Below are 143,484 nucleotides of genomic sequence, written 5' to 3'. Positions count from 1 at the left end.
CAATCTTCCTCGTCAAAAAAACAAAAACAAAAAAAAGTAGTAATTATTTTAGCAAAGCTTCATGAAATCTCTAGTGTTTCAGGTCAGACAGGAAAAACTCTTTCTATGAATCTTTCCCTCTAATACTTTTTTAAGGTGGGCTCCACCAATGAACTGTAGATATTTTCACTGTTTATATTCCACAAGAACTATTGCCAAAGCCAAACATATTTGTGAAAAACGTTACCATCACAGCAGAAAACTGGAAACAGATTTTTTTTTTTTTTTTGAGGAACATTAGCCCTGAGCTAACTACTGCCAATCCTCCTCTTTTTACTGAGGAAGCCTGGCCCTGAGCTAACATCCATGACCATCTTCCTCTACTTTATATATCGGACGCCTACCACAGCATGGCTTTTTGCCAAGCCTTGCCATGTCCGCACCCAGGAGCCGAACCGGCGAACCCTGGGCCACCGAGAAGTGGAACGTGTGCACTTAACCACTGCGCCACCAGCAGGCCCCTGGAAACAGATTTTTATTAACGACTTATCTTAATTTTGGTTATACAAACCATTTGCATTTTTCACTTCTACAATTTCAGAAATGTCAATTTCACAATGGATATCAGATTGCAACATTACAGAGAATTCTGTTTAACTTCCCACTAAAAACCACCACCACCACCTTCTAAGTGTTTAAAGAATGTTCACATGGGATTCCTAAAGAATTTTTGCAGCTCCTTTAAAACTAGGTTGGGGGGCTGGCGGGTGGCACAGCAGTTAAGTTCGCACGTTCCACTTCTCAGCAGCCCAGAGTTCGCCAGTTCGGATCCCGGGTGTGGAGATGGCACCGATTGGCAAGCCATGCTGTGGTAGGCGTCCCACATATAAAGTACAGGAAGATGGGCACGGATGTTAGCTCAGGGCCAGTCTTCCTCAGCAAAAAGAGGAGGATTGGCAGTAGTTAGCTCAGGGTTAATCTTCCTCAAAAAAAAACTAGGTTGGATTTTGGTTGGCTATGAAGGTGAAAGAAAAGACAGAATCTCAAGTCCCTTCATTTTATCTTTAAAAATTCCTGTAAAGCGGTTAAATAAAGCTTTTAATAAAGTCAGTATCAAACCAATCTTTTAGTGATTCTTACATATTTATGAAGTTGTAAGGACAAACATTTTTAAAGTCTGTATTTAAAATACTATAGCTTTTGGATCCCACTCACCAAAATTACTTATAAATGCATGTGTATAGTACCTGATTATGCTTCCACGCGTAATCCACCAGGTGGATCGATCTAAACCACCAAATGGTTAACTACAGAAAATAAAAAATTGCAGCTCGAGGGAGTGGAGAGAAAGAAGGAAACAAGAAAGCATTTGTTGAAGGCTTCCTGTGGATCAGGAGTGGTTCTAAATTCTTTACAGACACCTCATTTACTGGCTATCGGCAAATCTGGGAGGTGAATAATATTATCCCAATTTTACAGATGAGGAAATCAAGGATCAGAAAAAGTAAGTAATCTGCCCAAGGACAAGCAGCAGAGCTGGGATTCAAACCTCACATCAGTCTGCCTTCAAAGTTATCATGTCAAAGTTCTTCTCACAAAGACAACTTCCCAAATTATATTAACTCTTTGATTAATCAAAATATAAAGTCTTTAGAGGTTATTTATTATTCAGATCATTTCAATATGCGGCATAAATCAATCTGCACTTAACACATTTTGAGAAAAAGTCATAGTTAACAGAAAAAATACAAGAGCCTGAGCACTAACATAAATTGGAGTGGGGTAGCGGTCAGACCCCCAAATTCAAGTCTGAAAGCTTAATCCCAGATCACTATTCACCGGGGGATGACATGGGGGCAAGAAATGCCCTCTCTGAACCTCAGTTTCCCCATTGGTAAAAATGGGCATAACGCCTATCCCATCCTCCTACCTCGGATTATGAGAATGAAATAGTTCATGTTGGTGAAACCAATATGCAAACTATAACACATGTACGGAATCACTATCTATTCAGTAAGATGAGTATATCGAACAGCTATTTTCATGGAAAATAACTAGAGCAAACAGAAGGAGGGATACAGTTTGCCAGCAACAGGAAGCTGCTCTCAGGAAGGCGGCCGCATCTCAGGAGAGCCGCTTGACAGCAGCAGGCGCTGCTCGAGGAGCAGTTTTCTGTCTGCCTTCTAACAATCCCGTCCCTCACTGGCGGAGGGAACCGCGAATGAAGTGCTAGAAAGGCAGCACTACCAGGGGCAGAAGGCTAGGTCCTGCTACTTCCAGGTGTGAGGCCTTGGTTAAACTCTTCGCCCCTCAGGCCTCAGTTTACGCATTTGTAAGATGGAGAGACCGTTCCCGCCCTGCTTCCTGGGCAGAGCTCAAACGAGTCACGGCACAGGGAAAGCGTGATTAACCTCGCCGAGAACGAGAGACCAATGGCGATCAGCTGTCAAATGAAGGGCTGGGAGGGGGGCTCCTCCGAAAGGCCCGTGCAGTGTGGACATTCCAGAAGCCTCGACACGCGCCGCGGGGCCGCCTCCTTGAGGGGGTGAGGCAGCCCGCGGCCCACCCCTCGACCCTTGGGGTGCGCGGGGTCCTACGTCCCTCACACCTCAGCTGAGCCCGCAGGGCAGGCCCAGAGCCTGCGCACCCCCGTCCCCAGGCCTCCTCGGAGGACCCCCGGGCCCTCCCGAGCGGCTGCAACTACCCTCCCCCAGCAGCCATCCCAGTCCCTCTCCTCCCTACTTGCAGGTGAGGGGAAGGAGCGAAAGGGCGTACCCCGCCGCCATTTTGTCCCCATGGCTCCCCGCAACGCATTCAGCCAGCCAGCGCCCTAGCCCGGGTCTGCGCGACGCGCGCCCCTCGCGGACACTCACCCCCGGCGGCCCTGCGAAGTTCGGAGCGGCTCCGAGCGTCCCGCCGGAAAAGGGGCGGGGCGGGCCGGCTGCCCGGCGCCCCACGTGACTCTCAGCCGCGGCCGCGCTGCTCTTGGCCACACACGCCGGCCGCCCGCGCGCATGCGCACCTCACTTCGCGTTGATGGGCCGCCGAGACGGGAGGCAGGGCGTGGGTTCGTTTTGGTTGTCGGGACGGGGTTGGTTTTCGCGAGTTCTCTTCGCTAGGCCTCGCTGGCACTGCCGCTCTCCAGCACTCAGTTTGTTCTCTCTGAGTCTCTTCCCTCCTCCTAGTTTATCACCACAGTTAGTCCCACAGAGGTTAAGGACCTAGAAGTCCGCCTGAAAAAAATCTGTGCCTGTGCAAAAGCTTCAGAAAAGCACGCAGGAGTACGCCAAGCACGGCTTATCCTTCCTGGTAAGGCTTTATTCGGCCCCTCGTATGTGCCAGGCGGGGAAGGCTCGAAGTACAAAAATCTAACAAATGTGTTTCCTTTACTTCCAAGACAAAACACACGAATTAAATAACGATGTTTAAATCATAGTTCTGAACAAAACAGAAAAGACAACGCAGTTCATAATTATCAAATGAATATCTCCCGTCCCACTTTTCATCCAGCTGGGAAACTCGGGCTATTTACCCTTTCCTCTCCCTTGTTACCACAATAAGCAGGAAGTCATGGACTCCAATAGATCTACCTCATAATTAGTGCTGTGAAGGCAGGAACCATATTGTTAGCTATGTTCTGGCTCCTCTCCCCTCTTGACTTTTCATAAAACTTGCTCTTCCATTCACTTATTTAACAAATGTTTATTAAGCACCCACCATATGTCAGCTGCTATTTGTTCTAGATGCTTGGAGTTAATAAATAAATTCAAAATTGACCATAGAGGAGCCATTTTTAAATGGAGTCAGACCTGCCTTTCCAGAGAAACTGCTTTGCTGTCTTGAACCTTGGACCCGGCCAAAACAGCGATTGTTTTAAAAGCAATTGTTTTACAAGCAATTGTTTGAGAAGTCAGCGGAGAACCAACATCCTGATCACAAAGACTGAGGATGGTGAACTTTCTGAAGATAGAATCAATAATCAAGCAATGTTTGGCTAAGGCGACCTCTCTACCTCCAACTCCAATTAAAAGCAGTTAAAATTCTTTGTATACAACCTCCCTTCTTTGCCTTTAAAAGCCCCCGACTTTTACTCTCTAGAGGGACACTATTTAGGTTTCTACCTGAATCTGTGCTCCCGGAATTGCAATTCTTGAGACCCCAAAAACACTTCTTGCTTCTCTTGCAATTTATGCCTCTTACTTGTTGACAAAACAAAATAGATAAAAAATCCCTGCCTTCTTGGAGCAAGGTGGAGACAGACAATAAATAACATAATAAATAAGTTACATGGTAACAGGGAAGTGACAAGCATTACAGTAAACAAATGAGTAGGATAAGGAGGATGGAGGGGGGAACATACTGCAGTTTCATAAAACACGGTCAGGGCCTTATTCCTCTTATCAATTATCCCCTTTCTCCTCTCCTTTTCATTCCCATAAGCGTTTAAAAAATCTCTCCCATTTTGAAATCTCCTACCCAATACACCAAACCCCACTTCAACCTCTGCTTTCTTTCTCCTCTTTACAGATCTGCACTTTGCAGCTACATTTCTCCAATTATCTAAACAAGGATGTCTCCAATTCCTCAACTACTCCTCCTGTGTATTAACTCATGTTATTGCACTCTGGGTTCTGCCTCACCAGCCAAAGGAAATATTCTTCCCAAAGTCACTAGGTACTGCAGATCTTATGGACATTATCATCATGACCTAACAATTTTTCTGCATCAGTTGACACTCCTTCCTTCCAGGAACACTTTCCTTGCCTTCCATTCCTACTCTCTTGATCTTACTTCTCCATCTCTAACCACTCCCTCTCCATCTCTTTTGAAGTCTCCTCTTATTTCTCTCATCCTTTAAATGTCAGCTTCCTTCAGGGATAGGTGCAAGTCCTCTCTTTTCCCACTGGACATGCTCACTCTGGGTGATTGCTTCTTTTTACATAACTTCAGTTAGTATCTTTGTGCTCTGGATTTCCAAATATGTCTCTCCAGTCTTGATTTCTGCTCCTGAGCTCCAGATCTACATGGTTAACTACCTCGTCACCTCCACTTGAACCTCTTATAATCAACAGGACAAAATAAAAACCGCTTATTATCTTTCTCATATACATATAAAACAGCTTTATTGAGATATAATTTACATACCACACAATTTACCCATGTAAAGTGTTCAATTCAGTGGTCCTTAGTACATTCACAGTTGTGCAACTATCACTACCAACAATTTTAGAACATTTTCATCATCCTGGAGAGAAACCCCATACTCATTAACAGTCACTTGCCCATTTCCCCTTAATCCCCTAAGGCATAAGCAACCACTAATCTACTTTCTCTATATATAGATTTGCCTATTCTGGACATTTTATATAAAGGGAATAATGCAAAATGTGATATTTTATGACTGGCTTCTTTTACTTAGCATAATGTTTTTAAGGTACAATGACATTGTAGCATGTATCAATACTTAATCACTTTTATGGCTGAATAATATCCCATTGTGTGAATATACCATGTTTTATTTATCCATTCATCAGTTGATGTACATTTGGATTGTTTCACTTTTTGGCTGTTATGAATAATGCTGCTATGAACATATGTGTACAAATTGTGTGGACATATGTTCTACTTCTCTTGGGTATATGCCTAGGAGTGGAATTGCTGGGTCATATGGTATCTCGGTTTAACTTTTTGAGGAACTGCCAGACTGTTTACCAAACCAGCTGCACCATTTTACATTCCCACTAGCAGGATGTGAGGGCTCCAATTTCTTCACATCCTCTCTAACACTTGTATTGTCTGTTTTCAGATTATAGCAATTATAGTAGGTGTGAAGTGGTATCTCATTGTGATTGTGATTTGTATTTTTCTAATGACTAATGATGTTCAACATCTTTTTATGTGCTTATTGGCCATTTGTGTTTGTCTTTGGAGAAATACCTATTTAAATCCTTTGTCCATTTTTTAATTGTTACCAGTCATTATATTTTGCCAGAAAATCTGTTCCTATTATTGTTCTGCCAAATATTCTGGTGCCCCGCCATGAAATGCCCCTTCCTCAGCCCCACTGATGGAAGGCTTGACCATGTGACTTGCTTTGGCCAATAAAATGTGAGCAGAGGATCAATTCCAAACAGAAGCTTTAAGAGCCAACTGGTGGGTTCACCATGTCTATTTTCTGTCTGCCACAAGACCAGCAGTTTGTTTCAGAGAGAAGTTGTTCCATCAGCCCACGTTCCAGAGTGAAGATGGCATGGAACAGAACCCTAGCTGATCCCCAATGAACATGTAGCATTTGTTTTTATAAGCCACTCAGCTACTTGGTGACATTTGTTACTGCAGCATATCCTAGCCTGTCCTAAAGGATACATGTGTCCTATGTGCTGTGTGACTGGCTCTACTATCACTCCAGGCTCATTGACATGACCTACAAGACCCTGAAGATCAGGCCTGTTGACCTCTCCAGCCTCATTGCCAGGCCATTCCCTCAACCACCCTATTCTCCACACATAATAAAATATATTGAGACCCTGGAATTCATTTTTTCCTCTCTCTTTCTCACCCTACCCTGGGCCTTTGTCCAAGTTGTTCCTTATTAGTGGAATAATAATAATAGTTATCTTTGCCTAAGCATTTTCTATGTGCAAGACAATATATATATATGGCCTCATTTCATCTGACAACAACCCTGAGAATTAGGTAATTTATCCCATTTTACAAATCAACAAAGGCCGTAGATTTACTTTTCCTAGAGCAAACAGCCAGAAAGGGGTAGAGTCAGGATTTGAATCCAGGTCGGTTTGAATCCAAAGCCCCTCTTTGAGTCATTATGCTATAATAATAGCTGGAGGTAGTTAGTTTTTATTGAGAATTTACTATGTGGCAGGCTTTATGCTGAAGCACTTTGCATGGATTATATGTAATCCATGTGAATAATTACATGCAATAGAAGTATAGAATAGTGGTATCCCACAGCAGTTAAGACTCTGACTTTGGAGTCAGATTATGTAATTGTATGACCTTAGGAAAATTACTGACTCTTTCTGAACTCCATTTTCCTCATCTGTAAAATGGAACAATAAGATATACCTCAACGGGTTTCTGTGATTAAGTGAATCAATTTTTAGAAAGCACTTAGAATAGCTTAGCATATAGCTAGAGCTCAAATTATACCAGCTATAATGTTTACTTTATCATCTAACCTCACAACAAATATATGAAGTAGGCACTATTATGTAACTGCCCCCTTTCCGTCAGCTGCTTTGTCCTTTTCCACCTCTTGACTTCCAACAACTAGTCCCTCCAGAATGCTCCTGCTCCTCTTTGCCACCTGGCAGACTCCCACTCACCTATAGGACCTACCTCAGATATTCCTGCCTGCCCTGCTGCAGCATGCTTGGTTGCTCCCACTGATGGGCTTCCAAAACACTTTGTACAAACTCTGATAGTTAGATCCCTTTGAAAACAAGGAACGAGAATTCACGCAAGTGAAAATTAGGGTTTACTATAAGACTGGAACTGAAATGCAGAGGGCTTCAGAACCAGCCATTCTCACCTCTCTCAGGTGGATCCCCTGGCTTCTCTGCTTTTTTCTGCTTCTGGCAGTAGGAAAGAAGTCAAAAGATTTCCCCTCTCTTGCTTCCTCTCAGGCATCATCTCCAGTGGCTAGTGCATCTCTTCCATAGCTCTAGTTCCCCTGGGAATCTCCTTCCATGATTCTAGATTCTGCCTGACAGCCTTGGCTTTGAGGTTCTGATAACAACACCTCTTTCCATTGTTCACCAGGGGGTTAATTTGCTCACCTGTTTAACTTGAATGCCGGTATCACCTCCTAGCAAGTGTAAAATAGAACTCTAGTAATCCATGGCAGGCAATGGCACTGTAATTGCTTAAATTAGTATCTGTGGTTGCTTGAAATAAAATGTCAGATGAAGGTAAGGAAATTGGACATTTTGGAGCTGCTATACTCTACCATGTGTTAGTAATGATAATTGCAAGGACTGTGGAGTAGGCTGACAACTTCACAAGCATTAGGCAGCTTAGAAAATGAAAATGCTAAACTCAGGGACTTAAACTCTCAGCTCAAGGCATGATTAGAGACCAGAAAGTTTTTACAGTGGCCTAAGGAATCTCTTCTTTCTTTCTTTTTTTTTTTTTTAAAGATTGGCACCCGAGCTAACATCTGTTGCCAATCTTCTTTCTCCTTCCCTTCCCTTCCCCTTCCCCTTCTCCTTCTCCTCCCCAAAGCCCCCCAGTACATAGTTGCATGTTCTAGTTGTAGGTCCCTCTGGTTGTGCTACGTGGGATGCTGCCTCAGCATGCTTGATGAGTGGTGCCATGTCTGCTCCCAGGATCCAAACCGGCGAAACCCCGAGCCACTGAAGCTGAGCGCACGAACTTAACCACTTGGCCATGGGTCCACCCCAAATCTCTTATTTCTAATGGCCGAAGGACAGAGCATGACTGAGGATCAGAACCAAATTTACTTTTGCAAGTTGCTAGAGTAAAATGAAATTGAACTCACAGCCTTTATAAGTCACTGCATTAAAGTTAGGATATTGATTGGAAAGTAGTAGGACCCTGAGATTTAGGATGGTGACATTTGAGGTGACTTCAGACTAGACCCCTAAATACCCCTGAGCCCCCTCTCCTCTCTGAGGAATCTGACCTTCCCTTGTTTACAGATTCTGTATGCAGCAGTTGCCTTGCAAAGAGATATATATTCTCCCCAAATCCTCCCCTTATTACCTCCAAACCTACTTTTTAAAGTCAAATCCAGGGACCCAGGAGAGAATTGTAAGGTCTATTCCAGAAAAAAAAAAAAAAAAAATATATATATATATATATCCAAACAACAGTAATATCTTGTGTATTCACATCAGCAGTAACCTGCAAAACTATATGGGAATAGATTCTATGGGTGTTGTGTCAGAAAAGATAGAATATAATGATGGACCAGGTTAAATTTAAATACAGGTGTCCTCACCTGTGATTCTTATTTTAATGTGCTAAGTTGAGCAGCTGGAAGCAAAGCATCTCTAATGGTTTACTTGGTTGGTTGACTGAAACTAGGATTCAGTAGTGGCCTACATTCAATGAAGCTGAGATGCCAGAACTTCACTCACTTTATGTGGAGATAGGAATGTAAAGAGTCTCAGACAAAAGCGTCAAGCCACGGGGTCATATAGGAAAGTGTCAAGGTGATGGGAATGCTGGAGTGGATTTACTGTGTGTAACCTGCACACCCTCCTCCTGACTATATTTCCTAGAAGGGCCCAGAGGACACTAAGGCACTGAGAAAACATTAGTGAGTGAAACACAGGCATCCTTGAAAGCTCTGCAATGGCTGTCCTCTCTGGACCAAGGATGAGTGAAATGGGTTTGTGGAATACAGTGGGAAGGTTGGCAGAGCGGCAGAAGCCATGTATCAATACTTAACCCTCAGAGACGGGGGCACGATTACATAATGGACAGCAGGGACAGAATGGTAATCAGAATGTTTTGACCCTCAGGGATGTGTGGGGGTGCTAACTTGATGACACGGTCCCTAGGAATGAAACAGATGGGCAGCCTACTAAAGTATTACTTGATATATATGACTTGGAAAACTACACATCTAGTGTGCAGAAACCTGACTTGAGTTGCCACAAAAGGAAGTCATAGCCTCTCATTTAATTCATAGACCTAAGTTGTGCCACATACCCAGGGCTCAATGATTGGAGGAGAAATGGGGTCCTCTTAAAGAAGAACACTGGCGGCCGGCCCCGTGGCCGCGTGGTTAAGTTCGCGCGCTCTGCTTCAGCAGCCCAGGGTTTCACCAGTTCGGATCCTGGGTGTGGACATGGCACTGCTTGTTAGGCTATGTTGAGGCAGCATCCCACATGCCACAACTAGAAGGACTCGCAACTAAGAATATACAACTATGTACTGAGGGGATTTGGGGAGAAAAAGCAGAAAAAAAAAAAGAAGATTGGCAACAGTTTTCAGCTCAGGTGCCAATCTTTAAAAAAAGAAAAGGACACTGAAACCTTGTTACAACCATATACTGTAAATATTTCTCCAAGCCTTTCCCAAAAGGATCTCTGCTATTAACAGGATGAGTGTGCACTGAGGAAAGGGACATACCCAGACTTTTGAAGGATTATTAGACGTTGCTCTGAATATATGCCAATCCTTGAGGACCCCTGGATAGATTGAGGGCTTTGGGTGATCATATGATAAATTAAATTTATAACCAAGTCCATCACACAGAGGGCTCAATGGGTTCTGTAGACCCACATCGAGGTAATTTTACCAGGTCCTAAATGCATATTTGGACTGGACATACTTGGCAACTAGAAGATTCCCTGCCCTGGCTCCCTGGCCCATGAAGAGAGGACAATTACGGTAGGGAGAGCCAAGCAGAAGCCCCTGGAACTATCATTCCCTAACAAAATAGTAAGCCAAAAAGCAGTACCGCATCCCTACGGAAATTGCAGGGATTAGTGCTACCACCAAAGATTTGATAGAGGCAGGAGTGATGATTCTCATCACACCCCTGTTTAATTCCTGAGTTTGGTAGTGTCAAAACTAGACGGCAACTCCACTTGCAGCTTCTGATCCAGATATGGCATCTTTGCTGGAACAGATCAACATAGTCTTGCCATCTGGTATATAGCTATTGATCTGGAAAATCATTTTCCCCTCATATCAATTAGCAAGGAAAATCAGCAGCAGCAAATTTTCACCTGTCAGGACAGCAATACACCTTTACAATCTTACTTCAGAGCCAAGTCAATTCTCAAACTCTGTCACGGTATAGTTTACAGGGACCTTGATCATCTGGACATCCCATGGAACATCGCTCTGATCCACTACATTGATAGCATCATGCTGATTGGCTTGGTGAACAGGAATTAACAAATATTCTTAGTAAGACACATGGATGCCAGAGACTCAAAAATTCAGTGAAAGGAATGTTGGGATATTCCTGTATAGCAGTGGTTCTCAACCAGAGGGGATTTTGTCCCCTAGGAGACATTTAACAGACAATGTCTGGAGACGTTTTTGGTTGCCACAACTTGGGGTAAGGGAGTGAATAGCTACTGACATCTAGTGGGGAGAGGCCAAGGATGCTGCTAAACATTCTGAAATGCACCGGACAGCCCCGAGACCAAGAATTATCAAGACCGAAATATCAAGATCAAGGTCGAGAATCCTTGCCTTAAAGTGAAAAACAAGTTTCTGAACTTTGCACATCCTAACACAAAGGAAGAGGCACAATCTTGATGGACCCCTTTGGATTTGGGAGGCAACATATACCACATTTGGGTATATTTCTCTGACCCATTTACTGAGAAACCTGTATTCCCAGAAATGCAAAGGCTCTACAGCAGGTCCACGCTGCTGTACAAGCTACCTTGCTATACAAGCCTAATAATCTGGAAGAGCCAAAGTGTCTGTGGCAAGTAAGGATACTGGATAGACTCTGTGGTGGACCCCAATAAGAGAGCCAAAGCACAGAAGCCCAAGGTTTTGATATAATGAAACCCTGTTTTTGAAGAAACACAAGTTTCTTCCTCTGCTGGAAGTGCACTGGATTCTGATAGAGACTGGATCTTGACGACATCAAGATTGATGAGATCTGAGCTGCCAATCTTAAACTGCCATAAGATTGGGCAAAAATATCAAAAAACTATCCTCAATTAAAAATGGTATAGGGCCAGCCCCTGTGGCCTAGTGGTTGAGTTTGGCACACTCTGTTTCAGCGGCCCAGCTTCAGTTCCTGGGCACAGATGTATGTTCCTCTGTTAGCGGCCATGCTGTGCTGGCAGCCCACATGCTAAAAAAAAATAAAGGAAGATTGGCAGGGATGTTAGCTCAGGGCAAATCTTCCTCAGGAAAAAAAAAAAAAGAAAAATGTATAGAAAAGGTTATGCTTGAGCAAGCCAGGAGGACACAAGTAAGTTGCATGGGCAGGTGGCTCGGACTCTAGGGCCTCACGAGGAGTTCTCCATAACCAGCTGTCAAAGGAAAAAAAACCTGGGCCTAGCCTAAAGATGAGTCTGCACAATATGTTGGGATCAGCTGGAAGTAGACTGCTGCAATATGACCATTCCATTCAGGAGTGGCTCTGAAGGAAAATGGTGAAAGGCAGCTCTCCCAGTGAGGAGAACTTTGGACAGTACATCTGATGTCCACTTTGCCTGGAAGGAGACATGGCCTGAGGTGCAGACCTACTTTGGATTGTGGGTAGTTGTTAATTGTCTTGCCTATTGCTCAAAGACTTGGAAAGAGTAATATTGGAGTATTGGTAACAATCAAATCTAGAGAAGAGGCATATAGATGGATCTCTCAAAATTGGCCTATTGGACTATTGTATGAGGATTTTTACTTCTCATATGAGTGCTCATCAAAAGGCATCCGCTAAAGAGAAAGCTCTCAGCAATCAGGTGGATGACCCATTCTGTGGATGTTGGTCAACTTCTTTATTCAGCCACTCCACTTCTTGTTCAGTGGGTCTGTACAAGCAGCCATGGCAGCAGGGATAACGGTATCCCTGGGCTCAACAGCATGGACTTTCCTCTCCAAAGCAGAAAGTTCAGGCTGCCAACAGCAGAGGCCAATACTGAGCCCCTTTTAAGGCACTATTCCTTGGGGCATTGGGGACATGTTGAATATGTTGGACCTCTTCCATCAGCAAGGGGCAAAGATTTGTCCTCACTGAAATAGACACTCTTTTCCTTTCCCTATTCAAAATGGTTCTGCCAGCAACACTATCTGTGGACTTATGGAATGTTCTGATTCCATGATTCATTATCATGATATCCTATACAAGGTTGCTTCTCACTAAGGATCTCACTAGAAAGAAAGAGAAACAAGCTCATGCACTTGGATTTCACTAATCTTATCATATACCCCATCATCTGAGAACAACCAATTTGGTAAATTAGTGGAATGGGGGACAACACCCTGTGAAATTCAGTGCTATCCTACAGGATGGAATATAAGCTTTGAGTCAGTGACCAACAGATGGTGCTGTTTCTCTTACAGCCAAAATACCCAGGTTCTGGAAACTATTACACCTAATGGCCCACTGACAAAATTTAGTTTCCCTTCTCCACAACCTTAGACTCTTTTGGTTTAGAGGTCTTTGTTCCTGTCTTAGTTTGGGTTCTTGTCCTAAGACAGGGCCTTGAGTGCAGTAGCTTATCTGGGAGGTGATCCCGGTAAGCACAAGTGTGGAAGAGAGGAAAGTGAGTCAGAGAAGGGAGAAAAGTCATTAAGGTGTGTGATGAAGAACAGGTGACCACTGTAGGCAACTGAAGCTCAATCTCACCAAGAACTCTCTGGAAAACAGTGTGGAATGAGCTTCAGAATTGCCCTTTTGGAGGATGAGCAGGCAAAGCATATACCCACCAACTCCAATTCAGGAGACATAATCTCTCTCACATTTCTGGGCTGTCCTTTCCTTTGGTAGAGTGCCAGAGAAAGCCCACAAGAAGGGATGAGAGAAGGGGGAAAGCTGCCATTATGTACGGAATTCTCTATGGCAGCCACAGGTGAACTCAGGTGGGTCAAGGGGCTATGGAGAGAGGCATCTACCTCATCTGCTACAGTCCCAAGGGAGGTACACTTTCATGAGGATACACAATAATGGCCCAATTGAATGAGAAATTGAAACTGGCGCTTGACTATTCTAGGGCCCTAATGCCAGTGAACCAATAGCCAGAGGAGAGTTTACAATACTGGATGAAGCAGGCTGTCCCAATTAAAAAGGGAAATCTGAGTTGCTACTATACAATGAGGACAGAGAGGACCCTATCTGGTTCCCAAAGGAAATCAGTGGGGCACCTCTTTGTTTTGCCATCTCCAACAGAAAAGTTTAAAAGAAGAATCCAATAAAGGCAAGACCCAATAAAGGTAAGACCACTAAGGACTCAGATCCTTAAGGAATGAAGGTTTGGGTCACTGCCCGGTAAAGGACTACAACTAGCCAAAGTGTTGACTAAGGACAATGGAAGCATGGAATGAGTAGTGAAAGAAGGAAGTGATAAATATCAACCCTACCCATTTGACTAGTTATAGAAATGACTAACAGCTATGCATATGTTTCTTATGTATATTAATATTAACCAATTATTTCTTTTTTCCTCTTTTTCCTATACTATTTTGTACAAAGATGGTCGATGGTATTTAACTTTGCCAATTAGTTCGTATGTCACCAGACCATGAAAAGCATGGTTTATTGGGGAAGACTGTAAATTCCCCAGAGATCTTGGACTTTAAAATGCCAGTGATGACTTATCTCACCCATGTTGAGGAGATGACAAGGGCATCTTCATTTGTGTGAAGCATAATTGCATCCTGTTAGAAAGAAGCATGAAGTTGAAATATAGGATGTAAATATTTTGAATAGCAAAAGGTATGCACTGTGACCATTATTTGCCTGTTTGCTCTTGGTTCATTCCCTGATCTTCCACTGCTCTGCACTGACTCTCAGGGAACTACATTTCTCAGCATCCCTTGACAAATGGCTTCCTGGTAGATTTGGCCAATGGGCGGGCCTGGCAGAATACGGGAGGGTAGAAGGAAGAGAAAATCAGGATATTTTGCTCTCTCATTCCTTCTTCAGGCAACTTCTCCAATAATGGCTATGTTTCCTCCATATTTCTAGCTCTCACCAAACAGTCCCTTCCTTCATGATCCAACCTCCTTGCCATGGTTCTAGCTCTTGAGTGATGCCAATTTCCAACAATACTACCTTCTCATGTTGTCCCTCCATCACTAGAAGTGGTAGCAGCAGCTGTGTACTGTTGCTAATCCGTGGTTTGTCTCATTTTCTATTGCTTGACTTCTCAGCTCTTTCAACAACTGACATAATTCACTAAATTAAAATCTGTCTGCTTTTAAGACCTACGGTGGATTATGTTTTCTTGACTGGAGCCTGATACATAACCTAATGTTAATCCTGTGCCCAGTCTGGTTCTATGGGGTGTTTATAACTCACTGGTGGCAGCCCTGGCACACTGACAAGGATTTGAGCCAGATGTAATCATCTCAGCAGTGGATATAGGCAGAATGAAGTGAAGGCTACAGCTGCTAAAAAATGGGTTTTATGTGAGGAGTACATGGTCCAACCTACCCTTAACCCTTTTAATTTCACAACCGTCTAGAGCTGCATTATCCAATACAGTGGCCACTAGGCACATGTGGCCATAGAGCAATTGAAATGTGGTTAGTCTGAATTGAGATTTGCAGTAACTGTAAATTACATACTGGATTTCAAAGACTAAGTATAAGGAAAAAAGAATATTAAAAAATTACACTAATAATTTTTATACTGAGTACATGTTGAAGTGATAGTATTTTAGTACATTGGGTTAATAAAACATATCATTAAAATTAATTTCACCTGTTTCTTTTTACTTTGTTTAATGTGGCTATTAGAAAATTTAAAATTACATATATGGCTCACATTATATTTCTGTTGGACAACACTGCTCAAAACACCAAATGGCTTAAAAAAGATAGTAAAGATTGGTGATGAAAGGAACTGTGGTCAGCTGAATAACAGCTCCCAAAGATATCTAGGTCCCTGGAATCTGTGGTTGTTAGCTTATATGATAAGAGGGAATTTGCAGATATGATTAAGGATTTTGAGATTGTGAGATTATCCTGGATTATGCAAGTAGGCCTTAACTGTAAATCACAAGTGGGAGGCAGAGGGAGATCTGACACAGCAATGTGAGGACTAAAGCAAGATGCTATACTACCAGCTTCAAATATGGAAGAAGGGGCCAACAGCCAAAGAATGCAACTCTTGAAGGCAGAAAGGCTAAGAAACTGATTCTCCCTCTCTAGAGGGAGTGCAGGCCTGCCAACACATTGATTTAGGCCCAATGAAACTGATTTTGAACTTCTATCCACCGGAACTGTATGAGAGTAAATATATATTGTTTTAAGCCACTACGTTTATCATAATTTATTATAGCAGTCATAGAAAACTAATAAAGGAACAAACATTTTTTGTATGTACTTTACTGTACCTGTACTTTACATGCGTTATCTAATTTAATCCTCATAACAATCCTATGAGATAGGTATTTTAAAGATGAGGAAACCAAGATAGAGACTAAGGAACTTGCTCCAGGTGTTACATTTAGTAAGAGGTAGGACCTGGATTCAAATCCAAGGCCATCTGACTATAAAGTGCATGCTCTTTCTGTTATGTTGCACAAGTCTCCCCATCTCTCTGGGCTTTGGTTTCCCCAATTTTCCTTCCACCACACTGACCCCAGAAGTCATGGGGTACCTGGAAAATGAGTTAGTATGTTACCGCTACCTCCAGAGGGAGGAAGTCCAAGTTGGTCATGTGACTGCCATTTTCTGGGGCAGAAACTGCTCAGAGGATCAGTGATTCTGAACCAAACAAAGGGCACTTCATTCCATTCCCTGGAATTAATCCTCTAAACTTAATATCATGGAGAAGAGGTGCTACCACCTCCATCCAAGGGGAGCATGTTGGCATCAGATAGGAGTTGAAGACTGCACACTGGTGTCTAGCTTCAGCAACTTCATGAATGAGGATGCCATTGTGGTGCATACTGGGGATCAACTCAATCTCCCCAGGGTATCTTCTTGCATTGCAAAGCCTAGATAACTGAAAACTACATTTTCCAGACTACTTTGCAACTAGGTTTCTGAATGTGAATTAGTTTCTGATAATAGGATGAACTCATGAAATATGACAGGCAGAAGTAAGAAGTCTAAAGCCATCTTTTTACTCCTTATACTGTCAAGAAAACTTGTGAAAATGTGAATTTTTTTCTGCAGTGGGATTCCAGTGGTCATTTTCCAGCTTTCTGAGTGCTGAGAGGCAGTGCAGTCATCCATGGTGGCAGGGGCCCCAGTTTCTTGATTACAGTTTCCTGACCCCTGGATCAAAGCTATGGGGATGTGTCTTGAATAACACAAATGATGACCTTGGAATGTTGCTGATGGTATAGTTCTATATTTTTCTAGAATAATTTCTAGTGGTTCGGCCTAGATCTTGCTCTCCTATACCATATATGCATCAATTTCCTGCAACAAATCTCTTCCTGTAAAAAATACCTGGAGTGTTACGCCTGTTAAAATGACTATAATCACTAAGACTAAAAATAACAAATGTTGGAGAGAGTGTGGAGAGAAGGGAATCCTCATACACTGCTGGTGGGAATGCAAACTGGTACAGCCACTATGGAAAACATTATGGAGATTCCCCAAAAAACTAAAATTAGAACTACCGTATGACCCAGCTCTCCCACTACTGGGTATCTACCCAAACAATTTGAAATCAACAATCCAAAGTAGCATATGTACCCCTATGTTCATTGCAGCACTATTCACAGTAGCCAAGACGTGGAAACAATCCAAGTGCCTATCGACTGATGATTGGATAAAGAAGATGTGGTATATATATATACAATGGAATACAACTCAGCCATAAAAAGACAAATTCATCCCATTTGCAATAACATGGAAGGACCTGGAGGGAATTATGCTAAGTGAAATAAGCCAGACTGAGAAAGACAAACACCAGATGATTTCACTCATATGTGGAATATAAACAAGTACATGGACAAAGAAAACAATTCAGTGATTACCAGGGAAAGGGGGGTGGGGCATGGACACAGGGGGTGAAGGGGAGCACTTACGTGGTGACAGTCAAGAAATATTGTACAACTGAAATCTCACATTGATGTAAACTACTATGAACTTAATAATAATAAAAAAAATACCTGGAATGGTTTCTACTTTCTGCGCTGAATCTTGACAGATACAGCTTTCAACTGAAAGAGAGAATATGACAAATTCAACTTAGAACAGATTTCATTTAAGTTGCAACTGAAGTGTTCAGATCCAGTTCAACAAATATTTATTAGTATCTACTATGTATCAGGAACTATGCTGGTCAGTGTAGACAGACCAGCGAAAAAGAGACAAATCTGTCCTTTTCAATGGCTTAGTTCAGGTTGGAGAGGCAGACAGACAATCAGGAAAACAGTGTTATAAACACACTGGTAGGTAGAGTACCCTGTAGTATAAGTGTACGTAAGAGAGTCACCTGACTCAAAGTTGGGGTCCAGGAACACATCCTGGGGGAGATGATATCTATCTGAGACCTTGAAATTAATCAGAGTTCACAGAAGCTAACACTGATCCATTTGAACAGTAAAGAAATTCATTTAAATGACATAGGAATTTGAATATGGAGTAAAGATTAAATAATAGTGTTATATCAATGTTACATTTTCTGATTTATATAATTGTATGGTGGTTATGTAAGAGACTATCAAAGTTCTTAGGAAATACACACTGATGTATTTAGGGGTACAGAACTATGTTTGCAACTTATTCTCAAATGAATCAGAAAAAATATGCATGTGTATGTGTTGCAAGAATAGTTAAGAAACTCCCATATTCCCTTTATTTAGATCTACCAATTGTATACACTTTGTCTCGTTCGCCTTAGCATTGTCCCCCATGCTTGCTCTCACCAACTTTCTCTGTCTCTCTCTCAAGCATATATGGTTCCTTAACTGTTCTCACAATTTTGTTAAGTATGAAATTACATAAAAATTAAACTTTGAAAACCAAAAAATGATATAGGAGTTGTTCCCAGGAGGGCTAGGGAACATGTCTCAGGCTCAGGGCCACCTAGCCAGAAACAATACCCAAAATTCACACCTAGAATTTGTCAGTGAAAGCACCACTGCTGCCCAAGGAAACATCTTTCTTGCAACGTTGCTGCTGTCTAAGAGTTCCTCACAGTCCTCCTGTGGCCTACTCCTAACATAGAGTATTGGGAGATTGTATCTGGTTAGTGGTGGGTCCTAGATAATGTACCCATACCCTAACTACAACAAAGGTGAGAAAGTGAGTACATGCCATTTTCAGCTTCTAGAGTGACAGGCAGACTTTGAGGTGGGGAATTCTCCAATCATCAAAAGGAAAACAGATGCTAGATGAAAAGAAGTGACAATATTCACTAGAGTTCACTTCTTTACAGCCCATGCCCAATATTAACATAAACTCTTCTTCCCATACTTAATCTTCCAGAAGAAAAAATACTGCCAATTAACATAATGCAGCTGTTCCTTATAAAATCAAAATGTGCTCCCTCCCTCCCTAAAAGGATGATAAACTCAAATCTCATTGGTGGCTGAATCCAGCTTATATAGAATCTGTCTATGATGTTCAGTCCTCTTATGGTCCCACCATGATGCTGTCTCAGAATTCTGTAATCCATGAACAAAATTGTAAAGCTAACCACCACTAGCATGCCCTGGAAGAAAGGGATGGAAAAGAAAAGAAAAATTAATTTAAATATATGCATGGCAGAACAAGTGAGAAAATTAGGCAGATGCTATAATCTTTATTTCTGCAAGTAGTCATAAGACTGGAACTGACATTTCTAACTTCCGTCCTCCAGTGCCCATTTCATGTTGTCTTGCCCAGAGCCAACAACTGCAGCTGGTCAAGCTTCATTACTTGGTTGAATGACCCAAACCTCCATTCCCAAGAGATCGGAGCCCTTAATGGTCTTGCCCATGCAAGACTGTTGGAGTCCTCCATTAACTTTACTACTAGAGATGGCAGTACTAAGAGTCACCCCAAGGAAATCCGTGAATCCCAAGCATAGCGCTTTAAGCCTCTGTTGTTTGTCAGTAACACTGTCTCCTCTTAATAACAAAGATCAATCGTCCCAGCCAGCACCATTTTTGACCTGTTTTCCTGGTGACATGAAGAACCTTATGCATCCAGGTAGCAGTCTTAATTTCCAAGTCAGTGGAACCATAGTGTGTCCCCTGACAGAAGCATTTCTCTCATGCATACCAAGATCTCTAAACCAGCACACCCCAGAATCATGGGGACAGAAAACAGCATTTTCCAGTTTGCGTTTTGTGAGAGGTACACTTTCCACTCCCATCTTGGAACCTATACTTTTGCAATGGGAAAACAGGACCAAATCTTGATTGTTAACTTAGAGCATATAGCACATCTCGTAGAATAGCACCTCAACCTTGGAAAAAATCTCCCTGCTAGCATTATAACTGAGTTTTCAATAGACCATCCTACCTCTCTATAAGATCACTTGTTTCTGGGTGATGGAATAAATAATAAGACCAGCGAGTTCCATAGACATCAATTCATTGCCTTAACTCTTTCACCATAAAGTGAGTTTTCTTTATCAGAAGCAATGTTATATGGGATACCATGATGGTGTATAAGATATTTAAGGGCTATAGATGGTGGTATGGTGTGAGGCATGATGGGCTGGGATATTGAATGGTGCTATCTGACAGCAATAATCTAAACACTCCCAAAAATCCCACTTCAATTCTAGGCATCCTACTGTCCAATCAGTGCCCTAATTTTCACATAAGAGAAAGGCTCTGAATTCAATAATGCCTAAATTCAGCAACTGAAATTTAAACTTGGCTATCAGCCATCCATAGGTATAGGAAGCCCATGGTTTTCAGTCCACACTTTCAGTCATAGCCGCAGCCCAACACACTTCATTGAGGAATCCCACAGGCTAGTGTGTTGGTTATGATTTTGAACAACAGTTGTTACTATAAAGATGAGATTTAGTTAAAGAAAAATGTGTACAAAACCAATGATGGATTTAGTATAGGGTACAAGAAAGAAAAACAAACAAAAAACAAATAGAAAAAGTAAATTATTAGAAATAGTAATTTCTTAGTTGAATCTTCCTCCAACCAAAAGAAGTTTCAAAAAACCATATTTAAGTTCCTGAATATAAATCATAACTATACCTCACCTGCATCACTAGCTGCATCACTAGCTACCAGTTCAATGTTTATGATGCCTGAAGAGCCCTTTGTTTTGTTTTCACCAAGGGATCATCCAGCTTGTGTTTGGAAGTCTAAGATGACAAGAAATTTAACCCAATCTGAGGACACTCTAATAGCTAAAAGTTCTCCCTTGTGTTAAATAGAATTTCTTCTGACTGTAATTTACACTCTTGAAACTAATTTCACATGTTGAAGTCTTTCATATTTCATTGTTAATGAAGTTTCTACAAACACACACGATCTTCCATAGAGAAAGTGAGTCAAAGTCTATTAAAATGCCTTAAAAGTGTAAATATAGTTATATATACTGAGGTATGCTGTAATTCAATTTTAATGATTTTTATAACAATTTAAGTTCAGGAGTTGTTTCCTACAATAACTTAGGGTCATGTGGTCTTCTCAGCTACTAAAAATCAGTTGGATGAATGACTTCTTTCTTACTTGGGAGAAGGAACTAGGTGCAGGAAGTTTATTTGGGAGAAGTCTTAAGTAAGTTTCCCTAGAAACAACCTGAGATGGATATTTGTTTGCATGTGATTTATTGAAAGTACACTTAGAAGCGATAAGTAAGGGAACAAGGAAAGCAGGATAGGAAAGGAACTATGTAAGAATGGTGTTTCTGGTGAAATCTAGCTTCAGTCTCATCCTACAGAAAGCTGTGGAATACAAAGTGCACTGCAGAGCCCATCTTGCCTTGAAGCAAGGAAGTGGAATTTTTGTACCCCTGCCCCAATCAGTTATTGGTCATGGGCCATGCAATGGAAGGTTGGTATAACTCCCAGGAATCTCCAGCACCAGAGGCTTCAAACACACAAGGGAAATCCCCCAGAGAAAGTGGCAGGTATGACCTGTTAGTCAAGTACCTGTGGCAGATGGGCTTTGGACACAAGAACCAAAATGGCAAAAGGGATCCCAGAAGAAGAAGAAGAGAAGATTGGCAACAGATGTTAGCTCAGGGCCAATCTTAAAAAAAAAAGGATAGGGGCCTGCCCTGTGGCCGAGTGGTTAAGTTCGCGTGCTCCATTACGGTGGCCCAGGGTTTTGCTGGTTCGGATCCTGGGCGCAGACATGGCACCACTCATCAGGCCACAGTAAGGTGGCACCCCACATGTCACAGCTAGGAGGACCCACAACTAAAATATACAACTATCCACTGGGGGGGGGGGGGGTTGGGGAGAAAAAGCAGAAAGAAAAGAAAAAGAAGAAGATTGGCAACAGTTGTTAGCTCAGGTGTCAATCTTAAAAAAAAAGAAAAGGATAGAGACCCATCTTCACAAAATGTCATCATGGTCAGATGTTCATTCCTTACCAAGGTACAATAACAAAAAGGAGATGCTTTCCAAATCATTAAAATAGAGTTTAACTCTATTTGAAAGTAAATAAAATAAGATAAATAAAATTCTCTGCTACAGGTGTCATGGCTTTACTCTAGAACTTGAGTGGTCTGCACTGTGACTCTCCTACTGGAACTTACTAGGGTAAGTAGGTAGGTAATTCTAAATAAATATTGATTTATGAAATAATAGTATCTTGTAGAGTTTAATATATAGAAAGAATTATGACACACGACAACAATAGCAGTGAGGCATGTGGTCGGTAGTAAATGTAACTAAGGTTCTAAGATCCTAGCATTGTTCAGGAGGTAGAAAAAGTCCTAACTTGGAGAAATTTTCATAAATCAAGGGCACATGTTACGATGTCTTTGATAATACTAAAAGAATAGTAAAAGAAAGTATAATTAGCAAGCTAATAGAAGAAAAAACAGAATAAAAAGAAAAGTAATTAAGTTTAAAAAGGCAAGAAAAGAGCGAAAAAGGAACATAGAACATATTGGACAGGTAGAAAAGAAATAGTAAGATGTTGGGTTTTTTTTAATTGAAGTCATATTGGTTTATAACATTGTATAATTTCAGGCGTACATTATTATATATCAGTTTCCATATATACTGTATCGTGCTTACCACTAATAGTCTAGTTTTTATCTGCCACCATACATATGTGCCCCTTTAATCCTTTCACCCACCCCCAACCTCTTTCCCCTCTGGTAACCACTAATCTGTTCTCTTTATCTATATGTCTGTTTATCTTCCACATATGAGTGAAATCACACAGTATTTGTCTTTCTCTGTCTAGCTTATTTCACTCAACATAATACCCTCAAGGTCCATTCACGTTATTCAAATGGGATGATTTTGTATTTTTGATAACTGAGTAGTATTCCATGGTGTGTGTATATATATATATACACACACCACATTTTCTTTATCCATTTATCAGTTGATGGGCACTTGGGTTGGTTCTATATCTTGGCTATTGTGAATAATGCTGCAACGAACATAGGGGTGCATAAATCTCTTTGTGTTGTTGATTTCATGTTCTTTGGATAAATACCCAGTAGTGAGATAGCTGGATCGTATGGTATTTCTATAATTTTTTGAGAAATTTCCATACTGTTTTCCATAGTGGCTGCACCAGTTTGCACTCCCACCAGCAGAGTGTGAGGGTTCCCCTTTTTCCACATCCTCTCCAACACATATTATTTCTCGTCTTGTTAATTATAGCCATTCTAATGGGTGTGAGATGATATCTCACTGTAGTTTTGATTTGCATTTCCCTACTAATTAGTGACATCAAACAAGATGATGGGTTTAAACCTAAATATCTCAGTCATTATATCAAATAAAAATGGAATGAATACTCCAATTAGGAGGCAAGGATTTTAAGACTAAATTTAAAACTTCAACTATATGCTGATTTCAAGAAATATATCTTAAGTATAAAAATATAGTGAGGCTGTAAGTAAATGAATAGAAAAATGTATACCTGCAAACAGCAATCAAAAGAACTCTGAAGTAGTTATAGTAAGATCAGACAAGGTACGATGAAGGGCTTTACCAAAGGTATAGATAATATTTCATAATGTTAAAATGTCAGTCCATCAGGAAGATACAAAAATCACAAGTTTGTATGTCCTTAATAACATAGCCTCGGGGCCGGCCCCGTGGCCAAGTGGTTAAGTTCACGCGCTCTGCTTTGACAGCTCAGGGTTTCGCCGGTTCGAATCCTGGGCGTGGACATGGCACTACTCATCAGGCAATGCTGTGGTGGTGTCCCACATGCCACAACTAGAAGGACTCACAACTAAAAATATACAACTATGTACCAGGGTGCTTTGGGGAGAAAAAGGAAAAATAAAATCTTTAAAACAAACAAACAAAATAAACAAAAAATAAACAACAACAAAAAATAACATAGCCTCAAAATACATATGATAAAAATTAACAAAACTTAAAACAGTAGAGAAATATACAACCATAGTGGGAGATTATGAGACATCTCTCTCAGTAACTGATAAAATAAGCTGACGAAATATCAGTACAGATACAAAAGATCCATACCACACAATAAACGAATGTTACCTAACTGACATAGAAAATTGCAATCAACAACTTCAGAATACAAATTTTTTTCCCAGTACACACGATTCCATGGGCAACAGGAGTCTGAGAGCTGGCCTCGCTAATAGAATAAACAACAGATACTATCATGTCTGTCTTTCCCACCTGTACATTTGTGTTCCAATTCCACTCTCTGATTAAGTGCGTGCCAGGTGGGAGTTTATTTAGCAGAGCACTTGAGATACTTCTCACTTTGGGTATTATGAGTAAAATGTGAGAGTAGAGATCAGGAGTCATATTTTGGAGGAGATTCAAAGGTCTAGCTTGTTATACTTGATTCCAAAATAGACTACATGTTCCTAGAGGTGAGATGGATCCAGGTAAAGCAGCGTTTGTGGTAGGAGGTGGAGACATGCAACCAGGGAGGCAGAAGACAAGGAAAAGCATATCAGACAAAAGTGAATTGATAGAGAAACTCCTGAGGTGGAAAGTGGATATTTGTTGAGGAATTTTAGGGGGTCCCCAAACCTTGTAATTCATTCTGGATTATGATCTTCTGCTGTTTTGAGCTATTTCATTGATAGTAGTAGCTTTCTTTGTATACTATTTTTGCATAAGGCATTTTGCCTTTTTAAAGTATATATAATGTATACAGAAAAACTCTGAAAGGTTAAAGACCGATGTTAATAGGAGTTACTTATAAGAATAGGATTTGTGATCATTTTTTTTCTTTTTGTTCATTTGTATATACTAATTTTCCTAACATAAACAAGTAAGCATGCATTACTTGTGTAACTCCTTTGTTTCTACACTATACTTTAGTACAAACCCTTTTTTTTTTTTAACAGAAACCAACCTCAAAAGCCCACAGACCTGAGTTTGATCCCAAATCCAACGAACCGAAGCCCAATCACCCCTAAGTCCCTGAACATCACCTTGTGATGGAGTTGCAATCATAGCAACTGTGTTTTCTGTTTGTCAGTTGGATCTGAGAAAATATAAAGCTTGAATGTATGGTGTGACTATACAGCAATCCTGAGTTTTCTTCCTACAAACATTCCAAAACTTATACATTCAGGAAGTGTTGTCTTTCAAAGAAGTCACTCTGCCCATATCAGTTTTGGATTTCCTCTCACAAAAATTTCTTCAGAGCGGGTTTAGTAATGCCAAAAGAAAATCAATTTCATTATAATTCACAAGAAACTCTTGCTTAGTCCATGGTCTTACTCCTCTTTTTGCTCCTTCTCTCATTGCCTTCTCTAGCTAAGTTTTATACTTTCCTTCTCTGTATTCTTTATTTTTACTGCTAAGGTGTTTAACTAAGACTTCAAGGACCTATTGTTGAGAACCTGGGGAAAAGAGTGTGGGAAAGGGTTCTGAGGCTTAATAAAGCCTGGGACTGGGAGAGGAGTACTGAGACGGGCCTGGACAGTTTGAGTATGAGGCCCAAAGGTAAGGTGACATCATAATTTGTCACCTCATTCTGGGATACTTTTGAATGTGAAAGGGGACATGATTAATAATTATGCCAGGTCAACCAGGATATATGGTCACCATATGGTTACAGGGAGCAAGTCAGGGAAAGCCCTCTGACCAATATCAGTCCGCTTGGGCTGCCTTTAGCACCAGAGATGGGTGTAACTGGCCTAGGGTCATAAATGTGAATTGCCGGATGTAGAAGATGGCTTCTATTTGAGGATGATGCTATCATTACAGTTGATCATTTGATTATTGGGACAGATCCATGTTTAATTTAGGGAACTCTCACTTGGTAAGAAACAGTTAATTGAATATCTTGGAATTACTTCTAACAGGTTATTAAGATTTTATGACCACTTGTACATTTTTTGGATACTCCTTAGAAACGAAAATATTTTCTAGGTATTATAACACACCCACCCATATATTTCCTGTCATCTTCTAAGACTCCACTATTACCCTGGAATTTTCACATCTCCTTCTCTCCTCAAGAATAATAAAAGTTTAAACAACCTACAAAATCCCTCTTATTGTGTGATCATTTAGTCTAAGCTCTTCCTTCATTCACTGCCTTATAGTCTGTTCCTTTGTCTTGTGTTTTCCAACTTTGGAAAAGCTAAAAATTCATCGAGTTTGTTGGCTTTTCCACTTAAGTTGTTTATCGTGCCTATAACACATGTCCACATCACATATGTTAAGTAATTATTGCAAGTAAGTATTGCTTTATTTTTTAAGCCACTGTTCACTGTAACACACACACACTTTACCAAACTCAAAAAGTAAGAAATCTATAAATTCCCTCTTTTAATAGTTTCAAAGCTAACTCTACTATCTATAGTACATACTTCTAAAAGAATGCCACTATAGCAGAATTCATTAATTTCACAAAAATTTATTGAGTTCCTCTTATTAGTAGGGGCACTAGTGAAATACAGGTGAAATCACCTAGTTCCTGACCTCAAGGCTCCCAAATTCTGTAGTAATGTCAATAGTCACAGTAGATTGTGCTAAATGTTGTAGCAGAGGAACATACAAAGCACAGTGACAGAACAAAGTGAACTAAGAGATCAACTATTTTGGTTGGCAGGGAGTTGGAAAAGGTCTCCTTTAGGAAACACTTGTACTGAGTCTGGAAGGTTGAGTAGAAATTTTCTAGGAGTAAAGAAAGAAAAATAAAAGAATTTGAGCCCCTTCTATGGGTCAGACACCTTAGATAGAGTATTTAATAGACTCCTCACATAATACTTATCAGACAGCTTTTTATTATTCCATTTTTTACAGAATTAAAAATAGATTAAGTCATTTGTTCAAGGTTACATAGCGAGCAGGTGAGCTACGGAGACTAAAAATTTAAACTCTGTGTGTCTGATTCCAAAATTGTCTGTGTTCTTTCCATGGCATTATACTGCTTCCTAGCAGGGCAGAAGGAGATATGACTAGTAGGGTTTTGTTTTGTTTTGTTTTGTTTTGTTTTTTGGTGAGGAAGATTGACCCTGAGCTAACATCTGTTCCCAATTTTCCTCTTTTTGCTTGAGGAAGATTGTCCCTAAACTAACATCTGTGCCAACCTTCCTCTATTTTGTACGTGGGATGCCTCTACAGCACGGCTTGATGAGTGGTGTGTAATTCTGCACCCAGGATCCAAACCCACGAACCCCAGGCCGCCGAAGTGGAGCAGGCAAACTTAACCACTACACCACTGGTCTGGCACCCTGATTAGTAGTTTTAAATGCTGTGTGATGCAATCTATGTAAAGTTCAAGAGCAGGCAAAACTTATTTATGGTGAGAGAGGTCAGAATAGTAACTACGTTTGGTAGAGATGATGTTGGAGAGCAGGAGGGAGACTTTTGTGATGCTGGGTACATTTCACAAGTGTATATATTTAAAAATGCATTGAGCTATCATGTAAGATTTGTGCACTTTACTGTATGTAAATTATACCTCAAAAATGTAAATAAAAACAAATTTGCTATGTGCTATGGCTTTCATAGGTCAAGAAAGTGATCTCCAGCTTCTCACAGTACCTTTTTTTTATTGACAGGTTGCTCATTTTAGATATTTATTTTTCCCTGAATAAAATGGATTAATTACAAGTAATGACAATGGATCAATCTTGCCTCTCATGAGGTCTTTATCATAATCTGCTTCCTAACAATCCTCACTGCCAAGATCATAAAATCATGGATTTTAAGAGATGAAGAGTTGCTTAGAGACTTCCACAAGGGCTGTCATGTGGATCTTTTTGAGACGCTGATGAAAGGAAAATTATGCACCTCCCCCTAGAAATGTACATATGCACATAATTTTGCACAGGACTTTGGGATTATCACACCACTTAGACCAGTTAGCAGTCCAAAATTCTCAAATTAAGATCCTTTGATCTAACCCAATCCTTTTCCCACAGATGAAAAAAAATAGGCCCAAGGAGGGGAAGCAGCCTATTTAGGGGCTGAGAGAAGACAGAACCCAGGCCTTCTGATGCTCAGACATTTATGCTGTTCACCCCGTTGCCTCTTTGGATATCATTACATTCTCTTTGCCCCCAAACACCCATCTGTGGAGTCCTTGAGTTCAGAAGAATTTCCATGACGCCTTGTATCCTACCCTTTGTAATTGGAAGCACATCAGAAGCTGGTCAAAATTTACCTTGTACTTAGCGGAGAACAGCAGGTGCAAAGCTGAGTTGGGGACATTTATCTCTCTTTTTTCACAGACTGCCTCACCCAGAACTCACGTTAAAATTAAAATGACCTGGTGATGAAAGCTTTTTTCTTTTCTTTTCTTTTTTGTTTGTTTGTTTTAGAGAAATTAACTCTGAAGTGTTGCCTATATTTATACTCTGAAACTTGAAATTTTATTCTGCATTGATCTTTATAACATTGGAAAGATCCCACTGAACTCACTCTGCTCTGTAAACCTTTCAATAGTCTCTGATCAAAAACAATAAAATTCCAGACTGACCCAGGAACTTTGTCTGATTTGTGCCCACTCCAGTTTTTCAGTTTGGGACAGAATCTTGCTCCCAATCCAAACAGAGACTGTGAGAAGTGAAAGAGGACCCAGAAAGCCTTTTCTTCTGTGTGAAAAGTCCTTGTCCTAAATGGAGAAATCAATGAAAGAAAAGAGCTCAAGCTGCAGCCTACAAATTTCTTGGGGTTTAGTGTGCGGGGAATGAGGTGCAGAAATTACATAGATTTGCAGGTAAACATGGAAAAGAAGCCACGTTTACATGCATTCTATTCGTAAAGGTTCTCCTAGGTACTGGCTAAGCTATTCCTTCCGTGCAATCATCTTTTGCTTTTCTACCTGCATGAATGTAAGCTTACACTTATTAAACTTTAACATTCCTGCCAGCTACTGTTTCAAACACACTGTACTATTCAACTTAATCTTCACAACACCTCTTTAAGATAGTGTTATTACTATGACCATTTTATAAATGAGCCAACAAGTTTTCAAGGGCCAAGTAACTTGGCCAAGGTCACAGAGCTTGCAAGTCACAAAATTGAGTACCAGATACAAATATCTAGTTTCAGTACCTGAGTTTGTCCATCCTGCTCTGGTGAAATAAATAGGTAGAGATACACTGAAGACTGGGAAATGGATACTGTTGGTTGGCTCTTCAAGACAAAGATTTTTCTAGGTACTGTATTGTTTTCACCCAAATCGCCTACCTTTCTCATTAATGGATGGAAGCCAGGACCAACACATGCAGTGGACAGTGAGTTTTCGGTAAGAACTAGGCTGAGGAAAAGACAGGGCGGGGGTAGGTGGGGGCGTGTTCTTCCGAGGTGGTCGTGGTGCGAGACGAGGCGCCAGCTGGGGTCTCCCCTCCCGGCCCCCACCGCCAGCCTCCGGAGCTGCTGGGCGAGCGGCCGACCCCGACTGTGCCGCGGCCCGCCCCCAGAGTCGTGTGGCCCAATCAGCGGCGCTGCCTGGCACCCCGCCCCTCCGCCGGGACTTATAGGCCTCGGCCGGGCGCCCAGCGTCGCCGCAGTTGTTGCTCGAGCCGTGGCCTGCGGGGAACGGTGGCCGCCGCCTGCTGCGCGTTCGGCTTCCCCCTCCCCACGGACGCCGCCCCGCCTCCCGGCGGCCGCCCGCCCGCGGAGCGCCGCCGCCGGCCTGAGCCCCCGCCCGCCTCCCTCCTCGTCTCTCCCTGTGTCCGCGGCGGGCCGGCGCGATGCAGCTGGGCCCGAGGCCCGTGGCGCTGGGGCTGCTGCTGCTGTGCGCCGCGGCAGCCGGCGCCGGGGACGCCGAGGAGCTGCACTACCCGCAGGGCGAGCACCGCGCTGACTACGACCGTGAGGCGCTGCTGGGCGGCCAGGTGAGGCGGCCAGGCCGGGGGCTGGGAGAGCGGGCCTCGCCCCGCGGCTGCCGCGGGCTTTGTCCGGGGACAAAGAGGGCCGGCCGGGCGAGGCCTGGCCGGGGCGGCCTGACAATGGGGGCCTGGCGGGGCGCCGCTCACTCTCTGGGGTCCCCGGAGCCTCTGAGCCTGAGGAAATAGCGAGGCCCAGGAGCCGGGTCCCTTCTACCCTCGCGACGCGGGGCGGGATCACTGGGGGCGTATAGGGGGCAGGGGCCTTGGAGAGCAGGTGTGGGTCACCCAGAAACCGCTCGACAAGGGAGGCTTCTGGCGGCCCTTTTTTTCTCCACCATTTTGACCCACTGATAGTAATGCTTGACCCTCCTGTGTATCGCTTACCCCCCAAAGGAAGAAGTCGATGAGTATGTTAAACTTACCCCCGAAGAGCAGCACAGAAGACTGAAGTCAATCATAAAGAAAATTGACTTGGACTCAGATGGCTTTCTCACCGAAAGTAAGGACGTCCTACACTACTAACAGTGGAGAAATCCCTTTGTAGGAGACAGAAACACAAACATTTAAGCAGGAGTGTCTGTTGGGTGTAGATTGCTGGTGTTCCAACAATTGAGAGGTACTGTGAGAGGGGAAAAAAGGACGTGGTGAGTAGGTTTTATACCTGGAAGTCTTTAGACAGGATATCAAGTAAAACCCAGTGCTTTCTCCAGTAATACATAAATGTCATTGACCCTACAAGGTGTCTGCAAATCACACGTTGAGCAAACACCCTGTTCCTCACATGACTTTTACCAACGTCAACAATATGATTCATTTTAGAGAAATATGCCAAAAACCGTCTTAAGGCATTAAATGATTTATTGCTCTTTTGATATATGCTTCAGTGGAATTTTAAGAATTTGCCTTTTTTAAATAAGCAAGTAGAAAAAGACCTGTTGTATGTGAATTATGTTTATCACAAAATATTGCAGCCAGTAGGGACCTTAGAATCATCTTATCTGCCTCTCTGTAGAGATGAAGAAACTGAAACCCGGAGAAGTAAGGGCCTTTCCCAAACAAGTGGCAAAGCGAGGACTAGAATCCAAATCTGCTCTTAATTCAGTGTTTAAATATCCTTCACTTAAAAGAAAATCTGAGTGCTATTAGGTAGGTTCTATAGTCAGAAATGAAATGCACAGATTATTGAAAGAATATTCTAAATGAATTGCATTGCAACTGCCTCTCCTCATTGCTTAATTCAAGTGATGAACCCTGTCAACTTTCCGAGCTGATGCTCAACAAAAATTCAGGAGCTATTTTGCTATAATTCTTATTTAAATGCTGCTCCACATCTCAGGAATGAAGTTGCTGGAGAGAGAATTGCAAACTAATTGGTAAACTTAACATGTGTTGTCAGGTATTCACACTGGTGCCCTCAGAAATATTAAGGTTTTGATTCCTTCTACTTAAAACAACAACAAAAACCTTTACACTCTTAATTATCCAATAAGAATAGCTCCATTTTTGGTTACACTAGAAAGCACACAGAACAAGTTGGTTTGGAAGACTGTTGTACCTGTCTCTAAGGGCCTACATATGTTCAAATATTTAATAGTAAACTTTTCGAAGATTTAAAGTTAAAAGGAACTTAGTCCAGATCTTCATTTTACAGGTGAGAAAACATAAACTTGGGAGGGTAAACTTCTTTATGGCAGAGATACCCTGCAAACCCATGCTTCTGGTCCCTGTTCCATTCTGTATTCTATTGTGCCATGATGATCTCTAAACTAGAAGAAACCCTCGTTGTTCTTGAAGACTCTTCAGGGGATTTTGCTAATCTGCACTTGAAGGGCCACACTGGACTCAGGTTCTTGAGAGACAGCAAAGTACAGTAGAAGGAATTTGAGCTTTGAAGCCAAACCTATGTTTGAATCTGGACTCTGCTTCTTAGCTATGAGGCCTCAATTCCAAGCCTCAATTTCCTGAACTGTAAAATAGTGATTATAATTGCCTTGTTTTGAAGATTAGAGACAACAAAATAGAGGACCCGATATATAGTAATTGTTCAATACATGGTTGTCATAATAATTATTATTCTGCCCTGATTTCAAGTTTCAGGAGAAACAAAGTGCCTTCACTTCGCTATTCACCTGACCTCTCCCAAACCAGTAGAGAAGTACCACTCATTAAACCAAATGGAGTGTATTATCTTTAAACCAAATGGTATTACTCCTGCTGTCCTTGCAAATATTCATGTTTTTTTCCCTCCCCACTTTTTTCTGTAGTGCAGTAAATATCTCTATGAGTAGATTTTTAAAAGTTGATCTGAAAGTGGAAATTTGAGAGTTAGAAAGTTTTTCCCCATGTCTTCTTCAGGTACCAAGTTAAGACAGATGGCTGTTGCTTGCAAGAAGGGCATAAATCATAATCACTACCCATAACTTTGTTAAAATTTCCTCCAGATGTTTTATGACATGGTTAAAGGGAATATACTGTAACAATGTTTCTCAGACTTCAGTGAGAATACCTTTTCACAATTTAGGCCATATCTGCTTACCATCTAGTGTTTCCTTAACATAGTTTTGGTTCAACTCAATGTAAAATTTATTTTAAAGGAAAATTTTATAATACTTTCATAAATGAAAGACATTATTTTTTCTAATACATGTTAAAGTAAATAGGTAGTTATTTATATATTTGTGCTTCCTGGAGATCTGTGATAGCTGCAATTTTTTGGTAATCTGCAATTTTTTGGGTAAGGTTAAAAAAAGTCAAGTGCTTTTTTGGCCAATTGTGAATGCATTTAATAAATGCTTATTGAGCCCGGCTCTTTCTAGGCATTTGGAGTACCTCAATGCACAAAACATACCCAAACTCTCTGCACTTAAGGAAGCTTACGTTCTATTTAGATCACATATTATAATATTCTTAAAGTCCAAACAGCTCTTCCCACCTCCTACTCCTATTTCTGTGAATACAGCTAGGCCACTTCTCACACAATATTTGCAAACACTCAAGTTTTTTTTTTCTTTTAGAGAAGGTTTAGAAATCCTCATTCCTCTCAGTATCAGAATTACTATCACATTCATTGTGTTCTGGGAAATTCTCATAGGTGAACTCAGTTCATGGATTCAAATGTCTTTTAAACATTATGCTATGCAAGAAGCAAAACAACAGTTTGTTGAGTATGATAAAAACAGTGATGGTAGTGTTTCATGGGATGAATACAACATTCAGATGTATGATCGTGTGATCGACTTTGATGAGAACACTGCTCTGGATGATGCAGAAGAGGAGTCTTTTAGGCAGGTGAGTACCTGTGCACAAGCTGTTCCTTTTGATCATATCAGTTCACTTTACCTTCCTGCATGAATGAGCACAAGAGGGCCTGAGGTCATAGACTAGATTGCCTTGTTTTCTAGGCAATCACCTGTTCCACTTCAGTGGTCATTTTGATGGTTTCCTTTCTAGCCAGATTTAGGACTCATATTCTGGACTACCTAAATTATCCTTGCATCTCTTTTTCTCGGCTGCATCATTTGTTTTCATTTCCGGAGTTGCTTTTTTACTGTATTTTGAATATGTATCGCAATGTTTTATTTTTTGTTATTATTGAACAGTTTTATATCATATTTACTAAGAAAACTATAGAGGCCCATTACCATTTTTAAACAGTTTTATATAAAATAACTTTAAAAAAAATTTTTACCTGTGGTAAAATACACATAACAAAAAATTTACCATTTTAACCATTTTTAAATGTGCAGTTTGGTAGTGTTAAGTAATTCACATTGTTATGCAACCAGTCTCCAGAACCATTTTCATCTTGCAAACCTGAAACTCTAAACCTATTAAACAACTCCCCAATTTCCCTTCCCCTGAGCCCTTGGCAACCCCCATTATACTCTCTATCTTTGAATTTGATTACTCTAGGTACCTCATATAAGTGGAATCATAAAGTATTTGTCTTTTTGTGATTGGCTTATTTCACATAATGTCCTCAGGATTCATCTATGTTGTAGCTTGTGACAGAATTTCCTTTTTAAGGCTGAATAATATTCTACTTGTATGTGTATACTACATTTTGTTTATCCATGGACATTTCATTTATTGATGGACACTTGGGTTGCTTCAATTTTTTGGTTGGTATAAATAATGCTGGTATGAACGTGGATGTACAAATCTCTCTCCAAAACCCTGAATTCAGTTCTTTAGGGTATATGCCCCAAAATGAAATTTCTGGATCATAGTAATTCTATTTTTAATTTTTGGGGAATTGCAATATTGTCTTCCTTAGTGGCTGTATCATTTATAATAACTCATTTTGAAGATTCAGTATCACTCTGGGCTCTGTTGTGTCTCATTAATTTGTGGTTTAATTTGTCAAAAAATACACTTCTTAAGCAGAGCTGAGGAAGGCAATTTTTATTTAGGAAATAATAGGAATATTTAAAAACTTTTAGTAATTAGTAGGAACTTTTCAAGACAAATGACTAATAAGCTTGAGAAATTGCTATTTCACATACTTTTGTATTTCAAAGGTAATTTTAAACACTTTTTTTCTTAAAGATACTTTCTTTTTGAAAGATGCTTTTTTGTATCTGGGAAAAAATAAAACTAAACACCTTGTTGCAAACTGTTATGTCCCAAAATATTAGTCAAGGATGCTTGGAAATCATTTGAGCCTCTTGCATTCCTTAACTTATCCCATTATTAGTATCTACCTTTTGGTTTTTATTGTGGCCATATTTTATCATTGTACATGCTGTTTATTTTAGAATCGTATTGGCCACTTGAACTCTGTAGGTCATCACTAAATCAAAGTTGGTTGTTTCTCTGCTAATGATTATGCATATGCTATGCATATGCCACCAGATTAGAGGTTAAAGACTCCAGCCGTGGAGCCAGTCTGCCTAGCTTTGCATCTAGCCGTACCGTTAACAATTATGCAGCTTTGGGTAAGTTATTAAACCTCCTTATGAGTCCATTTCCTCATATCTAAAAATGAGATAATAATAGTATGGAGAAAAAATAATAAATAGTAGCAGTTGGATTGGTAAGCAGTTCTGTGTTGATTTAAAGGAATATTGTTGAAGAAAGCATGTGTGATTCAAATAAATTAGTATTTATATATAATCAGCTTTTTGAAATTATTGATGCATTTGTTAACTATATCAGCTTAGATGAGTTAGGATTTAATTTACAGGGGAAAAGTGTATCTTGTTTTCCTTTTTTCCTCTGTATTTGGGTCTTCGTCTGACAGCAGACTCAGGAGAGTATACATCAGTCTTTTTACTTCTCAGTGCCAAATGAAAACAAATGATGATAATGAGAATTGGGATTTATCTATCTACTAGGTATCCTCCTTTACTATAGAAATTAACTTATCTTAAAAGGATCATTTGAATTCTGAGATTTTTCTAAAACCAAACAATGGTATGATATGACTTCCCTGCCAGGGAACAACAGAGAAGTTAAATACTGTGTTTTAAAATCTTACTAGAATTAGATTCTAATTGTTTCCTTTTTTTTTCTTTTGGCACCCAAAAGATTTAATGACTATCCCATCAAAAATTAAGAAATGTGTGTGTGGTTTTTTAATCTGTATTCTTGGGAGGAGGTGATGTAATGATGATGTTGAGAAGATGATCTTCACTTTGAAGAGACACATGACTTATTAATACAAACTGCTTATGAACAGTTTTTCTTCTGAACTATATCTAATTTTAATGCTGTGTTCCCCCACTCACTATGTGTTGATGACAAGTCTACTTGTTAAGAATGAATTAGATGGATCTTAGTAACCTAAAGGAATTGATGGATCCGTAAAATGAACACTTCTCAATGGGAGTCCTTTTGATTATTCTTTGATGACTGAGGAATATGTCTCTATATGAAGTTTTAATCATAATACTTTTAGAATTTGATAGGAATAACCCCCTAAAACTTTATGTGGGGTGTAAAGTTGAACCAAGAAACAGTTGCATTATTCTTTAAAATAAAAAATCAATGATGAAAAATGAATCAGTCTTAAACAGAGTTACAGACTAAACATTGTACTGTAAATAAAATAATCATAAAAAGTACTTGGACATCTAAATAAAAGCATATTAGAAAACAAAAATCAAGTTGATACTTGAATTTTATCTTATTTTTAATGTTTCCATATAAAGAATAGCGATAACCTGGAATAATGTCCCTCTCAGGCTGCGAAATGCTTGAAAAAGCATTTCTTTATGATAGGATGAACAAGTATAGTCAGCATTTTTAAGCAGGATAATTAAAGTTTGAGGATCTCTCTGGCAAAAGTTCAATTGCTCTAACTTGTAAAGCCAGCTGCTGAACGTTCATGTATAAGCAGTATTTATGTAAGATATAATCTGATATGTGGCTAATCAGAAATTTTAAGACCTTGACTTTTGTTCTGGTATCACAGGTTATATATTTCCTCATGTAAAATCATTAGTCTACCAAAAGATGGCAGTTTTGTTCTTCCTAAGTTTCTGTCACAATATAAAAATACATGATTACAGTAGTTTCTATCTTTTTACTACTGTATGTAGCACTTTCTACCCTCCACTAGAATACAAGGTTTTTATACAGAAGAAAAAGAATATTGGAGTTTGATGAAACTAACAGTCTTTTTTTTTGGTATCGTTTAGAAATTTGCCACTTTGAAAGAACAGTCTTTCTGTATATTGGCTTCTATAATGAGTTGCTCTTAAATTGTGTTCTTCAAATGACCATGAATAAAACTGCTTTTAAAAATCACATTATTTCATTTTATTGAAAAAAAAATCTGAGAAATGTGAACCAGAAAACTACCTTCCTTTTTTTTTTTTTTTTTTAAAGAAATCTCAGCTTGTTGAAAGAGCTCCTTTCTTTCCATAGGCAAATTTGGCCAAATTCAGCTCCCTCTGCTGAAACATGGACGTTTTTGCTCCAAAATGAAGGGTTCTTTCATAAGAGAATCTCAGCACTTAGTATTTTGAGTAGTGGTTTATTCAAAAAGAACTTGATGGACTCAACAAAGTACCTCAAGTTCTTTTTTATTTGCTTTTCCCCACGTTCAATCTGAACATAAAATGTAAGTTATTTGGTCTAGTTATTTAAAATTTTGAAACATTAAGTTAAAAGCAGCTATTTGGAAACGTGCTTTTTTTCTTTTCTGCCCTGATTGGGTGAGCACAGCTATTTAGTGGAATCTGGGTGTTTCAGAGATGAATTCTTCTGGAGAAGATGTGAGCCTCTCCACTGTAAATCAGGCATTGTCAAAGAACCTGGGTTTCAGTAAATAACTGCTACCTGACCTCTGTGATTCTAGAAAACTGAAAAGAGCATTTCTTTTCAACAGTGAAACACATAAATTAAAAGCTTCCAAATTATTTGAAATTGTGCTTTTTTAAAAATGTGCAGTTTAATACACATCAGTTTATAGAAGAGAAAGTTATTCACAGAAATTCTCAAAATAAAATTTATGCAGGATTGGTAATATAGCACTGTTGGCTTCCAAGGCTCTTGATTACAGAATTACCTTTGAGAAATTAAGCCTTGTCCCTAGTAGCTGCTACTTGATTTGCTACTCAAGAATACTTTAAAAAAAAAAAAGGGAGGGAAGGTGGGCTTGAGAAAGTAGAAAAGGGTATGTTTATTTAACCTCAAAATAGGCCCATTTTGGCTTTTGATGTCTTTATATCTGAACATACAGAATTAGCACTAAGAGCCTGCTAACAATAGACTTTCAAATATGCTGTGCAGATACCAAAAGTATTCTCATAAGAGGACTATTTTTCTGAAACCTGTTAATACATATATATTTTTTTCACCTGTTTCTCTTTCTTTTTTTTTGAGTTCATAGTAGTTTACATCATTGTGAAATTTCAGTTGTACATTATTTCTTGACTGTCACCACATAGGTGCTCCCCTTCACCCGCTGTGCCCACCCCCCACCTCCTTCCCCTGGTAACCACTGAACTGTTTTCTTTGTCCATGTGCTTGTTCATATTCTACACATGGGTGAAATCATCTGGTGTTTGCCTTTCTCAGTCTAGCCTATTTCACTAAGCATAATTCCCTCCAGTTCTCTCCATGTTGTTGCAAATGGGATGATTTTGTCTTTTTTTCTGGCTGAGTAGTATTCCATTGTATATATATACCACATCTTCCTTATCCAATCATCGGTTGATGGGCACTTGGGTTGCTTCCATGTCTTGGCTATTGTGAATAGTGCTGTGATGAACATAAGGGTACATATGTTACTTTGGATTTTTGATTTCAGGTTGTTTGGGTAGATATCCAGGAGTGGGATATCTGGGTCATATAGTAGTTCTATTTTTAGCTTTTTGAGGAATCTCCATACTGTTTTCCATAGTGGCTGCACCAGTTTGCATTCCCACCAGCAGTGTATGAGGGTTCCCTTCTCCACACCCTCTCTAACATTTATTATTTTTAGTCTTAGTGATTATAGCCATTTTAACAGGCGTAAGGTGGTATGTTAGTGTAGTTTTGATTTGTATTTCCCTGATGATTAGTGATGTTGAACATCTTTTCATGTGAAACCTGTTAATATATTTTTGAGAAGTCATTTGGAAGACTAGAAACAATTTGAAAATGGATACCAACAATTAATACATAGGCTAAATTTAGTGCTTTTTGAGCATTCAAAAAGGAATTGAGATTAATTGTTAAAAGTGTGTTGTACTGCAGAAGGAAAGAGAGGATTCGAGTTCAACATATTTTAACTGTTTCTGACATCCCTTTCAATAAATCATGTAATCTCAGTTTTTCTATCAATAACAGTAATACCTAAACATTTATTTAATACTTAAGGTTTACTAATTGCTTGATAGAGATTCTCATCCCAATTGCTTAATAGAGTTTTTTTCCTTATAAATTATTTATTAAAGCCAAAAAAACCCCAGTTCACGCATTTCTCTTACTCCCCCAGCTCCCACCTCTGGCAACCATCAATCTGGTCTCCATATCTGTGAGCTTGGTTTTGTTTTGTTTTGTTTAGATTCCACATATAAGAGAGATCATAAGATATTTGTCTTTCTCTGACTTATTTTGACTTAGCATAGTGCCCTCGAGGTCCATCCATGTTGTCACAAATGGCAAGATTCCATTCTTCTTTGTGACTGAATAATATCCCAGTGTGTCTTTGTGTCTGTCTGTGCGCGCATACATGTGTATATACCACAATTTTTTTTATCCAGTCATCCATTGATGGATACTTAGGTTGTTTTCGCATCTTGGCTATTATAAATAATACTGCAATGAACATGGGGGTGCATGTACCTTTTTGAGCGAGTGTTTTCTTTTCTTTGGATAAATACCCAGAGGTAGAGCTGCTGGATCATATGGTAGCTCTATTTTTAATTTTTTGAGGAACCTCCGTACTGTTTTCCATAGAGGCTACGTCAATTTACATTCTTACCAACAGTGCACAGATTCCCTTTTCTCCACATTCTCACCAACACTTGGTATTTCTTGTCTTTTTGATAATAGCCATTCTAACAGGTGTGAGGTGATATCTCATTTTGGTTTTGATTTGCATTTCCCTGATGATTAATGATGTTGAGCATCTTTTCATGTACCTGTTGGCCATCTGTATGTCTTCTTTGGAAAAATGTCTATTCAGATCTTCTGCCCATTTTTTAATTGGATTGTTTGGTTTTTTGCTATTGAGTTATATGAATTCTTTATATATTTTGGACACTAGCTCCTTTTCAGGTGTGTGATTTGCAAATATTTTCTACCATTCAGTAGGCTGCCTTTTCATTTTGTTGATGGTTTCCTTTGCTGTACGGAAGCTTTTTAGTTTGATGTAGTCCCTCTTGGTTATTTTTACTTTTGTTACTTTTGCCTTTAGTGTCAGATTATCCCAATTTCATAGTTGAGGAAACCAGATAGGCTAAGCAATTTGCCCTAAAGAAACACCACTAGGAAGTGGCGTTGCTGGAATTCATATCTGAATCTTTCTGACTTTAGAGCCTGTGTCTCTATACTGCTCCTAATGAAGTTATTTACCCAGCCTACCTTCAAAAGGATGTGAAGGGGGCCAGCCCAGTGGCTTAGTGATTAAGTTTGTGCCCTCCATTTCGGCAGCCCAGGGTTCACAGATTCTGATCCCCAGCGTGGACCTACACACTACTCATCAAGCCATGCTGTGGTGGTGTCCCATATACAAAGTGGAGGAAGACTGGCACAGATCTTAGCTCAGGGACCATCTTCCTCAAGCAAAAAGAGGAAGATTGGCAACAGATGTTAGCTCAGGGCCGATCTTCCTCCCACACACACAAAAAAACCGATGTGAAGATGTAATAAGATAACGTATGAAAATGTACTTTAGATTTCACATAGTTTGTATTTTTCAAAGTATTTTTAATGATGTTATGGTATGCATGAGACCTTTAAACATGTTTAATATTTAATTTTCAAAGCTTCATTTAAAGGACAAGAAGCGATTTGAAAAAGCTAACCAGGATTCAAGTCCTGGTTTGAATCTTGAAGAATTTATTGCTTTTGAGCATCCTGAAGAAGTTGATTATATGACGGTAAGGAAAAAATTTTAAGAGAATTATTGAGTGACCAAAACTTTAAAACCCATTTTTAGTAAGTCATTAAAATGAATTCTATAGCAACCAGAATTCTAAGAGATAGGAAAATTCAAAGTTTGCCCCACTTAAGATTAGGAATGAGGAGGAGGATTTCTGGGAGTGGTGTCGGTGGGTGCTTATTGGGAAGAAGAAGGTAAAGGACTGAGTTTTTTTAAATCTCTGTAATATATATGAGCCTCAGTCTTCCCCTGGCGATTTTCTCTTTCATAACCAGCTTACCTTCAGTGCCTTTCTTGTCCTTTTGTAGCTTTCAGACTTTTCTCTGGTTTTTCAATATTGGTAACATTAGAACTGCCTATTTAGTTTATCACATCACTTGTGAAAACTTTTGGTCTAGGAAAATGTATCACGTTTGGATCCCTTTTAATAGAGTGTGTTTAGTGGTGTGCAGCTGCTAATGACTCATAATGTTTTTGCAACTTTAGGCATAATGAGTTCTCTCATCCCTTTGTTCTTAAATGAAGAACCAGCTCTTCAAAATTTTGTTGAACTCTAGGTTTAACTCAACAAACATTGATTGAGTCCTTACTATGACTTGGCAAGCTTCTTGAGAGCAGAACCTCTTATATTGGAGGGTAAAGATTAATATAGCAAATAGTTTCTAAAAAATAGACTAAACATTTATATTGAGATCTGTTTGCCTGGCATCAGCCTGCAGCTGTGTGGCTTGGTTCCGTGGATATTTCAGGGAGAGAAGATGTAGAACTTTTGTTTAATGGGTTATGATCAGATGCAGCTGCCTTGATAACAAGGCTGCAGATAAATTTTTCTCCGTAGCTCAGTGGCAAGACACCACCATTAGTACCATTTCACTTGCCATTGTGAGGCCTCTGATTTCTCACTTGATACAAAATATATGACCTAGTTTAAGAAGAGTGCTGGGCATAATTTGTTTAATTGCCAAAATTAAGTTGAGATGAGCTAATTGAGCCCTAGCATGGCAGGCAGAGGATGCTGGATCTTGATTCTCTGGAGAATAAGGAACAAGTGAACACAGAAGAGCAGAATGATCAATGAAAGCAAGGAAATAATTTAGGCATTAGTGTTATGGCCTGGAATACGATGTGACAATGGAATGAAATAGACTTGAGCAACATTTTGAAGAAAGCAAAAACAGGAGTGTTGACTGACGAAATAAGTATGGGAAGGGAAGGGAAGAGTCAGAGATGACTGAGGTTTTGAGTGTAACAATGATAAAAAGGTAGTACCATTGACAGAATGGGGTATGTCACGTTGGGGAAGGATGTTCTTCAATTGTGCCGAGTTGGAGTTGATGGCAGCACATAAGATGTGTGCCCATAAAGTGGTGACTCATTCAGAGCAACTTTGTTAATTCCTATTTACCTTAATTGTTTTTGTGTATTCCTTTTTCCCTTTAAGGGTATATTTGATATAGGAAAAGGCAAGAGTGCAAGATGAACTAAGTGATTCTACTTTGGATTAAAAGTCATAATTTAAAGATATTTTCATTTACATAGTTCCAAAAATTATTTTAACCATGGCAACATTATTGAAATAAGCATATTGTTTCCCAAGAGGATTACTTGGATGGAGGAATAATAATTTTGATCAGTGATTCTTAATTTGTGTTGGATCACAGACTCCTTTAAAAATACGATGCAAACAGTGGACTCTTTCCCAGAAAAATCACATATGCTCATACATACAAAATATTTGATTATAATTTCAGCAGATTCTCAGATCTTCCCTCTAAAACTAATCTTTGGATCTCCAAGCTAAAATCCCCTGATTCCTATATATAAAATCTGTAATATTTGATTTAAAAACCCAACAACTTATATTTAAGTAGTACTTCATACATATGTAGGTGAAGCCCCTGGATTTGGCTAGAACTGGAGACGTTTGAGCATATATTTTCATTACGGTTGTAATGCTAGAATCCAGATTGAAAGATATTTGGGTAGCAGCAGGTAGTGAGAAAATGAGAACAGTTGATGTAACCTGTGGGAGTCTAGGCAAGGAAGAAAAGAAACCAGAGTAGTAGTTAAAGAGTGCAGAATGCATTAAAGTGCTTTGAATGCATTTAAAGGCATAGAAGGAGCTGATGGAGGAGAGATTGGAGCCTTGGGAGAGGCTGGAGTTACGAGTGACAGAAAGCACTGAGGAAAGTATGGGATCTAGGAAGGCAGTTGAGGGCTTTGCCCTAGAGAAAAGGGAAAGTTTTAACTCCTGAGATCGAAGAAGGATGAGAGGAATCAGCATAAAAAGAGGTAATTAAAGGTGAGGATGCAATGCTGGTAAACAAGGAAGCATTTCAGAAGACCTGCACCACTTTGGAAAAATAGGAGGATCTTTGCCAAGAGAGTGTTGGAGAGAATTGCGGTAAGACTCAAAGAAAGTGGAAGTTTCAAAAAACAGTTGTAGAATGTGTGTTAGGGAAACTGAGGCAGAGACGACAGACTTCCAAGCAGCAATGAGACCCCACTGAAACGGCAAAAAGATAAGGACTAGGTTTATACTGTTGTATCCTTCTCTTTTAGACTTTACGATTCTGGAATAAAGGAGAAAGTAATGGGGGTCTGATGTACAGGGTGGGGATTGGCATCATAGGAAAAGGATACAAGAGGATATAGGAAGGTAATAAGGGAAGTACTGGCCATTAAACAGGTCGTCTTGGGTCCAGTATAACTAGAAAGGGTATAATTTCTGGATTAGAGAGAAGGATTGGTTGTTAAGAAGCCTTGATAAGAGTGAGGAACAGATTTGGGAGCAGTTTAGGGTAGATGGCGATAGATTTGGTGGAAGAGGAAGCAAGGAGATTGAGCTTTTATGGGGGACTGACAACACATTTCAGATCTGGAGGTAGAACAACAGTTCTATGCAAAGAGATGTAAGATCGTTGTTGTTAATGGATTGGAGGGAAAGTAGAATTAAAGACAAGGGTAATAAGAGATGTCCTTCTTGAGAAGGGGGGATGTGCAGAAAATAGAGGTGTGAGTTTAGTGCGAGGGTGTTTAGGGGGTAAAGTGGAGTTCTTCTCAATAGCAGAAGCTTAAGGATGTTGAATTTAAAGCTACTTAACGTTTGGGGTTTTATTCCCACCTCTAAATTCCAATGTTTAGAGAGATTGTCTTGTAAATATAGACACCAAAATGATTATTCCTGAAAAATTTTTGTAGTGGAATTGATTCAGATGGTGGTGGGATTGAAAATTTTATGACTAATTTTTTTTTTATGAACATGCAATAGGAATTTGTCATTCAAGAGGCTTTAGAAGAACATGACAAAAATGGTGATGGATTTGTTAGTTTGGAAGAATTTCTTGGTGACTACAGGCGGGATCCAAGTAAGTAACCTGGGGGTTTATGGAGGACGAAAAAAGAAATTAAAGAACAAAGAAATTGAAATTGCTTCTTGAAAGCTCTGTTTGACGGAGGGAAATGGAACAAGAAGAACTGCCTGATTTCTACTTGTTCTGCCGAGTTAAATGTAGTACAAGTGAAACAATGGAACTTACACCTTATCTGAGAATGTTGTCTTGCTCACTTTTAGTTCCATGTCTAGATTCAAACATTTTTTTTTCTTTTTCAAGCAAATATAATGTAATTACCAATTCAAAGGAGTGAGGAAATAAAGGTGATATTTTTAAACAAAATCCTGTACCTTTGCATGTAGATCTTAAAAGAGAAAGAAATATCAATTACTATAAATACTGGTGTGGACTGGAACGTGACTTACTGAGTGTTTGAAATTTGAGGAGTTTGTATATGTAGCCTTTTTTTGTAAGCAGCTGTCTTTTTTCAGAGTTGTTGCTTAAAAGCATCACTTGTTATGAATGTCACTTTAAAATTACACATGGCATTATTTTGTAACAACACTTGGGAAGTGTTCTTATATATAGTCACATGATGTACATAAAAACATTACCTAGCTCAGATTTGAGAATATTAGCTATCAGAACAAGTAGCAGCACTTAACAAAATTACTAGATAATATGCAAGGATTTTAGAAGTCAGAGTCGTTTAGACTTCTGTGTCCTTTTGAAAATTATTCATAGTTTGAAGAAAATTACTTATTTCAGGACTTTTCAGATAAGTAATTCTGTTTCTTTGGGCTTCCTTTGTGTAGAAAGCTTTAAACTCATTTCCTTTATTCTAGGGATATACCAAACTTTGTTTTGGATACATGTGATATTCTTGTATATGAATGTATATTTGTGGTTTTGATTTTTTTTACATGAAGCAGCAAATGAAGATCCAGAGTGGATACTTGTTGAGAAAGATAGATTCCTGAATGATTATGACAAAGATTCTGATGGCAGGCTTGATCCCCAAGAGCTGTTGTCATGGGTAGTACCCAATAATCAGGGCATTGCCCAAGAAGAGGTGAGTATTACAGAATGACTGTCTCCCCACTAAATTTGGTGCTATTGATAAGAAAGGAAGTTCCAAATCTTAAAGAAAGAAATAATGGTGTTATTTATTTAGGATCAATGCATTGCTATTTCTTGATTAAAATCTGCAAACTGTTTTAGATTGCCAAGGAAGCAAAGAAATAAAGATTGTATCATGTATTAATTTGATAGTACAATGAATAGAATAATAAAAGTTTGTATTCACCTATAGGGGCTCAAAGTGGGTTATATTAATTTTGTTTAACTTTGAGATATTCTGAGTTGAATTTGTGTGGGGAGGAGGCAGAACCCGGCAGAAATTAAGAAAGAGGATAATGAGAGAAGATATAAATAGACCAGTTACAATGTGTAATATTTTTAGATACTTAGACAATAATGAGTACTTGGTATACCTGAATGGTTTTGACAAATCAAATCACATTAAAATGTGAACATCTTGCTGAAAATACTTATTACACTTGACACTTTTTGTTTTGTTTGAAAGGCTCTTCATCTAATTGATGAAATGGATTTGAACAGTGACAGAAAGCTCTCAGAAGCAGAGATTCTGGAGAACCAGGACTTGTTTCTTACCAGTGAAGCGACAGATTATGGCAGACAGCTTCACGATGAATATTTCTATCATGATGAGCTTTAATCCCTGGGTATATCTGAGTAGAGTACTGGCTCCTTTTGTAATTTGTTATCAGCTTTACTTTTGTGATAAAATATTGCTATTATATTTTACACACTTAAGTCTTATCACAGTCAAAATTATCTTAATGTACATTATAATTTTGGCCTTTTAGAAGAAAAACAAGACAAAAACCTGGTATTTATTTCAAAATATATTGAAGAAATAAAACAATGTTGTGCCATATGACAACAAAGTCTTTCCTAAATATTCTATTTAGTACTGTATTGTGGAATATTTGAGTTCTATTTCCGTACTTGAAAAAATAGAGGATTTTAGAGATGCCTGAACAATATTATTTAAGTTGTATGTGACTGAGCTGTCAATTTTGTTTTGTTTTAAGTAGATTTAATTTGATAACTAACAGAAAGGACATTATTTTTAGTTTTAGCATTTTGTTTTAAAACCTTTAAAGGAATCTTTAAAAGGACTTATACCTCACATATTAATGTTGAGAAGTTCTGCTTAATTTTAAAATGGTTTCTATAAAGGGTTTTATTGTATGAAATAGAACTTTATATTTTTGCATATGTATAGATAGTAATTATATTTAATGTGTAACCTATAGCATTATGGTGTGTGGAATTTGACATTGTTGAGAACTCTTTTCTTTTTTGACTGATTAAAAATCAAATGTCCTATCTTTTTATATGTTTGTTTGTTTTTCTTTAATCTTCCAGGTAAACGTTGAATTTAGCATAGGTTTTGTCATATTATACATTATCCCACCTCGTCTGTTCCTGTATTTGGGTAGTGAGTGCTCTCAAAACTCTGTTAAATTGTTATTGCTGCATATTCTTACTTTGCTTTTTTTGGGGGGGGGTGGTAAAAGAATCATAATTAAATGTGCACCTGACACATTTCAGCTATTGTAGCAAATGTAGTCTTGCTGTTTGGGGCTAGAAATAATTGTAAGAATTACGTAGGTTGACATCACCAGTAGAGCTCAGCATCAGTTACACTGGAATTAAAATCATACTTGGTCAGCATTTGTCCACACCTAAATGGTTAGTTTTAACCTTATTCAAGAGGTCACCTCATTACCTTTGGGAGGCCTAAGAAAAGTGAGAAGGTGAGGAATTCATTTTTTCCCAGCTCTGACCCATAGATAGTTTTTCTTTCTTTTTTCTTAAATTACTTTTATTTGTGGATAAAGAGGTCAGCTACACATTCTGTTGATCTTTTTCCAGAATACAGTTGTCTCTTATATAGCACAGCATTCAGGGGGCTCAACAAGTACTTATGAGTATTTGAGAAAACTGGAAGCTCTTTTCTGATAGAATTGACTGCATCTACTTACTTCTCTACTGCTCCTGTCTTTGCTAATGTGAGATGTGAATGCAAATTGTAAACTTTCACACCATAATGATAGCTTGCTTAACCTGGGATCTAGAGTTTCATTTTAACCTACAACACCTATCTGGCCGTAGCAATTTAAGCATTATAAAGATATACCATTATCATTTATCTGTCACTTGTCAGCCTTACTGAAGTTCGGATATTTGGAATAACCAATTTGATTAGCATGCCAACCATTTGTTTTTCTTACTAGACTCTCCAAAATCTATACCATAATTGTTAAATCATCAGATATGGATCTTATTTTAATCTTAATGAGTTAAGAGCATTCTACATTCAGCCTTGATTTCATACAGATAGAAGAATTTTGGTGACATTATTAGTGTTCACCAATATCTGTACTCCTTTGTTCCTGGCATAAAGAAAATTACACTTCCCAGCCCCCTTATGGGTAGGCAATAGCTAGTTCTGACCAGTTGAACATGAGTGGCAGAGTGTGTGTCACTCCTAGACTGGGCCAGAGACAAACCCATTTCCTCTGCCATGACTTTGTAGAAGAGGCCTCAGCTGAAGTGGAGCCACACGATCAAAGTGGCCTTGATTCCTGAGTGACCACATGGAGGTCAGCTAGACCCTCCATGGACTTTGCATAATCAAAAAATAAACTCATGGGGGCCAGCCCAGTGGCATAGTGGTTAAGTTCACTTGCTCCGCTTTGGTGGCCGGGGGTTCACTGGGTTCAGATCCTGGGCACGGACCTACACACTGCTCATCAAGCCATGCTGGGCAGCGTCCCACATAGAAGAACTAGAAGGACCTACAACTGGGATATACAGCTATGTTCTGGGGCTTTGGGGAGAAAAGAAAAAAAGAAGGAGATTGGCAACAGATGTTAGCTCAGGGCCAATCTTAAAAAAGACAACAAAACTTATGTTAAGCCACTGAGATTTATTATTATTTTTTTAACCACAGCAAAGCCTAGCCTATCCTGACTGAGTGAAGATTAGTATTAAACAATTGGCTTTTATAAGCATATAGAGAAAAAGAATCATCTGATTGAACAGGGTTTCTATATCTTCTGCTAAGTCAAAATAGAAAACTTTATTTTTAAGTCTTTTATTTGGATTTTAATTTTAAATAAGCCTCTTGCAAAGCTTTTATTTTGATTTTAATAGAATTAGGATAATTTGAACTTATCCCTATAGCATGAGAGTGAAAACGCAATGAAGCTTTCTGAATTATTGGCTGATTCTGGCTGAAGGACTTAATCATTTCCATTGTTTACCTTTAGGTTCTACTTCAAAATGGAAAAGTTGATGGTATTTGTACAAATCAGTTCATGTGTGGTTCTGATTGGGCAAATTTACAGTACAGAAAATGACTGTCTAGTTTGTGATATGAACTTAAAGGAAGCCAGACATTCAAAGTAAATGCCATGTCATGTTTGCCTTAGTTCTTTCCTTTGAAGTCTTTTTTTTTTTTAGTAGACTTTATTTTTTAGAGCAGTTTTAGGTTCACAGCAAAACCCAGCAAAAGGTACAGTGATTTCCCAGATACTCCACTTCCCACATATGCACAGCCTCCCCACTATCAACATTCTTCACCAGAGTGGTATATTTGTTATGATGGATGAACCTACATTGACACGTCATTGTCACCTAAAGACCATAGTTTACATGAGAGTTCACTCTTGGTGGCATACATTTTATGGGTTTCAACAAATGTATGATGACATGTATCCACCATTATACAGACTAATTTTACTGCCCCCAAAATCCTCTGTGCTCTGCTTATTCAGTGCTTCCCCACCCCCAACCCCTGGCAATCAATGAACTTAACTGTCTCCCTAGTTTTGCCTTTTCCAGAATGTCATAGAGTTGGAATTATACAGTATGTAGTTTTTTCAGATTCCTTTGCAATTTTAAATGTAAGAATAAATTTATGCCATTGTTTTTCTAAGGTTTTTGTGTTAAATATTTCCTTGCAAGTGAAAAATTTCTACTTAAGCTTTTATGAGATCTTTTCCACTTTGGAAAATTGTTTAGGAAAGCCAGTTAGGGTCAAATTTTTGAAACAAGTGTAAAGACTAATTTGCTTCATTTCAACATTGAGTTTTTGTCAAATCGATATTTGGCCAGATTTCCTGGCTAAAGTTTTTTTTGTAACTGATATCAGTGAGTAGCTCAACTACCTAAGGGCCTCCGGAGCACTAAAATGTCTCACTTTTATTCGGAAAAAGAGACTCAGTTCAGAGGCCGTCCCAGTGGCTCAACAGTTAAGTGCGCACGTTCTGCTTTGGCGGCCCGGATTTCACTGGTTCAGATCCCGGGTGTGGAGATGGCACTGCTTGTCCAGCCATGCTGTGGTAGGCGTCCCACATATAAAGTAGAGGAAGATGGGCATGGATGCTAGCTCAGGGCCAGTCTTCCTCAGCAAAAAGAGGAGGATTGGCAGCAGATGTTAGCTGAGGGCTAATCTTCCTCAAGATAAAAAGAAGACTCAATTCAAGTACAAAGAAATACAAATACTGTGAAATACCTAGAGTTTGCCATATCTTTATTTCAATTTAACCAAAGGTAGTTCATGAGCTGTAGAAAGGAAACCATTTGAGTTTATAAAACTAAAAGTGGTTAAATGGATTTTAAGAAATCACATGACCTTTAATCTTGGTCTTGCATACCTTAAAAAAACAACTTTAGTTCTAGTCTCTGTTCTAAAAAGATATTTTTCTTCTCCTCTAAGACCAGGTTCCAGTGAACAAAAGGCATTACTATTTTGCTCTCTTGTACTATTAGCAGTGGTTGGTAACACAGGTAAAGAGACCATCCCATTATGCTAAAAGCATAAATGAAGATCTTTTTTTGTGCCAGCTACTGGCCTGTTTGAACTGTCACTTTGTTGTTCCATGTATAATAAACGACATCATGCAAGTGATTGATTTTGTAAGAGTACTCTGTAATGAAAAACCTGATTACATTTAGTTATGGATTGCCTTCATGGTGGTAAGGAAGTGGAAGCAAGGCTGAGCTGAGGCTGAACTATGACTAACCTGTTTACAGTTATTGTACCTTCCCACCATACAGCAATTACTCTTCAGTCTGTGCTCCTTCAGCCCTCCCACTTTATATACCCCAACACCTCAGCAAAACTTCAAACTCCCAAACAACCAAAGCAAAACAATTACCATGAGCTTAGAGAAGGACAGAGAATGATTTGTATTAATGCCACTCTCCTGCTAAATCTAAAGATATGATAAGCATCTAATTTATTTCTAAAATTTCATGTGTGGCAAAAAGAAAAAGGATAACAGTTTATCTAGAAATCAACATATCATCCGACATTAAAGTTAAAAAAATGGAATGTAAGCTTCTTAAAGGCCACAGGTGTATCTTCTTTACCATTGTGTCTCCAGTGCCCAATGTGATCAGCACATAGTAGACGTTTACTGGATGAATTTACTAATGGTACAAGGTGAGAGAAAGCTGATATACTATTATTTTCAGTGATTTTTTTTCTTTGTATTTTTTTCTTTGTTTCAGCCTGTTCTTGCCTTGTTGGCTCTATATTCTTTATCTCTTTGCACATTTAAATATATTTGTGTTAAAGTATCTTTGAGATTATTCTGTTCTAGTTGTAGTCTCATTTGTTAGTCCACTGACTCTCTCTCATTGTGGTTTGCAAATTTTGACTGAATTCGCACTTAGTAAGAGTTATTTTCATGGGAGTCTGGTGTGTCCAAGGTTGTGGAAGTGTCTTTTGTTAAACTCTGTGAGTTTTATCAGTTCTAGACAGGTTTCTGTATTAAATTTCTTAGCCTGAAGTTTCCATACTTCACAGTAGTGTGAATTTGGACCTCCCATATATCTGCATAGTCACAGTTTTGGATTCCAGTTTCTCATTGGTGACCTTATCTACCCATGATTGGCAGATACTGCACTTCCTTGCTCCACTGAGCGTTTTCCTAGTCTCTGTCTCAAAGAGATCTTTCCTCATGGTCCTGGCCAGCTCCCCACCCATACAGGCATCATCTCCTTTTCCTTTCTTTGGCATCAAAACCTCAGCCCCAGTGGTTAAGGTCCATATCCAGGGGCCATATCTGATTCCCCCCTGAGCCATTACGCCCCTGTTCATTCCTTCTTTGTTTCTAACACCTGAAGATTTCTCTTTCCTGCTTGCACTCTGATCTATATTCTTAAATGTTTTGGATTGTATTTTGTCTAGCATTTCCATGTTTTTGGAACAGGATTTCACTCAGCCATGATGACTAGAAGCCTTAGTGTTAATTTACATTGAAAAAGAGCTGGAGATTTTATGTGACCACAAACTAGTAGCATCTGATAATGCAAAAACAATGCAAAGTATATAATACAATCTTGCATGCTTTTAAAATAAAAATGCAATGTGTAGATTGTGGGAAAAGTCCCACTGCTAGTTAGATCTTAGTTGCATTTTGTTCCTTAGACTTAGCATTGAGATCAGAGCAAACCAGAGGCCAGGTGAGTCAACTAAATGACTAAACTGGGGTCCTTAAAATTCCTTGAAAGAAGAATGACAGGGACATGTCAAAAGGACACTGGAGTGAGCTTGTAGGTCTTCCCATTGGCCAAATATTAAGCATCAAAATAAATCATGGTAATATAACCTTTTGAATAAAATAAGAATCTATGAGTCTATGGTGACATAAAGTAATGAATTAAAAAAATAAATAGGGGGAGGAGGGAACACTCTTCCATAGAGTAGAATGCCAACTAATAAATGTAGACGGAATGATGAAGTTAGAAAATCATTAGTGGATGCTACAACTCAGTGGGTGAAAGTTTAATGAGGAGCATTATATTTCCAGTTTCACAGTATCTCCACACAAATTATTTTTTCATTACAAAGAGAAAAATAGTGACTTCATAGCTGAGAAACCTGGTGGACATCACCTTAACCAAGTGATCAAAGTTAACAAAACCAATACTGGAACAAACCAACATGTGTGTCTCCTTATGTGGTCATTGAGAAGGACACATCATCACTTCTGTGGTATTTCTGACAAAAATACATAGTCTGAATCTAACTGCAAGGAAACCTTGGACAGACACCAAGTGAGGAGGGACATTCTACAAAATACTTGACCAATGTTCTTAAAAAATGACAATGTCAAGAAAGACAAAAAAGGCCAACGAACTCTTCTAGTTTAAAAGAGACTAAAGAAGTATGACAGCTAGATATGACATGTGATCCTGGATTGGATCCTGAAGAAAGGAAAAATAGATATAAAGGACATTAATGAAACAATACTGACTGTAATTAATTAACACTATTGTATCAATGATAAATGTCCTTCTTTTTGGCAATTGAACAGGTTATTTATGAGAATGTCTGTTCTCAGGAAATAACTGCTGAAGTATTTAGAAAAGAAAGGAGTATGATGTCTGCAACTTATTTTTAAATAGTTCAGAAAAAAAAGATCTATGTGTGTGCATGAGAAAGAGAGGGAAGGGAGGGAAAGAGAAAGAATAATGATGCAAATGGGGCAAAATATAAAAAGCTGGTGAATCTGAGTCAAAGTTATACTCCCGAAACTTTTCTTAAGATTGAAATTACATCAAAATTTAAGAATTATTCCCTAAAATACCTCCTAATGATGAGATTGCTCTTAGACCTTGGATCAAAGTTGATTCTGCAGATGGATATAATCAGGAGGTAAAGGCAGGAAACCAGGTGGGTTATTTCAGAGTTTACTAGAAAACACCACCAAGTGTATGAGATTATCAGGTTGACATTGAGAAGATCATTTTGGTTCTAGGAATAAAAAAATCTGGAATAGGGATGTGTAGCAAAAGTGCAGAGCCGCCAGAGATGGTCTCCACCTTCCTGAGCCTTAGTTCCAACCCCATCCTCCTACCAGTATTCTGATGCCCTCAACTCCTTCCTTCTCACCACTGACCTTCGTTATAAATTCCCACAGTCATGAATGTTACCCCACCTTTTGGCTTCTGTCCCTGTACTTTTGAGATCTTTTAAAAATATATATAGTTTCTCTTTCATTTGTATTTATATCATAACTGAAAAGGTTGGAAAAAGAGAAAGGGGCTGGAAATACTTCAGTGTATGGTGACCTTATTCAAAACCCATGAGAAAATAGAGCTCACCAATGATACAGATAGGATAGTATCCAAGGAAAACAGGATCATAGAAGAGGAAACATCTAGTTTTGATGACAGAAGCCTTGAATCCAAGCCATTGCTGGCTCCCACCAGAGAAGCTGGATCCCCTTGCCTGTTTGCCCACCTGGGCTGGCATTCCCAAGGGAATACAATCCAAAAAGAAGCTCAGGGGCCTCACCAGGGTGGCTCTTGCAGTGGTTTGCTGTGCTCCTGGCCCCAGAAGCAGCGGCGAGAATGAGAGCCGCCTCCCTGGTTGTAGCACACAGTGTCACTCCACAAGGCTGTGTTTCAAGTCACCCTTAGCTTCCGAGGCAAATGATAGTCCACGGATTTATCTCCATTTGAGGGCTGGAAAGGGCATTCAACATGACTTTTGTTTGATTTAAAGTATTTTAAAGAAGATGTTGCTGACTCCTAATGAACTTAAAAAAGTATTAAAAACCATAAAGCATACCAGATGCAAAAAATAAAACAAAAAACCTGTGGAGTTTACATGATGGCTCTTGAGCACACGGCTCCTGACTGTAGCCTCCTGAAAAGTACTTTTTCCTTTGCTTTTCATGATGCCATGCTCTTCTGATTTTTCTCCTTCCTATTTGATGACTGTTTCTCAGACTCTTTTATGGGCTTCTCCTCTACCACCTTGGGTTTTATCTAAGGCATTCTCTCTTTACACATTTTTCTCAGACTATTTCCACTACCCCCATAGCTTGAAGAACTTCTCTAAGATGAAGACTCCCCAATCCACATCTCAGTGTTGAAGGAGCCTACAAGTCCATCTTTTGGCATATGTAGATTCTTGAACTTTTCATGGGTTGAGAAGTCCCTGAAAGGGGGAATGTTATCTTACCTCTGAGGGCCACCTGCCTTGTGGGCCACAACAGTAAGAGGTCATGGGGTAAACCCGTGTGGTGGCTGCAAAAGGGAGAATGAGAGAAGTTGAACAGGAGCTGGATCCCCCATATTAGGGGAAGTATGAAATTAGGGAGGCTTGGGGGCTGGCCCCATGGCCAAGTGGTTAAGTTTGCGTGCTCGCCTTGGCGACCCAGGGTTCTGCTGGTTTGGATCCTGGGCATGGACATGGCACTGCTCATCAAGCCATGTTGAGGTGGTGTCCCACATAGCACAACCAGAAGTACCTACAACTAGAATATACAACTATGTATTGGGGGTTTGGGGGAGAAGAAAAAGAAAAATAATAAAAAAGAAGATTGGCAACAGATGTTAGCTCAGGTGCCAATCTTTAAGAAAAAAAAAATTAGGGAGGCTTGGAAGGCCCATTAAGAACCCATATGGCTCAGTGCAGTATAGTAGTTTGGTACTGGCAAAACCATAGGCATATAGATCAGTGGAATAAAACTGAGAGTACAGAAATAAAACCACAACAAGGTTTTGACAAGGGTGCCAAGACATTCAATGGGGAAAGAATAGTTTCTTCAACAAATGGTGCTAGGAAAACAAGACAGCCATATGCAAAAGAATGAAATTGGACCTCTTCCTCAAACCATATACAAAAATTAACTCAAAATGGATCATAGCCCTAAACTTAGGAGCTAAAAGTATAAAACTCTTAAAAGAAGTTGTATGAGTAAATCTTTGTGACCTTGACTCCACTCATATGAGGAATTTAAAACTATGGACCAAGAACAGTTTAGTGGATACCAGGGGAAAGGTGGGGTGGGGGGTGGGCACAAAGGGTGAAGTGGTGCACCTACAACATGACTGACAAACATTAATGTACAATTGAAATTTCACAAGATTGTAACCTATCAATAACTCAATAAAAAAAAAAACTGAAAAAAAAAAAATCTTTGTGACCTTGGGCTGGGCAAAGCCTTCTCATATATGACACCAAAAGCACAAGTAACAAAAGAAAAAATAGATAAATTGAACTTCATCAAAATTAAAAATTTTGTGCTTCAAAGATACCATCAAGAAAGTGAAAAAGACAACCCACAGAATAAGGGAAAGTATTTGATAAGCAGCTTATATCTAGGATATATAAAGGACTCTTACAACTCAATAATTTAAAAAAGGAAAAATAATAAATAACCCAATTAAAATATGCAAATTATCTGAATAGACATTTCTCCAAAGAAGATATACAAATGACCAATTAGCACATGTCACTAATCATTAGGGAAATGCAAATCAAAACCACAAGGAAATACCACTTCACACTCACTAGGTGTGTGTATATCAAAAAGACAGATAATAACAAGTGTTGGGGCAGAGGTGGAGAAATGGGAACCCTCATGCACTGCTGGTGGGAATGTAAAATGGTGCAGCTGCTTTGGAAAACAGTCTGGCAGTTCCTAAAAATGTTAAACATAGAATTACCGTAGGACCCAGCAATTCCATTTCTAGGTTTATACTCAGGAAATGAAAACATATATCCTCACAAAAACTGTTACAAGTAAGAACGTTCATGTCAGCATTATTTCACAATAGCCAAAACCGCAGAATCAATTCAAATGTCCATCAACTGATGAATGGATAAAGCAAAGGTAGTATATTCAAATAATGGAATATTATTTGGCCATAAAAAGGAATGAAGTACTGATAGATGTTAAAACATGGATAAACATTGTAAACATTATGCTAAGTGAAAGAAGCCAGTTGCAAAAGACCATATATTGCATGATTCTATGTATATGAAATCTACAGAGACAGAAAGTAGAGTAGCGGTTGCCGAGGGCTGGGGGTAGGGGTGTGAATAATGACTGCTGGTGAGAACCTGGTTTCTTTGGGGGAGATGAAAATGTTCTAAAATTAGATTGCGGTGATAGTTGCACAACCATGAATATACTAAAAACTATTGAATGGTACACTTTAAATGGGTTAATTTTATGATAGGTTAATTATGTCTTGATAAACCCATTTTAAAAAGAAAAAATAGAACTCACATGAGTTCCCAACCAGAAAGCTGTTCCACAGAAGGCTTCACTAACAGGTCAGTGTGAGCCATAGAATAATGGCAACCATTGAGAGAGGAAAGCATCCTCACTAAAGACAGTCATCTCTCCCTACCCCCTGCCATCCCATCTCTCCTCCCAGAGCCAACACCAGAAAGGAGCAGAGGGCAGAGGGGAAGCTGCGACCAGTGAATGACAGAACGACCCCACCCCCAACTGTAATCCTCTGAAATTCAGTGCTCAGTGCAAACACCCTTGAGGGCAATTTGAGATCATTTAAGGGGCAGAGCCAGGGATCCTGGGCATCATGCAATTTGTGGGACAGTCCTGCACAAGATTTACCCTTTGTCCCACATGGTTTTAGAATGTCGCATGGTGGGCATTTAGAATGTCCGTAGTGAACATTCACGTAGGTGAAAGACCTGCTTATGATCATCTGAGCCTAGGATCAAATCCCATTTTAAATGAAGTATTTTTTACACGGTTTTAATGAACACTGAATTTTCAGAAATTTGTCTACTATGTAAATCAAAGGAAGGTTGTGCTTTTTTTATTCAAAACTTTTCCAAGAGTTGTTCACCATTTCAGAAAACCAGGTCACAAATGACATCACCACTAGTGGTACTTGAGTCCCTGATAGAAACACCTGTATCCATCTGCATTTGTACCTAGCCCATTCATGTGCAAACATCTGACAACAGTACCTCAATATGTCTCCTGATACAGTCATGCCCAAGTATTTACATACTGAGATAATACTCTTTTAATATAGATTGTTTTCCTTTTGTTTCTCCCTCCTATTACAGTTAGGACATTACACTGTGTATCAGTCAGAACACCTCAGGAAACAGGTGGCACACGAAGGTTTAAGAGAATCAACAGGGCTTGGTGATGCACCCTGGGGTGGGCAACAGCAGAAAGGCTCTACCACCCCTTGGGCCAAAGGACCCTGAGAAAGGTATGATTTAACTGAAGCCCAGCTGCCTCCCCCCATTGTGGGCTGAATTGTGTTCCCCTCCCCAAATTCATACATTGAAGTCCTAACCTCCAGTACCTCAGAATGTGACTGTATCTGGAGATAGGACCTTTAAAGAGATAATTAAGGTTAAATGAGGTCATAAGGGTGAGACCCTAATCCTATAGGACTGGTGTCCATATAAGAAGAGAAAGAGACACCAGGAAAAAGGAAAACATGTGCAGAGAGGAAAGGCCACATAAGGACACAACGAAAAGGCCAAGGAGAGAGACCTCACCAGAAACCAACCTTGCAGGCACCTTGATCTTGGACTTCTGGTCTCCAGAACTGTACGAAAATAAATTTCTGGTGTTGAAGTCACTCAGTTTGTGTTATATCTCTTATGGCAGCCTTAGCAGGCTAATACATCCCACCCCCTGCCCCCCACACACACCCAACCCCCCCATCCCGGCCCCTACCCCCAAGATATTGACTGTGTGACTATAGAGATATCTTAACACTGTTGGTACCTCAGTGGTACCAACACCACTCATCAGAGGGGAATAAATATCCTCACCTCTTTCCTCTTGCTGTGGCCTTTCCTATCAATGCCTGCCATTGGTCTAATGCAACAGGAAGCCAGAGTGCCAGGGAGCCCAGGTGATGCAGTCTGTGGAGATCAGCTTCTCTGGGCCTGGAGCAGGCCTTCAGAGGATGGAGAATAAATAGGGAGGTGCAATCAGTATGTATTGATTTTTTAAAAGTTTATATGTAGATAAGTTATGCTACCAATAAATTTCATTTTAAGATAGTAAAGCAGATGTTATACCTTAATTGTTATAACAAAAAAGGATTGGATCTGTTTAGAGTTGAAAACCACTGCCTAGAGCCACCAGTACCTCCAGGGAGGAGGGGAAATGGGCTTTGAATAGACACTAGTTTAAAAATGAAGAAGATTTTTATCTTATTTGTGTCTGACACTGTGAAGTGAGGGAGCTGTAACCAAAATGACAGGCAACTTAAGGAATCTGACCAAGATATCCTTAAGGAACCCACTTCCCAGTAGGAAAGATGCTTTAATTAACCATTCACTGTCAAGGGACAATTATTTCCTCAATGTATCAGTTATACCAAATTGCTTGTATAATTTTTAAAAAACCAACAAAACAGTCTCTCTGGACTTAGTAATACCCATATATTATATTTAATAATAGTAAATCATGTATAATTATAGTTTGGGGGAAAAGATAATGCTAACCCAATTCTAGCAGACCAGAAAAATAAGGCTTTTTCTGATCATAGACGTAAAGGTATAAAAAAATGCAAAATGAATGAAATAGTCTCCACCAATAAACTCAGCTTTGGTGACAACCCAGGAACCCTCTGATTTCACACCACTCTCATTTGTTGCCGCCTCTTTCCTAAAGTCCTTCCTCTGCTTGCTCTTCATTTATCACCTAAGAAACTCACAACAAATGATAGTTTTCCCAGTCTGTTTCTCATCCACACCGCAAGCTCCCTGAGGCAGGGACTGCGTGGTTAACTGCTTTGTATTCCCTTCAGTTTCTGACAGACACATAGTAAGAGCTAAGAATCTTCTTTATTGGTTGGGTGATTCGTTTTCCAATTTGTAGGGGTTGAACCAGTGATTTTCAAACTTTGGTTTCATTCAGATCACCTGCAGAGCTTTTCAAAAACACTGACATCCCAGCCTCCATCCCTAGAGATTCTGATTCACAGGGTCTGCGGCGGCCTGGACGATTCTATATACAGCTAGGGTCAACAAGCTGGGTCCAGTTCAGGGTTTTTGCGCCTTGACACTGTTGATGTTTGGGGCTGAATAATTCTTTGTTGGGGGCAGAGAAGGGCTGTCCTGTGCATAATAGGATGTTTAGCAGCATCTCTGGCCTCTACTTGAGAGATGCCAGTCATAACAGATAAAAATGTCTCTAGATGTCGCCAAATATCCCCCAGGAAGCAGAGCACTGGTCTAGTTGCTCTGCGTATTGCTTTAAGAACCTAGCTTTGAAAGCCCATAATTTTGTTTTCTGCGTCGGTTCTGATAGGAAGCTGTAGAACCGTGTCTGTGACAAGCACTAGGCTGTCATCAGAAGGTGGACTTTGACTTCGGCCACTTACCATTGGTGCAGTCCTGGCAGCTCTCTCCTTCCCCGGGTCCAGCTCCTCATCGGAGGGCTATGGAAGAGATCAGACCAGCGGATCTTACATTCCCTTCCAGCTCTGACACAGTCTTTGCCTGCTTCATCTAGCAACCAGTTGGAATCGGAGTGTGTTTTATATTTGATACATTTATTGAAAAGAAGTTACTTCCCATTTAATTAAGAAAAAGTTAATTAAATCGCTTTATGGTTATAACTTTATTGATTCCCCACCTCCACCTCAAAAAGCTTCCTGTACCAACCTGCCAGGGGACAGACGAAAAATAAGGCATGACATTGTTTTCATTCCTAAGTTACATAAGCAATTTCAGTGTGGAATATGATTTAAACAGACAGGAAGAAACACTGTGTTTTTATGAGAGGAATTTAAAAGTGGAGATGATGGATTTAACAATTTAACTTTCAGAGACAAAAGAATCTCTGTAGGAATTTTAAAATGTAGATGTTATTTTTTTTAAGTGTAATGCTAGTATTAAATTAATTTAAATGAAGTATTTCCAGTTTAAGGTGTGTGATTTCAAATAACTCGGTGATCATTCAAAGAGACTTCTGTCTAACTACCTGTGCAAGGGGCAGAGGAGAGTGGGAGGAAGGTGGGGTGAGGGACAATGACTGGGGACTCTAAGTCGGCCTCCATGAAGCCTTCCCCACTTTCCCTAGCCCAAGACTTTAGCCTCCTTGACTCCCCTTTCTCTCACTCCATTTCCAATCCAGCCACTTCTCACTCCTCCCCTACTACTACCTGGGTCGTCTCTTGCCTGGATTAGTGTAGCTGCCTCTTCTTCCTCGCTTCCATCTTTGACACCCTTCTCCTTCCACCCCCTTCCCCATAATATCTTCTTTACAGGGCACCAGAGAATACAATTGCCCCCCTGCCACCATCACCACTTTGCCATTTCACTTAGAGTAAAAAACAAATAACTGCAAGGTCCTATAGGATCTGGCTCCCCCAACCCCCACATCCCCCATATCTTTCTGACCTCAACTTCTGCTATTTTCCCTTATTTACCTCTTTCCCTCCACACTGGACACCATTATAATGCCTCAAACACACTAGGCATTTGTCATGTTCCTGCCTCAGGACTTTTGCACTAGCTCTTCCCTCCCCCAAGGATGCTCTTTCCTCAGAGAGCCATAGGTAACGCCTTTACTTCCTTCAGGTCTTGGTAAAAGGTCACCTGCTTTATGCAGCCACCTGACCACCCTATTTAATACTTCAACCTGACACCTACATCCTGACTCCCCACTCCTTAAGCCCTGCTCTTCTTTTGTTCCCAAAGTACTTATCACCTTCAAACATACGACATAGTTTACTTATAATGTTTGTTCTCTTGTTAGTTTTCTTCCACTACAACATAAGCTCCATGAGGGCAGAGTTCTTTATTTTCTTCTCTCATGTTTTCCAAGCACCTAGAACAATGCCTAGAACATAATAGATAATCCAAAACCATTTGAATGAATGAATGAATGTGTGGAGCCTCCCCTGGTCTCTCACTGCTCTTTTGTCTCTCCAGTAAACTGTGAAGCCTGACTGTGGGCAAGCTGCTTAGCCTCTCTGAGTCTCCATGTCAATACTGTTAAACAGGGTTGATAAGTCACTGCATTTACCATTGTGTGGATCAAATGAGTTCTTACTTGAAGGTACTTAGCACGGTTGGTGCCTGGCATATCGAAAGTCCTCAGTGAATATTAGCTATTCTTATTGTTATTATTGAAATTTTTGCCCAGGACAACAACAGGGACATAATGTGTGCCGAGTAAATGAATGAGATCCTGCCGGCACGACTAGCCAGCAATGGCTCCAAGGCAGGAGCTGAATTGTGGGACTGGGCAAGGTGAAGCTGGAAAGGCAGGTCCGGCTGGAGGCGTGGCACTATGATGCTCCCCTGAGGAGCAGTGTGGTCTGGATCTGTGGGCCATGGGAGAGGATCTGTGTTTTGGGAAGCATGTGGAGAATGGATTGTTAGCAAGATCAGAAGGGAAGGAGAGTGGTAGTGAGGAGATCTGTTAGGAGAGTGTTGACTCATCTAGGAATAATGAGCCCTTGGGTAAGGCAATTGCAGTCAGAACAGATGGTAGAGACATTTTGGAGACGGAATCAAAGCAAGCTCAGAAAGGCAATCTGCGTTTTATACTCTATCAGGTAGCAAAAATACGATTCACGTGAATTATATTTGTTCTTACCTACCATTAATTTTTAAATGGACTTTAATTTTTATTAACAGGCTTTTTGGCCTGTTATTCAATAGAGAAGCAGACTGTCTTTCTCATGGGGAATGTTTAGACTAGGGAAAAAAAAGGAAATTCTTTCCTTACTGGATAATAATAGACAGATGAAGCAAGCCTGGCTAAAATACAACATGAAGGAAAGCTGTGGAATCTGCTCTCGTCAGACCTCAGTGGGCACTGTAGCAGTTTCTCTTAAAGGTTAAATCAGGAAATACACACATTCTGATTAAAGCTCATCTAAGTGCTGATAGCTGTTGCTGATGGTTTGAAAACTTTGGCATTTCAAGATCCCAATAAAGTGATTTTCTAGGCAACCAAAGGGCAAACCTTTGATAAGGCTGCAAGGTGCGATGAATTCCACAGCTGGAGTTAAGATGCCAGAGAGGAAGGCTCCTTTTCTACATATATTGACCGCCAATTGACAGCTTCTGCCTCTGAAACTTAACTGCCCTCTCTCTTGGACCAGGAAGTTTCACAGTCTGTTGTCAGTCTTTGATGCTCAGGTGGTGTGAAATATTTTTAAAAACCAACAAAAGACCCCAAATTCTCACACCTCTTTTCCCTGATGACAGCCCGGCCTCCTACTTTGATTTCCCTGCTCAGCTTCTCTTCTTACTGGCAACCTTTAGGATTGCAAAGTCAGGTCGTTGTTATTGTTATTTTAAAGTATTTCTCATCTCTTAGGAGTCACAGCTCCTGGGAACCGTATTTCTCAGAATTTTGAGATTGTCTTGTTGAGTTCCCTAGGACATGTCTGCAGGACCCTTTGACATACGTGGGTCTTGTTTAAACGCTTGTCGAGGGCATGACTGTGTTCTGTAGGCCGTTCTCTGATTATTGCCACCTCTGGGATGGAATGGCTGATTTCTTGCCAATTCTTTGTTAATGGCCAAAACCGGGTCCAGAGGGGCAGTCTCCTTTGGCCTCTGAGACGAAATGGTCGCAAGGCAAGGATAATGTATCAGACACTCTGCCTCTAGCCCTGTGAGATTCCATGTGGGGGGCCTTGCTGCAGGAGGAGAGGAGGCGCCTCAGGCAGAAGCACAGGTGAGCTCAGGTACCTGTGGAGTGTGTGCATCAACCAAATACTTTCCTACTGGTCGCTCAGAAACACTTCCATTCTTTGAAACCTTGCTTTCTTTAGGGGTGTTTCTCCATGGTCCTTTAATCCAGTGGTTCTCAAAGTGTAGTTCTGAGACTAGTAGCATCAGCGTCACCTGGGAATGGGTTAGAAATGCAAATTCTCAAGCCCTATCCCAGACCTCCTGAATCAGACACTCCCGGGGGGCCCTGGAATCTGTGTGCATGGTCAAGTGTGAGAACCATCGATCTAAATGTCTGTTTCTGTTGGTGTGGGTCATCAAATTGCTTTCCTGGTAGTTTAGACAGTCTTTGCTTCATAATTCTCTAATTCTGCACATCCGAAGTCGCCTCATTGTAAGGCTGCTGTTATGCTGCCAGCAACAACCTCAGCGACAGGAGGGGAAGAAGGAGGAGACTCAGACCTGCTGGGGTCTGCTTTGAATTTTCACACCTTTAAAAGGGAGAGAACTCACAACTAGGAAGGAAAAAAAAACATTAAAGAGAAAAACAAGTGCTATTTTGAATCAGTAGCACAGCAAATTGAATTGATGGCCATAAAACATTTTTACTTCTGACGAGAGAATCCCTTTAGGGCAGGTAATGGTCTGTTAAATATCAAAGGAGCAGACCAAGGACCAGAGGAGAAGAGATGAGGTGGGGAGAGGGGAAGGATGTGAGCTCCGCCTTCATCTGGCCACATCTCACTCATGGGGAAGAGGACAAGAACCAGAACTAATGCAGAGAACCATGGAGAGTCGTTTGGGGGCTCCCTTTGATCATTAGAGCTGCCCAACAATGGAGCATCATCTTAGGGGCAACAGGGAGCCTCCTGGCTCTGGGAGCATGTAAGTCTGGATGGCCATGTGACAGAGATGCCATAATAAAGGGAATTCTTATTATCAGGCAAAAAACTGCACTAAGCTCAATGTTTTGCAGACTTTTTTTTTTAAATCAGGACTCTCTCTTCAAGCAAGATAGTACACCATGGTACCTAAATTCATAAAATAGATCAAAGAGGGCCCTCTTTGGTGATCCCCAGGATGCCTCTTTGGAATATCCTAGGTGAGTACTGTGGGGTATTGGAATTGGCCACCCCAAAATGTGTCTCTTTGGCATGAGGATTATTTTGGGCTCATTACTTTAAAACCTACAGACATGAGAGAAACTCTGAAGAGGAGAATTCACTTACCCTTTGTAAATTACATTTATATTTGTAAGAGAAATCTCCATCTGTAAAGGTGTCTCCCTCTCTGTACCAGGAAGAGGGGGGATGATCCTATTTCTAAAAACTCTTATCAATGGGGAAAGCAAGGACTTAAATCTGCATAACAACCTTACTTTTGTTTATTGTGCTTTTCTGGTAATCCCCCATAACTGACTCCCCCTACTCCCAACATCCTCCATTGCCTTTAGCTGAGGATGGTATTTAAGGTGAGGTCTTCTGCCATTTTGGTGAGTTACTCAGTTTTTCCTGGGTCTCTCCCGTGTATACAAATTATAAAGTTTTGCTTGATTTTCTCCTGTTATTCTGTCTCATGTCAATTTAATTCATAGCCCAGCCAGAAGGACCTAGAGTGGGTAGAGGAAATGTCTTCCTCCCCTACAGTACCAAGGTCCCTTCCAACATGAGCTTCTCTGTTTCCGTAGTCCTTTACCAACTTTTCAAACCAGAAGCCTCCTCCCCAGTCTTCTCCAGAGCTGCCCACAAGCTTCCTTGGATGTGATGTCACCAAGTTAGGAATGTTTAAAGGGGATGGAAAAAACCTAAGAGTGCATGCAGCAATCCGCCTCACATGCCTCTCCCCAGGGATGGTGCACAGTGAGGGCTTTTCATGCTGAGGCAGAAGATCATAGCAGCAGGAGGGGGCAGAGGCTGCAATTTGAGCTCACCCTAGCAGGACATGCCTGTCTTCAGCCACCTTCAGTGCAGGCAGGAAAAAAGGCAGGCAGACCCCAAAGCCTGAGCCAACAGGTAGGGCCTGAGTGGAATTGGTTCTGCCATCATCCTGTGGGAAACCCATCCTGAAGGTAGCCCAGAATGCTATCTGGGCCTGCCCTGGTGGGGGACTCAGAAGTGAAAAGCAGGGACTTGCCCAATTCTGAAGGGGCCAAATGTGAGATGGCCCAGGGACCTGCTGCAGAGGGCTGGCAGCCAGGGCCCTCCTTTTTCTGTCCAACACTTGCTGGCTCTGAGTTTGTTTTTTTCCAACAGAACCAGAGTTTTTGTCATAAAATTCTTGGACTACTTGAGTTTCTGGATTATAACGTCTTTTTTTTTTTTCACATTGATGATAGCTCTAGTCTCTCTCATAAACATCTAACAGGCAGAAAATACTTTTCCTTCAGAGGGTAACAAAAAGAAAAACACCAAGGAGATGTCATTATAGTGCAGCCACTTCTGTGGTTGGCAAGAAGCGGAGCTGTGACCTGGAACTGATTTTGTTTATTTAAAAGGAAAGACAGTTGTTCATTCATTCAACAAATATTTACTGAGCACATAGGGCTTCAGGGTTTCTGCTGGGCACTGGGGCTAAGTCAGCCCCAGCTCTGAAAGAGCCATGAGTTGAGGAGATGGCCATGGGAAAATCATGGACCAGGCATCCATGCATTGACAGCGCTGGTTTGCACAGGCTGCTGCATAGTTAGCCAGGTGAAGAAAAGAAGGACAAAAAATCTTCTAAGCAGAGAGTAGATAATGTGTAAGCAGCACAGAGTAGGGGAAGTATGGACCTGTCCTGGGTGGAGGGAGCATGAGAGGTGCTGGTGAGACAGGGGCAGCAGGGGGCCTGGTGAGCTGGGCAGGATAAGATCTGGTAGGGCACTGTCTACAGAGGTAAGGAGCTTGGATTTTGTCCTACGAGTGAGGAGGAGCCATTAGCGGGTTTTAAACAGGAAGTGTCATGACCACATCTGTACTTTAGAAAAATTCATCTATGAAATGATATGCTGTCTAGGATTTGCATCCAAATAAACTCAGACCAAAATACAAAAAACAATTAACTGAAAGACTCTTTGTAATGGGAAACAGCCCACATATCTATCAATAGGCTGGTTGAATAAACCATGGTACGTCCATGCAGAGAAGTACTAGGCAACTATAAAAAGAAATAGGGAATATCTCCACCTATATTATTGAATAAAAGAATGTTGCATAATATTTATCTGAGACAGACAGGGATACAAATATATAAACATATAAACATATCTGCTTACATTCAAAACAGACAAGCAATAAAGGATAAGGAAGGGTAAACCAATGAAAAGGAGTTACCTATAGGGGGAGGGAGGGTGTAGAGTGGAGGGGATGGGGAAAGAAGCTGGACTTATTTGACTATACCTTGTCTTGTACATTTGACTTTGGGACCAAGTAAATATTTTATGTAAGTAAAAAAGCAAAATTAAATAAAAAAGGAATCCCTAAAAGTAAAACATAATATGAAACAAATGAGCATGGTTGGTGGGATAAGTACACGCGGGAACTCTTCCAAACTCAGTAATTTGACTGTTTAGCTACAAAGAGATATAACCTAAGGCCAACCGCCCCCCCCCGCCCCCCACCACAAACTGCAGACAAACAATCTTAAACTGTCTTCAGCAACCATTTGGCTGGTGAGAGAATTGGTATTGGTATTCTGAGAGTGTTGTGTGTGCAATGTAGGGGATGAAGCAAATGAGAAATTGTGTGAAATTCTAATTACATAATTCCTGGTGTCTTTCAGAAATGAGATTCTTAGCATGGAAGAAAGGAGATGCAGGTGAAAGAAATAAGAAGTTACGCAAAAACCCTGTAGCCCTGAATTTGAATTGAAAGTATTAATATGAACTTAGGATGTGTTTTACCTTTAAAACTAACAAAAACGTATTTTCTACCTCTGATCTCTGAAAAGACCCAGGAATAGTAACCAATCCAGTAGCAATGAGCACCCCCAGTGCCCAGACTGTGGTCTTGAAATTCCATTTCCCAATAAAAGAGCCAAGGGTTCTGTGAAAAAATGGTTGATTCCAGGTCTGGGACAGGAAATGGACAAGAGCAGCCTGGAACATCTGTCATTGCAGATGGCAAGGAAGACCTCAAAGACTCTTAGGATAGCGTCAAGGGGACACAGGAGTCAACTTGAAGAGGCTCCCTCTGGCCAAAGATGGACAATTTTAGCATTAATAAAGGTAAAACTGCACATCATTGGATCGAAGCACGTCAAATATGTCTAACTTCATGAGTTCATAATGATACTAAAATGAATCTAATTGGTCACCTTTGGAGTATGCTCATGACCAAATTCATTGTTTTGAAAATTGATAAAGACAAATAGTTGAGCATTTATCTGTCTTTCCTATACAAACTGTGCTACTGGGTAACCAAATAGTAGATGAGGGGAAGCTTCTGGTCACAGAAGTAATTCAGTTCATAAATGAAGAAGGAATGATAGAGTTGGAGTATCACCATTTGGCAACCCCAGATTAAATAATGGATAGTGGCACTGATTGGCAACATCTGCTAATATCACAAATAGAGACAACCAGATATCATAGGCCTCCTGTGAAGTATTCTCGCCAAAACATTCAACCGAAACCTAGATTCAAATAGCAATTTACAGGAAATTCAGGGGAGAAAAGAAAATATTAAAGAACACCATGAGGATGTAACCACTGCAATCTACATTGTGGGAACCTCCATGGAATAAATGATCTATTTTCTTTTTTTTTTAATTGCTTTTTCTCCCCAAATCTCCCCAGTACATAGTTGTATATTTTAGTTGTGGGTCCTTCTAGTTGTGGCATGTGGGATGCCTCCTCAACATGGCCTGATGAGCGGTGCCATGTCAGCACCCAGGATCCGAACCGGCGAAACCCTGGGCCACTGAAGCAGAGCGCACAAACTTAACCACTCAGCCATGGGGCAGCCCCCTGATCTAGTTTCTTAAACAAATAAATTGCAAGGGAGAAAAAGAGATGGAAAGGAAATTAACATTTAAAAGAAACTGAAGAGACGTATCACCAATCACAATGTGCAGAACATATTTAGATCAAACAAACTAAAAAAATAAAAATTTTGTGACATTTAAAAGATTATTGGAAATTTGAACACTGGCTGGATATTTGATATTAAAATTATCGTTAATTGTTCTTAGGTGTGATGTTGTTGTGGTTATGGCTTTTTTCAAGAGGCCTTATCTTTTAGAAATATATACAGAAATATTTACATGCGAAATGATATAATACCTGAGATTTGCTTCAAAATGATAGAGGAGGGATAGGATACAGGTGGTGATAGAGATGAAACAAATTTGGCTATAAATTGGTAATTGCTGAAGGTGAGTGAAAGGGACATGGGAGTTCATTCTTCTAGTCTACTTTCTATTCTACTTTTGGATTTGTTTGAGGTTTTCTACAATAAAATATTTAAAAATATAAATATAAAGCAAGTAAGAAGAAAGAAAAACATCCCTGTAGCAGCTGTGCAGAAGATAGACTAGAGGGGATATTTAGGGCATTTATTTTCCTCTGCTCTCTTCTCAAGTTCCCTTTGAATCTTCTTCCCTATCCCCTACCTCATAGAACAAGATAATGAATGTTCTTGAATCAACCTCATAAGAGAAGGTAGGGCCAGGCCTGCCCCCGATATTTACAGGGCCCAGGATCGGACTACAAATGGAGGCCACACGCCATAGGACAACAAATAATAAAAGTTATAAATCAAGCTAACAAATTGCTAAGTAAAATATGTTTTATCTTCTGACCTTGACAAATATTCTTTCATACAGACCTGGAAGACCAGGTTCAAATTTAAAATTCTTGGACTCTTCCGGAACATGGAATCTTGGAAAGGGCTCCCTTTTTCTCCCATCCCCCAGCCTTGTCCCACATTGCAAGGAACCTTGTGCACATGCATGAGGACATCTCAGCTCATGTCCAAACTCTATCCACACCCTCTGCCAAAGCCGCCCCTTGGCCATCCTCTGGGCCTAGGGCTGCATGTGCCAACAGTTCAGGTTATCCTCAGGAGGACACTGTTGTGAGGAAGAGGCCCTTGCAGGCTTGGATGACATTTGAGCATGTTATTCCACAGTCTCAGAGACCTGAAATTTGTTCTAGAAAGGGGGAATAGCCCTGCATGGGTCTCTCTCCTTGGGCCTGTTGACTCCTTGTGTTGTACATAGGGTGTGGTTGGAGGAAGGCCATAATGGGGCCCAGGGTCCATGGGTCCCCAGGGTAATACCAGTGACGACTGGTGGGAGGATGAGAATTTTATTTTAGCTGAAGCAAAATTGGGAGGCCCTTGGAGTTTTCAAAATCCAAAATTAAATACATGACTTTCAACTAAAGGATGATGGAAAGAAAATAATTTTCTTGGCTCCCAATCCTAACCCCACGGCAAGATGACAAGCTACAGAGCAATCAAAGTATGCAGCTGGAGAGAGTGTCCTAGAAGACATCTTAATGAGACTGGTTCATACTTTGAGGGTTTAAAATCTGACGGTTTGGAGTAACGTTATAAATAATACAATTGTTTTGGTTTGACTTGAGGAAAGAAATATAAGATCAATTACACACGTCTTACCTTCTAAAATGTCACAGCACTTATTAAAATGGAATTAATGCTGTGCTTCCAAAATGAAACTGGCATACTTTTCAACACCAAACAGCAGGGGCTATTGCTACCCAGGAGTCATTGGTATGGTTGGCCATGTGGTGGTCTCTTGGCCTAAACTGAACAATCTTTGCTTTTCAGCTGCCTAAAGTCCCAACACCAGTACTTCATCCCTTGGCGTTAGCCGTGATACACACCAGGCTCTTATAGCAACACATAACTTGTCCTAGGAAGGGAAACCTTTCAGATTCTCACAGCTTAGTGAGAACAAGTTGATCAGCTTTTCCCACAGGAAGGGCCAGGGCAGCTGGAGAGCCCCTGGCCCCTGAATGGAAGGGCTGAAAAATGAGCTTAGGACTTTAGATAGGGTACAGACTTCCACCAAATTTGCCTTTTTTCGTAATTTTGCTGAGGGCTCCTATGCCAGGAGGTATCAGAGACATAAAAGGTCAGTAGTTTTTCAGGGCTCTGTAAGCAAGGTAGCACTCTGTACTATCTGAGGCTGTGTCTCTTTGGAATCCTGGCTGGTTTTGTTTCTTTTAGGAGCTGGATGTGGAGGACTAGAGGCCCAGCAGGCTTTGGGTTGACCAGTTCTCTGCTAGGGGCCTGCCCAGCCAGCTCCTGCCTCATAACCATGGCAGCCTGAACACCAGAGCTGTTGAGCTGGCAAGGGCTCCGTGGTTGGCCAGGACAGATTATCCAGCCTTCATTCTCTTGAAGTTTTGGTTCAACTGGAATAGACTAGAAATAGACTCTCACGACCTCTGGCCACCTTTCCTGCCTCTAGGTGCCGCTGCTCTCAGTCTAAGGGTTATTTTAGGGCAAAACTTCTTGAGCCTTGACCATCAGATTCTAGGAATTTTCTGGAATGCACGGTCTCTGGGTGGGTGACAAATCAGAGGCCTCTCTGCTTTTGACTAAAACTTTTGGAAGACCTTGGGCCCCAGAGCTGGAGTGGATGTACTTGGCCTTGGCCTGGAGACTGGAGCTTTGCAGGATTAGTCATTGTTTGTTTTGCCCTCAGGTAAAGGCGGGGAAGTGGAAATACTCAGCCCTCATGGCCTATTCTCATCTTTGAGTAAGACCCCTTCCTGGATTTTGAATTAATGATTTCCTTTTATGCCATAGTTTCCTCTCATTCCTCTCCTGGGTACAGATAAGCATTCTGATAAGCTTAGCGCCTATGTTTTTATTTGCATGTGGTCTTGCATGTGTTTTGAGTTAAGTGCATTTTTTTAACTTGGAAAATTATGTATTTTTCTTAAATGTAAGGGGGAAAGTGTAAGCATTAAAACATTATCAGGACTTTATTCAAACATAGAATAAGTATGTTATTTCAAACTCAGGGCCCAGGCAATGTGAAGATGAAAAATAATTTGGGAGGCAAAAACATATTGTGAATAATGCATATGTCTACATTTCCACTTATATATCATTCCCAAGTCAGTTTGTACAATTTTCAAGTACATTTAAATAATGTCGAATTATTGAGAGTAACCACTGAAATACATTTCAACTATGAGAAATATGCAAAAGTTTCAAATTAAAAAAAATAACATAGAAGAGATGTTATACAGTCATTCTGGTCTAAGAAGTTAGTGTCGAAATTTTGGATGAAAATATGTGCCCCTAGTATCCTAAAAATAAGCAAAGTCTTTGACATCTTTTAAACACTAGTACCAGATAGTCATGCTCATTTTATTAACCCCAGAGGCCTGTATTTTTAAGGTACGGAAATGGTATTGTGCTATAAAATCTTATCCGGTTTCCTACCCTTTTTTTTTTTTGAGGAAGATCAACCCTGAGCTAACATCTGCCAATCCTCCTCATTTTGCTGAGGAACACTAGCCCTGAGCTAACATCCGTGCCCATCTTCCTCCGCTTTATATGTGGGATGCCTGCCACAGCACGGCTTGCCAAGTGGTGCCGTGTGCACACCCGGGAACTGAACCCAGCAAACCCCAGGCCGCCAAATCAGAACATGTGCACTTAACCGCTGCGCCACCAGGCCGGCCTCACCTAGCATTTTTTACTAAGCACTTTGATTTTAAGTGTGTTGCTGAGTGTGCCTGCCCTGCATTGGCCACTCCCAGGACGGACTCTCAGGTTGCCCGTCCCCCTCCTGTCATGGGCACAGAAACAGAATTTCTGGGTCATAGGAATGAGATGGAGGCTTTAGTCCAGAAACCTGTGCAGCAGATGCCAGAATCCCTTCCCTGTGCCTGAAAGAGATGTTCTGGAAGTGTGGAGAGCCACAACGTCTCCCATCCTCTCTGTAACACCAGACCTAACTCCTGAAAGTACAGGATATGGGGTAGGAAAGTCGGAGTTGAGGAGCAGCCAGTCTCCTCTCTGCTTTTCTGGGAGAAGTCATCCCTGGGGCCCGTTGAGAGGCCCAACATCTTTGAAGAATTTGCTTGCAAGTCCTGAACACTGAACTTGCCCCTTCTGCACAGCTCAGGTTAGGGGGACAGCCACCTTTCACCTCAAGGCTAGGACGTGACTGGAGGCAGGGTGGAGCAGGCAGAAGACTTGAGCAGGGACACTCCGGGATCAGGTGGTGCCTATGCACCTGCCCCTGCAACCCAGGTGAGCCTGAGGGGAGCAGCTTCACCAACTGTTGGACTGAAGCCACCAAAGGAAGCTCAGGCTTCTTGCGCTAACTAAAATTTGGAAACACCCAGGTTGACTGTGGCAGGTAGCTAGCTCTTCAAACCCTAGGAAGGGGCCTAGAAGCTCTTTCTGATTTCCACTGTTCCACCCTGCTGGCCTTCAGGGGGCGCTGTTCCTCCAACATTCAAGGGTCTGAACCAGAACCAGGGGCAGTTCTCAGGTGACAGACAGCTCTGTGGAGCCTGCAGGGAAGACCACTCAGATAAAGGCTTGGGGAGGATGGAGGGAAACTGGCCCAGGCAGATTCCAAACCTGGGACAACTCCTTGACGGTATAACTTAGCTCTCTCTCACCTGGCTCCAATAGCCCCATCTCTCCCCTTGCTCAGGAGCCCCTCCTATTCATCCAGACCCTTCCAAATGCAGACTAGGAGATGATGAGCCTCTCCCCACCCCCACTGCCTAGTCCTGCAGTTCCATTTCCTGCCTCCTCTCTTCCTTAGCAAGAGAGCAGGGACTTTGCCTGGTAGGCCCCCAGGATGGCCTTATCTCAGGAAGACACAACCACAACTTCTGTATATAAAAACACCACACGGTAAATAGTGGAAGGGTGGTTTGAAGGAGGACTTTTCTTTGCCCTCTGGGCCCTTGTCCCAAGGGCATGATTCTGTCAGTTAAGGACAGCCTGGAGCAAGGCCAGTGAGATTGGGGGGTGGGAGAATGGGGAAGCCATGGGGTGTGGGTGCCTGGGGGGGGGCCCGGTGGTGTGGTAGAGCCTGTAAGTATGGTCCCTGCCTGGAGAAAGGGCGCTCACTATGAGGGTGACATTTACTCATTCAGGCCACAACTATTCTTTAAGCATCTCTTATGTGTCAGGCACTGCTAGTTGCAGGATACAATTCTGAACAAGAGACGTGCAGTTCCTGCTGTCATGGAGCTGACACGGGTGAGCAGAGAAGACAAACAGTAAGTAAAATACATTAGAAACTGCAATAAGAGCAGAGGGAAACTGGGAGGGTGCTGACACAGAGAATAACGGGGAGGAGGGAGCTACTTTAGATATGGGGGTCAGGAAAGGAGCACTGAGAAGGCATTGCTCCTGAGGCTGCAACAGTGAGTTATGGGAAGTTTTCCCCTGCCCAGCATCCCTTTCCCTCTTCTTATACAGCATTCTCAGTTCCCTCCTCTACTCTTAATCCACATGGGCTCCCGGAGTGGACATGTGACCCAGATCTGGCCAATCAGGGCACCCCCCACCTCACCCTGGCCACAGTGATTGGTTCAGAGATGGGCATATGACCCAAATCATGCAAAGGAGAGTCAGGCTGGAAACATGCGAGACCGTTGAACAAGAAGCATATGCCCTTTTGTGTGAGGATGCTAAAGAAGGATGGAAGCCTTGAACAGCCAGGGGCAGCCACATCAAAAGAGCCTGCCTGAGAATATAGCCCACCTCAAGGAAAGCAGAGCTGAGAAATGGAGAGGGAGAGAAAGAAAATGAGAGAGGGAGAGAGAGATCTGATAATCAAGCCCTAATGCCATTTTTGATTCCCTGAATTGGCAGGAGGGGAGAGGAAGAGAAACATCAGCAAAACTGTCTTCAGAATCATCCTCCTTCACCAGTCTCCTCTCGTCCCCGACTCTGTAGGAAGCTGGAGGTGGGGATGGGCTACAGTGCAGGGCCTATCTGGAGCCCCCTCTGGCCAGGTCCTGCAAGCACAGGTAGTCTCCTAACGTCTTATCTTCACCTTTGGGCATCAGCCAAAACAATGAGATAACAAAAAAGCCCCATTTAGGACCGGCCTGGTGGTGTAGGGGTTAAGTTCATGTGCCCACTTTGGCAGGCCGGGATGTGCGGTTCCAATCCCGGGCACGGACCTATGTACTACTCAACAAGCCAGGCTGTGGCAGTATCCCACATACAAAATAGAGGAAGATTGGCACAGATGTTAGCTCAGGGCCAATCTTCCTCACTAAAAAAAAAGCCCCGTTTAACATCCTGCTACATGAATATTGTTGGCCGTTTCTACAAATGAGGAAAATGAGGCTCAGAAAGATTAACTAACTTGCCAAGAACACACAACTGGTCAGGACACACAGCTGGTCAGGGAGAGTTGAATTCACATCCAGGTTTATCTGGCTTCAAATTCCCTCCTCCTTTCTACTACTTTCTACTGGAGTCCCAGCCTAGGGGGCGGTGTGGTCCAGCAGGCAAGGCCAACAAGGTGGGAGCAGACACAGGCCCATATGGAGCCAGGTGGCTCCTAACATGGGGGCCACAAGCAGCTTGGCCTAGGGTTCAAGGCTCTAACTCCGGTTCTGGTAGGCTGGGGGCAGGGCAGTCCCACATCCAGAGGAAATGGCATTTATGGGGTCCAGAAGGTGCAGCTCAGGGGCTAAAGTTACTATCAAAAGTTGAGTGCTCACTGTGTACTAGGCACCAAACCACGAACTTCACTGTGTTGCTGTTTCATCCAGATAAGAAACCGACTACCAGCCAGAGCTGCTGAGCCCTGCTGTGGGAGGCCTTCTTGCCCTCCTTTCTCAGGTCAGAGAGGCCAGCCAGCAGAGAGCCTTGGCTGTTGGGAGCAGAGGAAGGCAGTGTCAGGAGCCAGGCCACACACCCTCCTCTCACATCTTCCAGGCCCTGGCCCAGCCTCCTCGTGCCTCTCTAGAAGCCTTGCCCCACGCACCTGTCCACAGAGTTGCCATTGTTTTCCTGATTGTTCACTATTTTGCTGCCAAATTAATGGTCCAAAAACGAGTTTTATAATAGCAACCTTTATCTATAAAGACTCTTTGAAACTCCTTGGCCTGGCATTTAAAGTGGCTCAAAAATGTGGCCTTACTGAACGTTTTCAGCTTTATTTCTCCTTTCTTTCAGATGTGTCTGGCATGTGTGTCAAACTGTGTGTACTCATTCCTGCTGCCACTCCTTGTCTCTGGCCGTTCTCTGCCACTCCTGCCCTCCCCTCTCCATCTGGTTAATAAAACAACTCACTCACTCAGTCAGTCAACCTTTCACTCAACAGGTGTTTTGGGCATCTCACTCTGTGCTGACCATTCCCGGGTGGCCTCGTGACTCGCAGCTGACACCTCATCCCTTGTACTGGGATCTCTGTAACCCTCACTATTAACCTTCTGCATGAGACATCCTTCCTCCCCTGCTCCACTCCACTGGAACCCTTTCAAGGGCAGAGGCTCTGCCTTGCCCATTTCACAGCTCCACGGGGGCCTGCTCATGGCAGGGGTTAATAAACAATGTGTGTGTCACATGAATGGGACAAACACAGGCTCTGGCAGGAAAGCCCTAAACACTGGCTTGAGAGACTAGAGCTCAGTCCCAGCTCTGTCACTTACTAGCTGTGTGGCTTGTGAAGAGCTACTGTCTGTCTCTGGGCCTCAGGGTCCCCACCTGCAAAATGAGACTACCATCTTTGTCCTGACTACCTTACTGGGCTAAGGTGGTGGAGGAGACTCTGTATACGTGTGGGCTGTTACCATGATGTTTTCCCTGCAGGCAGGATGTGTATTTGAAGGCAGGGGAAAATGATTGTGTTTCTTGGAGTCCCTTGGCCGTAAGAGCTGAGCTGAGCAAAGCCACCTCCCATGACCCTCAGATGCCAGCCCAGGAGGTTTAAGGCAGGGGGAAATGGCCAGCACCCATGACTATCTGAGGTATGGCTGAGGTGCCCCTATACTCCTCCTGGGCTTTCTGCCGGTGTCTGAGGTAGGGAAGGAGCTCTTCTCCAGCCCAAGGCTGCCTTCAGAGACTGGGGGTGGGGCAGGATTTGAGTCAGGGCTTTTTATCATCATAGACTGTCTGAGTAGGAAGGGACAGCTGAACCCTCTGAGTCAGCAGCCTCGCCATTGGGAGGGGAAGCCGAGGCTCACACAGAAGGGACTTGCTCAAGGTCACTGTTATAGTCCTGATGTAGGTTTTGGAAACAGACAAGGCCAAATCTCAGCTCTGCTGCTTGTTCACTAGAAGAATTGGAACAAATTGTGACCCTGACTCAGTTTCTGTAAATGTTAACAGGGGTTTACACTTCTAACATCTTAGAACTGTGAGTATCAGAGGGAGTGATATGTCTAAGGTGTCTGTTGCTGAGTAGCAGCTCAGGCATCTGGCTCCATTCCCCCAGCCCAGGGTGATGAGGATGCTCAGTTCTATCCTGTTTCTCAGGTGACCAAGCTGTCTAAGGCTTTAGGAGAGAATTGGGTTGGCTTGGGGCTCGGGGCAGGAGGTGGCAAATCTAACATCCTGCCAGTCAGGAGACTGATTCCAAGGAGGTGAGTGGCTTGGGGCTTGAGCCACCCTTCTTGCCTCTTCCTTTCCTTCATCTGCTCATTCATTCCACAGGTGTGGATTGAGCTCCTATTCAGGAACAGATTCTGTCCTGGCTGCTGCTCAGTCAGACAGGACTCAGACCCAGTTTCTCCCCAGCCAAAATGCTCACAGTCCGGTGGGAAGAGAGACAAAGCGAGGAGACATCCTTAGAGTGGAAGTTGCTATTGGAGTCATGTGCACAAAGCAGAGGAACCGTGAGGAAGTGGAGCTGTGGAAGACTTGCACTTCCTTTTTTTCTTGTTTTAATTGCAGAGCACATTTTCATGGTTGGGATTGACCTACGTGTATAATTTTTATTTGCTATTTTTTTTTGCTATTTTTATTGGCATTATGTCATAAACATTTCCCCCATGTTATTATTAAACTTTTTGTAAATATTTTCAATGGCTGCAGCATATTTTCAGCAAAACAATGCCATAATTTAACTAGGTTTGGACATTTACATTGTTTTCAGGGTTTTTTCTTCCTACGGTAAATAAAACTATTATGAACATCTTTGTACATAAATTGTTTCCCACATTTCTTGTTATTTCCTTGGGGTAGATTTCTACGTTGTTTTCAGGGTTTTTTTTTCCTACGGTAAATAATACTGTTATGGACATCTTTGTACATAAATTGTTTTCCACGTTTCTTGTTATTTCCTTGGGGTAGATTTCTAGTCATGGAATTCCTGTACACAGTATATTAACATTTTAAAATCCCTCAATAGTCCTTTGGTACTTACTGCCAAGTGACTTCTGAAATGGTTTTCCTGGTGTACCCTATGGTAGTTGTGGCATTGTCAGTCCTTAAGTCTGTACAGAGGTACAAGGTTATAGTAGAAAGATAGTGGTGAGGGGGTTGAATCACACAGGCCTGGGGCTCCAGCTCCAGCCCCTTCAGTTACTAATCACGTAGCCCTGGCCACGTCAGTTCTCCCTCCTGAGCCTCCTCCATCCTCATCTGTGGGACAGGATGATAATACTATCCTTGAGCGGTTTTGTGACGACCAGAGACAGTGAATGTAAAGCGCACAGCTCAGTGCCTGGCACACAGTAGGAGCACAATAATTGTTTACTGCTACAGTATCACAACTTCCTGGTAGGGACTACTGTGAATTCATTCCCCTTGGAAGCTGATGCTGCAGGCTGAGGCCTCTGCTCCAGCCTCCGCCAACCCAGGCATTTGTGCCCCTGCATTGGCCAAGCCAGGCCCCCAGGAGCCCTGCAGTCATTCGGGCAGAAGGCAAAGGCCAAGGCCAGAGGCCAGAGAAAGGGAATAAAGGGCTCTGGGGGCAGAACAGAGGGGGGAAGTGATAGTCAGGCTGCCTGGGAAGGAGAGTGAAGAGGGAGGGGCAGCTGGAGAGGGCCGAGGGGGCCCGCAGGAAAGGTCAAGACTAAGGGGATGAGATCCAAAGGGAAGGGCTGGTTCAATGCCAGGACATAAGGTGAATCCAGGTACCAGGTTGCCAGAGGCTGCTGGAGGGCAGGAGGGGGTGCCCCGGGGGCTCTGAAAGGTGGTCCAGTACCTGCTTCTATGACTAGCTCACTGCTGACCCTGGACAGGAACCTCGCCCTTGCTGGGCACTCACCCATCTGCAATAGTCTCTGGGTGTCCTTCCTTCTCAGACATCCTCTGGCCTGGCAGTGCTATGAAGAGATCACTGACCCTCTGCCTGGCCCTCTGAGTAAGTTTAAATACCTACCAAACAGTTTCCCTGCTGCAGACAGGAGATGAGAGCTGCCCTGGGTCTCTTGTAACAATCAGAAGATTTTCTGGAGGATTACTGGAAAGGGAAGGGCAGAAGTCAGAGGGAAGGGGCTTGCTTAGTGACTACGGCCAGAGCAGAGTGGACAGGGGAGGGTGGGAGGGCGTGATGGGGGGAGTAAAGAGGTAGGAAGTGCCAGGTGGGGGGCCCCAAGGCAGGCACGAGGAGAATTACAAAGCAGTGCCTGCTTTGGTGGATGAAGCCCATGTTCATATCCTTTGGCTGGAGGAAAAAGGGCGCTCACTCATCCCCTTCTCTGGATACCCTTGTGTCACAGGTTTGATTCTGCAAGAGCAGACACTGAGACGGAGTTTGGGGCACGTTTTGTTTCTTGGGGATCCACACCCCTGAAAGGAAGGGGTATAAAGCAGGACTGAGCAGAGAGAAGTCAACCTGTGTTTCAGGCTCAGTCAAGTCTCAGCTAACGCAGCACCAGAGTGGGGAGTACCTATCAGAGTGGTCCAGCAGCAGATCTAAATGAAGGGAAATTTATATTCCTGTGTCCATCAGTCAGCAGATGCAGGCTGCCCCAGGAAGGGTGTGACCTCAGGTGAGGTGGCCCTCTGCAGCTGAGGCAGGCTCTGAAGTAACTGACAGCTTGAGACAGTCTGCTGACCACTCTCCCTGCAGCTGGACAGCAGGTCCTTCCTTGAAGGCGATCTGAACAGAACATCTTTGTGTCTATCAAACACTGAGCAGCGAACTACTTGCTGAACTATACATGGCAGCCCAGTGGGAGAGAAACTTTAGATGATACAAATCTGTGTCTTGTCCAGACGTTTTGAAAAATGCAGATCGGGAAAAGAAAATCAAATAGCAGATAATTGTGTTTGTACCAAGAGAGTCCCTGTGAGGAGAATCTGATCCTCTGAGCACACTGGTTCCTGATTTTCTGGCCTGGCAGTTTTGAAATGTCCAGCTTGCCACATCTCACCACTTCCCTCCCCTCCCCTTGAACTAGCTCCAGGCCCTGGTAAGATGCTTTCTGCTGGGAGAGGGTGTCAGATCATTCTTCAGGTGTGTTTAAGGCAAAGAACATCATTTCTTTCCTTTTCCCATTTCTGTGTGATTTGGTCACGAAGCCTTGAAGTCAGGGAGCAAGGAGGCAGCCCGAGAAAAAGAGACGACCTAAGTCTTCAAGGGAAGCGGGCGATGGAACCCTCTGGCTCCAAGACCTTCAGTGGTTCCTTAGTACTCTTAGCTTGGAGTCCAAACCCTCAGCCTGACATGTAATGCCTGCGTGAGCTGGCCTTGCATCTTCTCAGCCTGGCAGAGTAGGGACACAGTGAGTGTCACTGAATGAATGGAAATGTTTATTATTATTATTAATATAATAATAATAAAAGAACTCATGTTTCTCTAGGCTTCACCAAACCAGGGGCAATCCTAGGGGCTCAGTATCAGCAGTGACTTAAAACTTCTTGGCTCACCTGCTAATGCAAAACCTTGACTCTCTCCTCAAAGTCTATTCCAACCAATCCTGGGAAACAAGAGGTGAAGAGCAATGAGTTAAGAGCAAGAGCTTTGGACTCACCACTGGGAGAAACCAGGGATACTTGGAGAAAGCTTGATTCTGGAGCTGGGGGAAGGTAAAGTACAAGATGAGCCTGAAACATCTTGTGCCAGAAAGTAAGGAAGTGCCCCCCAAAATGGGGCCATGTCAAAGGGAAACCGAAGTCACCCCATATGGGCTCACACTGGCCAAATCTGGGACAGTGTGAGTATCAAAATAAATAATAGTAGTAACAGATTATAACCCATATAGATATTCCCGAGTCCTTGTTAATATAAGAAACGAATAAATAGGGGCCAGCCCTGTGGCACAGCGGTTAAGTGCAGCACGTTCTGCTTCAGCGGCCCAGGGTTTTGCCAGTTCGGATCTCGGGTGGGGACATGGCACCACTTGGCCAGCCATGCTGTGGCAGGCATCCCACATATAAAGTGGAGGAAGATGGGCACGGATGTTAGCTCAGGGCCAGTCTTCCTCAGCAAAAAGAAGAAGATTGGCAGCAGATGTTAGCTCAGGGCTAATCTTCCTCAAAAAAAAAAAAAAGGAAATGAATAAATAAATGGGGAGAAGGGAACATTCTTCCTTTTAGTAGGATGCCAACTAATAAACTAGATGGAATGACAGAGTTGGAAGATCATCAATGGATGCCAGAACTAGTGGGTGAAGGTGTGATGAGAGCAGGATACACTTATTTACAGTCTCAAAGAATTTTCGTATAAGATACTTATTAATCACTAAGGGGAAAATAGTAACTTTTTGAAGAAAACTAGTAGACATCACCTTAATCAAGGGATCAAAGTTCACAGCATCACTAATGGTACAAATTAACATCATGTGCCTCTTGATATGATGCACTGAGGAGGACACACCAACACTTATGTGGTGTTCCTGCCAAAAATGCATGATCTGAATCTAATTATGAGGAAAGGACTAGATACAAACCCAATTGGAGAGACATTCTACAAAATGACTGCCCTATAATTTCCCAAAGTGTTAATGAAAGACAGAGGAACTGTCATAGATTGAAGCAGACTAGGTGAAAAAAATAGACTTAAAAGACATTATAATTGATGGAATTAAATTTGAATCTGGAGTGCAGATAAGACAATAGCACTGTACCAATGTTAAATTTCTTAATTTTGAAAATTGTGCTGTGATTATACAAGAGAATGTCCTTGTTCTTAGAATTCGGGTACCATGTCTCCAACTTACTCAGATAATATAAGAAATTAATATGCATATATAAAAATAGATAGAGAAACAATAATAAAGCAATTGAGTAAAATTTAAACAATCTGGTGAATCTGGGTAAAGAGGACAAGAGTCCTTTATACTCTTTTCTCTAAATTTAAAATTATATCAAAATAAAAATGTGCAAATTAAAAAAAAAAAAAGCACATGAGAAAATACGCCTCTTACAAATGACCCGAGGAGCGGGCTGCTGAGGGCTGGGCTTGGGAGGGAACTAGGGAGCTGGGTGCCTGCACCTCGAGAATGTGGGGTCTCCTGGTCTGGTGAAAATCTGTTGTCAGGCTCCCTGTGCTGCTCAGGCTGCCAGTCACTTCCCAGCTTGGTTCTGCTATTTGAAGTCCTGGGAGTGAGGCTTTTCCAGCTGAGCCTGAGAGCACAGGGCTGTCAGCAGAACAATGCCAGGTGTAAGAGAGCACCGTCACCGTGGGTTGAGAGCCTGCCATGTGCAGGATCTGGGTTAGATGCCTTTTCATATTCTCAAACACCAGACTAGGCACGTCAGCTTTAGAGCCACCCTGTTAAATACATAGGCTCATCATCTCTGTTTTCCAGATGGGGAAACTGAGTCTGAGTGAGGTAAGCCTGGAGCCAGGATTCAAACCCTGCTGTTCTGACTCCAAGCCTAGTACTCACCCCCACCCCCGAACCCTGGACATACCAGGGACTTTCCTGCTTCCACGCCCTGACACACACCAGTCCCTTTGCCGGTATCTCAGGCATCCTCCTCGTATTTCAAATGAGTGATTTTCTGGTCCAGCTGAGACTAAACTCTAGGTCTCCCGTCTCTGATTCCCAGGTTCTCAGTGATAATTAAACACCAACTGGACCAAAATCAAACTTTGCCTCACTGTGAACAAGTCATTTTCTGACTAAGTTAAAACCAACCCAACTGGGGAGAGGATGCTGAAAAACTGTTCTGAAGCTCTTTCATGAGACAGCTGCCATAACAGAAAGCACAAAACAAAACAGGGTAGAAAGGATAGGGGTAGGGGTGGGGGACACAGGTAGGAGAGTGGTTACACTCTGCCTTCCCTGTTAGAGTCAGGTCAGTCATTCTGTCCTGCTGGCCTCAGTGTCCCCATCTGTAAAATGAAGCCGTAAGGCAATAGCAGGAGTTCTGGTCTGAGGGTGTATGTCTGACTCACTTATGAAACCTAAAAACTATGCAGCTTCTCTGGCCTCCACCCAGTCAGTAGGTCTAAGTTGGGGCCGGGCCTTATGCTTTTTTAAAGTCCCACAGGGCTCTGATGACACCCTCCCTGCCCTTTGAGAACCTCTGGATGGTCTCTGCAGGCCTTTCCATCACTGCAGGCCTCTGCCCTCTGACTAGCGAGCCGCTCCTGGTGATTTTTGGCCCTCATTGAAGGAGCCCCTCCCCCAGCCCTGCTGGGCCTCAGTTCCAGTTAGGTTGCTCTGCTGGCTGCTCACTGGCCACTTTACACCTCTTTGATGTCTTTCAAAGATCCTGCCCAGCACCCCAGCTTCTGAATACTGACAGTGCTTGGAAACTCAGAGTCACACTCTTGTGTAAATCTGAAAGCTCCTTGTCAACTCAGAAGAGTTGTATGAGTGGGAAGAAGCTTTATCTTTTGCAACTGCTTTCCCAGAGCAAACGAAAAACAGAATCTACGTCATATCCTGAAGGCCGAGGGTCACACCCTCAGTCCCCACCAAGCATCTGGGGCTGGGATGTCTCCTGGTGTTAGATTTATCACCTTAGGAGCCCCACCCCACCCTGCGTGGCCCCTGGTCTCTGCACTTCCGCCTCAGCTGGGGACTTCCCTTCTTTCCCCTCCCTACTCATCAGCTTCTGCCTCAGACCCTGGCCTCATCCCTCACCTCCAGCCCCACACTCTAGGAAGGAAAGACCAGACTTAGGATGGGACTCTGACAATTAGCTGACCTCTCTGAGCCTCCTCTCTGTTTCCTTATCTGCTGGATTAAGTGAGACCTAAGGCATGCGAAATGCTTAGCACAGGACTGGGGGCATTGAGAACCCAGCAGGCTATTACAGTTATTCTGGAACTCTCTTTTTGCCTGGTCTTACGGGTGAGTTCTGGTGCATTCCTTCTCTTTAATCAGGCCCCACTCTCCTCCTGTGAGAGGCCTTTCCAGGCAGGCTTCTCAGCAGGGCTTCTCTCTGCTTGCACACTGCTGTTTGCCAATCAGCACATTTCCTCTCCTGGGCTGCCTCCCCCACCAGACTGGCAGGAGCCATGCCTTGTTCATTTCCATATCCCCAGACAGGAAGACTCAGTAAATGCCGGTTGGTGCACTACAGTGGGGCTAACATGCCGGGCAGGGTAGGTGGGGTTGAGAGTGGGAGCCCTAACCCAGTGGACATTTGCCTCCAGCCACATGGAGGGACCCGGCAGACATTTCCTCCAGGAACAATGGATCACAGTGTTCAGGTCCAGGAACATTCCAATTCAGCCATGGACTAGGCAGGCACCCGACAGCCACGGCCAGCATCATTGCGGTGCACTCTGCTCTTCCAGGAAGGAAGGAAACATGTGTTGCTTGGACTGCCCAGTGAACAGTAGATATTATCAAGACAGCATGTCAGCACTGAAAGGAACAAAACAAATGCCCCTTGGATAGTGGCATTGCTGTTTCCAAATGAAATTCATGGTAAGGGCCTTCTGGCTTCCTGATGTCACCAAGGAGCTTTGAGATGCTCCTTCTCTACAACTCCTTCCCCTTGCTAGAAGACTCCAAGCTATTGCTTGAGATTCCTCCTGTATGAGATGAGGTTGAAGGGTAGGCTGGGGACAGATCATGCAGGGTCTACAGGCTATGTAAGGACAATGACCATTGGCTTGAGAACAATGGGAAATCATAGCAAGGTGACAACAGGAAGGTACATGATCAAATTTGGGTCTGAAAATGTCCCTCTGCTATGTGGAGAACAGACAGTAGTGAACAGTGTTGGCTTCAGGGATGTGCAACCAGTGCAATTGCACAGGGCCCTGTTGCTCAGAAATGGCCTGCACTTGGGGCTTAATGCTCTGTGGTTGCCATCTTGAAATTCTCCATGAAGTTATCTTTGAATTTGTGTTTTGTAAGTGAAGTGTGACGGGACAGAGAAGCATGCATCAAGGGCTTGGAGCCTTGACTCACATGTGGTCCTGCCTCCTACCACCTTCCCACTCCTACCTAGAATCAGTGCCATCCCCTGCCCCCAGCAGAGACCTAGCTGCAGGTGTGGGGAGGCTCAGGGTTGCCTGGTGGCATCTCAGGATGGAGCATGGTGGTGGCTGTCCCTACCCTGAGCTGACAGTGCCATGCTACATTCAGCAGGTGACTCAAGGGGGTGAGTCTCTTGCCCACTCCTCACCTAGGTACCTAGTGCATCCTGGCATGAGTTTGCGATACTCCTGGGGACTGCCACCCACCATGGGAAAGGGAGATGCCTGGCTCAACTTTGCTGTCACCAGCTGGAGAATGCAGTCTGGTGGCTGGCAGGAGGACAAACCCAGAAGCTGGTGGGTTTTGTGCAGAAGCAAGTCAAGAGGTGGAGAGAGCTTGTTCCACAAGTATTCCCTGGCCAAAGGAGTGGTAACATTAAACAGCAGATAAAACACCACGACAGGTTGAGAGAACACGGCAAAGGGGAAAGCTTTCTATTTTAATATCTTTAATGGCAATTGTTTCCTTGCTTTTTTAGAAAGAGGATCCACATTTTCTTTTTTTTTATTGCAGTAACATTGGTTTATAATATTACATAAATTTCAAGTGTACGTCATTATATTTCGATTGACCCCGTAAATTATACAGCTGGTCCTGGTAGAGAGCAAGTGATGAGATCAAGCATGTAAAGTACGTGAGGCCCTGCAGGTATTAATACTCTCTTAGGGGTGGCTAGCATTATTGTTTTCTTTTGTTTATTTGGCTCAAAAGGATGGATGACGTGACTTCAGGAGCTGAGCCCTGACAGGTGGCTGGCTATGGTGATTGATGTTGTAACAACTGATTTCACATTTTATTCTCAGTCCTTGGACTTACTACTTTTTGAATTCTTCAAACAGGTATGTTCAAATCCCACGCAAAACACTTTGGGGCTTTGCCTGCACAGGGTGACTCCTTCTTACAAAAGGAGTCACAGCCTGGCCTGAGGCACAGCTGCCCAGACCTCAAGGCAAATCGTGTTTTGAAGCAGCTGGAACAGTCATTAAAAAGCTATGATTTTCAGGACTGGATTCCCTTCCCTGGGGACTGGTGATGGAGAGACACCCAAGAGCAGTTCCCTTTTCTGAGGGACACTCAGATGTTTCCGTCCTGCTCTGCCATCTCCCTGATGTCCCACCAACACCCCCACCCCACCTCACCCATTTGCCCCATCCAGGCCTCATCCCTCTCTGAGTTATTACAACAGTCTTCTTCTGGTTTCATCCCCTCTGAGCCACTTTCCATCTGAAGAGCTCTTTCTAGAACCTGTCTGTGGACCTCTCAGGGCAGACTACGTCTGCATCCTCTCTGAGCCCCAGTCCCAGCAGGAGATTGTGCCTAGCAATGTTTGTGGACCTGGTTGAGAGAAGGCTGTGGTGGTCACAGGGGTTGGCTCCCGGCATCCATAACACCCCAATCAAGGGATCTCCTTCCTGAGGCCAATAATGGTTAAGTGTGAGCATGTGACTCGCTTCTGGCCAATGAGACACTAGGGGAGGTCCCCTGGGAGGCTGGGGCGGGGAGGATTTTGGAGAAAATGATACACCAGGAGAGGTATCCCTTTTTTGCCTCTTGATGTAGCTGTGTCTGGAGTTGTAGCCCAGAGCTGCTGCAGCCCAAGGAAGAAGATAGTAAATGACGGAGAATCACAGAGAAACTGAGCTGGGGAGCCAGTGTACCCCACTGGAGGCCACACTGCATCCAGACCCCTTGTGTGGGTGATAACACGCTTCCTCCATGTCAGACCCTCCAGTTTTATGTTCCTTGCAGCCAAGGCATCCTCAATGGGTGGAAATAACACATTGAACTTGGAAGACCATGTGTCAGGGCTGGACTGTCACCCAAAAGCACCACTAGCCCCAACAGCCTCCCTGGACTAGGTTTTTCCAGCTATGGATCAGGGTGAGAGGTTCTGGAAGCAGAACCAGAGGAAGGAAGGATGAAACCCACTGTTAAGAGAGGGCTATTGGTAAAAGATAGCTATGGAGGTTAAGAGCATGCATGGACTTTGGCATCAGACAGACCTGGGTCCAAAGCCCAGCCCTCATTTACTGGCCATGAGGCCTTAGGTGAGTTGCATAAACTCTTTAATCACTGGTTTGCTTCTCTGTGAAGCAGGGATGATGGTAGCGTGTACCCCACAGGATGGAGTGAGGACTAAATGAGGTGATCCATGTAAAAAGCTTAATGGTACCCCCAATACTCGGCAAGTGCTCCCAAGCTGATTGACGGTTCTGGCAGCCCAGCCTTGGGAGCTGCAAAAGGTGGGGTGGTGCGGAGAGGGGGAGGCATATCTCTCTGTGGTGGAGAACTTGAGATTCTCCTTAGATACCTCCTATTACCCCTTCCACAATTGCTTCAACCCGCAACCAGCATGCCATCTGTCCGGAGCTGCCCTGGCTGGACCAGAGCAGTTGGGAAAGGAAGGCCTCATGTGTGGGGGCCTTGAGGGATGGGAGGATTTACCCAGGTTGGGAAGATCAAGGAAGGCATGCCAGGAGGGAAGCTGGGGGACAAAGGGACAAATGAGTGGAGGTAGGGGTTGGAAGGGTACTTTGGGGGAGAGGGAAAAGTCCTGTTTGAAGCAGAAATATGTAGGGGGTGATGAGAGGAACCCCTGGAGAGTCAGGGGAGGGAACCTGGCCATGACGTTTTCCGCCAATAAGAGAGTTTATTGTTGTTAGTGCCATCGAGTCAATTTCAACTCCTATCAACTCTGTGTACAGCAGAGTGGAACCCTCTCCTTTCTTTTTGCGCCATCGTCTCACCTTCTGGCAATGTTCTGCTGCTATTCATAGTGAAAACCAATTTTTTCAGAAGTGAGCGGCCAGTTTCTTCTTCCTAGTCTGTCTGTGTCTGGAAGCTCCACTGAAACCTGTCCACCATGGATGACCCTGCTGGTATTAGAAATACCAGTGGCATAGCTTTCAGCATCGCAGCAACATGCAGCCACTACAGTGTGACAACCATCCAATGGGTGGTATTGTTCCCTGATCGGGAAATGACCTGAGCCACGGCAGTGAGAGCAACGAATCTTGACCACTAGACCACAAGGGCTGATTTAAAAGAGAGTAAGAGCCTTCTATTAACAGAGGGTTTCTCATCTGCCTCCAGAACTAGAGGCATCATCTCATTTGATAGACTACAAAACTGAGGCAAGGGAGGCTGGGTCACTGCTATCAGAGGTGGTGATGCCCTTGGGGTGAGGTACAGCCTCAGTACCTAGCCTTCGGGGTTCAAGATGTATTTACACCATTAGCTGTCTTCAGCTGCAAGTAACAGAAACCTGACTGGGTTGGCTTCAATGCTGAAGATGTTTATTAACTCTAACCTGGGGATTCTGGAAGTAGGGGGCTACCAGGGGCAGCCCCACTAGTCTGCAGTTCTCCCTGATTGTTCTTTCTTGGGAAGCTATTTCAGAAGCTTGGGTGTGCCCCATCTCTAATCCTGAGCACACATAACTGGCACTTGGGAGCTTAGCTCTCTTCTGCAGCAGCTCTCATCTGTCTTACCACTCTCCGTCAATGGTAGGGGCAGCATTGGTGAGGGTGGTGATTTGGACAAGCCTGACTCATCCCTTCTTGCCAACCCGCCTGGGGCTAAGTCCCCCTCTGCCGGCACCTTCTGCTGAGTGGGCAGGCCCTGGCTCTTCAGGGCTGCGTCTGGGGCTCCAGCCCAGGACTTTTCCCAAGGTGGTACCAGACAGTGCCCCCAGCACGTGCCCAACCAAACAGAAATTCCAGTAATGTTCTCAACACTCTCTCCTTTACAAAGACTGGGGGGGTGGCAGATGGGGAAACTGAGGCTCAGAGAGTTGGAGGGGCGATTAAAGTCCCTCAACCACTGAAGGGTAGGCCCAGACAAAACAAAAACTGGGGACCTCAGCGGGGTTTTCAATGCCTTTATAATCCTGTCTCTCTTGGTCCAACCGCATTCTTCCATCCTGAAGACTTCAACTTCAGTGTGGCTTCCTGCCCCAGAGAATGTCTTATCTGGAGACTTGGGAGCAGTGCCCAGAAGGCCTAATAAGTTACCCGCTCATCCCATCTCTGTGCTCCCACAGCCCCCAGCACACAGCTGCACCTGCCCCCAGACCATGAGCTCCTTGAGTGGAGGGCACGGATTAGGGCACGGAGCAGCTAGGGTTTGATGAATGATAGCCATGTCCTCGGGCCTGGGTGAGCCCCTCCTGAATGGTTTGTGGGTGAGGGGTGGAGAGTCTAGCATCTCTGGGCCTGGTCTGGAGTGGCGCTGGGTGGTGGGCAACACCACCTGTGTTCCTGCCCCCCGCCTTGCTCACACCTTCAGTGGGTCTCAGGCTCCCTAAGTTTATGGTCTCTGAGAATGGCCCAGCTAGGGCATCGGAAGGGGGCGAGTGGAGGCAAGTAGCGGGGTGGCAGGTGGCAGGCGGGGCTGTGCAGGAAAGCACAGCAGCCTTACTTCCTGTGGGTGAGGGCCCTGGTGCCTTCCCCGGAGGAGGTTGCACAAATCTTCCTGTGCAGGCCTCAGGCTGCCTGCCTGCCTGCCTGCCTGGCCTGTGGACCAGCCTGCCTCTCCTGCTGGCCACTGCCTTTCGTCTGGGGCTGGCATCTCTGCTCTCAGTTCTGCAGCCTGGGCTGTGTCTTCCATCACTTTGGGGCTGGACAGGGGCCGGGCCAGACACTGGGACCCGCCCTCCCATCACTGGGCACCCCTCCTTCCTCATTTTGCTGCTGATTCTAGCCCCAAACAAAACAGGCTGAATTCTTTTCCTCCCTTGGCAGCTCGTCTCTGGCTTGTGGCTGCCTTCTGAGGCACTGGAGACAGTGCCAGCCAGGGAGGGGGTGCCTGGGCTAGCTCTGCGGTGACTGAGACAGAGTGCCTGGCTCCTGGCCCTGTGCAGCCCTGCCTGTGGCAGGAGAGTGAGCTTTGCCGTGGCAGATGCCTGAGGATGATGCCCCAGCTTCAGTTCAAAGATGCCTTTTGGGTGAGTGAAGATGGCTGGGGTGTTGAACAAGTGAAATGGGTCCCGGGGGAGGGGAGCAGCTTGGCTGAAATTTCCCGTGGCAGTTCATAGGGATGCGGCTCCAAAAGGGGGGTTTTCTCATAAGAATAGTGGTTGATTTCTTGTCTTAGAAGATTTTGTCTTGAAGGTGACTTGGGCTACTGTCCCTTCTCAGCTGGAAGACAAAGGGGCTCCTTACCCTGGGGTACTGATTTCTCTGCAAACTTCACTACAGTGGGCGAGCGATCTCCTCTGTGCTACCCAGGGCTGGGTGACCCTCTCTCCACAACAGGATCTTTTTAGGGGAATCTAATATATGGGTGGGAGCTTGAGGAGGCCAAGTGAGGCAAGGGATGGTGGGGGTCGTGGGTTTAGGGACCAGACAAACTTGAACTTGGATCTTGGCTCTGTTATTTAGAGTCTGGACAAATCATTTTACCTCTCTGAGCCTCATTTTCCCTGTCTATATAGTGGAGATAAATATTAATAAACATATCAACTGAATGGAAGGATTAAACAAGGTAATCTAATGTCATAAGGTCCCTAGAGCCTTGCTGGCATGCCAAATGGTAATTCTCTTCCCTTCACCCAAACCCTCTTCCTTGCAGACCTGAGGGGTCCTTGGAGGAGGCAGCAGGGTTGGGTGATTCCTTGCTTGCTTTCTTAAATTCAGATCAGGCATAAATCCAGTCCTTTCCCCATGAAATTATGGCCCCCAGCCTGATTGCAGAGGTGAGATGGCTTGGCCCAGGCCACGCAGCCTGCAAGCCCCAGATCCCCTCGTGTTTTTCCAGCTGTCCTTCAATCTTCCACTCTGCTCCTTAAGCACTGGCTGTCCCCAGTGGCTCGGGAGAAACGTGGAGACTCTCTGGTTAGAGCTGAGGAATGTGGCTGTCCCAGAGTTCCCCCCTCTAGCCCTGCAGAGGACTCCCTGGCCCTCTGCTCAGCCAGCTCTGCCTCAGCTAATAGCCTGCCCTCCTCCGGCCCTTTCCTGGGGCCTGGGGCCAGGAAGTTGAGAGCTAACCAGCCAGGTCTTCCTTCCCTTCTGGGCCATGCTCTGCTTGGGGCCAGTGGCCAGTGTGTGAATGGCCTGCTTCCCACCTGCACTGACCACCCAGTGGGCAGAGGGCCACCTGGGGAGGGCACCCTGTGCCTCTCTGGGCCCCCATTTCCCCATCTCTACAGAGAGGGAGTGGAACCAGCCCAGAAAGCCAGTCGAGGCAGACCTGACTTGGCCCATCCCAAGCACCAGGCTGGGGGCAGGGGGGTGCAGTGAGGGGAGGCGGGGGGGTGGTGACTCACCACGTCACATCTCTGACTTGGAGTGCAAAGTTGAGGTGGGGCCTGGAAATCCAGGGTGCTCTGTAGCCCAGGGCAGGCCAGGAGACCCTGACAGTCTTACCTCCTGGACATCTCTCCCAGCCCAGAGCCCCTGGGCCCACCCACCATAGGGCAGAGATATGGCAAGGAGCAGCCCCAGGACAGGATCTGGGCAGTGGGTGATGGTATATGAGGGAGCAGGGTGTGGTGGCAGCGGCAGCAAGAAAGCAGCCCACCTGTGGTAGCTTCCTGAGTGGCATCCCACCCGGGCTTACCCCACCTCTGAGCCACTGTGGGCTTCATGGCCTCCAGATGCCTCCTCTCCTCCCCTGCTGGCTCCTTAGCTCTGGACTGAGGGCACAGCTTCCCTGGGGAAGGCCAGAGCAGGGAGGGGGAGAGAAGTGGCCAGTGGGAGCCTCTCACACTGAGCCTGGGCAGATGCCCCAGAAGGTCACTGTCAGCATCATTGCTCCCAGGGCTCTGAATTCTAACGCCTCTCCCTGATGCTCAGCTCAGCCCAGCCCATGAGGAAAACTAACATTACTGAGCACTAAAGATGTGCCAGGTGCTATTCTCAGGACTGTGTATCTAGTCACTCATTTCAACTAATGAAGTAGATGCTATTGTTATCCCTGTTACTCAGAGGAGGAAGTTGAGGCACAGAGAGCTTAAGTAACTTGCCCAAGGTCACACAGCTGAGCTTAAACCCAAGAGGTTGACTCCAGTGCCCAGGCTCTCACCCAGGGCGCTTCATCATCCCTCAGTCGACATGGCAGATTACTGGATCTTTGAGCCACATCAGTGAAGCAGAGGGAAAAATTCTGTTCTTCCTACCTCCCAGGGAAGTAAGATCAGACAAGGTTGATAGAAGTATTTTGAAGCTCAATTTACAGACATACTGATCTAACTGCTGTGGGGGTGTTAGAGACAGAGCCCAACTTGCTCCTCCCACTGTCTGCCCCCTACCCCAGCCCAAGACAATGCCATTGAACTCTGCAGCTTGGCAGCACACTGTTTGAAAATGACTAGTCTTTAATAGTGGAAGGAAGGCCCTGAACTAGAAGGATCATGTCTAATACCACGGCACTGCAGTTATCTGGCAACCTCAAATCCAGAACACAGTTGAAAGCCAGCCTCGTTTCTGGCACTAGCTTACAGTAAGTAGGGAACAAAGTGGTTTCTGAGAAGCTAAGAGCTTGCCTTAAAGCTCATATACTTTATTCATATGAGATGGCCCATAGATTTTAGTTAGAGCCTATGAACTCTGACTTTACCCACAATTTTAACGAGCTTGGTCAGGTGGTCTTTTAACCTATAGATGCAGCAGTTAGTGGTGGGGTGGGGGGGGGGGGTCCACATGGAACCCCATATACAGCTAGTGATTGATAAATATTGGTGGACCTGAACAGTCAGAGACTGTTTCACAGGTAGCTGGTAGCCTGATAGCAAGGGAGGAGACAGAAAAATTATAAAAAGCAGACCTATTGGCTCAGAAGTGGTAGGAACACTCAGTGTGGGAGTAGACCACTCCTGTCCCTCAGTAGGCCTGTATTTGCAATTTTGTCAGTGTGGCCATACAGTATTTATTTATAGCCTGCTTTTATCTGCGGCAGAATATTCAGATGCAGGCTGCTGTAGGAGTGAGGCGGGGGTGGGCTAGCCACGGGGAGAAGGAAGGGACAATTTGATTTCTGTTAGACACACACAGTGATAAAGAGCATCACAAGTTTGCAGGAAGTTTGTGGCTGAGCCTCAGAGCAGGGCCTGTCAGTGAAACAAGGCTGAGGCTGAGAATACCACGTACCCGAGCTGAGAGGGCCTAGATCTCAGATAACCTGTCTCAGCACGCAGGCAGAGGGGCACAGAAGCCCAGAGAAGGCAGGGTCCTCCCCCACCCCCCATACATACAGCTCTCTTTGCCAGCGGCTCTGCTCCCAGCAGGCAGCCAAACTGTATTGCAAGAAACATCTGTCTGCATCCCCAGCACAAGGCTGGCAAGTGGAGTGTGTGTTCAGTCAATGTCTGTAGAAGAAATGGATGAACAGTGAAGGCCTCCCTGGTCCCACTCTCTTCCTGAACACATTTTCTCCTTCATTTCACTTTGGCTACATTCTACAAATATTTACGGAGCAGCCTTCTCTACTAGGTGGTCTAAGCTGGACCCCTGAGCCTCACTCCCACATCCAATCAAATGAATGAGACTGTCTTGCCCTCAAAGACATCACTGTCCAGTGCTGGAGACTGAGGTTCCCTAATAACTGGGCCAGGCATGGGGTGCACTGAGAGGAGCCATGCTCTGAGCTGCCCCTGCCCTCCCACGCTCTCACCCCTTCCCAGACCTACATATCCAATGACCTTTGCAAAGAAGTCACTGGATATTGTTTTAAGAGGGAAAATCTAGTTCTGGACCAGGTTTTTTTGAGGTTCACATCCTATCCCTTTTGGGGTCATTAACAGGAAAAGGAAGATCCCGAGGAGGCTGGGCCATATATCCTACAGTGAGGCAGGAACCACCAAGGGTGACAAAGACAACAGGCCTGAACTTTCCCTCTGACTTACGGTCATATCTCTCCCTTTTGAGGCTGGGCTCCAGCTTCATCTGGAAACCTCTTTGCCAAGCTGGGAGGAGCTAAGCTCCCCAACAGACAGAGGACAGAGGAAGGTACCACTCCCCCCAGGGGGAGTGTGAGGGGGATGACTCACCAGGGAGGCCCATGGGGCTGAGGCTGGGGTTGCGCTCCCCCGTGTATCCGCTCGGCTGCTGCTGCCTCTTCCCCTTCCCGGTTCTGAGACTCTGAGGTTCCCCATTTAGGAGGCTGCGGAGGAGGGGACCAAAGGGCTCCTCTTTGGCTGTCCTAAAGCTGCCTGTCCTCCACCCCAAGAGCTGCCAACCACGGCCCTGGGGCCTCATGGAAAATCAGGAAAGGTTGACGTTCACTGGGCACCTGTTCTGTTCTGGGCACTTAAAGCTATGTATATAGCTTCTAAAGAAACAAAATCAATGAATGTAAGATCCTAAAAGTGGGAAAATAGAGAAAAATAGGAAAAAAGCACTCTTAGTCTTATCACACAGAGACAACTAGTAATATTTTGCTATGTTCCCCTAAGATTACTTTACATAGGTGCAAGCAGATTGTGTACATGATTTTGTATTCTCCTCCACCTTTTTTTCTTTGCATTTTTAATTGTGGTAAAATATCCCTAACATGAAATTTATAACCCTAACCACTTTAAGTGTACAGTTCAGCACTGTTAAGTCTATTCACATTGTTGTATGACTCCCCCGCTTTTCAACATAACTTCATTTTGAACATGTGTGGGTATGGGTGTGATTTCCTGATCTTCAAAACACCTTTGTTAATGACTGCATGGTCCTCTAGCCTGTGGATTTGGCAGACATGCTATGATGCATTTATCCAAACCCCTATTGTTGGACATTTAGGTTACTGTTAATTATTTGCCATCTGGACAGTGATGGAATGGTAGAGTCTTGTGTATCAAGGTTTTTCATTTGAGAATTATTTCCTTGGGTAGATTCCCAGAAAAGGAGGCATTCCTGAGTGACAGAGTGAGGCCAGTTCTCTAGCATTTGGCACTAGTGGCCACTTTGGGACCCCTCACCGTCCTGTGGCTGGACAGGAGCCTTTTTACACAGCAAGGAGGGACCGGAGTGGCCTGGAAGGGGCTGGGAGGGCGGGACTGGAGGGACTCTGCTGGTGGCTACTCAGAATTTATGGGAGGGTGTGCAGCAGGGCAGGCCCTCTGGCCTTGAAGGCTCAGGAGGCCTATGGCTGAAGAGCAGGTCCTCCTGAGGAACAGGGGCTTGCAGACAGCACAGGAGGTAGGAGAGGGAGGCCCTGGCTGTCCCGTGTTTGCCAACACCAGCTGCCTTTCCAGTACCTCCCTGGCCGTGGCTGTCAGAAGGAAAGAGGACACCCTCCCTGATCTGGTTGGGAAAGCTCTTCAAGACATGGCATTATGCATAAAAAGCACAGAGCCACATGGTGTGTCTGGTACGTGACGTGTTGTAAAAGGTAGGGGTATAAGCATTTGCATGGGCATAGGCTGTGTGAACCCAACAATCTCTGGAATGACACACAGAGAACAAATTAGAGTGATGACCTTGGGGGAGTGAGAGAAGAGAGATGGATAGGGGACAGGACTGGGTGGCAGTGAGTTCCTTCACTCTGTACTTTTTTATCCTGCTTCATTTTGAACTGTGTAAATGTATTACTTATTGAAAAAATTAAATTACACAATTAAAAATGAAAAAGAAGACATTTAAGCTCCATGAGATTTTTTTCTCTGAGTACTAGCTACTGAAATCATCCGCAGAGAAGCAGCTACAGTGCCTGTTTGTGGAGTGTCCGTTATGTACCAGGCATGATGACAGTCACTCCACACGTGTCCCCAAACCCACCCTGCAAGGAACGACTTGTCACTGTCCTCCCATCTCCGGCACAGAGGCACAGGCAAGTCAAGGGCCTGGTCCATGGTCACATGTCCAGGGCAGAGCAGGGACTGCCATCCAGGTCTGTGGGATGCCATCATGCTCTGCCCCTGAATTCAAGGGCGTTGGCTGGTTTGTTCTTGGTTCAATTATAATTTCTGTAGGATGAAAGAGTGGCCCTCTAGACGTTAACAATAGTTTCTATGTTTTGGAAGTAAGGTGATTTTTCTCTCCATTTCCCTCCTAATTTTCTGCAAGTGAACACAGATTGTGTACGTCATTAATAGGAAAATATTTAAAAGCAAAACTAAGCAATTCCTGTTTTCAAGGCCGAGATGGTGTTTTCAGGTGAGATTTGTGGTTCAATAGCATTGCCCCTTCCGCATGCTCTGTGCACACTTTGTGGTATGTGGGCCCCCCGGGACCCGAGTGCTTGGTTCCTCCGTGCCCCTTCCATAGGATGTAGCCCGCTGTCTGACGGTGTTAGCAGATTGCAGAGGTTTGTGGTTATGCTGCCTCTGCTTTTGTGGTGCCTGCATATGGTCACCTGTAGGATTTTCTGGTTGCAGTGTCCTGGATCAAGAACATAACCCACACCTTCGATTTTATTCCTGGTGGAAAACAAGATCAGCTTCTCAATGACACTCTTGGCACTCCAATTCCCAGGAACGCGAGTACTTTTCCTGGCTGCTCCTGGCACCTACACAGCTGGGGTAGCCCCTACACTGGAGAGGGAGGGCCTTGCTTGGGCTTTGAAGGGTGGGTGAGGATTTGGGAGATGGCAGGAGGGCAAATGGCACTCCAGGTGGAAGAAATGGCATGTTCAAATGTGTGGAAGGAGGAGTGGGCACAGCAGGTTTGGGAGACAGCTTGCTGGCCCAGAGGACTGTGCAGGGTGACTGGCAGGAAGGGAAGGCCCAAGCTGGATTGTGAAAGGTCCTGACCAGCCTCAGGTGGTGGCAGAGATACTTTCTTCTGCCTCTTTGCATCCTCTCCAGTGGTGGATGTTTCCTCCCACGCAAAGGGGCCTGGAGGCTGCAGGCTGTGGGCAGGATGCTGGTCCTCCTCACCCAGAGCCTGGCTGACGCTGCAAACCACACAATGGAGGGAACTTGGTGAGGAAACTGAAACCACCTCAGCTGCCAGCAAGAGAGAGTGGTGCCCTGGGCCCTGGGGCTGCCCACGCCGGGGTTCCCCACTGGAGGAGGTCTAGAAGGTCCCTCCCTCGCAGACGCAGTCACTCCCTGTCCTCCAGGCTCAGAAGGGAACAGGCTTCTTTGAAGCCTCCCCTGGCCCCCACCCTCACTTGCTGGGGGTGCCTCGGAGAATCATTTCCCCTCTCTGAACCTCAGTTTCCTCATCTGTAGGATGTCAGAGTGATGCTCACTTAAGATAAAGGCTTTGAAGATTGGGAGACTCAAGGCAGTTCTAAGGGGACCATCTTCTGCTACTAACCATAGGGAATTAGCAGACCAGAAACAGGTCCTGAGGGACTCAGACTTATCATTGGAAATGCACCTACAGGGCGAGCCTCATTGTGAACCCTCCCATTCCCAGAATGCCTCCCCAGCTCTGTTCGCCATTGCATATTAAATTCCACCATTAGAGAGTCATTCCCATGGCCTCAAGTGACCAGCTGCATTTAATTCCAACAATAGCCCTGTGCGGTTGGTATTCTTATTAACATTTTACAGAGAGAAAACTGAGGCTTATAGAGGAGATGTGGGCCTGGGGATGCCGCCTAGATGGACTTCGGGGCTGCTGAGTTAGGCCTGGCTGCTACCTTCCCAGGCCTGGATCAAAGAGCCCTGTGGGGTTAGTGGGAAGTTGGGGTGGTTTGCTGAGACCTGGCACTCTGAGCAATGGGTGACAGAGCAGACAGGCAAGTGACAGCCCCTTCCGCTGGTGTTGACAGGCCAGCCACTATTGGGCAATAGGAAGTGCCAGCTGGAGCTCTAGGGACTGGCAGCCAGGGTGGGGATGGGGTGGCCAGATGGAACTCAGGGCTTCCCAGCTGCACAAACGGGAAAACGGAAGCTGAACCATGCTGGGGAGGAAAAGAAGGGGTGATGGACTGAGGCAGGAGAGTGCTTGACATGTTCAAGGGGCAACAAGGAGGCCTGCGTGGCTCGGGCAGAGTGATGGAGGTGGAGAGTCGTTGAAGATAAGGTGAGAAGTGTAACAGGGAGCCAGATCTTGTGGGACTGCAGTTCTCAAAAATCCCAATGCTCAGGCCACACCCCAGGCCAATTACATCCGAATTTGGGGGTGGGGGGCTGGGCATCAGTACTTTTCAAAGTTCTCCAGTGTTTCCAAAGTGCAGGCAGGGTGGGGAACCACTGGTGAGGATAACCGTGGGGAGTCTGGATGCATTGCTGTCGTGAGTACTGAGCACACATCTGACCTTTACCATTTCCATGACCTCATTTGACTCACTTGTGAATGAGTAGAGGATAGAGGTTTATTTTTCTGTTTTTAACCTTATAACCTTATATGATTACTTTTTTATTGTGGTAAATATACGTAACAAAATTTACCATTTTAACCATTTTAAATGTGCAATTCAGCAGTATTATGTACATTCACATTGTTCTACGACCATCACCACTACCTATTTCCAGAACTTTTTATCATCCCAAACAGAAATTCTGTCCCCATTTAACACTAGCTCTACAGCCCCCTCTCCTCAGCTCCTACTTCTGTTCTACTTTCTGTCTCTATGAATTTGCTTGTGTTAGGAACCTCATATAAGTAGACTCATACAGTATTTGTCCCTTTGTATCTGGCTTGTTTCATTTAGCATAATGTCTTTAAGGTTCATCCATGTCTTAGCATGTATCAGAATTTCATTACTTTTTACGGCTGAACAATATTGCATTCCACGTATATACCCCATTTTGTTTATCCGTTCATCTGTTGATGGGTACTTGGGTTGTTTCCTTCTTTTGAATATTGTGAATAGTGCTGCTGTGAACATGGGTGGACAAATATCTGTTTGCATTCCTGCTTTCAGTTCTTTGGGGTGTATACCTATGAGGGGAATTGCCTGGTCCTATGGGACTCCTGTGTTTATCTAGGTAAATAACTGCCAACTTGTTTTGCCCAGCATCAGCTCTATTTTCCATTCCCGTCAATAATGCACCAGCCTTCCGATTTCTTCACATCTTTGCCAACACTTGTTATTTTCTGTGGATATGTTTTTTTTTTAAATCATAGCCAAACTGGTAAGCATGAAGTGGTATCTCATTGTGGGTTTTTTTTTTTTTTGAGGAAGATTAGCCCTGAGCTAACTGCTGCCAATCCTCCTCTTTTTGCCGAGGAAGGCTGGCCCTGAGCTAACATCCGTGCCCATCTTCCTCTACTTTATATGTGGTACGCCTACCACAGCATGGCGTGCTAAGCGGCGCCATGTCCGCACCCGGGATCCGAACCGGTGAACCCCCGGCCGCCAAAGCGGAATGTGTGCACATAACCGCTGCATCACCAGGCCAGCCCCTCATTGTGGTTTTGATATGGATTTCCCTCATGACTAATGATATTGAGTACCTTTTCATGTGCTTATTGGCCATTTTATATATCGTCTTTAGAGAAACGTCTACTCAAGCCCTTTGCCTACTTTTGAATTGAGTTGTTTGTCTTTTTGTTGTTGAGTTGTAAGTGTTCTTTATATATTCTAGATATTAATCCCTCATCTTATATATGATTTGCAAATATTTTTTCCCAATCTGTGGATTGTCGTTTCACTCTCTTGATACTGTCTTTTGATGTACAAATTTTTTCATTTTGATGAAGTCCAATTTATCTATTTTTTTCTTTTGTTGAGTGTGCTTTTAATGTCATATCCAAGAAATCATTGCCAAATCCAATGTCTTGAAGCTTTTCCCCTATGTTTTCATCTAAGAGTTTTACAGGTTTAGCTCTTACATTTAGGTCATTGATCCATCTTGAGTTAATTTTTGTATACAGTGTAAGGTAAGTGTTCAACTCATTCTTTTGCATGTGGATATCTAGCTTCCCAGCATTTGTTGCAAAGACTGTCCTTTCCCCATTGAATGGTCTTGATTTTCTTGAAAATCACTTGACCATATATGTGAGTGATTATTTCTGTGCTCTCTATTCTATAGAGATGTCTATATGTCTGTCCTTATAACAGTAACACACTATTTTAATCACTGTAGTTTTGTAGTAAGTTTTGAAGTCAAGAAGTGTGAGTTTTCCAACTTTATTCTTCTTTTTCAAGATTGTTGGCTATTTGTGTTCCTTAATGGAGTAATTTTTATCATTCCCATTTTACAGGTGAGGAAACTAAGAATTTAGCCTTCCTGAGGTTCCCCAATCTGGATTGGCCATGAGTCTATGACAAACCCGCCATAAGTCTCCCAGCCTGGGCACACTTGGAGAGACTCCCTCCTTAGAGAGGTTCCTCCTGAGGATGGTGGGATAGTTTCCGCATCTTCTGGCCCCCTGGGAAGGCCCATGACTTCTGAGCTTCCTTGAGGATCCACCAGCTCTATTCTGCAAGGGGGGTTTGCCCACAGGCCAGGGTCACCAACTTCCTCAGTAGATCGTAGGAAGGCCCAGCAGGTAATTGATGTCCACCCTGGCCTCAGTCTGCCTGGACCTGAGGACTTTTGAAAAGCAAGACTCTGGCCCCTGACTTCCCAGCCAGCAGCCACTGAAGCAGAAGGGGTCCCCTTCTTGGTCACCTCCTCAACATTTTCCCTTCATCCTGGACAAGCTCTGAGCCCACTCTCCCAGGCATGGGGACCTCAGACTGTAGTGGTCAGCTGGGGACAGTCCATGCAAGCAGGGCTGGGGTGGTGGGTAAGGGGATCAGCACAGAATTCTGGATCAGCTTCCTGGAGTTGTCATGAACACTAAGCAGAGTGTGGGGCGTGGGCTGTGCTCAGTGCAGGGCAGCACGGCAGTAGGTGCTGTGTTAGTGTCTGCAATAAGTCTCACTCTGACACAGAAGAGGATGGAAATTGACTCAGGAATCAAAGGAACAAGTGTGTGGCTAATGCCAGGGCCAGGGGAAGACCAGCAGCTGAGACTAGGCCTTGGGTCAGGGCAGGAACTGCCATGAGGCTGCTGGAATTTCACCCTCATCCTTAGATAACTCCCAACCCTAGAGGGACTGCAGATTCAACAAGGGAGGGAGTTTGCATACAGGGTCCAAGAGTCTTGATTTAAGTCTTACCAACGTGGATGCAAGTGAGAGGCTGAGAGGAAAGCGAAATAGCGAATGGTTCCAGAGAGCAGCACAGAGTTCCCTCAGGTAGGCCCCACACCCCAGGGCCAGGGGGTGGCCTCTTGCTCTCTTTAGAGATGTATATTCCCACAGCATGCTCTAGGCCAGGTGCACACGGGCTGTGCTGGGCAGGGTGGAACAATTTCCCAGTCTCCAATACAGAACCTTACTTGGAGGGTGCCATCTTTCTCTTTCATGCTGCCTTTAGAACCCACTGCCCTGCTTCCGTTCGGCTACATTCACAGCTGGCCCTGGTGAGTCCCTCGACTCTCTGAGCCTCTGGCGCCTTGTCTGTATTAAATCAATTTTCATGGTCAGAAGATTGAGATGTGGCAACATGCATGTTAATGGCCTAGCAAGGGCAAGGAGCCCCACGTGCAGGCCCCCTGCAGGTGCAGGAGCCCACCTAGCCCCCAGGCTTGGAGGGCATTGCAGCCAGAGCCCAGGGTCAGCTCTGAGGCCCGGAACCTGCTGAGGCCAGCAGATGAGATTGAGGGGCCTTCCCCAGAGGCTGCAGGGGTCTGTCCCTGCCTTTGGGGAAAGGTATGGGGATGGGAGTGGGGCTCCCTTGCAGCTGTAGGGGCCATCTCTTGAGAAAGTCTCAAACCTAGGGGAGACACACCTCAGCACACACATGCAGCAACTCACAGCCACAAAGCAAGGCACCCACGTCAGCCTCCTGAGGGTGCGGGGTCTAAGTGTTCCTCCCACTTTACAGGTGAAAAATTGAGGCTGAGAGATTGGGAGCAACCAGTCCAGATAAGCGGCACAGCTAGGATTCAAACCCAGCTGTCCTTTTTAATTTCCTTTCTTGGTTTACTTTTACTTACTATGTACTAATCACCATGGCCACTATTTTCCAGGTGCTCATTAAGTGTCAGGGTACCCTTTGTTGGTCGCCTACATATATTATTTCATATAGTCCTCAGAGCCCCTAGGAGGTGGGCAATATGTTCACACTCATTTTACAGAGGAGGGAATCTGTGCTCAGGAGGTTAAGTCTAAGGTCACACTCTGTGTGCACGGAACTGGCCAGGACGAGAACCCAATGTGCCTGAGCTCCTCCCACAACCCCCTGCCTGGACTTCCTCCTGGGGTGGTGTTCCTGTGAGGCATCCCCTGGCAGGTGTAGGTGGCGAGGGAGGAGTGATACCTGGGCAAGGAGATGTGCAGGGATGGCACCTGGACCATTGGTGCCAGCCCCCAGTCTCTGGCTGGTCGCTCACAAGCTGGAGCCTATGCAGCAAGAGCTCTATGTGGCCATCCATAGGCCGGGGATGGACAGTGCCTGAAGGGGTCAGAGTCTCTTCCAGGGCTCAGGGTCAGGGGTGGCTCATTTCCCTCCTTCCCTCCATCAATCATCCCCTGGGTCCCACCACCTCCCTTCTCCACCTGCCCTCACCCTGGGCCACTGGCATCTGCCTCCTGCCCCACCACCCCCAACATTGCTAAATCCTAGTGAGCTCCCGCTGCCAAATCAGCTTGGCAGAGGCCGTACAAAGGAGCTGCGTGACCTGGTCAAGTCACCCACCTGGCTGAGCCTCAGTTGCTCATCTGTAACATGAGGCAATAATAGCACGGTCTTGACATTACAGGGTTCTCTGAGGACTGGAGGTGAGAAGGCATGGAGAGACATGTGCTCTACCTGTCTGCATCTGTTCCCCTGAACTCAGAACCCGGCCCTGGTTCCGTTAACTCCTGGGAAGCCCCACTCTTTGCTCTGCCTGACTCAGGGCTCTCCTCCAGCTGGCCTCAGGCTCCCTCTTCAGACATTGGCTCCAGCTCCCTCAGATTTCTCACTGCTTGCAGCCACTTCCAGCACCGAGCATCAGATTGCCAGCCTCCTAAACCTGAGGGCCTCCTTCCCACCTCCAGGCCTCTGCCCAGACGTGTGTTCGCTCCCCGCCCGCCCCTTGTGCTACGTGTTTTTGGTTTCTACATGTTAACGGTTTCCTAAAGCAGGAGGAAGAAGTGGGGCATTGAGTTGGGCCTTTAAGACTCAGGAGAGCAGAGGAGAAGTAGGTAGTACTTCACAAGACGGGGAGAGGGGAGTGTGGTAGGGAGAACGTTCATTTCTGATGATGGAGGAAGCCTATTTCAAAGAACAAAGCTTTCTAGCGTGAGGGACCTTGGTTGAGAGCCAGGTGTGCCCACAATTGCTGTCTGGGCCTGGACAAGTTACGTAACCTCTTGGATCCTCACTTTCCTCCAACACTCACATCCTGCATCTGGTCAGTATTACTGAGATAAGAGGCCCCAGGCGCACACGGTAGGTCCTCTTGTGGTGTTCCTGTTGCCCCCCTACTCTCACTGGGTTATGTGGGATCCCTGGGAGCCCCTGAAAGTTCACAGAGCTCTGGCGGGGCCCCCGGAAGGCTGCGGGGTGACCGTCAGCCATAGGCCTGCGGCTCCCCAGCATGTTGGGGCCCAGCGGGGACCCAAGCCGAGCAGCTGGACATTTCAGGGGCCCAGCCAGATGGGCTGCTTGGCTGCTATGGGGAGGGGCCCTGTAAGGCCCTGGGGAGGCCAGGCCATCAGACTAAGGCCAGTAGAGAGCTGGGCTCTCTGGAAATACATTTCTAATCTCAAGTTCCCGTCAGCCCAGCTGAACCCAGAGCAGCTTGTCTAACTACGTTCAACATGCTTTTGTTCTTTAAAAATAAAAGTCTGTCTTTGCCTTCTTGGCTGTCTCCCCACGACACCTATCCTGGGCCATTTTAGAAAAGCAGCAAATAAATCCACATTTATCTGCTTATGCGTGGACCCCTCCATCCTTGGCTCAGGGAACACCTAGTACAATACGTTGTCTGAGGCTTGAGTCCTCTGCAGAATCCCTAAGCCGCCAACAGACCGCTAGCGATGGGTGCTCTCCACCCACCAGAGCAGCTCGCCCTGCATCCTGTGTCTGAAGCTACTTGGGCTCTTGGAAAACCCTTCCTTGTATTGACCCGGAGTTGGTCTCTACCCCTGTGAGTCCTGGCTGGCTCTCTTGGGACACCAACCAGCGTTGATCCCTCTGTTCCTGATGCCCCCACAAAAGCCTGCAGGTGACGGCATTCCTCAAGGGCTGTGGCTTGGTCCCCTCTCTTTACCTGCCCCTCCTCCTAGGATACTCTGGGTGAGCAACCGGTTGCTTACTGAAGTTTCTGGTCACCCATCTTTTCTTCCTTCCTTCCTTCCTTCCTTCCTCCCTCTCTCCCTCCTTCCCTCCTACCCATCCATCCATCCATTCACTCATCCAAGCCATACCTGGGTGTTTGGCCCTTTGCCTTCCTCAATTTGCCAGCCAATAATGGTGGAGATGAGTCACACTGTGGGGTAATAGCTGAGGGGCAGTGGAGAGACAGTGTCTCTGAGCCTCAGTTTCCTTATCTGTACAGTAGGGATAATATATAATCTTTTACTATTGTAAGAAGTAGAGGAGATGAGTCTGTCTGGTTTATTTAGAGGTGTTGAGTAATGAGTCATTGAATCGGCAAGCAAACCGTCTGGTTCCCTCCATGGAGCACCTCAGGAGCCAGCAGTCACAAAGCTGAGTCCTCTCCAGGGCCTCCCTGAGGTCCTTATTCAGCTCTTAATTCAGTGTGTTTGCTGAGCATTGCTGTGCTCACGCTGGGCACTGGGACCCAGCAGGGAACCACACAGACCCACTTTCTGCCTCACAGAGCTGCCGTCTCCAGAGTTCGGAGCTCACTACCTCAGGTTTCCTAACAATCCTAATGGTTTGTTTTCTCAGTCCACAGAAGACAAGCAACAATAAACTAGTTGCTAGTAAACTAGTAAACTACTAAGGGCAGGCGCCCCGGCTGCAGCCATTCCTGTCGTTAGACTGGCAGGAGAGGGCAGAGCTGCCCGGGCGCAGGCCTGCCTGGCAAGGGTCATTCAAAATCTCCGTCCTCAGCTTCTAAGATGAGAGGGATCGAGCCTAGTCACCTTGTTCTGTCTGCCCTCCCACCAATAAAAGGTGCTTTTTTTAAAAAAAGAAGAGCCTACCGACCCAAGAGCATGTCAGATGTTAGAAAGATTTTTGAACTTTTAAAAAAGATTTTTGAACTTGGCAGGGTGCAAGCAGGAAACAACTTTCCTTTCTCCTACCTTCACAGCTGCTATGGCTCTCTTTTCACCGCCCCTGGGCAGGTATTAGAGCTTCTCTAGTCCTTTTCAGGAGTAATTCGCTCCAGTTCAACCTGACATCAGAATTTTACTCTTGTCCAACCGAAAGCTTCTCCCCATCTCCTAGCTTTGTACTGGAAGCCTCTTCAGTTGCCAGGTTCTACCCGCACCCACACTGCCAGCTGCTTCTGGAGCCTCTGCAGACTGGGTGGGGTGCAGGGTCAGTAACTCCAAAGGGGTGAAAGGCCTATCTTCCAGGTGCTGTTGTAGCTGGTTCCGGTGCAGCAGGGGGCAGATGCCCGCGGGTCAGCTCCTTCTCTCCTGGGCACCTCAGTGGGTTCTCTGGTGATTCCGCCTCCCTGGAGGATCCCAGCGCTCCATTCCCTGCAGCTGTCTGCTTCTGACCCTCCCAGCTGCGCCCACCAGTCCACTCCACACAGCTTCTTTTGGGGGCTCCTCCCTCCCTGTGAGGCAGTTCTCATGGGCAGAGTCACAAGGCAGCTATTCCCAGTTACCTTCCATGGCCACCACTTGGTTCCCAGGAAAAGTATCAGGGCCAATTCCTGGACATGCCACCCCTCCCACCCAAGGCCTCACGCTTCCCTCGGCCTCCCAGGCAGCTCCGACCCACGTTCTGACTTCAGACTTCCCTAGGTAAGATACAGCCACCAGTTACCATGGCTTCCAAAAACCAGCAGACATACATCAGCCTCCCCGCTGGAAAGGCAACTGAGGGTCACTTCCTTTCCCTATACCTATTTCACAGTCAGGAAGGTTCAGAGAGGGCAAGAGATTTTACCAAGACTACCCAGCTTATTCCTGGCAGATGGAAATTGGAATCAAAACCCAGGCCTCTCTCTCTCAGGTTAGAGGTTTAGCTGTCCTCTGATGTACGTTCTATTCTGGAAGTCCATGCAGGGAGTGTTTGGAAAAGGTTTGGCAGCCTTTTAAATGGGCCCTCTGGTCGGGGAGGCTGTGTGTGTGGGCTATGGTGGGGAGATAACTCCTTTCTTCCAGCCTGGCCACAGCTGGGGGAGATTCCGTCTGGCGGGGGCAGTGGCAGGTAGGGCATGGGGAGCCACCACTTGCTGAACAGCCACTAAGCTGGGGCTTTGCAGAGAGGAGAGGGAAGAGGAGGTTAGGAGCCAAGATCTTGGCCTGGGAGAGCTGAGTTCAAATCCCCACTGTCCCTGCAGGCTCCGGAGCAGGTTAGATGACCTTTCTGAGCCCCATTTTTCTAATCTGAAAAATGGGGGTAGTAATCCTTAGCTTAGTACTCCACTCAACGCACCCTCTGATCTTGTGCTCATCTTCTCACCTGAACACGTTATTGGATTGGCTTCTCAGATCAACCCTAGGTGGCAGGCACTATTAGGCCCATTTTTACAGGGAAGGTGAGAATGACCAAGGTCACAAGGTGGGGTGTGAACCCATATCCAGTCTGCTGAACTCTATCCAGTTTCTCAGACCAGGCCTGGGCACGTTCCTTGACTTGGCAGCCACAGTCTGCCCTGATGGGTCTGTGACCTAGAGGGGCGGGCTGTCAGGACCAGGAGAGAGGTTGGCCTCTGCTGCTACTTTCTTGATGAGGAAACCAGGTCCCAAGAAAGGAAGTGGCTTGCTCGGGGCCCTGGTCTCTGTGGCCTAGCCCCTGTAGCCACCGAGAGTGATACGGGCAGGAAAAGGAGGAAGCGGTGGTGGGTACGGAGGCTGCTTCTCTACCCACCCAGTGGGGGCATGGCAGGGCCAAGGCCAGCTCGCAGGTCTGGACAATGGCTTACACCCAGACCTACCTAGAGAAGGAAGCAGGTGGGCTGTCCCTGGGCAGAGCAGAGCCCCCAGGCCTTCATACTACCTTGAGGCTGAGGCAGGAATATGCTTTTTCCTGCCCAGAGCTGTCCTGAGCACCTCCTCCTGGAGCCTTGGGAGACACCCTACTGCCCCCATCTGGCCCCTCCATGGGGAAAGGGAGGCCCAGAGTGGCTGCACAGCATGGATGGCAATGCAAGCGGGCCTCCCAAAGGATGAGACTGCAACTGCTCGCCAAGTAGCACTTACCCCAGGGTGGATTGCCCCAGATGCCACGCAGTGGGGCGGGGCTTCTGGCTGGTTGCTGGCTATCAGCGCACACGTCTGCAGAGCCAGTGCAGCCCTTCTCTAGGGCAGCACTCCTCTGGCCCAGCCTGGGCATGGCCCAGGCTCTGTGAGTCCATGGTAACTGAATGATAGCCCGAAATATAGCTTTGATTGAGAGGAAGAGGATTTGAGCAATCATTTTGAGAAGTTTTTTTTTTAATCACTTTCTGATGTTTGAAAATGAAAATAGTTGCTGGGCTGTCTATTGACTAACTGAGGCAGGGATGTGGGTTTGAAGACCGGCCGACCTGGGTTTATATCCCAGATTTTTACCTTTACCACTTGAGTGACCTCAGGTAGTCACTTCCCATCTTTGGGCCTCCTCGGCACCATCCTTACCTCTCTGGGTGTGGTGCTTTCAATAGGATAATGGCTGTGATGTTCTTGCTGCAATGTGTGGCAGGTGGACTCCATAAATGGCAATTTCACAAAGGGTAAGGCCACTGGAAGGTTTCAGGTGACAGAGGCTGCCAGTGGACTGAAGGAGGTAAAAGGCCCTGCCTTCTGGTAGCTTCCATATTGTGAAAATGTCAGCCCTTAACCATGGGGGACTGGCAGGGGGCCCAGGTACTTACAGGGTGGAGCTGGGTCAGTGTGGAAAAGGAAGGCCAGGTGGGCCCCCTGGAGGGTGTGATTCTTGCGCTGGGCCTTGTGCTGAGAAACTGCAGGACCAACTGATTAACTGATTGAATGGTTGGTTCATTCATTTCCTCAACAGCATACTGAACCTGACTCTGCCCCGCTCTGAGCAATGAGTCAGAACCCATCTCCTTGAGGAGGTGGCTAGGGTGGGGGTGAAGGAGGAGCATGCAGGCTGGGGGAGGGGTGCAGCACTGAGGAGGCATTGCGAGCCGCCCCCAGGGAGTCAGGCACTTCCTCGGAACAGTCGAGTCGCTTGTGACACTTGTGATGGTGGCTCACTCGCCGCAGCCCTGCCAGCACCACTGTGGCTCTGAGTAGGGGCTGAACCAGATTCTTGAGCCTGCAGCGGCAGGGACCTTGCTGCCTTCTCCCTCCTCCAGAATGGCCAATGTAGGTTTGGTTTTGCTTCTGTTTCCACTCTGGGGGTCTTGATAAGGACAGAGGGGTTCCCCTAGAGAGTCAGGGCTGGGCATGGGGCTGGCAGGGAAGAGTGGAGCGTCCTGCCATGGGGCTGGTCTCCAGCAGGTGTTTCCCTGGTCAGCTCTCGCCATCTCTCCCAGAGGCATCATGGATTAATAACAGGTCCCCTACAAGTCCAGATTCCCGCCCTACCTCTGCCTGTGTCACCTCAGGCAGGTCCTTCTCTTTTCTTGGCCTCAGTTTCCCTGAGGACTTAAGGGTACTGGACGAGATGTCCCCCAGCTCTGGTGGTCCGTGGAATTTGGGCCTGAATGCTGGTGTCCAGCTCAGAGTGACCCCCTCATGGGGAGAGGGCAGGATGCTGAGGCTTCAGATTAATTTTCCTTCCCAGCTGCCACAGGCTTCTGCCCTGGGCGTCCAGAGGGAGGGCAGAGGCTGAGGGGCGGGAAGCTGTTGTCTGCTGGCTGGCTGGTGGGCAAGTGGCTGCCCAGGAAAGCTGCAGAAATGGAAGCCTGGCTCAGTAACACCAGCCTGCACGCCGGGACTGCTGCCTGCCGCAGGACAGGCCTGTGGGGTTGAGGGGACACCCTCCTCCTGCTGGGGCCCTGGGTGGCCAGCCAGGGCCCAGACGTCTGGTTTGTTACCCTCTAGACAGCTGAGCCTGGCCCTCAGGAATTTCTGGGGATGCTTCTGGAGGAGGATCTGTGGGAATGGAAAAGACAGACTAGGTGCCCAGTCTCAGGGCCTGCCCGATTTGCAGTTGCCTGGCTGAGCACCCTGGGGCCTGGGGGTCCTGCCTCAAGAATGGATATGGGACCCAGGCTCAGGTCAGACACAGAAGCCTCCCCTCTCAGCAGGCCGTTTTACCACCTCGCCCAGGATCCATCTCTCTCCCTGCAGTTGGCCTGTGTGCAGCACCACCTGGAGAGCTGGGAGCAGCACCCTGGCCCCGGCCCACTCCGTAGGCCTGGGGATGCCCTGCGAGACCCTCTGTCCCCTCACAGTCTCAAATACTACCTCCCTCCCCAACTTCCTGCCCAAGCAGCTCAGAATCTGCTCCCGAGGTGAGAGAGGAAAATCGGATTTGTCAGGAACACCAGGACAGGCTGAGCAAGTGCCGGGCAGCGGAGAATCAGCTGTGTCCTGGATTCTTCAAGATGCCCCTCTCCCCACCACCCTGCTTAAGAGGGCGACCCTGGGTGTCCTAGGTGTGCTGGGTGTCCTACATGCGTCCTACACGAGTGTTAGGGTATGCCCCAGTCCTGACCAAATTCACCCTCAATGCTCCCCTCATCTAGTAGACGTGGGAGGATTACCTGAGCTCACACTGAGGGCCTGGTGTGGCGAGGGCACACAGTTGTTGATAAAGAAACAACAATGGCTATTGTCATTGCAGAGGTCATATAGCATAGGGATGAAGATCAGGGACTCAGACCAGATGGCTTTCAAGCTGTCTCACTCCAGGCGCACTTCACCCATCTGTACCTCCGTTTTCTCACTTAGCTGAGGTAATAGGGTTACTGAGAAGGTGACAGGAGCAAGCAGTGCTGGGAACCCTGTAAGGCTGTCATCATGGGACCTTGGTGGTGGCCCTTCCATGGCAGTCTTGTGTTGGAGTCGATGTGTCCTGGACTCCGTTGCCAGGCGGGGCTCATGCATGCACCTCCACAGATTCGAGAAGACCTACCATGTGCCTGTGTGAAGTCAGGTCCTGAATCCCAAGAACTTGCCTTAAAGAGGGGAGATGGAGGCAGATGGGGAGGTGGTCAGGGGGTCCTCGTCAGGCTGTGCTCAGTGCCCCCCACAACCTGCACTGCTGGGGGTGGCCCTTACACATCCTCCTCCTGTGTCACAGTGCAGGGACTTCACGGCCCACACAGGCTACGAGGTGCTGCTGCAGCGGCTGCTGGATGGCAGGAAGATGTGCAAAGACGTGGAGGAGCTGCTACGGCAGAGGTGAGCATCGCTGGGTGGGCCGAGGCCCCGTCCCAGCCACGCTGCTGCCGGGCGCCCCTGCTCTAAACTAGCAGGAATGCGGCTCCTCTGTTTTTCCCCAGACCTGGGCCTCCCCTAAGTGGGCAAATAATTTGATGTCCCTTCACACGTGCCTGCATTTGGCGAAGATTAATTTAGAGGAAGGGCTGGGGGCTTAACTTTCTCAAGGAGGAGCCTGGAGGGCCATGCCTGCCCCCAGAGGCTGACTGGGTGGGTCCTGGTGCAGAGGTTTGAGGGAACTGCCGCCAGCAGGAGTTGGGGAGACTCAGTGGCAGACTTGTTCTTGCAGGGCCCAAGCGGAGGAGCGGTATGGGAAGGAGCTGGTACAGATCGCCCGGAAGGCTGGCGGCCAGACGGAGATCAAGTAAGAGGTCCCGGCCCCGGCTCCCTCCCCCTTTGCCAGGCGCCTTCTGGGCCCTTAGACAGGGTCTAGGGCTTCCTGGAGCGAGGTGGATGGGGGATGGCCAGGGACGTCTGGATGGCTCCTGGGCAGGGGTGCCTGGAGGACAGCTTCCTTGGGTATCAGGCATTCTGGGTGAGGTCCCCCTGCAGTGTTGGCTCGGCCTGTGACCAGAGACAGGGGTTGGGAGGGGACACACATGGGGTTCCAGTGCCAGCTCCTCATCCACCAGCTGTGTGACCTTGGGTTGGTCATTGACACTCTCTGTGCCTCCATTTCCTCATCAGTGAGACGGGATAATAATACACCCTTCCTTGAAGGATTAAGCGAGTCCAGGGGCTCAGCTCAGGCCTGGCTCTGAGGAGAGGCACTAAGGGCAGTTGCTGCTGTGGAGCAGCTGGGCCTCTCCAGCCCTGAGGTCTGGGTCTCTGTGCTGACTGTGGGGGAAGCAGATGGGGAGAGAGTGCTGATTTCTAACAGTGGAGTGGAGGGGCTGCCTCAGGAAGGCATGGACTCTCTCCCAAGGTGAGGCCCCAACCAGGCTGAGCATCAGACGGGGCGCTGGACTTCAGGTTCTGAAAGGGCTCTGATGAGCACTTCTCCTCCTGCCCGGGAGCCTCAAGACCTGACCCCAGCCTGTGGCTGCCACAGCAACCTCTGACCCTTGCCCCTGCTCGCCTGGAGGTCTGTGAGTGCCACAGAACCTGTGAGTGCCTGGCTCTGCCCAAGGAAAGTGGCCCCGAAGCCTGTCGGCTCCATTGCCTAGAACCTGGTCCCCCATTTGTGTGCCCTGAATACACGACACTCTCTAGGTCTTCTAGAGATGCCGAGGACCCAGCTGGTGCCTACTTCCAACCTGGAGCCAGAGGAAACATGGGAAGCGCTAGAGAAGGTTTGAAAGTAGCGTGAGCCAGGGGACATTAATGCTCAACGCCCGAGGGCCTGTGAGTTAGACTGCAAAGTGTGAATGCAACCCAAGGAGAAAGAATGTTTGAGCTCTAGCCCCCGCTCAGCCTTTGTGAGCTGTGTGACTGTGGGGAAGTGGCTTTACCTCTCTGAATTTAATTCCCATTTGCCCACTCCAGGGGGCTGTTGTGCAGATAAACAGGAACATATCCTGAGGGCCTCCCAGGGGCAGGGCTGAGGCTGGTTGGAGGCTGGGTGTAGAGGATACTCAGGACACAGTGGAGAATGAATGGAAGGCTATTGGTGAGCCCAGGTTGTGTGAGGCACACTCAGGGGGCTGTGAGTCACAGGGAACTTCAAACGGGAAGGAGAAGCTACTAATCAGGAGGATAAAATAGGAGTGGAGCCAGGTGGGCAGGGGAAGGGTGGGGAGGTAGCTATATCTGCCCTGTTTTTAGAACCATGAAGTGGCCAGGGCAAGGCTCTGGCGGCCCTGACTCCCTGTGTTGTTACAAAAGTCAAGTGGAGCAGGGTCTGCCTTGCCCTACTTACTGTGTGACCCTGGAATGGTCACTCCCCCGCTCTAGGTCCTGGGTTCTTGGCTGTGAAAGGGACAGTCACCCCCAAGAGTTGCTCTGGGCAGTCACAATGTCAAGCTGAGAGCACCAAGCTGCAGGCATGCTCAGTAAACAGTGGGGTCTTTACCACCTCACAGGCCCCTCCAAAAGTCAGATAAATTGGGGTCACCCTGCTTAGTTTGGGGCTGAGAAGCTTTACTGGGCAGCCTAAACAATTTTCTTTGGGGCCCAGTCCCTCCCTGGCCCAGAGAGCTAGAGGCTGGGAGGCCCTGGAGGGGCAGCCCTCATCCAATGTGGGAGCACCAATGGTGGGGCGCCAGGCCAGGGGCAGGGGTCAGAGTCAGGGTCCACCTGCAGTCTACTGGGAGGAGCTGGAGCCTGGGCTGGGTGTGCCAGGACCCATGGCTCAGCCTAACCAGCAGCAGGAGGAGCAGAAACAAAACCCACAGGAGCCCTGCAGCCAAGGCACACAGGTTGCAGAATAGGCTGGGAGTGGTGCGTGTGAACCACCATTGCCCTGAGCTCCCCATCAGGCGGGGGCGGCCAGAGGAACAGGGCAGAGCAGGGTGGACTGGGGAGGGCGCCTCCTGGGAGAAGTGGAGAGGAAGGAGGGGCACATTCCTGCCAGAGGACAGGCATGGACAAAGGCTGGAGGGCACATTGAGAGCCAGTGAGTGACAGGCGGTGGTTGAACCATCCCAGCTCACCTGCTGCCTCCCTTAGGGCCGTGCCCGAGGCAGCTCCCAGCTCAGCTGACTACACACAGTAGTTGCTTAATAAGTGTTGCTGCTAACCCATGGGGCATGACTAGAGTTAGTGAGACCCTTCAGTCATTCCTTTGTTTAACTGTGGGCAAGCATCCATCATCCATCCATTTAGTCAACAAGCACATGGAGCACGTACTGTGTGCCATGCCCAAGGCTATCAGGGGGATTCAAAAATTTTGAAATAAAATAAAGGGCCTCACTGTCCTAAAGCCAGAATCTAGCACACTCAGGGTGACTTCATTCTCCTCCCCAGCATTTTGCATCAGAACCTCCCTTCAGGGCCCTCTCATGTCCCACCTCCTCCAGGAAGCCCTTCCAGACACTCCAGCCTAGCCTGACTGTTATGGTCTTGGCTTAGACCAAATCACGCTGTCCCCGCACCCATCTGGAGGGCTCTTTGTGGGAAGAGTGAATGACAGCCCGGTTGCTTGTGTGTGGTGGAGACTTGTGGGGGGTGTGTTTGGGGTTGGAATCTCTGGAAAAAGTGGCCTGGCTCTTCAGTGTGGGGGCTGGCAGCTTAGCCTCCAGGGCCCATCCCCTGGTAGGGGAGCCCCCAGCCTTCCCATAGCCAAGTCCCCTAGGTCCCGTGGGATGTTCACTCTCAGCCCCTTGGAGGGTGGGCAGAGGGCTGGAGGGTGTGCAGGCTGGGCAGGGGTGAATGAGGAGGACAAAAGCCAGGGAGTTAAATGACCCCAGAAATAGCCCAGCGAGAGCCGAAGGGGCAGAGCAGGCCGGCTTCCCCTCCCTCCGCTGCCTGAAGACGCAGCATTTGTGCATCACCCCTGATCTCAGACCGGCCAGAAGCCTCCCTCAGGCCTGGAGGCTCAGCCATATATGCTGAAAAGACGTTCCTCCCATCTTCAGATGGCTTTTAGCATCCACCTCCTTCACACATGAACTCATAAACATCCCCTGGGCGGTGGCGATGGAAAACGCACGAATAAGAGCTGGTCCCCAAACATGAGGGGTCCCCACAAGCCCTTTCAATGCATCTTACAGATAGCTTTAGGTGGGCACACCTCAACCACACCTCCAGGCCCGCAGAAAGCTTGTCGGACTCTCCCTTCCAACCTCCGGGCCTTGGCTCGGGCTGTTGTCCCCTTTCCTCCCCTGCCCGGTCCAAACCATCCTTCGAGGTCTGCCTGAAATACCACCCCCCTGAAAGCTGTCACTTCCTCCTCCTGCTCTTGCTCATCCCACCCCAGCTGGGGTGCTAGGGTGCTGCACGCTCCTGGAAGCTGCACCAGGCATGGCTTCGGAAATGAAGGGGCATCAAGGCGGGCAGGGCTGGGGCCAGCTTCCTGGAAGCCCCTCTGTGGTTACCACAAGCAAGGACAGACCCCCAAGCGGTGTAGGTTTGAGTCCTCACGTCCTCACATCCCTGCCTCACCCCCACTTGTCAGCCTAAAATGCTGTGGTTTTCCTGTCAGAAGAGATTTTTTTTCGTCATCTTTCTTTGACCTCAGAGAATGAAGACATCGCTGAGGATGTTGAAGGGAGAGAGGCGAGCCCTCCTCCCATCAGGGGCCCTCTGATAACAGCTCACTTCAGGCCCAGCTTCCAGCACAGGGAGGCGAGAGGAGTCGGCTCCTGTCAGCTAGGAGGCAGGAGGCTGCTGGCCAGAACGTGGGCGGGGGTGGGGATGCCAAAGCAGGGACATGAGGTGGTGCCTGGTGGGGAGAGTACAGAAGGAAAGTTTACATTGGAAATTTAGACCATGTTTGAGCACAGAATTTCAGGTTGAGCATCCTAAGAGCCAAGTCAAGATAGGCAATAAGATGAGTTACACATGAGGTCACTGGTGACTGATAACAGAGTGTAGAGGTCTGCATGGGGGCCTTATCCTTGACGCGTGATGGAGACACAATAAAGGAGAGCTCAAGGAGATCTTGGGGACAGTTTCCGAGTGGCAAGTGTGGAGGAACACAGGAGTGACAGAAAAGCTAGGAGAAACCATCTTTTCTGGGTCTTACGGGCAGAGAAAGACTTTAAATGGTCCCCAAATCCTCCATAAGATGAGCTTAAAGCATTTACCTGGGAAGAGTCTTTGCTGACCCCCAGGGGGCTGTCTCTGGTCCTGGGAAAAGTTGAGGTCCCCTCACCCATAGCTGTGGCTGCTTCCTTGAAAGTCTAAGGCCAAGAAAGAGGTGGTGTCCCAGGCCCTGTCATGTGAGCAGAACTGTGACGGCCTGAAGGTGCCAGCACAGGGAACAGGTGGGGCTGGGACAGGAGGGTCTTCAGCCCAGAGGTGAGTGGGCAGGGGACCTGGAGCAGTCAGAGCTCACAACCCTGTCCAGCTGTCCCACACAGAGCAAGCACCCCCATCCATGCAGCCCCCAAGGCCCAGCAAGCTCGTGGGGGCAAATGGGAGCCTAAGGTAAGCACAGACTGTCGCCATCAGGGCTGTCCCCAGGTGGGAACAGAAGCTGAATGTCCACCTGGCAGTGCAGTGGGCTCAGGCAGGGGCTCCCAGCATCCAGTGGGGGTGGGGAGAAGGACCAGCTGCTCCCAAAGGCTGTGACTCCTCATAGCCATTCCAGGCCTGGGAGGAAGGACCTGAGGCCATGGGCCAAGGAGAGTGGGGCACAGGTGGGTTTGGAGTTGAGAAAGGCCTTGGTATGTAGCCAGTGTTGAGTTTGTCGTTCTGGGCTATGATCCTGGGGAAATTGGGGAGGAGAACCAGGCACTGACCCTGTTCATGTGGCTCACAGTTCAGTGAGGTGACAGACACTGAATGCATCAGCCCAAGGTAACAGCAGGGGTAAGTGCTCAGAAGGGACAGAAGAGGAAGCCAGGCAAAGATGCTGCGCATGGGGAATTAGCATGTGCAAAGACCTTGAGGCAAGAAGAAATATGGCATATAGAAGGAACTGGTGGGTGGCCAGATGACTGGCGGGCAGAAAACAGGGCTAATAGGTGGGAAGTGCAGCTAGGGGGATAGAGGTGTTGGGGCAGGAGCTAGGTGGTGGCAGTGAGAGGAGGACAGACAGGAGATTTAGGAGGTAAAAAAGAAGGTAGTGCAGGTGGAGGGAGAGGATGGAGCCAAGGACAGCTCCTGGCTTTCCAGGTGGCATAACCAGGTAGAGGGTGCTGCTTTTGATGAGAGGGGAGCCCTGCAGGGGGAGCAGGTTTGTGGGGCACCAAGTCCAGTTTTGGACACTCTGAGGTGTCTGTGAGATGTGAGGTCCAGAAGGAGGTGAGGAGCAGGCAGCGGGGGTGCAGGCCCAAGGGCTGGGAGGGGTCTGGGCAGGATGTGGTCATGAAGGAGCTGGGGGCCCACGGGGGCCGTAGGTGAGGGCTGTGGGGGAGGCTGTGCTGAGCCCAGAGATGCTCTAACCATGACTGGGGAGACTGAGGCAGGAGATGAGTGTGTGGGGAAGGAGAGGGATTGGAGGTGTAGCCACTGGCAAGGGGTTAATTCTGTCAGAGAAGAATCCTGACCCCCACCCAGGGCAGGTGGGTCCCCCGGCAGTCACCCCTCTCTGCCCTCTGGTAAGAAGCAGAAGGCAGGCCTTGACCAGGCCTCACCTGGTTCCGCCTCTCACCAGCTGTGTGGCCATGAGTCAGCTTCTTCACTTCTCTGAACCTTGTTTTCTCAACCGTGGAACGGGGACGATGATGCATGCTCCCTAGCAGAACTGCGAGGCTTAGATCACTTAGGCCAGCTGGGCTAACGTTTGATGAACGTACATCAGCAGCACGTGGAGGCTTGTTAAAACAGTGTGCCGGCCCTCCCTCCGAGCTCCGGCTTCACAAGGACTGGGGTGGGGCCTGAGAATCTGCCTCTCTAACAAGGTCCCAGGTGGTCCTGATGCTGCTGGTGTAGGGACCACATTTTGAGATCCACTTAGTTTAGGGCAAGGGGTCTGGCCTTGACTAGACCCCCACAGTTCTCCTCTAGGCCTGGATCCAGGCGGGTCCTGCCAGGTTGTTGCTCCTGCTTGGCCTCAGTCTCCCTAACTGTCCAATGGGAGGAAGGAGGCCCCTTCGAAGCCTGCCTTGCAAGGTTTCGGGAGACGCAGGCGGGAGGGCAGGAGTCCCGGGCTGCCTCTGCTGGGCGTCATGCGACGATATGGCCACCAGGGGGCAGGCGCACTGCTCGGCAGAAAGGCGGCGAGGGGCGTGGAGGGGAGCGGAGAGCCGGCTGGGCGAAGGGCAGCAGCAGGATGTGGCCAGCGACTGGACCTCGCGCTGCTCCAGCACCTCTGTGTGACCCCAGCAAGCCTGGCCACGCTCCGGCCTGTTTCCCTGTCTGCCTCGATTACTGCGGCTCCTCAGGCGCCCCGGTGAGGAGGGAGCCGCAGCGTATTTTAGCTCCTTGGTTGAGGGGGGGCTGCAAACGCAGGCAGAGAATCTTACCCGAGTGTGGACCAGTCTCGCCTCGGGGCCAGTCTGCAGCCTTCACCCACCGTCTCTGCGCGCCTGGTGTCGTGGCACCCCTGGGCCCATGCTGGGGCACAGGCCCTGGCACCCCTCACACACTCACAGTTGCTTGGGAACACAGATCTGCTCCTCCTGGCCACACAGGCTGCAGGGAGAGGGGTAGGGGGCCTACCTATGAGGCTGCCTCAGGAGGACCCCACCTGAAGGCAAATCCAGTGCGAGTTTCCAATAACAGGAGGCACGCAGGTGGTAAGCTCCTAGGTGGGGCACTTTGGAGGTAGTGCTCAGGTCAGGCTCAGGAGCCCAGGGGACCCCCCCCAGGATTGGTTGGGATGTGCACAGGTGGGCTCAGGGGAGGGCTGCACAGCAACCAGGTCCTGATAGAGGTGGTTTACACACGTAAATCCATTCAATCCTGACAACCATCCCGTTTGTACTATTATCCCCATTTTATAGAAGGGGAAACTGAGACACAGAGCAGTTAGGTAACTTGCTCTAGGTCACACAGAGTGAGTGGCAGAGCCTGGATTAAACCCAGGCTGTCTGGCTCAAGGGTCTGCTTCCAATGCATGTGGGAGTTCAGAGCAGGAAGCCCTTGCCCAGGTTCTGCTGGAATTCCGAGTCACCTCCCTTCTCTGCCAGGTTGGGGAGCTGATGGGCCTAGGGAGAGGCTCTCTCGCCCATTGGTCCTGTTTCTGACCCAAGGAGCACTCTGCTTCCTGGTGCCCCATTGCTGATCAGCAGACAGGACTGGGTCTTGGTGGGGCTCCAAGGCCTTTGCTCAGACCTCAATTCCGCCCATGGCTCTGGGGGCGAGCCTTCTTGGCAAAGCAGCCAGGTAAAATACAGAATGCCCAGCTGAACGCGACTTTCAGATAAATAACAAATACTTTTTAAATGTGTGTTCCAAATATTACATGGGGCGTACTTATACTCAAAAGTATTTGTTGTTTACCTGAAATTCGAACTTAACTGGGTGTCTTGTGTTTTCATTTGCTCCATCTGGCAACTCTACCCTCGGGTGTCACACTCCACCTCCCATGCCCTGGGCCAGCCTCTTTCCTTCCCCCTCTCCTGGCGCCTGCCCTGGAGTGGACAGTGCCTGCATCTCTGCTCCGGACTGACCACCCTGCTGCCTCCTGATTCCTGCTGGGTTCTCTCAGGCATCCCAAGCTCATGCACCCTAAAGTAGACTCCTCATCTTCCCTCCTGGGCCCCCGTCTCAGAGGTGTCACCACTGCCCACCCAGCCACCCAGCCAGGAGCCAGGGAGGCCTTCGGCCTCTTGCTGTCCTCACCTCTACATACTGTTTGTTCTGTCCTAAGGTCCCCACATCTCTCCTCTCCTGCTTGCCCACTCTCTCAGCCCCCATCCAGCTTCCTCCAAAATGTCCTCTGGCTGAGTCTGAACCCTGCCATCTTTCGGCTCATTCTGAATTGGGGAGAGGACTGGGGCGAGAGGCTTCAGGGAGGGAGGGCCCTGAAGACGCAGAAGCCAGCAGATTCTGCCAAGTGGGGAGGTTTAATTGCTTTGTAATTTCCAAAGAGAGAGCTTTGCCTTCTGGAAATCCCAACTAGGGCTGTCAGTGGACGGTCCCAATTGTCTGGCTAGAGGGTCCCTTGGGTCTAGGTCAGTATGTGTGAGTGACCTAGGGCCCTCTCAGCAAAATAAAAGTCAGCTGGGACTTCAGGCTCCACTGTGCTCCTCCTGTTGACCCTGGCCTTTCTGTTTTGCAGCTCCCTCAGGGCCTCTTTTGACTCCCTGAAGCAACGTAAGTCCAACTGTCCCCCACCCCAGGCTGCAGGGTGAGAGGACCTTCTGGGAGCACCCATATTCCCGTAGATGGGGTGGATGGATTCTCGCCAGGAGCTCAGGCTGTACACAGGGCTGCGAGGCTGGTGGAGGATTGGTGGATGACAGAAGACGAGGTGTGGGGTGGGAGCTGGGCTTGTCCAGGCAGGGGTGTGTGTGGGTGGCCGAGGCCCATCACGTCTGATATTGGGGACTGGCATCCTTACTCTGCCCCCAGAAATGGAGAACGTGGGCAGCTCCCATATCCAGCTGGCCCTGGCCCTGCGCGAGGAGCTGCGGAGCCTCGAGGAGTTCCGTGAGAGGCAGAAGGAGCAGAGGAAGAAGGTGAGGCGGGTGCTAGGGGTGGGCCCTCGGGGGGAGGTGGTCATGGTCGCTGTGGAGGGGGTGGAGGATGGACCCTCCTGACGGAGCCGAAGGAGGGTGAGGGGCTGTGCCCCTGGCTTGGAGGTGAGGGCGATTTGAAGGAGGAGGGGAAGGGTATGGGCAGAGGGTGGGAGATAGGGAGATAGGGTGGGAGAGGCCAGCACACAGAAACACTTCTTGCTTGGAGAGGAAGGATCGTTGTAAACTGTCCAAAGACTTGAAAATGGAAACTGAACTGTGAAGGGGAAGACAGCGCCAGCTCATGGTTGGACCAGACTGGACGTAGGTGTCCTGGCCAAGCCGCTTCCCCTCTCTGCACCTCAGTTTCCCTCTTGCAGGATGGGACACTTATGTCCACCTCCCAAGCTCTGGGGACGCAGCCCAGAATCAGGCCCCCCTCAGTCTTCAAAGACAGGGCAGCAGCTCTGACTAGAGGCTCTGACCACAGAAATTCAGCGTGGCTGCCGTTCCTGCTGCCCATTGGCTAGCTGGGCTCAGGCTTTCAGGATCTAAATTTGGGTTCCCGAACAGACAGTAGGTCCCCAAAGCCAGCCCCAGAAGCCGGCCCAGCCTTGAGGTGCTAGAGCAGGTACCGCTCTGAGCTGGGCCTTGCGTGCAGAGTGCAGAGCACCTGCTGTGGCAGCAAGGCCCTGGGCTGGCTATTTTGAGCTCTCCTGTGGCCAGACAGGCTGTGATGTCTGCAAAAGCTGCTCTGGATGGAGTGATGCCTTCCCCAGAGTAGCCAGAGCCCCCACAAGCAGAGAGCTGAGATGTAGTGTGCAGAAAATCTGCCTGGGCATGTATGTGCACACGTGCGGATGGGGAGTACATGTGTGTGCGCAGAACATGGCACATGTGTGCACACATCTGAGCATGAGCCTGTGTCTCAGTGTGTTTGTGTGTGACGAGGCAGCTTGCTGGGAGGGGCCCAGTGAGAGCCCCAGCACACAACGGCTCCATTGACAACACGAGGGACGCTTCCTTTCCATTCTCCTCATAACTTGTGCCCAATCTCTGTCCAGGCGGAGTCTCATCCCCTCTATCTGAACAAGGGGCTTGGGAGGCACGGTGGGTGCAGTGGCCCCGTGTGCCCACATGTGGCCATGACTAAGTTTGGTGTGTGTGTGTTCACCTGTGCAAACAGGCCTGTAGCTGTGCAAGGGGGACCAGGGAGAGTGTGCTTGTGTGCACTCATGAGTAGTGTCTGTGGGTGCTCTGTTAGTGTGCACATGAAAGCCTGTATGTGCAAATGTGAGCAGTGGGAGTGTGGGGGCCTGTTAGTGTGTACTTCTGTGTGTGTGTCATGGAATTTTGTGTGTGTGCGTGTGTGCATGAGCACACATGCATCTGGGTTGGGTATTCCTTGGCTAGAGACCAAGTCCTGGCTGGGTCTGCCCAGAGAGGACATGATGGGCAGATCCATGCCCCAGGCTTCTCTAGCTTTCTGCTCCTAGTGGTGACTGTGAAAAAGTAGGCTGTGGGAGAGGGGGGCGTCTTGTCACTGCCCCCTTCAGAGCCAGGAGGGCATGCTGTGCCTCATCCCAGGGACTCCCCGTCCTCTTGGCCTAGGGGAGCATCCTGAGGCCACGGCCCCCAGCTCAGAGCCTCGTGTCCCCTGCAGTACGAGGCCGTCATGGACCGTGTCCAGAAGAGCAAGCTGTCACTCTACAAGAAGGCCATGGAAGTGAGTGCAAGGTCTTGGGCCTGGGGGGTGGCAGGGCTCAGCATGTGGGCCCCAGCAGCCCTGGACTGGGCCCCTGGGACAGGGCTCGCCTCAGACCTCCACCCAGCAACACCCACGGCAGCCTGGTGGGTGCTCGGGGCTGCACTGGATGCCAAGGCCCCACACGGATTGGCCCAGACCCTGCTGTTTGGGGGCTCCTGACTGATGGGCAGGTGGTCAGTCCCAGACAATGGTCCATATGATGGTCACACTGTCCGTTGAGGACTCCAGGGGTGGACGAAGAAGGGACCTCTGAGCTGTGTCCCCTAGGACACTGAGGGAGAAGGAGACAGAGGGTTCCACAAGAGGGGACAGCACGTGCAAAGGCTGGCATCATGAGGGTACATGGCATTTTCAGCGAACTGCTACTGGTTTGATGTGACCACACCTCTGAAGAGGCCAAGGCCATGGCAGGGCTGTACTGTCCCCAGTGGGAAGGGGCCTGGGAACCAGACTCCATTCTCCATCTCCATGCTGGACCCCAGATCCCTATCCCAGGTGGGGAGGTCCCCACTCCACCCACAGCCCCCTAACAGGGAGAAGGGAGGCTGAGCTCAGGGAGCCTCACTCTGGGGCACCTAAGTCACATGTCTCCACACCCCCAGTCCAAGAAGACATACGAGCAGAAGTGCCGGGACGCGGATGACGCCGAGCAGGCCTTCGAGCGCATTAGTGCCAATGGCCAGCAGAAGCAGGTGGAGAAGGTGTGTAGGGCCACTGAGGCCATGTGCTGTCACCCAGGGCTGGGGCAGGGCGGGGAGACAGGGAAGGGGTGCTTCAGGCACCCCAAGGCAAGATCTGCATCTGGGACATGCTGGCTGGTCACCCCTCTCTGAAGCTCAGTCTCCCTGTCTGTGAAGTGGGTTTCCTAGAATCTCAGGGCAAAGACAGACAGGGTCAGCCTATCCCCTTTGCCGTCTCCAGACTGCACCCAAGGACCCATTCCTCAGAGTAGGGTCCTGCGGCCCAGGCCCAGAGCTCACAGGGCAATGAGAGCAGACGCTAACCCTCACACAACCCTGGGAGAAGGGACCAGTAGGCCCATATCACAGAGAGGAAACTGAGGCCCAGAGATGGTGAGTGACTTGTCCAAGGTCTCAGAGTCAGGTCTCAGAGAAAGGATCCAAACCCAGGTCGTCCAGAGCCCAAGCTCTTGACTGCTCTCGCCTCTGGGCCAGGGGTCTCAGAGCCACCAGGCCCAAGAACACATTTCGCCCACTGCACAGAAGAGAAACCTGAGGCCTAGAGAGGGTCGGGGCCTGAGGGTGGGTTGGGGGCAGCAAGTCAGGGACGAGAGCCCAAGTCCCAGCCAGTGGGTCCAGCAGGGGCCATGTGGGGCGTTAGGGCCTGGCCCTGGTCTCCATCTGTCCCTCTGTCTCAACATCTATCTTTCAGGTTATCTGCATGGGCTGTGAGTTTCTGTTTTTATTCTTTTTTCACTGGAACCAGCCTGTGGTCCTCTGTGGGGTGAGGCTGGAGGGAATGATGGAATGCGCCCACAGCTGGCTCCTGAGTGAGGCCCTGGGTGGCTAGGGAGACTGTGACAGAGTCCCCTCCGAACTGCCCAGGGAGGCTAGGAGCCCGAGGACGGGGCCGGTCGTGCCAGCGCTCAGTGCTCCTTCCCTCTGTCTCCTCAGAGCCAGAACAAAGCCAAGCAGTGCAAGGACTCAGCCACAGAGGCAGGTACGGCGCCAGCCCGCTTCCTCAGACTGCAGGTGGGGCCTGGAAAGTCCTTCCACCACCACACACTCCTGGGGGCACACATACTCACACCCGATGACATGGAGTCACATGCTCATCACTCTCACTTCCATACTTATGCAAGTTAAGTAAAAACATTCATTTTCTCTCATTTGCCAAGACTGTTCTTGGAGCTTTTCATGTCTTAACTAATCTGCAGAACAATCCTATGAGATGCCTGCTATTATTATCACCTTTTTTAAGAGATGAGGAAACTGAGGCACAGAGAGGTTAAGTAATTTGCCGAAGGTCACACAGCTAATAAGTGGTGGTGACTGCATTCAAATCCAGGCCATCTGGCTCCAGAGCCCAGGACTTTCACAGCCACAATCATGGGAGACAGACCCACTCATATATACATATGTATCATTCATACATACATTGACACACACATGCACATACACTGCTGTCCCTGGGCCTCTGTCTCCTCTATCCTTTGCCTGATGCCAGAACCCCCCAATACCCCTTGTCCCTGCTGGCACACCTCCTAGGACAGAGCACTCACCCTCGCTCCCTTCCCCTGGGAAGGCTCTCTCTTCGACTCTGCCTTTCCCAGGACCCAGCTGCCCCCTTGGCTGGGGGACAGATGAGCCCCAGAGATCTGGGGATGGAGGTCATGGCCCAAGCCTGCTGGGTTGCCAGCCCAACAGCTCCCGACGCTCTCTCCACCCATCCTTCAGTGCCACCCTGAGCCTCAGTTTCCCCTCTAGAAAGTGAGATGGGGGGACCTGGGGATGGCGAGATGCCTGGACTCTGGCCCCGGGTGTAGGAGGCTCTCCTCCAGCCCCGGCCAGCTCAGAGCATGGTGGGGAGCTGAGAGTTCCCTCAAAAAGAGCAGTCCCAGAGTGGGTGGCCCTGACTAGTGTTTAGATGAGGCACCAGCAGCCAGGGTAGGTATCTCTAGGGAGGAGGGCACCCTGGGTGGGGGCAGCACAGGAGCCCGGGGGTGGGGCTGTGGGAAGCTGTCTATGCCCCTGGCCTTCCAGAGCGGGTGTACAGGCAGAGCGTGGAGCAGCTGGAGAAGGTGCGAGGCGAGTGGGAGCAGGAGCACCGGACCACCTGCCAGGTGCGTGAGCCCCAGCTGGGCCTCTGGGTCCCCAGCCGCAAAGTGGGAAAGGTGACCGTCCCTGCTGCAGCCGCTCCCTGGGGGCAGCGAGGCAGTGGTGGGGAAAGGCAGCACCCCTTCCTCCCTTCATGCGTCTGCTCACTCCCCAGGCCCTGTGCTGGGGCCTTGCCCTGGCTGTTCCCTCCCGGCTTGGTGCCCTGGGTCCCTTTGTGCAGACAGGCATCCTTTACCCATTTTGCTGAAGCCAAAACTGAGACTCTGACAAAGCCCATGGCTTTGCCGGGCCCTACTGATGGATGGCCTGGGAGACAGGCGTCAGGACTCCAGGTCCAGCGCTCCTCTCCTGTCACCCCCAGGGCCTTCTCCAGTGTGTAGTGGAGCCTGGAGGGAGAGTGGGGGCAGGAACCCCACAGGCAGCTCAACCTCCCTTCCCAGAACCTCAGGGGTGGGCCAGAGGTGGGGGCGGGGACCCCCAGGAAGGGTCTCTCCCTTAGACTTGGCTGTCTGCAGAGGGGTTTGGCTGGTCAGCCACAGCTGAACTGTGAGTGAGGCCCACCTGGGCTGGCCCTCCTCATTTCTCACCTCCCTCCCACCACCCCCAGGCCTTCCAGCTGCAGGAGTTTGACCGGCTGACCATCCTCCGCAACGCCCTGTGGGTACACTGCAACCAGCTCTCCATGCAGTGCGTCAAGGATGACGAGGTGGGACTGAGGGTGGGGGGAGGGAGTGTGTGAGGAGAGGGTGGCCTCCAGGCAGCAGCATGCCAGGTCTGAGTCCATCAGCAAACACCTGGTCCTCTGTGGTCCAAGCCCTGGCTCCAGGGGTCTCCGACCTCAGCACTTGGCCTTGGTCCCAGGGCCCCAAGGACAGGGAGCTCACCCCTCTGAGCCATGGCCCCTCTGGCTGGAAGCCTGTGCGTTTGTGGTGACCCTGGCTTTGCCCTCTTGGCTCATCCTGCTCCGAGGTCCTTGCCTCTGCTCTCAGAGCACAGAGCACCTGCTCCCTCTGCTGGGGTTGGGAAGGTAGGTGGACACAGCCCCTCAGGTTTGCCGAGAGGCTGGAGGACCCTGGGCTGTCCCGCTCCAGGTCTGGCGCTCCCAGGGGCTGAGGTGCAGTTCCTGCTCTGCCCAGCAGATATCTCGGGGGTGTCCTGGTTCCCCTTACTGAACTCTACATGCCGGGTGGGCTGTGGGTCCTCCCCAGCAGACAGGGGCTGCCATCTCCCCGCCAGGGGCCCCGACCTCTGTTAATGCAGCCCTAGAGCCATGAACGCTTTCTTGAGGCAGCCCTGACTCCGCAATGCCCACTGCCTGACCCCTTCTGCCCATGGGCTGTGGGGTTTTGGGGTTTATTTTCCCCCAAATGACTCAAGGCCACCTGGTGGCCTCCTTGTGGCAGAGGAAGGAATGTGGGCTCTGGATCCTCTCCTACTGGATCTAAAGCCTCGCTGCATCAAGTCCTCGCTCTGTGACCTTGGGCAAGTCCCTTTCCTTCTCTGAGTTTCCTCATCTATAAAATTAGGAAATAGTGTCTACCTCAGAGAACAGGAGTGTGGTAAGTCCCTTGCATGGACCTTGTGTCCAGTAGGTGTTCAGGAAACAAGAGAGGCTGTCAGCCAGGGCTCGGACCCCTCAGGCAGGCCTGGGGCAGCTACATCTCAAGGCCCCTGAATACAGGCGCTGAGCTGTGCACACGAGGCTGGGAGGAGGCCGGTGGAGTGGGGGCCCCTAGCTGGAGTTCAGACCCACAGAGGGGCAGGGCTTTGGCGAGGGGGCATGGAGGCTCGGCCCCTCAACCTCTGCTCTCTCCTGTCCCCAGCTCTACGAGGAGGTGCGAGTGACACTGGAAGGCTGCAGTGTGGACACTGACATTGACAGCTTCATCCAGGCCAAAAGCACGGGCACGGAGCCCCCGGGTGAGGCCCGGCCCGCAGGCAACTCAGCCTCTGGGTCCAGGCCTGCCTGTCCCTGGAAGGCCTGGCCCTGGGTTCTCTGAGCCTCAACCGCCAGGACAGGGCTGTGGGGGCTCACAGCTCGCTTCTGGGCAGAGGACCATTGATCAGACCCCGGGGAAAGGGTCGACAGTGCAGTCCCTTGGCTGGGTCCCTGGTCTGCGGCCTCCTCCGAGGCCAACGATGAGCAGAGATTAAGAACGCTATACACTCAGAAGGGGGAGATGATGGGGAGTACAAGTGGGGAGCCTCCTCAGAGCCCCACCCCCAGCCTCTTTGGTGCCACCAAATCATGAGTCTGGACTATTTGGTCTTGGTGGTACCCACAGTGGGGTCTGTCATGGAAGCAAGAGAGGCCCCCTCCCCAAGTACTAGGGTGGGCCCCAGTCTGAGTCTCTGGATGGGGGCAGGTTGGGGTGTCAGGTGGCACAGGTCCTCCCTGCTCTGCCCTCACCAACCCTGGCCTCATGGGCCTGCTGCCTGCAGCTCCGGTGCCCTACCAGAACTACTACGACCGGGAGGTGGCGCCGGCATCCAGCAGCCCTGGCGTCCAGCCGTCTTGCGGTATGATAAAGAGGTGAGGCACCCGATGGATGCAGAGGCTGGGGCCAGGTAGGGAGTGCCAGGAAGCTGGGCCAGCCTCTCCTCCTGCAACTGACTCTTGCACACACATTTACTGAGTACCTACTGTGTGCCTGGTACCGTGTTTAGGTGCTGGGTACTCTTCTGGGACAAGACAGGCTCAATCTAGCCTCATGACACGCTCAGCGCAAGGGCACCCAGGCATTAAACAAATAAGCACACCCACTTTCACTGTGTTCAGAGCTCCGGGGAGGCCCCAGGCTGGCTTGTCCCTTGGGCCCTGCTGCTAGTCTGGGTTAGTGCCCTGGACCTTCAGGTTGCAGTAGCGACACTCAACCACTGGCATGGGATCAGGGCATAGGAGCAGGCCCTGCAGCCAGTACTCTTGGAGAATTCTCCAGGCCTTTCCAGGGCCCCTTCACTGGTCTGGCTGCGGCAGTGCCAGAGCCGTAGTGGCATGTCTCAGTGTGTCACCTGCACAAGTCATGCACCTTCTCTAGGTCCAGAACCCCTGAGTGTTGGGGTCAGACTCAGAACCTAAGGACCCTCCTGGTTCAGGCCTTGGGTGACAATGGTGACAGCCCAGTGGGAACACCGTAGCCTGCTCAGGGAGCCCTCCAGCAGCCAGGTCCCTGAGGGGGTCAGGTGCCCCATCTGTGGGCATCTAGGAGCATCCGTGGGTTTCACATGGTACCTGTGGCCCGCTCACATCGTGAGGTCTCTGTGACCTCCTCTCTCCATCTGACCTAGTGCAGGGAAGGGCCTGCCTTTGGAAGGTGGCTGAGGGTGGGGTTGACAGAGCTCCCAGCTCTCCGAGGACAGCTCATTTCCAAGGCCTCAGGAGCCCCTGGAGCCACCCTGCAGCATGTCTCCTGGGAGACAGGCTCGTGAGAACCACCAGCCCTCAGAGCAGAGAGCACAGGATGCCCCTCTGAGAACCTTGAGCAAGCGATGACCCCAGAGGAAGGCATTCACACTCAGTCTTAACAAAATCTGGGGAGGACCTGGATCTCAGCACAGGTGGTCATTTCAACAACTAGACGGAAGAGTAGTATCAAGAAAGGAAAGGGGTGCCCCACGAGGAAAAAAGTAAAGGAGAGAGATCCCACTGGGTGGAGGAGGCCTGGCTGCTGGAGGGGATGGGCAGGGGACACTGTGTCGGGGCAGCCAGAAGCCAGGCAGGGTTGGGGAGGGGCAGGGGGCAGTGGCTGGGAAGTGAGTGGAGGGAGGAATTGGAACTGCAAGTGTAGACAAATCTGGGGAAACAGGGCAGTGGGGCAGGGCGCACAGCGGCCTCAGGAAGCTCTGCTCCTGCCAGCCATAGCCCTGGGGCTTTGACCCTGCCCCCTGCTGTCCATGGGGCGGGAGCATGTCATAGGTGCTATGTCTGCATGGCCTGTGTTAGGGTTAGGCCTCCTCATGTGTCCAGGTCCACACTTACATGTCCATGTGCTCCCATCCTGGGCTTGTGTGTCCTCCTGGGCCCTCAGCTCCACAAACTCTGTGAGTGTGTGTGTTTGGCATGGCGAAGAGGGCTAGATTGTCTTGCCCGTGGGAGAGGCCCCTCGTGTCTCACCTGGCACTGCAGGGCAGCCTCTCACAGGCCCAAGTCACAGCCCAGCCCCTTGTCACGGCCCCTTGGGTCTGGCCCAGCACCTATTCCAGTCTTGTCTCCCACACACCCCAAGCTGGTCCACTCCACTCCCCAAACTATTCCACCTGCACCTTTGCACCCCCCCTCCCATTCACCAGCAATGCCTTGCACCCCAGCTCTGCCTGTTAAAGCTGAGTCTTTCAAGACAGCTTGAGCCCAGCAGGAAGACTTTCCTGAGGCAGGCTTGTCACAGCAGCCTCTACTTATTTAGCCCTTAGCACTGGCTGCTTCATGGGGTGACCCCATCTGCTCTCCACTAGTCCCCCAGTGGCTGCCTCTTGCTTGTTCCATTCTTTTCTCTATTCAACGAATCTTCATGACTCTGGCTAAGTCCAGGCCTGAGCCAGGTGTAGGGGACGGGGTGGATTAGCCCAGCACTGCCTCCTGCAACTCACATGTACATGGGGGACCCCACTTTGCATGGTCCTGGAGTGGCGAGACTGGCCGGGTCCCTGTGGGACCGTGGGGAGGAGAGCTGGCTGGGCCCGGGCAGGTAAGGGTCTAAGGGGGCCAAGCTCTAAGGACAGCTCATTCTCCTGCCCGGCGGGGAAGGCTGTTAGGAGGAGGCTGGAGCAGGAGCCTGGTGGGTGCCAGGCCCTGCAGGAAACAGGTGCTGAGAAGAGGTCCAAAGTGCAAGGGACTGAGAGGCACTGCTGGGGAAGGAAAGCCCACTGGGCCTACCCTCTGGGGAGCCCTCACGCCTGAGGGGCACCCCCTAAATCACATCCTCACCTGGAGGCTAGAGGCAGCCCAGCCCTGGAGCTGTGAGGGCTCCCTGCCTCACCCCCCTCCCTCCAGGACCTACTTGCTTTCCTCCCTGTCCCCAGGTTCTCCGGGCTGCTGCATGGAAGTCCCAAGACTGCATCAGTGTCAGCGTCTGCAGGTAACTGGGGGTAATGTGGGGGTAAGGAGAGGACACCTATATGGCACAAATGGGCCCTCCAGGGACCACTGTCCTTTGAAAGGGGCAGGCTCCAGGCCTCACCTTGCTCTCGGCCTCCACAGAGACCCTGACCCCGACCCCTAATCGGAATGAGGGTGTCTATGCCACCATCGCGGTACAGGAGGCGCCAGGACCCCCTACCCTGCCAACCCAGGACTACAGGGCACTCTATGACTACACGGCCCAGGTGAGGCCCTCGCCCTCCTCTCCCTCGCAGGAGGGCACAGATATGCCCAAGTGTGTGTTCACACGTAGGCAAGTGCACTGCGAGTGTGCTAGGGTATGTGTCCTTAGAATAGCACCCAGCATTTGGGAGGGGCTCAGTGCATATCTCAGAGCAAATGTTGATGAATGGGTACCAGGGCCTGTGTCTGCCCAGTCTGTTCACCTGCACCCACGTGGTCTCTAGGCAGACACAGGCGTGTGTATGTGTGTGCGTGTGTGTGTGCATGTGCCCAGGTGCAGGCAGGCTGACAGCACCTGGAGCTACCTGCAGGACCCTCAGGTTTGGGCCTTGTTCTCCATGGCCATGGGTGCCAAGAACAAGGCATAGCCAGAATGGGTCCCACAGCTGTGCTGGGGTTGATTTTCTGAGGTCCACGGAGAGAGGGTTGGTCAAGGAGCCACAGGGCAGCTGTGCTAAGATCCCCAGAGTCCAGTCTGCTCCCTGCTTTGAAGTGAGGGATGCAGAGCCAGACCCCAGATCCACCTGGACTGAGCCCAAACATCCCCTTGGGGCTAGGCAGGCTGTGCCCTGAGCTGCACTGACTCCCAGAGCTGGTCCCTGGCAGGAAAGACAGGGCAGAATGATGGTGTGCTTGTATGATGGTGGTAACAGGGCTGGGGAAGTACAGGGCAGCTCCCAGGAGAGGGGCAGGCTGTGCGCAGTGAGCCTGGAGTAAGCGCGCACCCTTGGGCTTCGGGCATGGTGAGCACACCTGACCATTGACTTGCTAAGGTCGCTGTGTGTCTGGAGCAGGGAGGGAGAAGGGAGCAGCAGGGAGGTGAAACAGGGAAGAAGTCCCAAGTTGTGGGAGGTCTACAATGACAAACTGGGGAGAACAGAAGGCTGAGTCCCACAGGGCACCCCACATCCTCTATGTCTCTAAGGGCTGGCCCGGCCCAGAGTGGCCTTGTTCTGAAGCCCGAGGAGGCTGGGCATATCTCAGCTGAGGGCCCACCTGGGAGACAAGCTCACATTTACTGCCTGGGGTGGGGTAATGCCCCGTCAGAGCCCTCCCAGCAGGCCCCTCAGCCTGATGTGCTCTCATTCTGTTGCCCAGAATTCCGATGAGCTGGACATCTCTGCAGGGGACATCCTGGAGGTCATCCTGGAAGGGGAGGATGGCTGGTGGACAGTGGAACGGAATGGGCAGCGTGGCTTTGTCCCCGGTTCCTACCTGGAGAAGCTCTGAGGAAGGGGCAGCAGCCCCAACCTGGACCTTCCCTGCTCATGGGGCCACCAGTGCCCCTCATCACTGCCCTGGCCCTGCTGGGGCCCCGAGACAGACCTACTCCTCCAGGACAGGTGCTGGCCATTCCCCGGCAGTCACTCCCACAGAGAATAAAGGAGTGCATTTTTCTCCTCGGTGTGAGGGTCCTTTTTTCTTCTTCCTGTCCCCATGTCCAGTGCTCAATTCAGAGGAGGAAAAGGAGTGACAAGTCTGGAGAGCAGAGCTCACCTACTTCTAGTGTTGTCACTGAGGCCCCGGCTGGGTCTGTCCCAAGGTTTGTGGGGCTGGTGAGGAGCCTTGCCCTGGTCCCTGGGAACTGACAGGCTGCCAAGGAGACACATTCACAGGCAGGCAAATGGGAGAGGGCAACAAGGGTCTGGGAGGATGGGCGGGGTGAGGAGGAGGGGCTCAGGAGAGCTGGGATGGGGGACAAGGCTTCCTGGGGGAAGCAGCAGACAGGACACAAGGAAACAGTGAAGAGCATCAGGGCAGGGCAAGTGTGTGAGCACAGGGAGGAGGTGGGAACGCCTAGAACATTCTGGGGATGCCCCAAACTCAGTCTGGGGCAGGAAGTAGGCGATGGGTCTGCTGGAGGTGGAGAGGCTGTGGTACGGAGTCTGGGGAGACAGGCTCAGAGGCTTGTGGAGGCAAGTGATTCTCGCTGTCACCCGGACTCAGCTGGGGCCCGGGGAAGCCACTGCTGCCTGTGTCCCTCCCTCTCACACACGGCGCACCCCGCCAGGCAGGGGTTCCAGGGCCCATGCAGGCTGACCCTGGGCACCAAGGTGGCCAAGCTCCTCTTCTGTTCTTGATGTTCTGAGGCCTTTCTCATTTTGGATCCAGGCCCCAGAAACATAACTCCTACTGCTGGCCAAGAGCTGCCAAAGCCCTGCTCCAGACACGGTAGGCTCCATCCACACCAAAGGCTGTGCAGGGAGAGCCAGTGGGAACTGGGCCTCCCCAACACTCACCTGTGGGAGCCCCGGCACTCTACCAGCACAATAGGCCAGCAGCCCACCTGGACTCAGGGCCAGACTGTAGTGGGTGGAGTGGGGGACATGTGGTTCTCCTCCACTGGGCACAGCTTGAGAGAAACTGTTGAAGGGTGTTACTGTCCCCTGTAAAACCATCTTTCTCTGGGACTGTTAATTACTTCACTTGCTCATGCATAAACCTTTGTGACCCGCCCGCTACGAGAGCAAGATGAGTAAGCCTCAGTCCCTTGCTTTACTCAAGGAGCTCTTGAACTGGTGAAAGGGACCAAACAGCCCAGAAGGTTAACAACAGTGCAGGAAATGTCCCAATGTGCAGAGCAGTCATGAGGCTTCTGGGGACAGATGACCTGAGATGAGCCAAGGAAACGGGGAGGCTGTTCCAGGAGAGGAAAGGGGGGCCTGCCTCTGGTAGCCTCACAATGGACAGGGAGAGGGTTCATGCATGAGACAGAAAAAGGAGTGAGTGGCATCACTGGGAATTCCCCAGGCTTTAGAACTAGTCTCCCAAGAGACTTTGGGAGAACCTAATCTGACTTCCTGCATGATGCCCTCCCCACCACTCCCGGGGACTGGGCACCCCAGTCGGCTTCAACAGCTCTGGCGACAGAGAGCTCATGACACCCACAGAAGCCTGCTGTAGACCTGTGGCTTCCCGCAGGCACTGGCTCTGCCTGGCCAGCCGTCCACTTGACAACCATACAGATCCCATGCCCAGGCAAACGTCAGATGCCACAGCGGCAAAAATGAGGCTTTTGACCAAGCTCTGCCCCAGGAAAAGGACTAGGAGGGGGCTAGTAAGGGGGGCCTGTGTGTATTGCAGATGTCCATCTTTATGCCCTCATCTTCATCATTTGAGCAAAAACATGGGTGTGATTAAGCAAATGTGACACCTGGTAAAGGAGGGAGACGGGTTTCTTCTTTGGGGGAAGGAAAGCACCTTTGAAGTGCAGCCTCTCACTCCAGTCTCAGGTGAGTGGGCACCTCGCAAGTCTACCAAGCAGTGAAAGTGTTGCTTACTGCCTAGGTATTATTCATGCTGGGGCCAGGCAGAGATGAAAAGGCAGCCCCCTGGTGTAGGTAGGACCCTGGAAGCAGGGCTCTGGCTAGCCCTGTGCTGATGTCACCCACCATTGCTTCTGCCAGCAAGTGTCTGGCAGATGGGGTGGGAAAAGGCTTTGGGCCTGTGAAAAAAGCCAGACTGAGGCTTAAATCCTTCCTGAATGTCATTTTCCTTTGTAAAGCACATCCTACAAGAGAACTGACCAAACGCCCCACACATGTCCCTGACACAGTTGAGGTTTAGAAATAGGGATATTTGGTGAGAAAAATGTAATCTGGTGCTTGGTCTCATACTCCCCTGAAGGAGAGAGAGGGAGAAGTCAGTGAATAAAGACCAGGCTATGAAAATGTTTGGCTGGGCCAGAAATGTTGCCCGGGACAGCCAGGTACGAGACCTGTCAGGCAGCCTCAGAAGGAATGCAATCAAGGGATTTTGATGACTTCTGTGTGACAGGCACTGTATTTGATAATGGGTATGTGTGTGCTAAGATAAAGGGCTGCCTTCAAAGAGTTAACGCATGCCAGGAGAGGTACACAGATGCTATAACCTCTCTGATACAAGGTAGACAGTAAGCAGGGCAAGAGTGGGAGAGCAGGCGCAGGCTGGCTCACAGAGATGCTGGTGGCTTGTCTCAGAAGTGGCACCTGGGCTAGAGAGCAATTCTGGAAGAATGTGGGAGATAGAGCAATAGGACTTGGTAATTGAGGCGATGCGAGACAGAGTGGGAAGAGTAAAAAAGAAGGAGATGAGGAGCAATTTCTGAGCTGAGCCTTGAAGATGGGCAGGTCCCCCACAGTTGGAGTAAGAGGGGTAGCAGAAAGGACAAAGCCTGAGTAAGGGAAGGAAGAGGCAGGACAGCCAAGCAGACTGACCACCGGAGTCAGGTCATGTATGGGCAGCCAAGATGAAAGAGGAGAAAGTCAGGTATCAATGCTTTATTTATCCCTTGTCATCTTGATTGAACATTCCTTTCAATTGCAAAGATTTTTAAAAAACCTTTGGCCTAGACATTTATCATCATCTCTGACAGCTGCAGAATTGCCGATGGGCCCCAGAGGGTGAAGGGTAACGAGAGTTAGATAACAGAGCCCATGCTCCAGTCATTCAGGCAGCCTGAGAATAGAAGTGAAAGCAACTCTTGGGTCACAATTTATACCAGGAAAAAACCCCAACAAATGAATCTAAGTCAGATCCATTGCCTCTGCAGCTTTCTCCATTCTCTGTGCACCAGGTCACAACCTCAGCTGAATGGACAGCAGAGGAGATGATGCCAGATAAAGAGGGAGTTGGCGTCTGTGTAATTGGGTGTACAAATAACTGCAGCCCTCTTCCTGACAGAGGGCCCCTCAGGGACAGGATGGAGCAGGGGGAAAGCATGGCCTCTGAAGTCAGAACATCAGGGTCTGAATCCAGGCTCAACCCTCCTTGTCTGATCTTAGGCAAGTCATCTCTGGGCCTCGGTTTCATCATCAGTAAGATGAGCCCCTGTGTAAGTAGCTATCCCTGTAAAGTGCAAACGAACTATAGGTGCTGATTAAAAGCAAGAGATGACCATTTTTAACAAAAAGGCCCACCACTTCCAAATCTTGGCTGTAAGTGACAGCAGCTTTGGGCTTGCCACAATCATCATCACTCACTATGCCATCTGGAGAGCTGTGATTACCACCAGTAAGTCCTTCCCGGTGGTGACAAGGAGGTAGAGGAGAAGCAATCCACTGTCTCGCTGAACTGAACGCATGCACCACTGGGGTCCAACACCTAATTCCAACCATCCTCCCACAGCTATTCCTAGGCTCAGCAACCTCAGCACGGGGGTATCTTTTCAGCTCTGTTTGGTTGAACCAGGTCTGCCTATTTCCCATCCTGGCATGTTAAGCAGCAGCATAAGCCCAGAACAAGGTTGTCACTAGGGTGGGCACACCACCCAGCATCCTCTGAGGACTCTCAGGACAAAAGGAATGTGGCTTTCAAACTGTGCTCAGCAAATCCCAGTCAGGGGCCAGAGGCAAGAGAAAAGGGGCTCCCTTCTCCCCCTTCTTCACTGCATATTGAACTAGCAGTGGTTCTCAACCCTGGCTGCCCAATGGAATCCCCTAACAAGGTTTTTTAAAATGCTGATGCTGGGGCCGGCCCCGTGGCCGAGTGGTTAAGTTCACACGCTTTGCTTTGGTGACCCAGGGTTTTGCCGGTTCGGATCCTGGGCGCGGACACGGCACCACTCATCGAGCCATGCTGAGGTGGCATCCTACATGCCACAACTCGAAGGACCCACAACTAAAAATATACAACTATGTACCAGGGGGCTTTGGGGAGAAAAAGGAAAAATAAAATCTTAAAAATGCTGATACTTTGGTCCCACCTTAGATAAAGTGATTCTTAGGAATTGATTCTCTGGTGCCAGCTGAGCTTAATATTTATGTTTAAGCATAAATATTTCAAATATTCTCCTGGTGATTCTAATATGTAGCCAGGGCTGAGAACATTTCTGGCTAATGGGTTCTTCAGCTAAAAAGAAAAGTTCGGAAACCATATTCTTATGGCACCAACAATGACTTATTTCAGAGATTTAGTGCCCACCACGTGCCTGGTGCTGGGGATGCAAAGATTAACAAGTCTCTTTCCTATCCTATTGTTATCGTTTCCACATCTATTTCACTTTCAGTGAAGAAACTCAGGAGAGCAAGACCTACATACGAGTCAATTTCCCCATGACTAGCAATGTACTCAGCACTGTTCAAAAAAGGTACTGAGTAGGTAAACACAGCGTTGTTTCTGTGAGGCCACTGTGGCCTCAGGAGACCGCAGAGACACTGCAATAAAAAGCCATACAGAACATGCAAATTATTTTCCAGAACTGCAAGGATGCAACACACCCAAAGAGTAGGTGTTCCTATATACCAATAGCCAATTAGAGAATGTATCAGGACAACTATCCCGTTCACAATAGCAAGAGATGTTAAGTTTCATAGAAAAGTTTCCTAAATAAACTTAACTGTTAAGATCTGTAAGTAAAACAAAAACAAAAACAAAAATAAAACATAACAAGCTGGGCAGATGACAGAAACTGGAAATTCAGGAGATACAAATCATTGAAATACCTTTAAAAACATCCTAGGCCTAGCTAATGGTCAAAGAAATATATATTTTTATCTGTCAGACTGGAAGAAAAGATAACGGCTGATGATACCCAAAGTGTCCACATGGCTGTAGGGAAATGCACATTTTCATACAATGCTAGGAGGAATATAAATTGGTATAACCTTTCTGGAGAGCAACTGGATGTATCCACGAAAAGTTTTAAAGGTGACTTTTGGTCCAGAGTAAATCCACTACAAAGAATCTATCCTTGAGTCCACAGAACAATGCATGATACAGGGTGATGGAAATGCTTCACAACCAGACAGAGGAGGTGGCTGGACAACACTGTGAATGTGTAAGTACCACCGAATCGTCCACTTCACAACGGTTAATCTGATGCTATGTGAACTTCACCTCAATAAAAAAAGCTTCTAAAAATTAAAAAAAAAAAAAAAATTGAAATGCCTGACAGTACATGTACAGAAGTGTTCACTGCAGCCAGGGTGGAGCAAATCTGAGTGTCCACCCACTGTATACTGGTTAATCATGGTATTAATATATCCTTGCAGTTAACAAGAAGGCATGACAAATCCTACCGTCTGGTACAGAAAGAGCACCACAGTATGTTGGTACGTTGTGAAGAGAAAGAGGACCCTGTAGAATAGAATTCATATGACAGGAAAAAGCAAAACTAAAAGCCACCACCAAGTCAGTTTTCGTATATGTACAGAAAACAGTCTGGAAGGATACACACTACTGCTAAACTTGCTTACCTGAGGGCACTTTTTCTTTATAGATGTCTGTATGGCTTACATTTTTTTAAAGCACTATTACTTTTGTTTAAAAAAAATTAGAAACAATTTTAAAAAGGTAGTAAGACACGCTCTGATAGGATGAGAAGCAATGACACCCCAGTAGCAATGAGCACAGCTAGTGCCAGGGACTAGGGCTTCTCAGAGAAACTGATTCTAGGGCTGGGGCACAAGATAAGCCTGGAATATCTTCTGTCAGAAATTACAGCATGTGTGTCATATGTCAGGCAGAGTTCATAAAACATGTTGAGACACAGGAGGAAACTCGAAGGGGCTTCCACTGGCCAATTCTAGAACTATTTGAGAACCCAAAACAAAACAAAATAAAAAACAAAAGGACAATAATGAATTATAGACCATTGGAACAAATGGGACTTCACCAGTCCATAATGAATATAAACAGAAATATAAAAATAAATAATTGGGGGAGAAGGGAGGGAGGACAGACTGGTAAACAAGGAAGGAATGTTGGATTATAAAAAGAGTGTTTTACAACCATTACAGTAAAGATGGAATCTGAAACAACAATCATCCTAGGAAAGACTGAATCAGGTCAGAATCAACAGTATTTGCTAAACACAGGGAGAAGTTTGGTGAGCAGCAGGATATTTATATGCCCTTACATAATGTCTCCAGAGACTCGAGTTAGAAGGGAAAAAACAGTAAGTACACCAAGGAAAAAGTGGAAAACACCGTGAACAGGTGTGCCTGGTATTAACCTGTGGCTTCTTAGCTCCAAACTCACCCTTCCTTTCCCTTCCTAGCCATAGTGAAGCTGGGACTCTGCAAACGACATCTCTCTTTTGCCAGCTGGCCAACAGAGGTATCAGAAGGGGATGGCAAGGTTGGAGGAGCCCATTTCCATTTCAGGCCGGCATGAGTCCCAGCAGCATGCTCCACAGCGGTGGTCCCCTGCTCTCATGCTCAGTGACAGGCACCTCCATGAGTTTATTCTGCAGCACAGGGCAGGCAGCATGTTCTTATCAGAGGTCTGACTCGAAGCCTTCCAGGGCCCTGTCCTGAGTTTCTAAGATCCTTCCTTGTCCTCTCTTCACTTGATCCTCAGGGTGGTAGCTGTTTTCTACTAGGCTGCTTTAGAGCTTTTTTGAAACTTTTTTACCTTGTAGTAGTTTAACTGATTGTTTACACTGTTAACAATTATTTATATTAAAATTTTCCTGTTTACATTTTCCCCTCACTAGACCCTGAATGATACACCAGGTGATCAAAATTAACATCATCACTGGAGTGACATCAGCATCATGGTGGAGTGAGCTTTCCCTGTAAGCTCTTCCATCTAAGATACAACGAAAAGGACATTGATATTCCAACAGATGACATCCACACAAGACAAAAGATGTCTGAGAGACCCACGCAGCCATACATCACAAGGTGGAGATGCTGGAGCCTGCCCCTACCGAGGAAGTGGAATGAGCTAAAAGAAGGCTTCTCTTCCTCCCCAAAGGACAGTGACCCAGAGATTGCACAAAGCCTCCAAGAGGAAAGAGGGGAGGGAGCAGCAACCCTTCACGGGAACACCATAGATCTCTCCAAGGTCCCTCACAGCCCAGGGGAAAGCCCTGACAGAGGTGACTAGTTATCATGGAGGTGTCTTCATCAAGCCAACACCCCAGGAGAGCAGACAGCGAGGGCAGAGCAAGAAGCCCCTGAGATCGCACAGGAGAAAGAAAGTGCCCCTCCCCACAGCCTGGCGCCCCAGCCCAGGACCTGACAGCTGTCCCGCAGTGGGCTCAGAATACGCAGTTCTTGACCTTCAGCCAGTGGCGATAGGTGGAAGCGGTGATCAAATACTACAATACAGAAGCACAAATCCACGCCATCTAGCAGTACAAAAAAAATTTATTAAATCTCCAGACCAGAAGGAAAATGACAAGTACCCAGAAACCAATCCTGAAGACACAGAAATCTATAACCTAAGTGACAGAATTCATAACAGCTATCATTAAAAAACTCAACGAGTTAAAACATAATGCAGATAGACAATTCAACAAGTTCAGGAGCTACTTCACAGAGATTGAAACTATAAAGAAGAATCAATCAGAAATATTGGAGATGAAAAACACAATTGATGAGATAAAGCAGAATATGGATTCCCTGAACAATAGAGCTGATATCATGGAGGAACAAATCACCAACACTGAGGACAGAAATATAGAAATGCTTCAGATGGAGGAGGAGCTAGAACTAAGACTAAAAAGAAATGAAAAAAGTCTCTGAGAATTTCTGACTAAATTAGGAAACACAACATAAGGATTATAGGTATTCAGGACAGAGAAGAGACAGAGAATGCAGCAGAAAGCTTGTTCAAAGAAATAACAGCAGAGAATTTCCCAAACCTGGGCAAGAAGATGGAAATTCACGTGAAAGAGGCCACCAGATCCCCTAACTACATCAATGTAAAAAGACCTACTGCAAGGCATATAGTAGTGAAGCTGGCAAAAGTCAGTGATAAAGAAAAAATACTAAGGGCAGCAAGGCAGAAGAAAATAACCTACAAAGGAAATCCTATCAGGCTTTCAGATTTCTCAGCAGAAACCTTACAACCTAGGACAGACTGTAATGATATACTCAAATCTTTGAAGGGCAAAAACTTTCAGCCAAGAATACTCTATCCAGTAAAAATATCCTTCAGATATGAAGGAGAAATAAAAACTTTCCAAGACAAACAAAAGCTAAGGGAGTTCACAGCCACAAGACCGCCCCCCCTCCTCACAACAAGAAATCCTCAAGAAGGCCCTCATACCTGAAAACAAAAAGGGAGAAACAGGTTACAAAGTACAGAACAAGGAGATAAGTAGGTAGACAAAACCAGAAAATTGTAGCTATACATCAGAACAGGTTAGCAAATACTCAAGTATAACATGAAAGATAAAGGGAAGGAAAACACCAAAAACAAAGATAATCTTGTCATTTTTACCACAAACTTACAACACAAGATGGAATAAGACATGACACAAAAACAACATAAGAGGAGAAGAGGTAGGGGACTGAATTGGTTTAGTCCAAGGAAATAAGAGGCTATCAGAAAATGGAGTATCTTATCTGTGAGATTTTTGTATAGAAACCTCGTGGTAACCACTAAACACAAAAGCAGAACAGAGACATAAATAATAAGGAAAAAACAAAGAAACACAACACAAAAAACTACATAACCCAACTGGTAAACAAAAGGAAATGCAGGAGAACTGGAAAACGAGTGACAAAATAGCAGCGTTAAGCTCTCATGTATCAATAATCACCCTAAATGTAAATCGACTGAATTCTCCAATAAAAAGAGACAGAGTGGTCAGCCCGGTGGCACAGTGGTTGAGTTTGCATGTTCCGCTTTAGCGGCCTGGGGTTTGCCAGTTCGGATCCTGGGGGAGGACCTATGCACCACTCATCAGGCCATGCTGTGGCAGGCGTCCCACATATAAGTAGAGGAAGATGGGGACAGATGTTAGCTCAGGGCCAATCATCCTCAGCAAGAAAAAAAAACAAGAGGAAGATTGGCAGATGTTAGCTCAGGGCTAATCTTCCTCAAGAAAAAAAAAGACACAGAGTGGTGAGATGGATTAAAGAACAAGACCCAACAATATGCTGCCACCAGGAAACATATCTCAGCTCCAATGACAAACACAGGCTCTGAGTGAAAGAATGGAAGACGATACTCCAAGCGAATGGCAAACAAAAGAAAGCAGGTGTCGCAATACTTCTATCAGACACAGTAGACTTCAAGATAAGACAGGTAAAGAGAGACAAAGAGGGGCAGTATATAATGATTAAAGGGACACTCCACCAAGAAGACATAACACTTATAAACATCTACGCACTCAACACAGGAGCACCAAAGTACATAAAGGAACTACTAACTAACCTAAAAGGAGATATTAATAAGAACACAATCATAGTAGGGGACCTAAACATCCCACTCACATCAATGGATAGATCATCTAGACAGAAAATCAACAAGGAAACAGTGGAATTAAATGAAAAGCTAGACCAGTTAGACTTAACAGACATATATAGAACACTCCATCCAAAAACAGCAGAACACACATTCTTCTCAAGTGCGCATGCAACATTCTCAAGGATAGACCGTATGCTGGGAAACAAGGCAAGCCTCAATAAATTTAAGAAGATTGGAATAACAAGCATCTTTTCTGATCCCAATGCTATGAAGCTAGAAATTAATTACAATAAAAAAGCTGAGAAAGGGACAAAGACGTGGAGACTAAACAACATGCTATTGAACAACCAACGGATCACTGAAGAAATTAAAGGAGAAATCAAAAAATATCTGGAGACAAATGAAAATGAAAAGGTATCATACCAACTCACAAGGGATGCAGCAAAAGCGGTACTAAGAGGGAAATTCATCACAATACAGGCTCATCTTAACAAACAAGAAAAATCCCAAAGAAGCCATCTCAAATTACACCTGAGTGAGAAAAAGAACAAAGCCCAAAGTCAGTAGAAAGAGAGAAATAATAAAAATCAGGAAAGAAATAAATGCAATTGAAACAAAAAAGGCAGCAGAAAGGATCAGTGAAACAAAGAGCTGGCTGTTTGAGAAGAAAAACAAAATTGACAAACCCCTAGCCAGACTTACAAAGAAAAAAGAGAGAAAGCTCAGACAGATAAAATTAGAAATGAAAGAGGAAAAATAACAACAGACTCCACAGAAATACAACGGACTATGAAAATACTATGAAAAGCTATACGCCAACGAAATGGACAATCTAGAGGAAATGGATAAATTCTTAGATGCTTACAACTTTCCTAAGCTGAAGCAAGAAGAAATAGATAATCTGAATAGAAAAATCACAAGTAAAGAGATTGAAACAGTAATCAAAAGCATCCAAAAGAGTAAAAGCCCAGGACTAGATGGCTTCCCTGGAGAATTCTACCAAACTTTCAGAGAGGATTTAATACCTATCCTTCCCAAGCTATTCCAAAAAATTAAGGAAGATGGAATGCTTCCTAACACATTCCATGAGGCCAACATCACTCTGTTACCAAAGCCTGAAAAGGACAACACAAGAAAGAAAAACTACAGGCCAATATCGCTGATGAACATAGATGCAAAAATCCTCAACAAAACATTGGCAACCTGAATACAGCAATACATCAAAAAGATCATCGTCAGGATCAAGTGGGATTATACCAGGGATGCAGGGATGGTTCAACATCCACAAATCAATCAATGTGATACACCACACTATCAAAATGAGGAATAAAAACCACATGATCATCTCAATGGATGCAGAGAGGGCATTTGACATGACTCAACAGCCATTTATGATAAAAACTCTTAAGAAAATGGTGATAGAAGGAAATTACCTCAACATAATAAAGGCCATATATGACAAACCCACAGCCAACATCATACTCAATGGGCAAAAACTGAGAGCCATCACTCTGAGAATAGGAACAGGACAAGGGTGCCCACTATCACCACTCTTATTCAACATAGTACTGGAGGTTTTGGCCAGAAGAATTAGGCAAGAGAAAGGAATAAAAGGAATCCAAATAGGGAGTGAAGAAGTGAAACTCTCGCTGTTTGCAGACTACATGATTTTATATATAGAAAACCCTAAAGAACCCATTGGGAAACTATTAGAAATAATCAACAACTACAAAAAGTTGCAGGGTACAAAATCAACTTACAAAAATCAGTTGCATTTCTACACTCTAATAACGAACTAACAGAAAGAGAACTCAAGAATACAACCCCATTTACAATCACAACAAAAAGAATAAAATATCTAGGAATAAATTTAACCAAGGAGGTGAAAGACCACACAATGAAAACTATAAGACATTATTGAAAGAAATCAATGATAACATAAATAAATGGAAAGATATTCCATGCACACGGATCAGAAGAATAAACGTAGTTAAAATGTCCATACTACCTAAAGCTATCTACAGATTCAATGCAATCCCAATCAGAATCTCAATGACATTCTTCACGGAAATAGAACAAAGAATCCTAAAATTCATATGGGGCGATAAAAGACCCCAAATAGCTAAAGCAATCCTGAGACAAAAGACGAAAGCTGGAGGCATCACAATCCCTGACTTCAAAATGTACTACAAAGCCACAGTAATCAAAACAGCATGGTACTGGTACAAAAACAGGAACACAGATCAATGGAACAGAACTGAAAGCCCAGAAATAAAACCACACATCTATGGACAGCTAATCTTCAACAAAGGTGCTAAGAACATACAGTGGAGAGGGGGCCGGCCCCGTGGCCGAGTGGTTAAGTTCGCGCACTCCACTTCAGTGGCCCAGGGTTTCGTCAGTTCAAATCCTGGACGTGGACATGGGACCGCTCATCAAGCCATGCTGAGGCAGCATCCCACGTGCCACAACTAGAAGGACCCACACTAAAAATACACAACTATGTACCAGGGGGTTTTGGGGAGAAAAAGGGAAAATAAAACCTTAAAAAAAGAAAAAGAACATACAGTGGAGAAAAGATACTCTCTTCACTAAATGGTGTTGGGAAAACTGACAGTCACACGTAAAAGAATGAAAGTAGACCATTCTCTTATGCCATTCACATAAATAAACTCAAAATGGATTAAAGATTTGAAGGTAACACCTGAAACCACAAAACCTGTGGAAGAAAACAGAGGTAGTACACTCTTTGACACCGAACTTAAAAAGATCTTTTCGAAAACCATGTCTTCTCAGACAGGGAAACAAAAGAAAAAATAAACAAGTGGGACTTAGGAGACTAAAGAGCTTCTGCAAGGCAAAGGAAACCAGGATCAAAACCAAAAGACAACCCAACAACTGGGAGAAAATATTTGCAAATCATATATCCAACAAGGTGGTAATCTCTATAATATATAAAGAACTCACGCAACTGAATAACAAAAAAAAAACAACCTGATCAAAAAATGGGCAGAGAATATATGAATAGAGATTTCTCCAAAGAAGATATACAGATGACCAACAAACACACGAAAATATGGTCAACATCACTAATCATCAGGGAAATGCAAATCAAAACTACACTAGGTTATCACCTTACACCCATTAAAATGGCTATAAGCACTAAGACAAAAAATAACAAATGCTGGAGAGGTTATGGAGAAAAGGAAACCCTCGTACACTGCTGGTAGGAATGCAAACTGGTACAGTCACTATGGAAAACAGAATGGAGATTCCTCACAAAATTAGAAAAAGACTTATGCACCCCTACATTCACTGCAGCATTATTCACAATAGCCAAGACATGGAAGCAAACTAAGTGCCTATCGACCGATGATTGGATAAAGAAGATGTGGTGTATATATATATATGTATGTATGTATATATATGTGTGTGTATATATACATACATACAATGGAATACCACTCAACCACAAAAAAAGACAAAATCGCCCCATTCGCCACAACATGGATGAAGCTGAAGGATATTATGTTAAGCGAAATAAGCCAGACAGAGAAAGACAAACACCATATGATTTCACTCATACGTGGAAGATAAATACAGAAAGAGAAGAGTGCAGTGGTTACTGGGGGATGGGGGGTGGGGGGTGGTGGCTGGGCACAGGGGGTGAAGGGGAGCACTTCTGTGGTGATGGACAAGTAATAATGTACAACTGAAATTTCACAATGTTGTGAACTATTATGACCTCAATAAAAAAAATTAACATCATCAGTGAGGGGTAGATGACACTGTGTGCCTCCAGATGTGATGCTTGCCATAAGAGGAGAGAAGACACAGGTAGTATTCCAGGCACCCGGAATGCAAAACCTAATCTAATCAAGAAGAAACATCAGATAAACCCAAAATGGGCAGCATTATTTAAAAGGGACTGTATTCTTCCAAAATGTCTATGTGATAGGTGACAAAACTATGGAAATGCTCCAGCTTAAAGGAGACCGAAGAGACATGACAAGCCCTAACTGTAATACCTGATCCCAGCCTGGATCTAGAACTGGAGGGGCAAAACTGGTGTAAAGGACATCATAAGATCAACTGGAATAGGAACAGCAGGTTGGAATACTGTATTCACCAAATTCAACGTACTGAATTTGATAACTGACTGCGGTTGTCAGCGACCATCTTTATTCTGGGAAATACCCAGGGAAGTACTGGGGCTAAAGGGCCAAGACGTATGTGCAGAGAAAGACGGAACATGTACGAACACAAATGACAAATCAAAGGGGGCAAAATC

The 143,484-nt window shown here is 46.1% G+C and overlaps 3 protein-coding genes across 11 annotated transcripts in view; 2 read left to right on the top strand and 1 right to left on the bottom strand.

Moving 5' to 3' along the window:
• SCAPER (S-phase cyclin A associated protein in the ER) overlaps nucleotides 1–29,525 on the bottom strand; it is a 513,402-nt gene extending 483,877 nt beyond the window's left edge. For 3 of the 6 annotated variants that reach the window (XR_006887542.1, XM_046653961.1, XM_046653966.1), the window contains exon 1: nucleotides 2,853–2,960. The gene's annotated coding sequence lies outside the window, so the exon portion shown is untranslated. Of the gene's footprint in view, nucleotides 1–2,754; nucleotides 2,961–17,738; nucleotides 17,790–29,371 lie in introns of those variants that run through there. The other 3 variants (XM_046653964.1, XM_046653962.1, XM_046653963.1) reach the window with 3 other exon arrangements.
• Nucleotides 29,526–29,727: 202 nt separating this feature from the next.
• RCN2 (reticulocalbin 2) lies at nucleotides 29,728–46,308 on the top strand. Of its 2 annotated transcripts, none has more exons than XM_046654459.1 (7): nucleotides 29,728–30,021; nucleotides 30,409–30,514; nucleotides 33,107–33,303; nucleotides 40,437–40,550; nucleotides 43,824–43,920; nucleotides 44,820–44,959; nucleotides 45,473–46,308. In XM_046654459.1, exons 1-7 carry the CDS (start codon nucleotides 29,878–29,880, stop codon nucleotides 45,623–45,625), a joined length of 951 nt encoding a protein of 316 aa, XP_046510415.1. In that variant the 5' UTR covers nucleotides 29,728–29,877; the 3' UTR covers nucleotides 45,626–46,308. The 2 variants fall into 2 exon arrangements, with proteins under 2 accessions (XP_046510415.1, XP_046510414.1); XM_046654458.1 differs by having other exon boundaries at nucleotides 44,817–44,959.
• A 41,915-nt stretch (nucleotides 46,309–88,223) lies between these two features.
• PSTPIP1 (proline-serine-threonine phosphatase interacting protein 1) lies at nucleotides 88,224–129,467 on the top strand. Of its 3 annotated transcripts, none has more exons than XM_046650864.1 (15): nucleotides 88,225–88,671; nucleotides 108,877–108,977; nucleotides 109,306–109,380; nucleotides 117,787–117,821; nucleotides 118,080–118,186; nucleotides 119,847–119,909; nucleotides 120,554–120,652; nucleotides 121,586–121,631; nucleotides 122,675–122,754; nucleotides 123,357–123,455; nucleotides 124,573–124,669; nucleotides 125,192–125,282; nucleotides 127,769–127,824; nucleotides 127,947–128,071; nucleotides 129,168–129,467. In XM_046650864.1, the coding sequence occupies exons 1-15, from the start codon at nucleotides 88,636–88,638 to the stop codon at nucleotides 129,297–129,299; spliced, it is 1,242 nt and encodes a 413-aa protein (XP_046506820.1). In that variant the 5' UTR covers nucleotides 88,225–88,635; the 3' UTR covers nucleotides 129,300–129,467. The 3 variants fall into 3 exon arrangements, with proteins under 3 accessions (XP_046506836.1, XP_046506820.1, XP_046506827.1); XM_046650871.1 differs by lacking the exon at nucleotides 88,225–88,671 and adding an exon at nucleotides 93,975–94,022; XM_046650880.1 differs by lacking the exons at nucleotides 108,877–108,977; nucleotides 109,306–109,380 and having other exon boundaries at nucleotides 88,224–88,671.
• The last annotated feature ends 14,017 nt before the right edge of the window (nucleotides 129,468–143,484 follow it).

Source organism: Equus quagga, chromosome 2 (genome assembly GCF_021613505.1).
Source record: "Equus quagga isolate Etosha38 chromosome 2, UCLA_HA_Equagga_1.0, whole genome shotgun sequence".
Lineage (NCBI taxonomy): Eukaryota > Metazoa > Chordata > Mammalia > Perissodactyla > Equidae > Equus > Equus quagga.
This window is presented reverse-complemented; position numbering and strand designations above follow the sequence as displayed.

What these genes read in the sequence shown, in the direction of transcription:
- RCN2 (XM_046654458.1), top strand. Translation starts at nt 29,878, where the DNA reads ATGCAGCTGGGCCCGAGGCCCGTGGCGCTGGGGCTGCTGCTGCTGTGC. An exon ending in TGACTACAGGCGGGATCCAA is followed by an intron (nt 43,921 to 44,816) that starts GTAAGTAACCTG and finishes TTTTACATGAAG; the next exon opens with CAGCAAATGAAGATCCAGAG. An exon ending in AGGGCATTGCCCAAGAAGAG is followed by an intron (nt 44,960 to 45,472) that starts GTGAGTATTACA and finishes TTTGTTTGAAAG; the next exon opens with GCTCTTCATCTAATTGATGA.
- PSTPIP1 (XM_046650864.1), top strand. Translation starts at nt 88,636, where the DNA reads ATGATGCCCCAGCTTCAGTTCAAAGATGCCTTTTGG. An exon ending in AGTTCAAAGATGCCTTTTGG is followed by an intron (nt 88,672 to 108,876) that starts GTGAGTGAAGAT and finishes CCTGTGTCACAG; the next exon opens with TGCAGGGACTTCACGGCCCA. An exon ending in ATCAGTGTCAGCGTCTGCAG is followed by an intron (nt 127,825 to 127,946) that starts GTAACTGGGGGT and finishes CGGCCTCCACAG; the next exon opens with AGACCCTGACCCCGACCCCT.